We start from the raw sequence: 144179 nt of genomic DNA on the forward strand, positions 1-144179 counted from the left end.
AGACAAGCGACATGATGGTTTTTATACTAGTTCAGCCCCTTCGATGAAGGTAAAAGCCTACGTCTAGTTGTGTTGGTATTGCTAGGGCTTCGATGACCAGGGAGCGAATCCGCCTTGCCTGGTTCTCGAGTTGTTGTGTGTTGTCCCTAAACCGCTGTCGGGTTGTCCCTTTATATACACAGGTTGATGCCCGCCAGTTTACAAAGTCCCGAGGCCGGATCATAAATGTGTCTGGCTCGGTGTCTATCCTTCCTATCTTACAATGCAAGTAACATGAGAAAGTCCGTTTACATCTATAGACATTAACCAGCCTTTGGGCCTTGGTCCTTTGTAAAGAGCCATCATCCTTATGTCTACATGGGCTTCTAATCTTCATAGAGTTAATCCGGTTATTCCTGGCCGGTTTACGTCTAGTAGTAATATGCCCTACAAGACAAGTTTTGGATTTACTAAAATTTAAAAACCAGGCATCTCAATGTTTTGCGGGCAATCAACGGTGCCATGGTGTTTGAAATTCATTCCCATTTCTTCCATGGGACCTAAGTATGCCCCCAAGGACAAAGATTTGATTTTTCAACCAATTTATATGCACTAGAGCATGCACATGTAGTTCAAATTTGAATTATGCACATAAATGCATTGAAAACTCTGTTAATGCATAATAATGTCCAAACGAACCATGAAAAATCAAAAAAATTCACACAACACTCCTGTTGTTCTATGCTGACACGAGAAAAAAACTAGAAAGAAATAAGAGACAATGGATATCGTCTCGTCCCCAAAGGTGGGATGTTCCCTACCGAAAACCATCATGCTTGTTGCGAGAAGCTCCGGTTTGTGAGAAGCATATACCCAAACCTTCCCCAAAAGAGACAATATTTGTACCAAGGCATGTTGATGCCGCTCCATGATAGCATGCCAAGTTTCATGAATTTCAGACGAGTTTTGGATTTACTAGAATTTAAAAACCAGGCATCTCAATGTTTTGCCGGCAATCAACGGTGCCCTGATGTTTGAAATTCATTACCATTTCTTGCATGGGACCTAAGCATGCACCCAAGGACACATATTTGATTTTTCAACAAATTTATATGCAATGGAGCATGCGCATGTTGTTCAAATTTTAATTATACGGATAAATGCATTGAAAACTTACTTAATGCATAACAATGTCCAAACGAACCCCGAAAAATCACAAAAAATCACACAACACTCCTGTTGTTCTATGTTGACACGAGAAAAACACTTGAAAGCAATAAGAGGCAATGGATATCGTTTCGTCCCCAAAGTTGGGAATTTCCCTACTGAAAACCATCATGCTTGTTGTGAGAAGCTCCTGTTTGTGAGAAGTGTATACTCAAAGCTGGCCCAAATGGGAAAAAAATTGTACCACGACATGTTGATGCCACTCCATGATAGCATGCCAAGTTTCATGAATTTCAGACGAGTTTTGGATTTACTAGAATTTAAAAACGAGGCATCTCAATGTTTTTCCGGTAATCAACGGTGCCATGGTGTTTGAAATTCATTCCCATTTATTGCATGGGACCTAAGCATGCACCCAAGGACAAAGATTTGATTTTTTCAACCAATTTATATGCACTGGAGCATGTGCATGTAGTTCAAATTAGAATTATGCACATAAATGCATTGAAAACTCACTTAATGCATAAAAATGTCCAAATGAACCTTGAAAAATGACAAAAATTCACACAACACTCCTGTTATTCTATGTTGACATAAGAAAAAAACTTGAAAGCAATAAGAGGCATTGGATACCATTTCGCCCCCAAAGGTGGGGCGTTCCCTACCGAAAACCATCATGCTTGTTGTGAGAAGCTCCGGTTTGTGAGAAGCATATACCCAAACCTGCCCCAAATGGGACAAAATTTGGACCACGGCATGTTGATGCCGCTCCATGATAGCATGCCAAGTTTCATGAATTTCAGACGAGTTTTGGATTTACTCACTAAAAAAAATACACTTCCGTGATGATTCATGTTTGTTACAGTAGGTCACATTTTCTGTCATGCATGAACATCCATGCCAGAATCAAGATAGTCATACATGTGTTGTCGTAGAAGTGTCCACTTCCATGACGATAAATCGCGTGTCACAGAAGTGCTTTCATCAAGGGTGACTGACACATGGCATCCACCATAACGGAACACTGTTAAGCTATCGGGTCCGGTTTTGGACCCGATAACCCGTTAACAGCCCCGACCAATGGGGATTTTCCACGTGTAAAATCATCATTGGCTGGAGGAAACACGTGTCGGCTCACCATTGAGACATATGTCATCCAGTCATTGGACCCACAGCGCCTATGATACGTCGATACGTGGCACGGCCCAACAAAGTCCCATATATGTTAAAAAGGCTGGCCCAGTCAAAGGCCCGTAGTACTTACTCAGGTAATAGTGGGCCAGCCCAATAACGGCCTGCTTAATAAAGGCCCATTTACGGCCCGAAGCCAGATCTGCCCATTAATTGTTCGCCAAATATTTGGACCCATTTACGGCCCGAAGCCAGATCTGGCTCATTAATTGTTCGCCGAATATTTGGGCCCAATTATGGCCCAGTGACTTTCGGCCTGTTAGAGGCCCGATGTAAACACGGGCCCATTTCAGCCCGGTGTGACTTTCGGCCTGGGAATGGCCCGTGCTGCGCATGGGCCATATACGGTCCAACAAGACATCGGGCCCACTAATGGCCCGTGATAAAGGTGGCAACAGTTAATCCCAACGTGACTTTGGGCCTCTAAAGGCCTGTCGCATAATTCGGCCCGTTGATGTCTGTACTAAACTTTCGACCTCTTAAAGGCCCATGATATCAGTGGGCCAACAACGGCCTGAGATATGTTTCGGCCTGGTAACTGCCCGTGTTATAGCAAACAGTGGCATGGATGGATAGAGAACAACCATATGTCCAAATCATCCTTACTGAAGATACTCAAACAAAGCATGGATCTCACTGTAGCATCATGTTTACACGACATAAAAATAATAGCAGAACAAGGACTTAGCAAAATCCTAAGTCCCTGAAATCAGTAATATCACGAAGGCTACTTTGCATGCTTGTGCTAGTCACAACATAGATCACAAAAATACATGGCAAGCACCTCTGTAGAGATGGAATGGCATAGATCAAAATACATGTAGAGCTCATGACCATATGATGCACACAACAAAGGTGACAAAAATGACAAATCCTCATAATCTGCTAAGTACCAGGAGCAAACATTTTATAGCACTCTTGCATCAGTGATTTGGGCATCAAGATGGACTCAAACAAGCATGGCTCAATGGAATGAAATGAAGAGCACATCATGATGAACATTTTGATATATTGTCGGGGGTTTGGTGCGACATATGCCAACGAATGGCTTATCATGGTGGGGGCGAGTAAAATGTCGCCGGTGCCTGGAAGCAGGATGAGGCGAAGACATGCACGCTGGCGAATCTGACCCAGCTTCGGGGCTCTCCGGGGAGATAATACCCATACTGCTGCTCTACGGGGTCTCCGCATGATCACTATGGCAAAGTGCTTACACGGTTGCTCCTTGAGCTGTTTTCTGGTGGTAGGTGGGGGCAAGGCTAGCTCTCTCCCTTCTATATGATCTGGTCTAGAGCTAATGGGTTCCAACCCTTTGCATGGGTGCCCTGGGGGGTTTATATAGGCCTACCCCCCAGGGGTACAATGGTAATCCGGCTGGGCGTGGGTCCAACCATCAGTGTCTCTGGCCTCCATCTTCTCTGCTGACCGCTGGGGCCCGCCGACTGGCCGAGTACGGAGCGGACAGGCCGCGTCCGCCGCGGGCGGGTCTTGCCAGCTGCTGATTACTGTAGCCGTACTTCTGATGACGCGGGTTTGATCATGAGGTCGTGGCAACAGCCCCGCCGCCTGGCGGGCGATCACTATTGCCACTCCCCATCTCATCTTGATTAATGGCGCGTGGGCCCCTGGGGAGGGCTCGGCCGACTACCCCGGGCCAACTCCTGACGGGTCCGACTGGTGGTTCTCCCGCCATCTCCCGAGGTCTCACTGACTGGTGGGCCCTGCTGCCTCCAGGCCGTACAGACAAGCCATCGTGGGTGCAGGATTCGGCCCTGCGGTGCTGATGTCAGGGCCGGTATGGCAACAGTGCCACGCCGCACGGAGATCCTTCGGGGTACGGCGTGCTATGGCCATGCCTGCCCTTGGTGAGGTGCGGGGGTGGGCTTTGCTGTAGCCACGCCCCTGCCTCGTCCCCTTTGATGAGGTCATGGGGTTTGTTGGAGTCGCAGGCCGACTCCCCAAAGCCGGCTTCTCTAGAAGTCGTCCCTGGGACTCGGCCGTGAGCGGGCAGTCGGCCGCCTTGCCGTCGACTCCTCAGGAGGCGGCTCTTTGTCCTGGGGTCTTGAGGGGCGCAGCCTGCCCCGATGTCTTTGAAAGGTTATGGGACTCGGGTTGGCCTACCCGTGGCCCATTACTCCGACAGTAGTCCCCGAAGCTGGTGAGGCGCCGCGGACGATCGGCCGAGAAGCCTCAGCAGTTTCTCTTTCCGGGTGCTCAACACATGGTCTTTGATTGACTTCTGCCGGGCCGACTAGAATGAGTCGGACTTGCTCAACTCGGACTCACTCAATTCCGACTCGCTCAATATTTCGAACGTCGCGGCGGGATTTAAGTGGCGTGCTAGCTAAGCCTCCAGGCCGCCGCCCGTTTTTGGCCTGTCACGCGAGGGCACGTGGCTAGGCCGTCCTGCCAGCCTACGCGCGCGACGGGACAGGCCCATAGGCGGGGGCCTGCCACTACCGCGCCTCGGCGCCCAAGCAGATCCGCTGCGGCCCCGGTGGACAGTTGGGATTCCCATGGAGTTACTGCACGCAGTAACTTTATCGTGGATCGTGGGGGTCATGGGGTTGTGGGCGCAGTAAATCCCCATGTCCGCCCCCTCGGCTTCATAGCACACGAGGCTATAAGTAGGGGGAAGAGGGGGCCACGCACGCCCCTCCTTCCAACTACTCCTCGTTCTCTTCCTCCTTGCTGCTCCTTGCTCTCCTCCTTCCTCTTCTCTTCTTCGCTCCGCCGCACGCCCAAGCTCCGGCGAACGCTGCGGCGACAGCTCGCGATGAGTTCTTCCTCCGCCGCCGCGCCTCACCCAGTGTGCTCCGGCACCTGGGACGGCTCCGAAGTTCATGAAGACCACATTGAGTTCCTCCGCCGGACTCGTCGGCTTCCCAGCGAGGATCGCGTGCAGGTGCGTCTTGCGCCAAAGGGGGAGATTTCCCCCGCACCGCAGGAGGGCGAGCGGGTCATCTTCCGCTCGCACTGCCTGTGCGGGCTGGGGCTGCCGGCGAGCAGTTTCTTCCGGTCCTTCCTGGAGTTCTACGGCCTCCAGCCGCACCACCTCACCCCCAACGCAGTGGTGCTGCTGTCCGCCTTCGTGGCCATGTGCGAAGGCTTCCTCGGAGTCCTCCCCACCCTCGAGCTCTGGGGGGAGTTCTTCTTCTCCAAGCTCGGCACCCAGGCTGCGGGCGTGCCGGCTCAGTGCGGCGCTTTCATTGTCGTGCGAAGGTCGGGGGCCGACAATCCCTTCCCCTCCATCTCGCTGATCAAGTCGGTGAACATTTGGCAAAGATCCTACTTCTACGTCAAGAACCCCTCCGTGAGGGGAGACTGGGTCAACTTGCCGGCTTTCGAAGCCGGCCCGCCGGCTGGGCGACTGCCCAACTGGTCGTACCGGGCCAAGTCGCTGACGCCTGCGGGAGCCGGCGCCATCACGCGACTCTGAGTGCTGACGCAGTCGGAGGGTCTGACTGGTCCGGATCTACTGGACGCCTTCGTTTCGCGCCGAGTTCTCCCACTCCAAGGCCGCCCTCATATGATATGCCAGATGAGCGGGCACCGCGACCCGAGTCGGATGTGCTCCAAGGACATGCCTCACGAAGAGGTGGCCTTCATGGTGAACTACCTCCCGGACAGCAGGCTCTTGGACGACTGGCGATTCGGCAAGGAGCCGTACTCCCGCACCAACCCCCCGCCCGTGGTGAGTCGCCTTTCTTTTCTTTCTTTGGATTGTCTTCTTCTTGCCGAGTTTTGTTTTGACCAGTGGGCTTTGGTTAGAATCCCCTCCTTCACCCACCAGCCGGCACCTCGGGGCCGGCCCGCGAGTTCCTCGCCGACCGGGCAGAGAGCGACGTCGACGACCCTGATCTGGGGGCGACGGCTCTAGAAGATGACGCCGAGGGAAGAGGAGGAACATCGGGCGACTTCAGGCCTTCGGCCACTTTCGCCCACTGGCCTGACGAAGACGCCGAGGGAGAAGTCGCCCCTCGCCATCGGCCAGGAGCCAGCCAGCCTGGCGCTTCAGGCGGCGGGAAGAAACGCAGGGCCGTGCCGACCTTGTTTGGCAGTCGGCCGAAGAAGCCCAAGGGTTCGGCTGCGGCGACCCGGCGGGACGAGGTGGCCGCGAAGGCCATCCGCTTCCATAAGGAAGTGAAGAAGCCGTCATTGGTCTCCGTGTGAGTATTCTGTCTTCAAAGTTTTATTCTTTCTTCGTAGTTTGTCTGAGTCTCTGCTTGCCCCTCTTGCTTCAGGGCTCCCCTCTCTCTTGAGAGGGTCACCGCCGCCTCCGTCATGGGGTCAGCGGAGACGTCCGCCACCACTCGGCGGATTGACCCCGCTGCTGACCTCCGGGAGGCGACGGAGCGGAATGCGCAAGAGAAGCGCAACGAAGAAGAGGCCCTCCGCCTGGAGAAGGCGGCGGCCGACAGGGCGGAGGCCTCCGCTAAGAAAAAACTAGCGGAAGCCGAAGCCGCCGCCGCGGCGAAACAGCAGGCTGAGGAAGCCGCACGCCGGCAGTCAGCAGTGCTCGTCACCCCATTGAACTCTGTGCCGCCGCCTCCAGAGTTCACGGGGCAGACTGGGAAGCCGGCCGGGAGAACCCCGTCGTGGTGGGGGAGGGCGGCGACCCCTGTACGCCGGATGTGAACGTTCCGCCGCCGCATCCGCCGCCGTCTGAAGGTGCGCAGGGCGAGCAGCCGGCGGGCCCTCCGGTGCCGCCGACCGAAGACGAGGCCGTGGCGAGGCTACTCCTCCAAGTCGGCTCACCAACGCGCCACCATCTGGAGAAGGCGACTTCGGCGCCCCGTCCCCTAGAAACCGGCGCTGCCAGCTCGGCGATCCCAGACACCGAGGCAACGAGCGCCACGCCCATTGGGTGGGTGCGAGGAGGGCGACGCTAAACCAGGCACACAGGGCCGCTGAACCAGGCGCTTCTGGACGTCCAGGCGAAGCTTCGTGCCGAGGGCGACGCTCTCCAGAATTGCACCAAGGCATACCTGGTGTCGTGTGCAGCCGTCCGGGTATGTTTTTTCCTTTTGGCATTTGGTTTTCTTGTTCTTCTCTGTGGGGGCGCGCCAGCGCACCCACTGGGTGTAGTCCCCGAGTTTCGGGCTGGCTGCTGAGCAGGCAGCCCGGAACTCCAATTGATGAACTTTGGGTATTAAGTTTTTGTCTGAAACGTTCGTCGCAGGATTACCACAACCTCCGCGTCGCTGCCTTCAACCGTAACGTTGAAGAGCTGGGCAAGCGGACCACCGATCTGTCGGAGAGCTGGAGTAAGTCCTTTTCCTTCTTCGCGGGGGCGCGCTGGCGCACCCGCGGGCTGTAGTCCCTGAGATTCAGGCCGACTGCTGAGCAGTCGGGCCGGATCTCCCCGGCGACCTTCTTTACTGGTGGCTTGACGCCTTCTTTCTTTCTTCTTCTCAGGGGCCAACGCTGCTCTTCAATAGCAGCTGAGCAACGCCAACTCTGCTTTGCGCGCCAAAGAGGAGGAGTGCAGCAAGCTCGCCACGGAGCGTGATCTGCTGGCTAATCAATTGGCAGAGCAGAAGGAGCTTCTTGTGAAGTCGTAGAGGGAGGCGGAGGAGACAGAAACCGCCCTCTTGGCCGAGTTCGCGAGCAAGCGCTCCTCCTGGTCTGACAAGGAGGCGCTGCTGTCGTCCGGCTTCCATGAGATTGAAGACATCGTTGATGGTGAGTCTCTTTATTTTCTTTCTTCGAGCTGCCGATTTAAGTCGTGCCGACTCCTAGTTTTTGACTAGCTTCTTCGTTTCTTCGCGTCTTTGCAGACTTCTTCCCTGGGCAGTCGCAGGCCGCCATCCAAGCCATCGAGGCTGACCGTGAAGGTCGGAGGGCGGAGGGCACAGAGATTGCCGCGGATGCCCCCCGAACTCTTGACAAGCACATCCTGAGCATCGAGGCTCGCCTCCGGCCGGCTCACTGGATGCTGCTCCGGCTTCAGCGTGTCGGTGCTGAGGCGATTGCCGCCCGGTGGCCGGATATGCAGGCTCCGCGCACCCCCAGCCTGATGGCCGACTGGCTGGAGGTCGCGGCTCGTCATCTTGAGGCCTGGAAGGGCTCTTCGGCCCGAGCTGGAGCGCGCCGGGCCTTGGAGTTCGTCAAGGCATGGTATCCGGGGCTGGACCTAGACCGGTTGGCCACGCTTCGGTCGAAGGCCCAGCCGGAGCTGGCGGCCACGGAAGACACCCTCGTCAAGCGTGTTGCGGCAATCGCCGAGTACACCGACACCAGCATCTTCGTCCCCGAGCGCTGAAGACAGCAAGGAGGTACCGCCGGAGTGGTTTGGGATGAACCCAGACTACGGCGAGAACTCGGCGGAGGTGATTGGCTCCAGCGTCGAGGAAGAGGGCGAGGCGGAGGATGGAGGCGAGGCGGAGGCACCAGAAGACGGAGCAGACGGCCAGCCTCAGCTCGAACCTGCCTCCAGCAACGAGCCGCGTGCAACCGACTCGACTACTGCCGGAGGCGATCAAGCCGAGACTAGCCAGCCGGCCGCCCCGACGCCTGGCGTTGGCGCCCCCTCCGACCCTCCGAGTCCGTCTGCTGCTTCCTAAGCTGCCGCTGTATCTTTGTTTTGTCTGCTTCAGTAGTCTTTGAAGAACTTTGTTAATTCGCACAATTCCACCCGCGGGGTGTATTTTGAACCTCTACTCGACAGTTCGGCCAAGGGCCTATGTTATGTAAATATATATATCTATATTTTCTTGCTCATTTCTCTTTTGGCTTTTTTCCTTTGCCGCTTTCTCTTAGTTGCCTGCCTTGCCAATCGGACAGCCGCTCTGCAGATTGTCGCTGGATCAAGTGCTAGGCTACTTTGGGAAAGCAAGTACTTAGCCGTTTTCAAGATTTTTTGAGCAAGTTAGATAGAAGATGGCAATCCGACTATCCGAGAGTCGGTTTGCGAGAAAGGCTGGAAGATCTCTTGAGCTATGTTTTATGCTTTGAGTCCTTAGCCATTTTTTATGCTTTGGCCCACTGTACAGTCGCTCTGCAAGCTGCACCTTCTGACAGGAGACGGTTTAGGCGTTTACACACTACTTGTCGGAGTGCAGGAAGCATTTCATAGTGCAAGGTGGCAAGTCCCCGGGCCGACTTGTCGAGCCCGGTGCCAAACGGCATAAAAAGGAGTAACATACTCGCAGTCATAATTTTTATCATACAGACAAAAGAGGGCAGTCCCCGAGCTCGCCTCGGGGGGCCCGAAGTCTTGTTACTTTAATACAAAAGGTAGCGTGGTACATACTGCATCAACTGTAAAATCTTCGGATGAGATTTGCATTCCATGGCCGCTTTGTCTCCTTGCCGGAGTCGTCCCTTTTGCGTGCCCGGGGCTTCTGAGCGTCGATCAGGTAGTAGGAATCGTTGCCCAGTACTTTGCTGATGATGAAAGAGCCTTCCCAAGGAGCCGACAGCTTGTGCTGGCCGGCTGTTCGCTGGATCAGCCGGAGCACAAGGTCGCCTTCTTGGAAGATCATGGCCTGACCTTCCTGTTATGGTATCGGTGCAGGCTCTGCTGGTAGATGCTGGACCAGCTGAGTGCCAACAGCCAGCCCGCTTCTAGCAGATCGACGCCGTCTTGTCGTGCTTCTTCTGCTTCCTCCTTGGTGTACATGGTGACTCGTGGGGAGTCGAACTCTATGTCCGTTGGGATGATGGCTTCGGCACCGTAGACGAGCAAGAAGGGCGTGAAGCCGGTTGACTTGTTTGGAGTCGTGCACAGACTCTAGAGGACTGCTGGCAGCTCGTCGAGCCAACAGCCAGCCGAGCGCTCTAGAGGCTCGATCAACCGAGGCTTGATGCTGGATAGGATGAGGCCGTTTTCTCACTCCACTTGGCCGTTTGACTGCGGATGGGCGACGGACGCTAGGTCCAGTCGGATGCCCTGTGTTGCGTAGAAATGGGCCAAGGCGCCTTCGGCGAAATTTATGCCATTGTCGGTGATGATGCTATGTGGTATGCCGTACCGAATTGTGATATCGGAGATGAAAGTTACAGCAGTCGGACCGTTCAGCTTCTTGATTGGCTTTGCTTCTATCCACTTAGTGAACTTGTCCACTGCGACAAGTAAGTGAGTTAATCCACCTCTTGCTATTTTGAATGGTCCCACCATGTCTAGACCCCAAACTACGAAAGGCCATGCAATGGGGATGGTCTTGAGTGCAGAAGCTGGCTGGTGCGGCTTGGAGCTGAACTTCTGACACCCTTTGCATTTTTGGACCAGCTCCTTGGCCTCTTCCAAGGCAGTTGGCCAGAAGAAACCGTGTCGAAAGGCTTTGGCGACGAGTGCTCTTGAAGCCGCATGGTGGCCGCACTCGCCTTGATGGATGTCTTTGAGAATCGCTTGGCCTTGCTCTGGCTCTACGCAGCGCTGGTAGACACCAGTGACGCTGCGCCTGACCAGCTCTTTGTTGACTATGGTTGCCGGGGGCGATGCTGATTCCCGCCAACACCTATGGGGACAGGGCCCCTTTTCGGTTCGGTGGGGGGCGGAGAGCGCACAAAGAGCGGATCGAGGCAGTGCACGCGGGGGGATTTTTACCCAGCTTCGGGCCGCACGGATGCGTAAAACCCTACTGCTGCTTGTTCGTGTATATTGGATTCTTGCTCAGGAGCGATGGACGCTGCCAGACTGAGCGTAAGAGTGTCTCTGGGGTTGAATGAGCCGAGCTAGCCGAGTCTCTGAACTCCCCGACCTGCCGAACCCTCTCTACGTTGCGCTAGGGCCTCCTTTTATACTTTCAAGGGGTCACCTACAGGTGGCAACATAGACTAGAAGGGTAAAAATGGAAAAGGATGCGGTAGGTGCAACTACCACTACTGTGGATACAGTGCACCCTACCTAACTCTGACGGCAGGGGACAAGGGCATTAAATGCCTGTCTGAGTCTCCTAAACAGTGCAAAAGGTGACCGTTAGGAGTGCCACCGTTTGCCACAATGGGCTTCTCTTCATCTCCGCTTGCCACCACGTACCCCTAGCTGCACGGCCTCCCGCCACGTGCGCTCTGGGAGAGTCCCAGAGCGACACGTTAGCAGGTGAGCTGGAGCGCGGGCACGCAGTGGGGGTTTCCCGCGGCAAGCTCCTTGCCGCGGCCGTCGTCTTGTCGCGTCCGGAAGCTTGTCGCTCACCGGATCTTGCCGGGACGCAGGGCGCGTCGCAGCAAGCTTTCTTGGTATGTCTTGAGTGGCCTTCCCGGCAAGCTCCTCTTGCCGGGGTCTTGTCTCTTCCTGGCAAGCTCCTCTAGCCGGAGCCGTGGTTGTCCTTCCCGGCAAGCTCCTCTTGCTGGGGCCTCGACTTGAATACTTTGTTCTTGAATGGTCTTCAAGGGAACCACGGAGGGTCCTAGCGGTCACCCGGCAAGCCTTGCCGCGGGGCGCTGCAACTGCCCGTGCACGAGTTCGGGGTAATAGGGTACCCCTACTCTAGTACGCCGACAACGGTGTAGGCTGCCGCCCGATGTTGTATTTGCCGAGCTGAAGTTTCATCCGTCGGCAGCTCTTTGTTCACCAGGAATTTGAGGATGGGCTGGGCCCATGAGGGTGCTGCTACTTCTTTGACTTCCAGAACTGCGACTTGGACGAGGGCGGTTGCGCTGGGAGGCGGTGGGGTGGAGTCAACAGCTGCTTGCTGGGTTGTTGAAGTCCCCAGGCCGACTGGCGCGGTCCTTGGGCCGAGTTCTAGAGTCTTCGAGTCCGCCACCGCAGTCCCCGGGCCGGGTTTGGCTGTGGCAGCTTTTGGTTCTTTCGCAAAAATCCTCGTTCCGACTACCGGAGCTCTGGAGTCGGATCTGCTATCTTCGGGAGGAGCCGACACAAAAATGGAGTCTGATTCTGGTGAAGGCTTGATAGACGGCTTAAGGAGGCGTTGAAGGGCGATGCCAGATGGTATTGCTTGTCGGGTAGAGCCTATTCGTGCCAAGGCATCTGCTTGGTCGTTGTTGTTTCTTGGCACATGGAGAAACTCGCACCCTTCGAAATACCCGCCGAGTTGCTGCACGAGGAAACGGTAGCTTGCCATGTTTGCATCTTTCGCGTCCCAGTCGCCAGATGATTGCTAGACCACTAAGTCCGAGTCGCCATAATACAAGATCCGGCGGATGCCAAGATCTTTGGCAAGCCGGAGCCCGTGAATGAGCGCCTCGTACTCGGCAACGTTATTGGAGGCGGCAAAGTGGATTTGCAGCGCATACTTGAGCTTGTCGCCTTTGGGAGAGGTGAGGACGACGCCGGCTCCCAAGCCAGTGCGCATCTTGGAGCCGTCGAAATGCATCCGCCAATGGGTGGAATCAGGTGCTGGAGGTAGGTACTGGGTCTCGGCCCAGTCGACGAGGAAGTCGGCCAGTGCTTGTGACTTGATGGTGGTGCGGGGCTGGTAGTGGATGGTGTAAGGAGCCAGCTCTATGGCCCACTTGGCCACTCGGCCAGAAGCATCTCGGCTACCAATGATCTCGGCAAGCGGGGCCATGCAGACCACCGTGATTGGATGTTCTTGAAAGTAAGGCTTCAATTTCTTGGCAGCAAAGTGTATGCCATAGCACATCTTCTTTTAGTGGGGGTAGTTCTGCTTGGAGGCCGACAATACCTTGCTCAGGTAATATACCGGTCTCTGGATAGGCAGCGCCTTGCCTTCCTCCTTGCGCTCCACTACAATGACCATGCTGACTACTCGGCTGGTGGCGGTGATGTACAGGAGCATAGGTTCCTTGGGAGTTGGAGCCGCCCGGACAGGTGGAGTAGTCAACATCTTCTTCAACTGGTGAAAAGCTTCGTCCGCCTTATGGTTCCACTCGAAAAAAGTGGTCTTCTTCATGAGTTGGTACACGGGGAGAGCTTTCTCGCCCAGCCGACTATTGACTCGGCTGATTGACGATAAGCAGCCGGTGAACTTCTGCACATCCAACAGTCGGCTGGGTACATCCATTCTCTCAATGGCCTTGATTTTTACTGGGTTGCATTCTATGACGCGCTCAGAGACCAGGAAACCTAGCAGTTGGCCGGCTGGTACTCCGAAGACACACTTCTCGGGGTTGAGCTTGATCTGGAACCGGCGCAGGTTCTCAAAAGTCTCCTTGAGGTCTTCCAGCAGTGCCCACGCTTTTTCGTCTTCACCACCACGTCGTCCATGTAAATGTGGGTGTTCCTGCCGAGCTGCTTGAGGAGGCACTTTTGCATGCAACGCTGAAAGGTGGCGCCGGCATTCCTTAAGCTGAACGTCATGGTGTGGTAGCAGAAGGCACCAAACGGCGTGATGAAGGCGTCTTCAGTCTGTCAGCCGGGCTCAGCTTGATCTGGTGATATCCTGAGTATGCATCCAAAAAACTCAATAGCTCGCATCCGGCTGTGGAGTCTATCACCTAATCGATTCTTGGTAGAGCAAACGGGTCCTTGGGGCAGGCCTTGTTGAGGCTCGTGTAGTCAATACACATTCGCCACTCCTTGTTCTTCTTTAGTACCAGGACCGGATTTGCTAGCCATTCTGGAAAGAACACTTCCATAATGAAGCCGGCTGCTAGGAGTCGGGCTATCTCTTCTCCGATAACTCTTCTCTTCTCTTCTGATAGGCGGCGCAGGGGCTGCCTGACCGGCTTTGCATCAGATTGGACATGTAACTTGTGCTCGGCGAATTCCGTCGGTACACCTGGCATGTCTTTGGGGGACCATGTGAAGATGTCTTGATTCTCATGGAGGAAATCGACGAGCTCGCCTTCCTATTTGCTGTCGAGGTTTGCACCGACGACAGCGTACCTCTCTGGGTGCTCCGGATCCAAGGGTATCTTCTTTGTCTCTTTGGCCGGTTTGAACGAACCTTCAGCCTCCGACTCCTTCGGGGTGGGTGATACCTCTGGCTGCTTGCCGGCCATCGCCACAACTTGCTCAAGGAGCCGCTTCTCAGCCGCGATTACCAGGGACTCGGCCAGCCGACTGCTCTCAGCCGCGCAGGCAGACGACTTCCGGTAGTCGCCGGCCACAGTCAGAATTCCCCTGGAACTGGGCATCTTCATCTTGAGGTAGGCGTAGTGGGGGATCGCCATGAACTTGGCCAAGGCGGGTCGGCCGAGTAGCGCATGGTATGGGCTCTTGAGGTCCACCACCTCAAACCAAATGGGCTCTCTACGGAAGTGATCTTTGTCCCCAAAGAGGACGCCCATCAGGATCTTGCCGATTGGCAAGCAGGAAAGCCCAGGAACAATGCCTTGGAAAACAGTTCGGCTGTTCTAAAGTTCTCTTTGCTTGATCCCTAACTTCTCCATGGTGTACTTGTACAGGATATTGATGCTGCTGCCCCCGTCTATCAGAACTCGCGAGAAATGCGCGGCTCATTTGTCCGTAGCAAAGGTGGCATCCAGGACCAAGGTGTAGGAGCCCGGACTCGGCATCACCTCTGGGTGGTCAGCCCTGCTCCAGCTGATGGGCTTCTCATACCAGTGCATGAACTCTGGCGTCTTCGACGCTACTGCATTCACCTCTTGTTGCTGCAGCCACCTGCTCCGTCGATCATCAGCCACACTGGTGAACACCACATAGGCTCCATGCTCTTCAGGGTATTCGTCTTGTATTGCGCCGACTGGCCTGAGTGCCGGCTGCTGGGGCGGAGGCGGAGGCGGCTGCCTAGCAGGCGGGGGAGGCAGGAGGCCGTCTCCCTTGGCGATCCTGGTGAGCTAGTGGCACTTCCGCGTGGTGTGATTCGACGGCTTTGCGCCGCTGTGGAACTTGCAAGGTCCATCCAAGGTCTGCTCATAGGAGAAGGCCGGCAACCAGTTTGGCTTGCCGCCTTTCTATCGCTTGGGCGGGGGCTGCTCTTCTGGCTGCTGGGCTTCAACGGTCACGACCTGCCGACTGCTGGAAGCCGGCTGCGGGTCCTTGCGCTTGTTGTCGCCCTGCTATTGTCGCTGGCCGGCATCTGCCGCCGGAGTTCTTGGACCTTGAGGAGCCACTTTGCCAGTAATGCTAATTTGAATTTCCGCCTTCATGGAGGAGTCGGCTGTGGCGTACTTGTCCGCTATGATCAGCAGCTCGTCGAGGGTTTCTAGCTCGTCGCAGAGGAGCTTGTGCTTGAGGAGGGTGCCTTCCCTGCACCCGGCTGTAAAGTACTCGATAGCCTGCACGTCGTGCACGCCCTCGCAGGAGTTCCGGAGCTCGGCCCAACGCGTGAGGTAAGCACGAGTAGACTCGTCGGGGCCTTGCACGCACAAGGAGAGCTGACGAGGCTTGGGAGGACGCTTGTACGTGCTGGTGAAGTTGCGGACGAATGCTTCGGTGAAGTCGACCCAGCTGTTGATGCTGCGGGGCATTAGGCTGTTCAGCCATGTCCGGGCCGTGCCCTAGAGCATGAGCAGAACGTACTTTACAGCGACACGCTTGTTGCCGTTTTCTATGCTGACAGCCGTGGAGTAGTCGACTAGCCAGTCTTCCGGCTTCACGGAGCCGGTATACTTGGGCGTGTCTCTTGGGACCGTGAACCCTCTGGGAAAGGGCTCGTCCCGAATGCGGGGCCCTAAACAAGGCAGACCCAACTCGTCTTCTTCTTCCAGTGTTAAGGATCGGTGGAGTCGGTCGATCCGATGGCAGGCGTCATTCTCTCCAACTCCCTCTCGGCGGCCAAGGCGGTCACTGAGAGTCAGATGGTCAACAGGCAGCGGGGAGACTCGCCTCTCCTTGCGGGGAGGGGGAGGCGGACAGTCGTCCCGTCGTTCCACTGCCCTTGGGCGGCCGTCTCGGTCGCGCTCTATGGTAATGCGAGTCCGACTGTGGCTGACAGTCAGCTCCTTGTCTCTTCTTCCTCGGCCGCCGCCAGTCGGCATCCGAGACGTCGCGCCTTGGTCTTGGTGAAGGTCGTCGTTGGGCCGTTGAGGCGCCTCCGCGCGGCAGCCGGCCTCGTTCTGCGCGGTGGCCGCATCGAGAAGCCGTTGGACTCACTCCATCATGAGGCGGCCTTCTTCGCCCTTGAAATTTTCTAGCTCGTCCGCCGCTGCCTGGGCGGCTCGGATGTTCTCTGCTGGTGTAGCGTACACAGGGCGGTTTTCCCCAAACAGGTTGGTGATGGCTACGCCGCGCTGCCGGATGGCGCCAAGGCGGCCGGGCTCTGCCGGGGCCGGCGAGCCGCCGACGGCGCGATCCATCTCCCGCTGGTAGGCAACTGACAACCGCCTCATGCTGGCCAGCTTCTTCGCGCCTTCAACGAGTTGAAGGCGGCACGCCTCCAACGTCTCTGCGTCAGCGTCTTCCGGAATGGGCGCAGTTAGGTATTGCAGCGCCGCGCCGAGTGAGTCGGGCGCTCCTCCGCCGGGGAACTTGTCATGACTGATGACTAGCACCTCAGTGACGGTGCTTCCATCGCTCTCTGCATGAGGGAGAGGTTTGTCGTAGACCACCACGTTGGTGGGGAACGCGTCGAGTGACACGGTGTCGGAGTCGACCAGCATCAGGTTGGTGGAGCCTACGGACTCCAAGTCTACGGCAGGCCCGCCGGAAACGTGGAGTTGATTGAGGAGGCCCGCGAGGAGGTTCTCGGGGCCGTCCGTGCCTGTGTTGGATGCAGGTTCGTCGGAGAGGCAGACCTCGCCGACGAGTTCGGCCAAGGAGCTGACCGCGCAGGTGATCTCAATGCTGCTTAGTGCATCAACGCAAACTCCATCTGGCGTGCCTGGCTGGCTGCGCTCGCCAGGGAGGAAAAGGGTTCCCGTCCAGAACAGATCTCCGGACGGTGGTGCACCACGCCCCACGGTGGGCACCAAATCTTGGGGGTTTGGTGCGACATATGCCAACGGATGGCTTATCATGGTGGGGGCGAGTAGAACATCACCGGTGCCTGGAAGCGGGATGAGGCGAAGACATGCACGCCGGCGAATCTTACCCAGCTTCGGGGCTCTCCTAGGAGATAATACCCCTACTGCTGCTCTGCGGGGTCTCCGCATGATCACTATGGCAAAGTGCTTACACGGTTGCTCCTTGAGTTGTTTTCTGGTGGTAGGAGGGGGCAAGGCTAGCTCTGTCCCTTTTATATGATCTGATCTAGAGCTAATGGGTTCCAACCCTTTGCATGGGTGCCCTGGGGGGTTTATATAGGCCTACCCCCCAGGGGTACAATGGTAATCCGGCTGGGCGCAGGCCCAGCTGTCAGTGTCTCTGGCCTCCATCTTCTCTGCTAACCGTTGGGGCCCGCCGACTGGCTGGGTACGGAGCCGACAGGCCGCGTCCGCCGCGGGCGAGTCTTGCTGGCTGCTGATTACTGTAGCCGTACTTCTGATGACGCGGGGTTGAACATGAGGTCGTGGCAACAGCCCCGCCGCCTGGCGGGCGATCACTGTTGCCACTCCCCATCTCATCTTGATTAATGGCGCGTGGGCCACAGGGAAGGGCTCGGCCGACTCCCCCGGGCCGACTTCCGACGGGTCCGACTGGTGGTTCTCCCGCCGTCTCCCGAGGTCTCACTGACTGGTGGGCCTGCTGCCTCCAGGCAACAGTGCCACGCCGCACGGAGATCCTCCGGGGTAAGGCGTGCTGTGTCCATGCCTACCCTTGGTGAGGGGCGGGGGTGGGCTTTGCTGTAGCCACGCCCCTGCCTCGTCCCCTTTGCTGAGGTCATGGGGTTTGTTGGAGTCGCAGGCCGACTCCCCAAAGCCGGCTTCTCTGGAAGTCGTCCCTGGGACTCGGCCGAGAGTGGGCAGTCGGCCGCCTTGCCGTCGACTTGCCGTCGACTCCTCAGGAGGCGGCTCTTTGTCCTGGGGTCTTGAGGGGCGCAGCCTTCCCCGATGTCTTTGAAAGGTTATGGGACTCGGGTTGGCCTACCCGTGGCCCATTACTCCGACATATATCATTCATGCAAAACGGATCTACGGATGAGAGGTTATGGCAAGATGAACAGAGGCATAAAAATATAGCAGAAATGGACTTTGGTGAAAATCGGGGTCAACCTCAGATCTAGGGTTCGTGCGAAGTTCGAGGATGACCGGGGTTCCGCCAGAGTTGGGGCCGAAGATGGAGAAGGATATGGCCGGAGAGGTGTGGGGAGGCGTCGGGATGGTCGGGCATGGCCGGATCCGGTCCGGCCCGACCGGATCCGCGGTGAAGGCGGCGAGGTGGCGGCGGCAAGCTCTGGCACGGCGGGCAGCGTACGAGGGCGGCGTCGCGAGGCGAGGTGTGGCGGCGCAGCGAGAGGTGGCGGTGATGGCGTGCTCCGGCGCGGCGGGCAACGAACGAGGGCGGCGACGCGAGGCGAGGCGGCGCGGCGAGGGGAGCTAGGCGGCGGAGAGCGTCGCCAGCGAGCGGGAGCTCGCTCAAGCAGCAGCGGCGGCGCACGGGCGCGGGAACAGGCTTGGGCGAGCAGCGGCTGAGGGCGGGCCCGACACGGCCCGGATCTGGGCCCCGGGTGGCGTGGCCAAGTATGGCGCTGGGGGCGGTGACGTGGCGCGACGTGAGTGGAGGGGAGCGGCGGCGAGGTGACGTGGCAGCTCCTGGTTGGCCTGAGCGACGTGGCCGGCGGACATGTCCGGCGCGGACGGATGTGTCCCGCAGCGCGAGGAGTAAGACGATAGGGTTTCATCTGCGCGAGTTTTCGGGGACGGACACATATATATAGGTAGAGGGAGTTTGGAGTGTCCAAATGGAGTGTAGTTTTCGCGCACACGATTGTGATCCAATGACGAAGGACATGGGAGTGGTTTAGATGGGTTGTTGGGCCATTATGGAGGGGTGTTGGGCTGCAACAGATAGGAGTCCTTTGCGGTTACCCGATTAACCGTTGGAGCATCAAACGGACTCCAAATGGCAGAAAATTTGACAGGCAGTCTACCGGTGGTGGACCAAGGCCACTTGGCAAATCTCGGTCCATTTCGAGAACGTTTAACACACACTCATGAAAAGAGACAAGAGGGGTGCGTCGGTGCTCATAGGAGTGTCGGATTGCAAAACGGACAACGGGGAAACTTCTCGGATGCATGATATGAGCACGAATGCAAATGCGATGTACATGATGACATGATATGAAATGCATGACAAGAACAAAATGCAAAACGAAGACAAAACCCAACCATGAAGGGAAAATCATATCGCATCTCCAGAAAAGTCAAGAGTCGGAGTACAAATATGGAAAGTTGTATCCGGGGCGTTACAACACCCCACCACTATGAGAGGATCTCCTCACGAGATCTAGGATGGAACCGGAGGGAAAATGGAAGAGGAAGAGAAGAGGAAAAACTAAGTTGCTTCTTTGACAAATGAGTGAAACCAAAGAACCTTGAGATGTTGAACAATTTGATAGAAAGAAAACAACGAAGAAGAACAAAGTTGAAAACACTCCGTAAGGAAAGAGCAACAAGTAAGAACAAATTCGGACATCACTCCGTTTGAAAAGAGATGCAAGACTTGATAAGATGAAAAGAACTTGAGCAGAGGACACAACACTCCAGTTAAATGGATAAGCATGAAAAGAACACGATCCTCACAATTCAAGATGATGAGTGAAGAGAGCAACATCACAAAGCCTCCGGAAGAAAGAAAGAAAGGAATGAAATGAACATAGGGAAACATGATATTGAGAGATCACGCTTACAACAAATGCTATAATGGAGTTGTTGGATTATCAACAACGAAAGGATAAGCTTGATATGGGCTTATGGAATACATCTCAAAATTATGAGGTGACAACCTGCCACTCACGGGCAAAAGATTTGATTGAGAGATAGAAAAGATAGAAAGCTTCTTAAACCGAGGTGGTAAGAAAAACTTGGACCATAGGTAATCATCACAAAGAGCAACATTCCCAATGGAAGGCTTTAGGTGAAATCTATACCAAGATAACTCCAAGGAATAAAATGATGCGTTTAAATGTCTCATTCCTGAACTTGTGAATCAAGAAACATCAAGAAATTGTCAAGAATGACATAACACCACCTCAAAAGATAAGGTAGAAGGTATTGAACTATGGAATGCAAGATGAAGAAAGCTTGACCTCCTCAAAACAAAACATGTGTTGAACACCATGTTTATTTTAGACTATAGCTTGGCGGATCATAACTTCGAGAGATATCTTGAAGAATAATTGAAGAATGAAAAGAATCCTCAACGAACCACCATGTTGATCCTCCATGAAGAACTCCGGTAATAAAATACTAATCAAACGAAAGGGAAAGTTGAAAAGAACTCTGGTAAAGAAACGATGAACCAATTGAAAACGAGAATTTATTCATCATGAACAAACTCCAAAGGAAGCAATTAATCACTTGGATGAAAGAAGAATAAGAATTATGTTATGCATATCCTTCACCAATTTAAATTGATGACAAGCAACGGATTTAGCATACTGCTTATTCTTGTAAAAGGATTAATATAGATATAGCGCAAACTTGGGAAGGTCTTCTGCGAACCACCAGTAGGACTAAAACAACGGATTAATTAATATGATAAGAAGGAAGAGAAATCTTGAATGAACCACCTAAGAATTGAAAATGAACGAAGAAAAGATAAAGAAACACCTGGAAGAATTATAAAAAGAACGAAGATACTTGAGAGAATTTAGATGCATGAGAACGAATAGATCACGAGCTGATTAGAGAATACTTCAATGATTCACCGGTAAAATCTAGAGAACGATAGCTGAAAGCTAGAATGAATAATTGTGAGATGATGGGCTCCGGAGAGTCAAACTGAAAGACTCCTGAATTGCTCCGGATTGGTGAAAAGAATTCTCACAATCGAAAATAATTATGAGAGGATGGCATAACGCTAGAACACGAATCTCTGAGAGAACGGATAAGATTTGGAGGAAAAACTCTTCTTCGGTCTTCAAATGTTGAGAATGACGATGAGAAACACCACCATGAATTGTTGAGGCACTCCAGAATGAAAATTAGAATGGTTGAACCAATGATGAAAAGAATTTGAAAGATCTTGGACAAAGACATATGACTGATGATAATTCATTCTTACGTCAAACTTGGAAAAATAATAATTTGAGAGTAACTCTGGGAAGATTAGAAGGGTGAGGTAAGATTCTGGAAAAAACCCTGTGGGTTAGGCCCACTAAAAAGAAACAACGTTGAACTATTACTTGAAAGGGAGATCGCATCGATTGAATTAAATTGCTCGAATAAGATAGCATCTTCGAAAGAGCTTGAACGAAAGCAGAGTGGAAACACAAATCTTCGAGATAACTTGAGGACTCCAGAACAAAAGAATAGCGAGAGGTGCAAGATTAAGAGGTGAACCAACATGAGAAAGCATTTTAACCGAGGAAAGGATATGATCGACAAAGCTTGAATTAAATCCACCGGAGAAGAAAAGAGAATGGAGAATAATGAACTTGAAGCTTGTGAGCATCTCCACGAGAAATCACCGGGTAAGAACATTGAAGAAAGAATGAAGAGACTTCACATCAATAAGATGGATACTTGATTAAGAAATCTTAGTCCTTGAAGAAAACAAGGGTGGGAAAACAAAGGCAACTTGGGACGGATGAAACAAACAACGTTGGGAAAACTGAGAGGTGATCTTGCGAATTCTGAATATGATCGGATCCACTTGGAGAGAAAACACACCGATTAAAAAGGATTGACATGACAACCTCGATGATCAAGAAGGATTAGTATTCACATAGAAATGTGAGAACACCACTTAGGAAAGGTATGGAATCAACACTTGACATTGAAGCAACTTGAATACCACAACTCAAAACAAAACAAAGGATTGGCTTGCAAAATAAGCCGGAAACAAACATATGATAGACCCCATATCGTATCATGTGTCTGTTGGAAAGATATTCTAGGAGCTACTTGAATTCCCACTTATAAACTCCCGAAACTTTCTGGTTATGAAATCAGGTGTTGGGGATACTGGGGAAGCATAATATCTCACCCAAACTAACAATTCCTACATCCATCTGTATCCATCCTTCAACACATAACCAAGAAACCTTCGGAAATCATTTACCTCAACCTTTGAAAAGCATCCGTAATACGAGTTATGGCAATACTGCCGAACTCCCGCCCCAGTACTGGGTGGTGTCGAGGATATCTCACCAACAACTGCAGAAAAGAGTTTTTCGATGTCGGTGAACTCGGGTATTTCGGAATTGCAACGATAAAATTGTGACAACAACACCTCGGAGCTCAACTCCCCAGGACACTACCACAGCTCCTAAATGTCAGGTGGCACCAAGAACAATGTTCTCGTCACAAATCCATCGGAACGATTCCAAGATACCCGCGTGATCCTAAATTTTTTTAGTGAAATTTGAGGAGATAAGAGTCAAAACTCTATGCCAGGAGGCCTCACCAGAGCGACGAATGGACTGAGGAGTAAAAAGAATTATACTCTCCGATATATATAATCCTATAAGACTCAAAACATTTTCTTCTAGACTCAACAACGTCAGCGATTCAATCAAGCAGGGGGCTCCTATGTCGGGGAAGGCTCTGATTACCAACTTGTAACACCCAAGATGCGGCTATATCTCCCACGTGTCGGAGCACGACTTAGAGACATAACTGCATGGTAGGCATGTCGCAAGAGGGGTAATCTTTACACATCCCATGTACTGAATAAGAAAGGGAAAAAGAGTTGGCTTACAATTGCCACTTCACACAATACATAAATATATCATAATTCATCCAGAATACAATCAAGGTCCGACTACGGAACCAAAATAAAGAAAGACCACCCCAATTGCTAGATCCCCGATGGCCCCAACTGGGCTCCACTACTGATCAACAGGAAACGAAACTAGACAACGGACACGATCTTCATCGAGCTCCCACTTGAGCTCAGTTGCATCACCTGCAATGGTATCATCGGCATCTGCAATTGTTTTGGAAGTATTTGTGAGTCACGAGGACTTAGCAATCTCACACCCGCGAGATCAAGACTATTTAGGCTTATGGGTAGGAAAGGGGTAGTGAGGTGGAGCTGCAGCAAAGCACTAAGCATATATGGTGGCTAACTTATGCAAATAAGAGCGAGAAGAGAAGCAACGCAACGGTCGTGAACTAGAAGTGATCAAGAAGTGATCCTGAAACTACTTACACTCAAGCATAACACGAGACCGTGTTCTCTTCCCGGACTCCGCCAAAAAGAGACCATCACGGCTACACACGCGGTTGATTCATTTTAATTAAGTTAAGTGTCAAGTTCTCTACAATCGGACATTAACAAATTCCCATCTGCCCATAACCGCGGTCACAGCTTTCGAAAGTTCAAAACCCTGCAGGGGTGTCCCAACTTAGCCCATCACAAGCTCTCACAGACAACGAAGGATATTCCTTCTCCCGAGAATACCCGATCAGTCTCGGAATCCTGGTTACAAGACATTTCGACAATGGTAAAACAAGACCAGCAAAGCCGCCCGATGCGCCGACATCCTGATAGGAGCTGCACATATCTCGTTCTCAGGGCAACACCGGATGAACACTGCGTACAGCTAAAACCAACCCTCAAGTTTCCCCGAGGTGGCGCCGCAAGTGGCTCTAGTTCGGACCAACACTTAGACCAGCACTGGCCCGGGGGGGGGGGGGGGGGTTAAAATAAAGATGACCCTTGAGTCTACAGAACCCAAGGGAAGGTGATAGTTTGTTAGGCAAATGTAAAACACAGGTTGGGCCTTGCTAGAGGGGTTTCATTCAAAGCAAACTCTCAAGGGGTTCCCATAACACGCAGCCGCGTAAGGGACACAAAATCAAGGAACATAACACCGGTATGACGGAAACCAGGGCGGCAAGAGTGGAACAAAACACCAGGCATAAGGACGGGCCTTCCACCCTTTACCAAGTATATAGATGCATTAAAGTAAATAAGATATAGTAATGATATCCCAAAAATATCCATGTTCCAACACGGAACAAACTTCAACTTCACCTGCAAGTAGCAATGCTATAAGAGGGGCTGAGCAAAGCGGTAACATAGCCAAACAACGATTTTCTAAGAAAGGTGGGTTAGAGGCTTGACATGGCAATATGGGAGGCATGATATAGCAAGTGGTAGGTATCGCGGCATGGCAAAAGAGCGAACAACTAAGCAAGCAAAGATATAAGTGATTTCGTGGGTATGGTCATCTTGCCTACAAAGTTCTCAGAGTTGACGAAAGCTTGATCCTCGTTGCCATACTCAACGGGTTCCTCGATCACGTACTCGTCTCCCAGCTCTACCCAAAGCAAGAACACAAGCAAAGGACCATCAATCAATCACGGTGCAATGCACAAACAACATGATGCAACACATGGCGTGATATACGAGAAGTGATATGCAATGCATATGCATGCTTCGCAAGGGAAAGCTTAAAGCAGGCCTCAACTTGGCAAACCAAGTGTGCTACTGGAAAGATGAGATGATTTCTGTCAAAATCGATATAAAGATCACCGGAATCGGATGCAGGGTTTGCAAATGGCAAGCAAAACGAGAATGGCACAATTCTGTGATTAACAACATGATGCCATCTAGAATGCAACAAGAAACTAAGCTACTGCACTCCAACATATCAACAAAGAATATGGAAGCGATCTACTCAAGATGCTTGACAAAACATGAACACTGAGCTACGGCTAAAACACACTAGAACAGGTTCAAACAAGCATGGCAAAAGTGCCAAAGATATCAACTTCACAGACTTAGTGAAAATACTAACATGCCAGGAATAACATCAGGAAGCAATGTTTAGAGCAAGAAAACAACATGCTACAGGAACATATCATAGCAAACAAAGGCATGGCATGAAACTACTAAATGCATAGAACAAAAATCCCTTACTGACCATGAGCCAAAAAGGCACAGAAGATATGATGGCACCCATGTAAACATAGCATGTTTCGTTAACTGATTTAGACTTAGCAGAAACATGAGCATGGCATAAGCAGAGTTATGAAGGCATCTTTACGAGCTCGATTAACTCACCACAAGGCATTGCATGACAAGATAAGCATAGCATCAGCAAGAAAACATGTTTATGAAGCTAACCAAGGCAAGAACAAGTTCATAGCATGCATGGATCAACTACAACAACCATGGCAAAATTGATTAACATGTAAACAATCTGTCATGAACATTTCATAGCAAAAGTAGAGCAAGATTAAGACATCCTAAAGCACTCCATAATTGCAAGCAGGGGCATGGATGGATAGAGAACAACCATATGTCCAAATCATCCTTACTGAAGATACTCAAACAAAGCATGGATCTCACTGTAGCATCATGTTTACATGGCATAAAAATAACAGCAGAACAAGGACTTAGCAGAACAAGGCTACTTTGCGTTCTTGTGCTAGTCACCACATAGATCACAAAAATACATGGCAAGCACCCTTGTAAAGATGGCATGGCATAGATCAAAATACATGTAGAGCTCATGACCATATGATGCACACAACAAACGTGACAAAAATGACAAATCCTCACAATCTGCTAAGTACCAGGAGCAAACATTTTATAGCACTGTTGCATCAGTGATTTGGGCATCAAGATGGACTCAAACAAGCATGGCACAATGGAATGAAATGAAGAGCACATCATGATGAACATTTTGATATATCATGTATGCAAAACGGATCTACGGATGAGATGTTATGGTAGGATGAACAGAGGCTAAAAATATAGCAGAAATGGACTTAGGTGAAAATCGGGGTCAACCTAAGATCTATGGTTCGTGCGAAGTTCGAGGATGACTGGGGTTCTGTCGGAGTTGGGGACGGAGACAATGAAGGAGATGGCTGGAGAGGTGCGGGGAGGCGTCGGGATGGTCGGGGACGGCCGGATCCGGTCCGGCCCAACCGGATCCGCAGCGAAGGCGGTGAGTCGGCAGCGGCGTGCTACTATGCGGCGGGCAGAGGTCGAGGGCGGCGGCGTGCTTCGGCTTGGCGGGTGGCAAACAAGGGCGGCGGCGCGGGGCGAGGGGAGCTAGGCGGCAGAGAGCGTCGCCAGTGAGCGGGAGCTTGCTCAGGCGGTAGCGGCGGCGCACGGGCGTGAGAACCGGCTCGGGCGAGCGGCGGCGGAGGGCGGACCTAGCGTGGCCCGGTTCGGCTCGGGGTGGGCCGGATCTGGGCCCCAGGTGGCGTAGCGAAGTGGGGTGCTGGTGGCGGTGACGTGGCGCGACGCGAGTGGAGGGGAGCGGTGGCGGGGTGATGTGGCGGCTCCTGGTTGGCCGGAGCGACGTGGCCGGCGGCATGTCCGGCGCGGACGGATGTGTCCGGCGGTGCGAGTAGGAAGACTTTAGGGTTTCATCTGCGCGAGTTTTCGGGGAGGGACACATATTTATAGGTAGAGGGAGTTTGGAGTGTCCAAATGGAGTGTAGTTTCTGCCCACACGATCGTGATCCGACGACGGAGGACATGGGAGTGGTTTAGATGGGTTGTTGGGCTGCAACGCACATGAGGCCTTTGCGGTTACCCGGTTAACAGTTGGAGCATCAAACGGACTCCAAATGGCACGAAATTTGACAGGCGGTCTGCCGGTGGTGTACCAAGGCCACTTGGCAAATCTCGGTCCATTCTGAGAACGTTTAACACCCGCTCACGAAAAGAGAAAAGAGGAGTGCGCCGGTGCAAGTAGGAGTGTCGGATTGCGAAATGGACAACAGGGAAAATGCTCGGATGCATGATACGAACACGAATGCAAATGCGATGCAGATGATGACATGATATGAAATGCATGACAAGAACAAAATGCAAAACGAAGACAAAACCCAACCACGAAGGGAAAATCATATCGCATCTCCGGAAAAGGCAAGAGTTAGAGTACAAATACGGAAAGTCGTATCAGGGGCGTTACAAGGACGATGGCAATGGATGTGGTGGAGGACGGCGGCGATGGATGTGGTCGAGGACAACGGTGATGGATGGGGTGGCGGGAGGAGGCTGGTGTGGGGATGATGTTCTAGCGCGTACGGTGTATGAACGAGAAAATGGAGGGAGTGGTACGGGGAACCATGTTTTTGGGACGCGCCTGTCTGAAATATGGGAAAGTTACGAACTTAGCCCCCATTTAAAATTTGGACGTCTCATTGGTTGGGGTACGACAATAATCTCGCATCTCGCCAATATTTGCCCAGAGCGTTTTCAGGCAAGGAGAGGGTGGTTGGCGCCCATGGTTGGCGCCCACGGTGTATGAACGGGTCTAACAGGTAGGGCGGTTGTGTCATGTCTGAGTGAAGTTAGAAACCTGCCTCTATTGAAAATATTTTCCTACATCGATTTCAGCCGAGTCGAGTTTGTTTTGCCGCCCACTATGTATGAATGGGGAAATAGAGGGAGAAACAGAGGTTTTCGGACGAGCTTGAATCAAATGTGTTTTGCCGCCCATGTTTGGCGCCCACCGTGTCGGAATGGGCTCAAAGGCGGTCGTCTACTTGAAGTTACTATCCTACCCCTATTTAGAGCAGTGGAAATCAGGCCGATGGATTGTCCGTGTAATGGTAGACAGTAACTTCCATCTCCCAAACACTTGGCTTCGGGCAGCCGACGTGGGAGTGGAAATTTTGCCGCTTCCTTCAAATTTTGGGACAATAAGCATCCACGTTTACCCTGGCAAGTAAATTCGAATCCATTTTGTGTTCCTATACGAATCCTTATAAATCACTCGATGTGTTTTTATATATCTTCAAAAGGACGACAACGACGTATTCCACTGTCATATATGGATATGGTTTACAAATGCCGATACTCAAATTCATAAGCTAGAATCCAGTTTAAGGTGAATTCGAATATTTGGAACACTTCATGTCCAACTCAAATGTCACACGCAGCATAATGTGTACTCCCATTTAGATATGTACACAAGCGATGTATCAAGATTACCGAGTCAATCAACCAAGAATGTACAAAACTAACAGACATATAAACACTTATAGAGTATATTGATCAGTAATATGAACTAACATACATAAGGCAGGCCGGTGTACTTTTATTTGCTACAACAACATCCTTTTTTTAGCCAAGCTACTACAACATCTTGCCCTTTCCGATGCGTGCCACTTATGGTCCATCTATACTACTATTATTGCTGAATGCACATTCAGCCCGATTGGCATATTTGTAGGTCTGGCACAGCAATCAAAATGAAATGTCTCCGAGTCTTATCAATTAATACAGAATTGTGCTCAAATAAAATTACAAACCAAAAAACAAAAAACAAAAAACAATTAATACATGATCTCTAAAACAAATGGTTTGATTGATTACCTGAACAAACAACACAAAGGTTATTCAACGATGGAAAGAACATTTCACCTATTAATTTCCTTTTTTCCTTCAGGACCTTAACAACATGGACAGTCTCAACTTGCTTCATTTTAAAATCCACCAAATATTTAATGGTTGTCTTGAGTACTCCTACTGATTGTGTTGTTTGCTTCCTCAACATGTCAACTTCATATCTAAGTGCAGAAGCATATTCTCTTTCTACCACTTGTTTAGCCTCTAGAGGATCAGGAGTTGGCAATTCATAATGCACGACTGGCCAGTGCCACTACTCTGGGATCATACAACGTCCATGGGGACCTCGCTCTTTGATCTTGGGCTAACCTGTTTTGCCATTAGAGTTCCGATTGGATACAGAAAAGCTGAAGTTAGCAAAACATCTCAACTGGGAGTTATAACCACAAACCAGCTAAACAAACAAGGAATTAAAGAGTTTCAATTCGATGCTGAAAAGTAGTTATTAACATCATTGTAACCCATTGTTGCAGCAGCAAAGTAGTTAAACAAACAAGTAGCTATTTAAGTTCAGGCAAACAGGTAATTCTTAACAGTAAGTATCAAACACATAGATAGCGTAGTCTATAATAGGATTAACAGGCTGTGGCATTATGTAATCAGTAGAAAACTAAATTATGCCAAGTAACGTAATTGAACAATTTTGCAATAAGTGGCTAACTAAAATTCTGAGGACCAGGTAACTGAAGTTACGCTAGTTCTTTGTACATGCACACTGCAACTTCTTTTTCGCTTACAAGGTTGTACGAAGGAGTCCATGGCATCAATTGCTTGGATACGCAGTCCCAATACTTCTTTCTTCCCAGACTACATTGGTAAGTCGAATGGTTAATCTGGTAAGATGGTGCATCCTTCATACGTTATATGAGGACGTGTAGTCAGACTAGTTGTAGCCACACACATCACACTGGCTTTTACTGTATATTTCATGCGATTACTTTTGGCATATCGAGATCTAAGCAATCTACAATAGGATGAAAAGACTGGCATCCTTCACATTATTGGCGAACTAAGTTCATAGAAGCAAGCAATTCAACCATTATGTGGGTAAATCAAAAGCGCCACTGTCATATTTTTCACTACCCCTATCATACACACAAAAAGGGGAGACGCCACCATAGGGGCTGGTATGGGCGGCCGCCTAGGGTGGCTCGAAAGTGTGCACCTAGTTTGAGTCATCCAGGTTGGCCCAGGCTAGTTTTGTTCGTCCCAACGCACGAGCAGGCAATGTAAAAAATGAAGAAAAATGTTTCAATTTGGATAGGCCAATAACATAAGTGCAAGGCAGGCCCTATAGCAGGCTCGTGGCCCAAACGAGCGCCTCCCATATCGATCGACAGCAGGAAAAATCCCAATTCATCCCCCCAACCTCCAGTCTGGTTCGCTCCTAACCTAGCTACCCGCTGGACAGACCGACACAGCACTTCCTCGCGCCCTTGTTGGAGGGCGGTCACCGGGCTTCAAGCGAACGGAAGGACAAGAAGATGAAGATCCAATCCTGGGTGTAGCATGCGTGGGAGGCAGCCGCGCAAACGGACAGTCGCAGCTTGCAAGAGTAGCATGCGCAACGAGTAGGTACATCACATCCCTGATTATATCTAATTCAACTCTTCAATTTCTGGCCAATTGTTAAACCTGACGGTGTTGCAAAACTGCTTGTATGTAGGGAATCTATGAGAAAATGAAACCAATTTATACTTATTATATAACTCTCCCAATCAATACTAAATTGACAGAATCTGATGAATCTAATGAAGTTTCCGGTGCGAACATCCAAGCTCATGTTGTTCTTGAGCCAGAAGTGTCTAATGAATAGACTGCTAATGAAGGATTTGATGCAAACATTTTACATGATCCTGGTGATGAACATATAGTGTCTAATGAGGCATCTAATGCAAGCATTTTGCAAGCTCCCATTTAAGGATTTAGTGTCTAATGATGATGTGCTATGTTGAGAGAGACATAGAGATTTGCAGGCATTGATGACAAGCAAATCATAGTGCATTTTCATGGCTTGAGGAAACGTCGAGGCCATCTACCAGAAAGTCCTCGTATCATGACAACGTAGCATAAATACTTTTCTAATCGGTTGTTTGAAACTATTGGCATACTTGTGCAGGATAGATATATTGATATGCAGTTTGCGCACTCGTTATATGTGCAATTACACTTCGATATTTTCAGCCAGAGAACGAATAATTCAAGAAGGTACAGACCATGTATGTAGTCCTTGTACACCATGTTGCATTTTGTGTTTTTTGGTGCTTGCATCATTTAGTGTTTATAATCTGAACTACTTTGGATCATTAGCTGGTTTTCAAATGCATGTAGCTTCACATTTCTGAAGTTATGTTGATTTCCCGAGTGCAAGTGCCTTCGTATTTTTTAAGTTAAATGTTCACCCCTGGTAACTTGAATTCGTGGATCCGCCACTGCACACAAATCATACACGAATGCAAGTACGAATTAAATGAAATGCAGGGACTTACGCTAGTTCATTGTACAGGCTCACTGTAGCTCTGCTTGCACTTGGGATGTTCCATGTACAAGTCCATGTTACCACTTGCTTGGATGTGCAGGCCTTGTGCTCCTTGCTTCCCCCTCTTCATTTTTGACACGGCGAATGGATGATCAAATAAGAGGAATCGACCTTGCTGTTGTACCGGAGGAAAGATACTTACAAGGTTATACGGGTGTGCAGGATGTGTACCAGATCCTGTAGCACCGTCATGCTTCACTACAAAATGGATTTTCTTGTTTCAGATGGTATCTCCGGAAGAAATAAGAGTTAAAGTCAGAGTTGGATAAGAGTGTAAGCTAAGAGAGCAGTGAAAGAATATCCAACCATCATCGGAACAGTGCACAAAGGAGTGATGTCTGGATACCTAGTTCGGGCCGGCGTTTGGGAATGCTCGCCTAGCTAGAGTGTGGGCCACTTCAGAGCCGTTCAGGGTGATGTGCTGGCGTTGGCTGGCCGCGCACGGATGCAGATCTTGACTGACAGCGGAGTGCTATGATGCGGTGGACGAGACTGTTGGTGAAGCACCAGCGGCCTCGGGGGGCGGAGGCACGACGATGTGCTCGGTGAAGTAGCCCCGATGAGCTGGGAGACGGTGTCAGTGAAGCACACCTGATGCGGTGGAAGTCGGTGTCTGTGAGGCACGTCGGTTGCGGCGGCCGACGTTGTCGGTGGACCACCCGGTGCGGTGGATGAGGGCATAGATGAGGTAGCTCCGGTGCGGTGGTGAAGCGCGACCGTCATCTTCGTCGTCGTCGTCCGACACAGAGGTGGGGAAAGAGATGACATGAGGGGCGATTCGAACTTTGCTTGGGTTGGAGGCGAATTACGGATTTGAGCAATCTGTGCGCGGAAGGGGATGGTGGAGAAGGGAGATTTTGCAGGGCTGGAATTGGGGCCGCCAGATCGATATTTCAATCCGAAACATGGAAGCGCGAACTTATTTTGTCGTCATCCTTTCAGGGGGGAGCAAGGGAGGGGGGTGGGTGGCTAGGTGCTAAGCGTCCGTCCGACACACGCAACCACCACGACACGACCCTGGTCTGCCTGGTGCGCCTACATTTGAGAATGCAAACGAATCTTCTTTCATTTGCAAACGAATCTGTGTGTATTACCATGCCCATGTTTTCCTTGCAATAATTAGTCATTCGAAACGAGATACTATAAATTAATTAATCAGGAGTTATTTGGAAAAAATCGAAACGGTATCCATGGTATTCACGCTAACATGGATTAGAGTGTGTGTCACATAATTAGTTATTTGAATTAGAGTGTGTGTAGCGTGGATTTCGCATTTCACTATATCCACGCTACTTTTTTAATAAAAATTGACATGTATATGATGAACACCATGGTAGTGAGAAAACTTTTCGATGGATCCAAACATATGACCTACAAAATAGCACAAAAAATCGAGTCAATGTCAACTTTTGGAAACCTAGTATGGCACGAATTCGAAATAATTACCCATATGCATGGTCCTCAGTTCAAATCTTACAATGTACACCGAATTGAAACATCAATATTAAGTCTCGTACTATCTACATTCAAATGTTGTTTTTAGCCCCCCCCCCCCCCCCCCGCGCACACACGCTACATATATACTTCCTGTATCAGTCAATCTTCCTCTCCTAACCACCTTAGGAAGCTATCGGTTTCCAACACACTCTCCCCGCCATTCCGACCAACTCCCCTTTGGGCTAAGTCCTGGGTGGCCCCGTGTCTACCAAAGACACCCAACGACCTGTTGGGTTCTATGGTAGGGTGCGTCGACTGCAAATTAAAATTTTCCTACGCGTAGAACAACCAAGAACATGCTACAGGCGATGGATCATAGTTCTTTACCACTAGACACACAGTGCCATGCAGCGGAAGAAGAGTTGGGGCAGCGCGTCCGCGTGAATCATCTCCTCCTCGTCCGATCTCCCTCGTACAGCCGGTAGTCGGTTCCCACGTACAGGTTTGCCAGAGCGGCGCAAGTGCACCGCCTCCAACGGTATCCGCGCGTGCAGGAGGAACGTAGTGCGGCGGACTGCTAGGTCCGATCACACAACCAGCGGCGATTGGAGGTGTCTATTCGCAACACATGCAAACCCTAGTGACAACGCCAAAGCAATCAACCGTGTGAGTGTGCGGCACCTCCACTTTATATAGGCGTCCGTCGCAGGCTCATGGTATCAGAGCCTCTGCTATAGGATTTGGATTCATATCGTGTGCATATTAGATATGTGGAGGCGATAGATGAGATCTGTAGTCGTTGATAAGATCGGCTGTGTGCATGGTTGATGAGATCGACTGCACATGGGGATCGATGTGGCTATGTTTTCTGATGATTGGAATCGATGAGGTCGTGACACAACCTACCCTTACCGTTTGGTATCCGTCATCGGGGTTAACAGTGAAACGTAAATCCGAATCGGGCTCGCGAAGATCGATAAGATCGGTCAGATCTGAAAATTCGGCGTGATCGGAGTTCAGATGTGATATGTGATTACGAAAACGTCGGGCGTTGCCCGCACCCGCGAGGGACCGCCATGTGCGTAGCGCCTTGTATTCCGTGCATGATCACTCAAACTGGTAGAATGTGATTCTATGTGTAACTTTGTTTTGCAGGTTTGATGTGAATAGTATGGCTCATGTGTATGTGATGCACGTGTGTAAAATATAAATGGAATGCGTGTCATGTTTGTCAGCCGGTAGGAGCCAAAGTGTTGTCATTATATTGTATAACGACCTGCGTGTCGACTTGTGACTCTGTGTAAAATTCATTACTAGTTGTAGTTGTCTGATAATAGAGATCATGTTGGTGGCTTGGTGTCCCGGTGTGAAAAACAACATGGAGTTCCTAGATGGTCATCGGAGTCGGAGCCAACATAGAGGGACATCCATGAAGGAGCCATACTATTTCACAATATATGTTTTATTTGTGATTTTTATGCTTCTTGTTTTCTATGCATGTTAGAATGGTATAAAGATCCCTCATGAATATCAAGTAAATTACAATTCCCAATGTTGCACCTTCGCACGTCAAGTAAGTCTAGTAGTGGGCTCATAAAATTGGGGTGCTGCTGGGTGTTCGTGAACTGAAGGGTTCGTGTCGGACACAGACATGTTTTGCATTAGGTTAACTTGACAAGGCTATCAAAATGATTTTGGGTCTTGTGGCAAAAGAAGTCGGGAGCTGGGGTATGAGATACCTACCCCACTGACAGGAGTCGTATAGAGATACGATTAGCAAGAAGTTGCTTACCGGATAGGCATGTTGTCTAGAAGTGATGCTAAAGCTCACTAGTCGCATGTGCTAGTCGGATCCTAAATCACTGAGAGTTTGCGGAGGGATGTTGAGTTTAGTGGGAGTTTAAGGCTAGAATTACTCTACATAAACACATTGCTTAGTGATTGCATATTTTTTCTGTTGTATATCAATGTCACCACCTGCTCAACCCAACTTTGCATTGAAATCAATTCTGGAAAAGGATAAACTGAATGGAATAAACTTTACTACCTGGTATAGAAATTTGAGAATTGTTCTCAAGCATGATAAAAGGGAACATGTTCTAGAGGATCCGCTTCTAGAGGAACCTGCCGATAATGCTAGTACCACAATGAAGAATGCCTACCAGAAACTCGTTGACGAATCAAACGAGATCAGCTGCCTAGACGTGTATATGATACAGTCCGAGGGTTTTGTCGATCCGACTAGCACTAGTATGGTATGCAAGATTAAGAGATCCATTTATGGGTTGAGGCAAGCATCTCGGAGCTAGACCATTCGTTTTGATGAGGTCATCATAGATTTTGGCTTCATCAAAAGCAAAGAGGACTCTTGTTTATACAAGAAGTTAAGTGGGAGCTCAATAGTGTTTTTGATATTGTATGTGGATGACATGCTACTGATCGGACATGATGGTTCGATGCTGAACTCGGTCAAGGAATCATTGAATAGCAAGTTTTCAATGAAGGACCTTGGTGAGGCAGTTTACATTTTAGGTATCAAGATACATAGAGATAGATCGAGGAGGCTGCTCGGCTTGAGCCAAAGCACGTACATAGATAAAGTGTTGAAGCGGTTTAACATGAGTGAGGCCAAGAAAGGGTCCCCGCCTGTCTCACATTGTATAAGGCTAAGCGAGACGCAGAGTCCTTCGACATCTGATGAGCGAAGCAGGATCAGCCGGATTCCGTATGCCTCGGAAATTGGATCCATCATGTATGCCATGATATGTACATTGCCTGATGTGGCTTTTGCAATAAGCCTAACAAGTAGATACCAGGCCAACCCAGGTTAGAGTCATTTGGCAGCGGTAAAGACTATTTTGAAGTACCTGAAAAGGACTAAAGAGATGTTCCTAGTTTATGGAGGTGAGGAAGAGCTCGTCGTAAGGGGTTACGCCGATGCTAGTTTCCAAACCGACAGAGATGATTGTCGATCACAGTCCAGATTCATGTACCTCATAAATGGAGGAGCAGTAAGCTGGATGAGTTCCAAGCAAGATACGGTGGCTGATTCTACTACAGAAGCCGAATACATTGCGGCTTGTGAAGCTGCATAGGAAGGTGTTTGGATCCAGAACTTTCTGGATGATCTTGGTATTTTCCCAGCCTCGGTAAAACCGTTGGACCTTTATTGTGATAATTCTGGTGCCATCGCACAAGCCAAGGAGACGAGGAATCACCACAAGGTCAGACACAGAGATCGGAAATATCACCTGATATGAAAGATTGTAAAGAGTGGTGATGTAGAGTTATGCAAAATTAACACGGATGCAAATGTTGCGGATCCGTTGACTAAGCCGCTTCCATGATAGATCACCTCCGAGCTTGGTCGCAGTTAGATCACCTCCGAGCTGCACAATTGGTAGCGGCCTCTAGCAAGGCATGCCGAAAACCAAACAGACTATGAAGCTGGTTAGGCAAACCTGTACATCGTACTTCCATTCCTTTTGCCACACGATATATGTTGTTGGGCTCAAGGCGAGTCTGTCATCCTTGTGCTAGCCCGACCTCTTTCTCGTTCCAGTGATGCCGACCACAAACCGGATTATCTCATAATCCTTGTCGCATGGCCATGCTTATCCTGGTCAAATCACACAAGGGGACCAGAGTATATATCTCCTGATCGGAGGGGCAAATCCCATCTTGCTTGACCACGTCTCGCAGCATAGTTCTGGACAAACCCGAAACCTACCTTTATAACTACCCAGTTATGGAGTAGCGTTTGATAGGCCCAAAGAAAGCCTGTCAGCATCCCGAGTACATGCGTCAGCTAAGGTCTTAGTACATAGAACATATGTTGTACTAGAGACTCATAGATGACATATCGATGCGTCTCATAGTTGGGTCTGTCCGACTCGGACCTTATCTCGGCTTGGATCCGACTACGTCGAATCCGACCAGATCCTTCCAAGTCCATATTATCCGGTTAGCATCCAATGCTCCATGGCTAGTGAGACCAAGCGATCAACCGTGCCATATGCTAGTCTAGTTGACTGTGCGTCCACACAGCCTTTTCGACTAGGGACCTTTTAGGACAGTCATCATACAATGCATAGTCCCACAAACAAGTCACATACTTGCTGATACACCTCATTGATAATGTCCAAGGACTATATTTATTCATAAACACATAGGAAATATAATAATACATGATTGCCTCTAGGGCATATCTCCTACATGGCCACCATCGTGGCAAAGCAAAAACGGTCCAAAACAGGGACAATGATCCTTACATCAACAACGGGCACACAAGGTTTATGTCCACCTACCTGACCAGGGTAGCGCACGCCCATAACGTTCCCTAGTTGGAGGCACCGGCGAGAGGCATGACAATAGAACGCGTTAGGGCCTTCCCATAAATGGCAAATGTGGTTTCACTAGTCAACACTATTAGGTGGCACCATGACTTAGCCAACAATTGTTCAAGTTCATTATTATATGGTTAAACTTGAATGAAATAAGCTGAGCCATATTAAAATCATGTGATGCAACTACCATGCATGAGCATGCACTACAAAAAAAGACACATCCGTGTCATTTTGGGCCGAACGAATTTTTTTTCTGTCATGCTTATGACACTTTTATGATGATAATTGTGACAAAACCCAGTATCACAATAGATGTGGTGGGCTCCTACTTCTATGAAAAAAATCATGACAGAAAATGGGATTTTCGTCCTGGGCGGGCCGGAGACACAGCTGCATGACATTCTTTCGGCCGTCCATGACGGAAAAAACCATGGTAGAAGCGAGGGTGAGGAAAATATCGGGGAGTTCTCTATTATGGTCGGTTGTCCGGGATGAGCGATCTAAGGAGGTTTGCATGTTTCTCTCGTACACGCTAGGGCAGTGCAACGTGTTGCACTCTAACTGAACCCGAGCGAGGCGTTCGCCTACTGAAACCGAGCAATTGCACTTCAGGCTAGGCGTTTCTGAACCCGGGCGATCGATCCCTGGCTGTTAACTGAACCCGATCGAGCGATTCCTTTACTACTGCTCCCGACTGAAGCTAATCGAACCTGCTGCCTCTTTATGAACAACGAGCGTTGTTGGGGGGGGGGGGTGGACGAACAGGACCCCGTGGTAGTAGAGGTCGTTGCCGCTGGATGAAATGGACCCCGATCGAGCTAGTTGGGGTGGAGGAATAGGACCCTGTGGAGGGATGGATGAACAGGACCCCGTGGAGGGCTGGTTGAACAGTAGCCAGTGGAATGCTGGACGAACAGTAGCACGTGGATGAACAGTCGCAGGTGGAGGCTGGAGGAGGTCGACGGTGGACGAACAGTAGGACATGAAGGCTGGAGGAGTTCAACAGTGGAGATGAACAATAGCCCGTGGAGTCCCGTTTTGCAGTACGACACATCCCTCCCGATGAATAGGACCCCGGTTGCGATCGTAGCGCTCCAACACAAGTACATTTCTTCTGTTGCGGTACGCCACACACCTCCCAATCAACATGACCCCGTTTCGACCGTAGGCACTCGAACACAAGTCCATTTCCTCTGTTTTGCGGTACGCCAGACCCCTCCCAATGAACAGGATCCCATTTCAACTGTGGCCGATCAAACAGAAGGCCGTTTCCTCCATTATGCGATACGCCAGGCCTCGTTTCCATCGGCTATTCCATCCAAGCCGGTTGGCTCCCGATGAAAAGCACACGTTCCATTGCCTCCCGATGAACACGAGGATGCAGTTTCTTTGTTCCGACCCAGCCGGTTGGCTACCGATGAACATGACGCCGTTGCTGCCTCTCCATGTACACGAGCCCTGGCCGTACATATGTGTGAGTAGGCATTCGAGACCCCGCCTGTATGTACGTACGTGGCCGTATTTACTTTCTTGCACCCTGGCTATACGTACATGTACATGCTATGTGCGCGCCTCTAATACGACACATGCCCTTCCTTACTCGGCCACGGTTCATCGTTGTAGCCTATAGATAGACCAATCGACCAGTATGTATGTACACGTTCGCGACCAGAATGATGATGCTATGTACGCTTCGACCAGGTGGGTCCCGACTGTTAGGGAGGATAAGGAGGCACACTTCCTTGCTTGTGAAGATGTAGCTGGTGGGTCCTAGCAGTCAGGGGGGAAACATTTTTTATCGTGAAATACGGTGGCCCGTCCAGTAGGTCCCTGCTGTCAGGTGGAGAAATCATTATCTTCCGCGTAATAAGGAGGCACTTCCTTGCTGCGGTAGTGTACCCAGTTATCAACCTCTCCACGTACAGTACTCTTCCGATGGAAGTTGTTCCTTGACCACATTAACCACGCCGTGCCGAGAGCACCCAGGCGGTGGATGAAGGCGAGGCCTAGGAAGGAAATTACGCAGAGCCGGGGAAGACCCTCAAGTGGATGCCTGATACGTCGCCAACGTAGCTATAATTTTTGATTGCTCCATGCTATATTATCTACTGTTTTGGACATTATTGGGCTTTATTATCCACTTTTATATTATTTTTGGGACTAACCTATTAATCGGAGGCCCAGCCCAGAATTGCTGTTTTTGCCTGTTTTAGGGTTTCGAAGAAAAGGAATATCAAACGGAATGAAACCTTCGGTAACATGATTTTCTCACTGAATATAACTCAGGAGACTTGGACCCTACGTCAAGCCAACTAACAGGAGGCCACAAGGTAGGGTGGCGCACCTGTCCCCCCCCCCCCCAGGCGCGCTCTCCACCCTCGTGGGCCCCCTGTTGCTCCACTGATGTACTTCTTCCTCCTATATATATCCACGTACCCCAAACGATTAGAACAAGAGCCAAAACCCTAATTCCACCGCCGTAACTTTTTGTATCCACGAGATCCCATCTTGGGGCCTGTTCCGGAGCTCCGCCGGAGGGGGCATCGATCACGGAGGGCTTCTACATCAACACCATAGCCTCTCTGATGAAGTGTGAGTAGTTTACTTCAGACCTACGGGTCCATAGTCAGTAGCTAGATGACTTCTTGTCTCTTTTTGGATCTCAATACAATGTTCTCCCCCTCTCTTGTGGACATCTATTCGATGTAATCTTCTTTTTGCGGTGTGTTTGTTGAGATCAATGAATTGTGGGTTTATGATCAAGTCTATCTATGAATTATATTTGAATCTTCTCTGAATTCTTTTATGTATGATTGGTTATCTTTGCAAGTCTCTTCGAATTATCAGTTTGGTTTGGCCTACTAGATTGATCTTTCTTGCAATGGGAGAAGTGCTTAGCTTTGGGTTCAATCTTGCGGTGTCCTTTCCCGGTGACAGTAAGGGCAGCAAGGCACGTATTGTATTGTTGCCATCGAGGATAACAAGATGGGGTTTTTATAACACCCCGGATGTAACTTTCCCAATTTGTACTCCAACTCTTGCCGTTTCCGGCGTTAAGTTATTTTATTTTCTCGGGTTCGGGTTTTTGTCTTCGTGTGTTGTTGTCGTTGTCATGCATCTCATATCATGTCATCATGTGCATTGCATTTGCATACGTGTTCGTCTCATGCATTCGAGCATTTTAACTGTTGTCCGTTTTGCATTCCGGCGCTTCGTTCTCCTCCGGTGGTCATTTCTACCTTTCTTTCGTGTGTGGGGATTAAACATTTCTGGATTGGACCGAGACTTGCCAAGCGGCCTTGGTTTACTACTGGTAGACTGCCTGTCAAGTTTCGAATCATTTGGACTTCGTTTGATACTCCAACGGTTAACCGAGGGACCGAAAAGGCCTCGTGTGTGTTGCAGCCCAACACCCCTTCAACTTGGCCCAAAACCCACCTAAGCCTTCTCCATCATCTAGAGCGTTCGATCACGATCGCGTGGCCGAAAACCGCACCTCATTTGGACTCTCCTAGCTCCTCCTATGCCTATTTAAAGATCCCCTGGAAATCTAATCTCCTTCTCCTCCCCCCCCCGAAACCGTAGATCCGTCTTCTGCCGCGCCGGACACGTCCGACCCCCCTGGACAAATCGCCGCCGCCAACCGGGGCGCGCCACGTGGCGCGGGCGCCCTACATCGCCGCCGAACTCCCCACGGGCCCGCGCGGCCCGTGGCCGGCCCCCGCGGCCCGGGATCCGCCGCCGCCACCCGGGGTCTCGTCTCCCTCGTCCGCTGCCGCCCGCGCCGGCCGGAGCGCGCCGCCACCTCCGCCGCTCCGCCGCGCCGCCACCTCCGCCGGTCCGCCGCCACCTCGCCTCGGCCCGCCGCCCTCCGCCGTCCTCCTCGTCACCGGCGAGGAGCTCCGGCGAGATCCGCCACCACCTCGGTTTCCGTGTCCCGAGTTGATTTTTTCTGCGAGGTTGAATTTCGTCTAAGTCCAAAAAATTCCAGATCCAAGTGCTCCTGTTCATAGCCCCGTAACTTTGCATCCGTAACTCCATTTTTGGCATATAGCATATCAAAATGTTCATCTCAGAGAGTACATCATTTCATTCAATTGAATCATTTTCATTTGAGTTCATCTTGATGCCCGAAATGCTGTTAGAAGAGGGCTACTTGAGTTAATTGTCAGATCTGCTACTCCATTTAGAGTTTTGTCATTTTTGCCATGATTATTGTGTGCATGTTATGCCCTGATGTTGTACATATGTTTTGTTAAGGGTTTTGTCATCTTTCTAGAGGTGCAACCCATGTATTTTTGTTATGAGTATGGTGACTAGTGCAAGCTTGCAAAGTGAGGCACTCGGTAATTATGTTTTCAGGGACTTAGCAATTCCACTAAGTCCTTAAGCTATTTATCTCATATGGTCATATGTTCATATTGTTTCCTAGTGATCCGTGCCTCTTTTGAGGATGATCAGTAAGGATGTTTTGTTAATCTTATAGTTCTCTATCCATCCATGTCTTTGTTTGCAATTATGGAGCACCCTAGCTTGAGTCAATCGAGCTCTACTTTTGCTACTTTGTGAATCTGGGCAGATTGTTAACTTGTTTGCAATTTTACCGATGATGTTGTAGTTGATCCGTGCATGCTATGCTATTGTTCTTGCCATGTCTAGCTTTCATTTTGTGTGTTCTTGATAGATGTATGCTTATCTTTTCATGACTTGCACCATAGTGAGTGCATCGAGCTCGTAAACATGCCTACTTGAGTTATGTTTCAGCATGTGCCAGTTTTCACTAAGTATGAAAACGGATTATGTTTTTGCTATGTTCACGTGCCTGTTAGTATGTTTTCTGATCCCTTTTGGCTCAAGGTCACTAAGGGACTTTTGTTAAGCTATTTGAGTAGCTCCATGCCATGTTTTACTTTGCCATGCTCAGGTCCTGTAGCATGTAGTTTTGATGCTCTGAAGAGAGCTACCTGATCTAAAATTCCAGACAAGTGTTAATTTCACTAAGTCTGAGATCTGTTTGCCATATGCATTTTGCCATGCTTGTTTGAACCTGTTAATGGTTGAATTGGCCGTAGCTCAGTGCTAGACTTTTGTTAAGCATCTTGAATGCATCCCTGCCATGTATTTTTTGTCTTGTTTGGGTGCTGTAGCATGTTCATCTCATTGCATTTAGATGGCTACTTGCTGTAAATCGCAGACCGGTGTTATTTTTGAATCGCTTGCCATTTCCAAACCGTAACTCCGATTCCGGTGTTCTTTATATCGTTTTCAAGCGATTTCATCTCATCTTTCCAGTGGCACACTTGGAATTCCAAGTTGAGGCCAGGTTCTTGCATTTCCTGTCATATCTTGCATTTTGCATCCCACATCGCATCCCGCATAGCATATCATCATTGCATCATATTGTTTGAGTCTTGCACGTGGTTGATTGTGTCCTTGTTGCTTGTTTGTCTTGTTTGGGTAGAGCCGGGAGACGAGTTCGCTAACGAGGAGCCTGTTAAGTTTGCTTTCGAGGATCCAGTCAACTCTGACAACTGTGCAGGCAAGATGATCATACCCTCGAAATCACTACTATCTTTGCTATGCTAGTTTGCTCGCTCTTTTGCTATGCCATTGCTACGATGCCTACCACTTGCTTTCAAGCCTCCCAAATTGCCATGTCAAACCTCTAACCCACCATGTCCTAGCAAACCGTTGATTGGCTATGTTACCGCTTTGCTCAACCCCTCTTATAGCGTTGCTAGTTGCAGGTGAAGATTGGAGGCCGTTCCTTGTTGGAACATTTATTTACTTGTTGGGATATCATTATATTGCTATGTTATCTTAATGCATCTATATACTTGGTAAAGGGTGGAAGGCTCGGCCTCTCGCCTAGTGTTTTGTTCCACTCTTGCCGCCCTAGATTTCCGTCATATCGGTGTTATGTTCCCGGTTTTTGTGTTCCTTACGTGGTTGGGTTATAATGGGAACCCCTTGATAGTTTACCTTGATTAAAGCTTTTCCAGCAATGCCCAACCTTGGTCTTACCATTTGCCACCTAGCCTCTTTTTCCCTTGGGTTTCCGGCGCCCGAGGGTCATCTTATTTTAAACCCCCCCGGGCCAGTGCTCCTCTGAGTGTTGGTCCAAACTAGAGTCCTGTGCAGCCCCCCTCGGGGAAACTCGAGGTTTGGTTTTAGTTGTATGGAGCGCTCATCTGAGTGTGCCCTGAGAAAGAGATATGTGCAGCTCCTATCAGGATTTTTCGGCACATTCGGGCGGTGTTGCTGGTCTTGTTTTAACCTGTCGAAGTGTCTTGTAGAACTGAGATACCGAGTCTGATCGGAACATCTTGGGAGGAGGTCTATTCCTTCGTTGACCGTGAAAATGTCTGGTTGTAGATAACTTGAACCTTAATTTAATTAAAATGAATCAACTGGGTGTGTTACCGTGATGGCCTCTTCTCGGCGGAGTCCGGGAAGCGGACACGGTGTTGGAGTAATGTTTGCGCAGGTTGTTCTCTAGTTTATCGCTCGCGCTTTGCCTCCTCTTCTCGCTCTCATTTGCGAATAAGTTAGCCACCATATTTTGCTAGTCGCTTGCTGCAGCTCCACATATTTACCTTGCCATACCTATAATCTTAAATAGTCTTGATCGCGAGGGTGCGAGATTGCTGAGTCCCTGTGGCTCACAGATTACTATTACACCAGATGCAGGGCCTGATGATTCCGCTCCAGGTGACGCGCTTGAGCTCAAGTGGGAGTTCGACGAAGACTCTCAACGTTACTATGTTTCCTTTCCTGATGATCAGTAGTGGTGCCCAGTTGGGGGTGATCGGGACCGTTGTCGCATGTTGGGTTCTCTTTTATTTTGGCGCTGTAGTCGGGCCATGAGTGTTTGGATGATGTAATGTTATTTATGTACTTGATTGGCGTGGCGAGTGTAAGCCAACTATGGTATATCCCCTTTATTATTTATATTACATGGGATGTTGTGAAGATTGCCTAACTTGCGACATATGCCTTCAGTGCGATTATGCCTCTAAGTCGTGCCTCGACACGTGGGAGATATAGTCGCATCGAGGGTGTTACAGTTTTCTTCAGATTGCATGGGTCTATCCCTCTACATCATGTCATCTTGCTTAAGGCATTACTTTGTTTTTAACTTAATACTCTAGATGCATGCTGGATAGCGGTCGATGAGTGGAGTAATAGTAGTAGATGCAGGCAAGAGTCAGTCTACTTGTCTCGGACGTGATGCCTATATACATGATCATACCTAGATATTCTCATAACTATGCTCAATTATGTCAATTGCTCAATAGTAATTTGTTCACCCACCGTAGAATACTTATGCTCTTGAGAGAAGCCACTAGTGAAACCTATGGCCCCCGGGTCTATCTTTATCATATCAATCTCCTACTACTTAGTTATTTACTTTGCTATCTACTTTGCCTTTATTTTACTTTGCATCTTTATCATAAAAATACCAAACATATTATCTTATCATATCTATCAGATCTCACTCTCGTAAGTGGCCCTATAGGGATTGACAACCCCTATTTGCGTTGGTTGTGAGGATTTATTTGTTTTGTGTAGGTACGAGGGACTCGCGCGTAGCCTCGTACTGGATTGATACCTTGGTTCTCAAAAACTGAGGGAAATACTTACGCTACTTTGCTGCATCATCCCTTCCTCTTCGGGCAAAAACAACGCAGTGCTAAAAGAGGTAGCAAGAAGGATTTCTGGCGCCGTTGCCGGGGAGGTCTACGCAAAAGTCAACATACCAAGTACCCATCACATACCCTTATCTCCCGCATTACATTATTTGCCATTTGCCTCTCGTTTTCCTCTCCCCCCAATTCACCCTTGCCATTTTATTCGCCCTCTCTCTCTATCCTCCTCTTTCTCTTTTTGCCCCTTTTTGTCCGCTTGCTTTTTGTTCGCTTGTGTGTTAGTTTCCTTGTTTGTCATGATTACTCAAGATAATACTAAATTGTGTGACTTCACCAATACCAACAACAATGATTTTATTAGCACTCTGATTACTCCTCTTACCGATGCTGAATCTTGTGAAATTAATACTGCTTTGCTGAATCTTGTCATGAAAGATCCATTCTCCGGCCTTCCTAGTGAAGATGCTGCTACCCATCTAAATAGCTTCCTTGATTTGTGTGACATGCAAAATAAGAAAGATGTGGATAATGATATTGTTAAATTGAAGCTATTTCCTTTTTCGCTTAGAGATCATGCTAAAGCTTGGTTTTCGTCTTTGCCTAAAAATAGTATTGATTCATGGAACAAGTGCAAAGATGCTTTTATCTCGTAGGTATTTTCATCCCGCTAAAATCATCTCTCTTTGAAACGATATTATGAACTTTAAGAAACTTGATCATGAAAATGTTCCACAAGCTTGGGAGAGAATGAAATTAATGATACGTAATTGCCCTACTCATGGTTTAAATTTGTGGATGATTATACAAATTTTTTATGCCGGATTGAATTTTGCTTCTAGAAATCTTTTGGTTCCGGCCGCGGGAGGCACTTTTATTGAAATCACCTTAGGAGAAGCTACTGAACTCCTAGATAATATTATGGTTAATTATTCTCAATGGCATACTGAAAGATCTACTAATAAAACGGTGCATGTGATAGAAGAAATTAATGTTTTGAGTGGAAAGATGGATGAACTTATGAAATTATTTGCCGATAAGAGTGTCTCTTCTGATCCTAATGATATGCCCTTGTCTACTTTGATTGAGAATAATAATGAATCTATGGATGTGAATTTTGTTGGTAGGAACAATTTTGGTAATAATGCATATAGAGGAAATTTCAATCCTAGGCCTTATCCTAGTAATCCCTCTATTAATTATGGTAATTCTTACAACAATTCTTATGGAAATTATAATAAGATGCCCACTGATATTTATTCTAATATTAAAGAATTTATTACTTCGCAAAAGAATTTTAATGCTATGATTGAAGAAAAATTGCTTAAGAATGATGATTTGGCTAGGAACGTTGATAGAATTGCTCCTGATGTTGATTCTTTGGAACTTAGATCTATTCCACCTAAGCATGATATCAATGAGTCCATCAAAGCCATGAGAATTTCCATTGACGAGTGCAAAGAAAGAACCGCTAGGATGCGTGCTAAGAAATATGCCTTTATAAAAGCGTGTTCTTCTAGTTCCTATGAAAATAATGATGATGATCTAAAAGTTATTGATGTGTCCCCTATTAAATCTTTGTTTTGAAATATGAATCTTGATAATGATGGGACTGAATATGATCCACCTTTACCTAGAAGGCATTCCAAGAATTCTGAATCTTTTGATCTTGATGCTAAATTTGATAAAAGTGGGATTGAAGAAATGAAAACCCTAGATATTGCTAAACCAACTATTGTGGATTTCAAGGAATTTAACTATGAAAATTGCTCTTTGATTGATTTTATTTCCTTGTTGCAATCCGTGCTAAATTCTCCTCATGCTTATAGTCAAAATAAAGCGTTTACTAAACATATCGTTGATGCCTTGATGCAATCTTATGAAGAAAAACTTGAATTGGAAGTTTCTATCTCTAGAAAACTTTATGATGAGTTGGAACCAACTATTAAAATTAAAATTAAAGATCATGAATGCTATGCTTTATTTGATTTGTTAGGTTTCTGTGATTTTGATGATTGCTCTCTAAACATGCACCTTGCGGATTTGTAACATCCCAAATTTTTAATTTGGAATGTTATACATTAGATCATCACTGCATATCATATTTTTATTTTGCTTTTGGTTTGATCCTAGAAATTCTACGCAACTCAAGGACCCTCGGAGAGAGTTGGGGATTTCGTTATTTTCATATTTGAGTTTTCTCAAATTTTGAAAATAGGATCATTTTATTTTATTTATTTTATCTTCAATTATTTCTAATATAAAGTTATGAGAGAGGGAATACAATGACTTTCCCAAAATAAAGAAATATTGAGGATTTAATAATAAAATCAAATAAAAATTTATTTTGGATTTTCTCGCTATTTTATTTGAATTTAGCGCGTTTTTCAAAATTGCATTTAGGCCCCAAATAAATGTTCATCTAGACCGGCTTGATTTTAGAAGTCGGGGAAAATTTATTTTGGGATTTTTGGAGTCCGTTTAGTAATCCTTTTATTTGTTTTTCTGTGTGTAAATTATTAAAAAAACGCGAAACCGACTTTGGGCCGTGTTCGGCCAGGACTCCGTCCGGCCGGCCTTTATAAGCCGGGGAGCCCAGCCCGTGCCGCGCCAAACCCTAGCACCTGACCCCGCCGCGGCCGCCGCCCTGCCGCCGCCGATGCCGCTAGCCGCCACCGCCGCCGTCCCGCCGCCGCCGAGGTTGACCACCACCACCGCCGCCGGTTTCCTCGAGAAAACCGCCCGGTTTTCCGATTGGTTTTTTAGATCCGTTTTTTTATTTAGATAGGTTTATTTCCGGTTTAGTTTATTTAGCGAGCGTTCGCTCGTTCGTTCGTTTTTACAAACGCGTTCACTGTTTAGTTACAGGATATGAACGTTCGTTCGTTAATCTGTTCGTCGTTTTTCTTTTCCTTAGATTTTCCGCGATTATTTCTGATCACGATTTCTGATCCGATTTTCGTTCTAGTATAACTTTTCACTCGTTTATCGGAATCAGGCGATTCAAGCGCATGGAGTTTCGTCTCGAAACCCTATTTATGTTTAGCCAACTCAAACAAGTTTTTTCTTCTTTAAATTTGACCTAGATCCAGATTAGTAAATGAAGTTTGTTTCTTTCGTCGTTTGACTTTCGTTGCTTCGTTCGATTTGATTCTTTTTGCAAACCGGAGTTCTTAAGTTGAACTTTCTGGTTAGTTCTCTTATTTGAGATTTACCTATGCATTGGACGAGTACTTATTGTATGATTGTTTTTTTTGCGATAAAGTACTTGGAGTGCGCCGCTTGCTACTTTGAATCGCTAGGTTTCACGGATCATCAGCAAGGTAAGTAACACTTTGATCATACCTCTTTACTACCCAGTTTTATTGCATTAGATCAATCCTCAAACATTGCATGATTAGGATCTAATTTAATTGTGGGTTTTGGGAAGTAGATGAGGTAGTACCTATTACCTATTTATTATCAAACCCTTGGGAGTTACTTCTGCGTTTGCTTATTATGCTATGCTATGCTAGTAGATGTGGATTGGGTGAGTGTATCCATGACAGATGTGAGATTGTTAAATTAATGGTTTATTTAAGGTGGCAACTTAAACACACATCCGGGTGGATTGAGGCACCTGGGTATTCCAGCGATTGCCTATTTTTCTTTATGGACCGCCAACCAGGCTCAAAGGGATCATGAGATTATTCATACTAGAAACTTTCGTGTGTAGCCACAAGCTACTATGGGCTCAAGCATAGTTGATTAAGTCGTGCGAACTCTTATAGTGGTAGACCAGCAGATGTAGGGGAAAGTAGGTGTAACAGTCTACCCGATCGTAAGGTGCTAGCGCTACTGAAAGACTATGTCTCGGTCATCCGTTTCACAAACACCATGTAGTGCGAGAATCCCAACGGAGGAGATCGAGTCTTCTGGGAAAAGTGCGCAAACCTCTGCAGAATGTATAAACTAATCATGGTTTGCTGTGTCCCCGGTTACGGACGTCTTGAGTATCTAGTACATGGATTATCATGTGAATCTCATCATGTGACTTCAATTAATTTGTTTGGTTTTAAATGTTAATGCTTAATTGCGATTGAGAGGGTGTCTACACTCTCAATGTTTAACAACTACCATGATAGTTCAATAAAAATTTATTCCTTTGCAGTAGGGAAAAATTGGCTTTACGCAAAATTGTAACCATAGAGCTTTTCACCAGCCATATATGCATGTAGTATAGCCTATTTCTTTCATTACTCTCTATCTATTACATTGCCAGCATATTCCATGTGCTGACCTGTTTCAGGCTGCAATGTTCATGTTGCAGACTTTTCAAACGACGAGTAAGGTGCCTTTAGGTCGTGGTTCTATACTCAGTGATTCCGTTGGAGTTGATGGACTCACTTATCTTCCAAGCCTTCCGCTGTTATCGTTATTAGATGGCCTTAAGCCATATTTATTGTAATAAGTTCTCTTTTAAGACTTTCAATGTAATTAATGTGTGATTGCTACTCCATTATAAATCCTTCAAGTATTGTGCGTGTCAGCATTACTGATCCAGGGATGACACTGAAGCACAGAGATCAGACTGGCTGAGGTCTGGTCGCTACAAGATGGTATCAGAGCACACTCTGACTATAGGAAACGACCACTAAGCTAAAGCCCTAGATCACTACTCACTCTTCTCATTTTTGACTCCTCATCCTTTCTACTCTTTTAGGATGGCAGATGCATGGAACAAGTTTACACAACCGGATGAAGATACACCCTTTGGACGTCACTTGAAGGAAGTCACTAGATACCTGAACATCGGAGTACCAAGCTTCAGCGGAACCTACAATGCTACTTTACCTGAAGAGGTGCGCTGGATGATTAAAGTTCAAGTTCCAGGAAGGACGTTCATGCCAGTCACTGAGCCCATAGAATTTTCCTTTGATGCACCAACCTGGAGTCTAGGAAAGAGCATGGCAGCTCACATCTCCATGGGACGTATTGGAGAAGGTTACCGCAATGATCTCAAGGATACCATCTACCAGATTTGTGGGCGCCGAGAAGAGCACTGGGAGATGATCAGCACCAAGAAGGATAGATCAATCACATCTTTTATCCAGGAGTTAAACCAGCACATTTGACGTCAGGAGAACCAGATGTGCGCAGACATGATAGATCAGAAGAAGGCGATGATAAGAATCACGGAACTGGAGGAAGAACTCAAGGCTACACATGAAGATTATGAGGAGGAAATCGTCATACTAGTGGAGAAGAATGACGACCTGATCAAAAAGATCAGAATATTTATGGGAGACCCTACACCAGTAGAAGAAGACAAAGAACCCAAGGAGATTCGCCCGGAAGACTACATCATCATCGACGACACCGACTCGGACCCAGACGATAGCGATGATGACTATGTTGATGAAGCTGGTGCAGATATCATGGAGTATGCAACCGAAGAATATTTCTAGTAGACCACCCCATCAGTAGTAGTATTCCACCATGTAAATAGAGTAGTCCGAGAACTTTTTCGATAGTTAGACTGACTGTATGCCCTTGTTTGATTGAATGAAGTGATTTGCTTGCCTTTTGCCTCATGTGCATATGGGTAGTGTTTTCTCTCAAGACCCCTCTCTAGTCTTCAATCTCATCTTTTCTAAACACATCAGATGCCTCTGGGACATGACAATGGATTTGCCTTTCCACCAGAGCTCACCCAGTTGATCCGGCAGCAGAATATGTTGATGCAGTTGCTAGTCCAGAATCAGAATCAGGGGAAAAACAACAACAACCTACCACCACCGCCACCACCTGTTGATCACTTAACCCGTTTTCTTAGGTTGAATCCACCGGCGTTCTCTTGTAGCACTGATCCTATAGTAGCAGATGATTGGCTCTGCAAGATTGGAAGGGAGTTAACCACTACAGGATATACTGATGCTGAGAAGGTGCGCTTTGCCGCACATCAGTTGGATGGACCAGCAGCATCATGGTGGGAGAATTACACCGTCACCTACGCTATAGCCACGGTGACATGGGATCAGTTTCAGCAGGCTTTCCGTACCGCCCATGTTTTAGCAGGAGCTATGGCCATGAAGAAGCGTGAGTTTCGCAACTTACACCAAGGAGGACGGACAGTTGGCTAGTATGTGGATGACTTTAGTAAGCTAGCACGTTATGCCCCAGATGATGTTGGTACGGATGCAGCTAAGCATGAGAAGTTTCTGGAAGGACTGAATGATGAGTTGAGCATGCAGTTGATGGTAGCAAGCTTCAACAACTACCAGGAGTTGGTAGATCACGCTCTTATGATTGAAGGGAAGCATCAGCAGATTGAGAACCACAAGAGGAAGTATGGACAAGGGAAGTACAATTCTAGAGCTCAGCAGAAGCCACGTTTTACCCCGAAATCGGGAGGACATTTTCAGCATACCCATGGAGGAGGTAGTTCGCACAATCATAATGGCCCCAAGAATGGTAATGGGAATGGAGGAAGCAACGGCCAGAACTGCACCAACCCGTCAACTCCAGCTAAGAGAGACCTGAGCCAAGTCACTTGCTTTAAGTGTTAGAAGACTGGACATTATGCCAATGAATGTCCTGAAGCCCAGAATGGAAGTGGCAATGGAAGCTCTCGGAAGAAGCCGGACCCTTTCAACAGGGGACCGGTGAACCACGTAAATGTGGAGGAGGTTGAAGACCAGCCAGATGCAGTAATCGGTAAGTTTTTGGTTAAGTCATTTACTACAATCGTTCTTTTTGATACTGGTGCATCGCATTCATACATATCAAGGGGATTTGTGGATAAGTATAACCTGCCCACCAAGGTTCTTAGAACACCTATGCTAGTAAGCTCACCAGGAGCGGAGTATATGGCCAGCCGTGGATGTTTTCAAGTGCCATTGAGTATAGGTAGGCATGTGTTTGCCTCGGATTTGATCATTTTGGAATCGCAAGGTTTGGATGTAATTCTGGGTATGGATTGGCTGTCGATGTATGGAGGAAACATCAATTACACCAGTAAGTCGATTTAGCTTACCACCCCAGAAGGAAGAAAGGATCAAGTATGTATCCCGACATGTGCCTAAGAGGACTCAAGTAAATTCCCTAACATGAGTTGTACAGCAGGAAGTACTGGTGGTAAAGGATTTTCCGGATGTATTTCCAGAAGAGTTACCAGGCGTGCCACCGGATAGAGACATTGAGTTTTTGATTGAGCTTTTGCCCGGCACAGGGCCAATATCTAAGAGACCATACAGGATGCCCGGAAAAGATTTGGAGGAGATTAAGAAGTAGATTAAGGAGTTACTGGATAAAGGTTATATTTGCGCAAGTTCTTCGCCTTGGGGATTGCCAGTACTTCTAGTGGAGAAAATGGATGGATCGTTAAGGATGGTTGTTGATTATCGAGGATTGAATGAAGTAACAATCAAGAACAAGTACCCACTACCGATGATCAATGATCTGTTCGATCGATTGCGAGGAGCTAAGGTATTTTCCAAGATCGATCTGCGATCAGGATACCATTAGTTGAAGATTCGAGAACAAGATATACCTAAGACGGCTTTTACCACCAGGTGTGGGCTGTACGAGTATACCGTTATGTCATTTGGTCTGACAAACGCACCTGCCTATTTTATGAACATGATGAACAAAGTGTTTATGGAGTTTTTGGATAAGTTCGTCATAGTGTTCATTGATGATATTCTGGTTTCCTCGAAGAATGAAGAGGAGCATTTGCATTTGGTACTTGAGAAGCTCAGAGAACATCAGTTATATGCCGAGTTTAGCAAATGTGAGTTTTGGTTGAAGGAAGTGGGATTCTTCGGACACGTTATATCCGAAGAAGGTATAGCAGTAGATCCCACCAAGGTTGTCACTGTGAAAAATTGGGAAGCACCAACAATAGTTGGAGAGATCCGGAGTTTTCTTGGACTCGCAGGATACTACCGAAGATCTATTGAAAATTTCTCGAAGATTGCGAAGCCTATGACGGAGTTGTTGAAGAAGGATACCAAGTTCAAATGGACAAAGATTATGAGGTGTATTGCGACTCTTCACTTCGAGGACTTGGAGCAGTGCTTATGCAGGAGGGAAGAGTTGTTTCATATGCCTCACGACAGCTTAAGCCTCATGAGTTGAATTATGCCACACATGATTTGGAGTTAGCAGCCGTAGTGCATGCCTTGAAGACTTGGAGACATTTTCTCATTGGAAACCATTGGAGGTGTACACGGATCACAAGAGTTTGAAGTACATTTTCACACAGAAGGAGCTAAATCTCAAGCAAAGGAGATGGTTGGAGCTCATCAAGGACTATGATATGAGATTGTATTATCATCCCGGAAAGGCTAACGTAGTAGCCGATGCACTAAGCCGTAAGAGCCATGTCAACACCCTAATGATGGGAGATTTACCGAAGGAGTTAGCCGAGGACCTTCATGAGCTATGTTTGTAGATAGTTCTGAGAGGCTATGTAGCAACATTGGAGATTCAGTCTACTTTGATGGATAAGATCAGAGAAGCTCAAAAGACTAACAAGGAGGTTGCCTCTATAAAGGAGAAGATGAGAAAAGGAAAAGTTAAAGGATTTCGTGAGGATGAGCACGATACCTTATGGTTTGAAGACCGTGTTTATGTGCCCAATGACCCAAAGATCAGGAAGTTAATTCTGCAGGAAGCCCATGATTTACCATATTCGATTCACCCAGGAAATACCAAGATGTATTTGGATTTGAAGGATACTTTCTGGAGGACCGGAATGAAGAAGGATATTGCGGAGTATGTAGCAGTTTGTGATGTATGTCAGAGAGTAAAGGCAGAGCATCAGAAGCCAGCAGGATTGCTACAGCCATTGCCAATACCCTAATGGAAGTGGGATAAGTTAGGCATGAATTTTATTTCGGGATTGCCCAGAACATGTTCAGGCTATGACTCGATTTGGGTAGTAGTTGATCGTTTGACAAAGGTAGCTCATTTCATCCCAGCGAAGAGTACCTACACCAGTGCTAAGTTGGCAAAGATATACATGACCAGGATCGTATGTCTACATGGAGTTCGAAGGAGCATTGTATCAGATAGAGGAACCTAGTTTACCTCAATGTTCTGGAATCAGTTTCACGAAACTTTGGGTACCAGGCTAGAGTTCAGCACAGCTTTTCATCCACAGACAGATGGACAAACCGAGAGAGTCAATTAGATTTTGGAGGATATGCTAAGAGCTTGGGCGCTAGATTACAGATCTAGTTGGGACGACAAATTGCCATACGCAGAGTTCTCTTACAACAACAGTTATCAATCCATCTTGAAGATGGCCCCTTTCGAAGCCTTGTACGGAAGGAGGTGCAAGACCCCATCGTCGTGGGATGAAGTTGGAGACCGCCAGTTGTTTGGACCGGATTTGATTAAGGAGTCTGAACAGAAGGTGAAATTGATTCCCGATAGGCTCAAGGTAGCTCAGTCCAGGAAGAAGAGCTACGCAGATTCTAAATGTAAGGAGACAGTTTACGAAGTCGGAGACCGAGTTTATCTCTGAGTATCTCCACTTCAGGAGTTAAGCACTTTGGAGTTAAAGGAAAGTTAGCGCCACGTTTTTGTAGGACCATACATGGTTTTGGAGCGTATGGGAGAAGTAGCCTACAAATTGGAATTACCCGAAGGATTGTCAGGAGTTCATGATGTATTCCATGTTTCCCAATTGAAGAAGTGCCACGCATAGATGGCTGATATACCGTTGAGAGATACAGTGCCGCTGGAAGCGATTCAGTTGGACAGTGATTTGACCTATGAGGACAAACCAGTCAAGATTCTTGGGTATGCCAGCCGAGTCACCCGCAGCAAGGTTATGAAGTTTTACAAAGTTCAATGGAGCCACCACACCGAGGATGAAGCCACCTGGGAGCGAGAGGAAGAACTGCTGAAGGACCATCCTCACCTATTTTCTAGCCAACCCGAATCTCAAGGGCGAGATTCAGCTTAAGGGGGGTAGGTTTGTAACATGCCAAATTTTCAATTTGGAATGTTATACATTAGATCATCACTGCATATCATATTTTTCTTTTTCTTTTGGTTTAATCCTAGAAATTCTACACAACTCAAGGACCCTCAGAGAGAGTTGGGGATTTCGTTATTTTCTATTTGAGTTTTCTCAAATTTTGAAAATAGGATCATTTGATTTTATTTATTTTATCTTCAATTATTTCTAATATAAAGTTATGAGAGAGGGAATAAAATGACTTTCCCAAAATAAAGATATATTGAGGATTTACTAATAAAATCAAATAAGATTTTATTTTGGATTTTCTCGCTATTTTATTTGAATTTAGGAAAAATGCGCGTTTTTCAAAATTACATTTGGGCCCCAAATAAATGTTCATCTAGACCGGCTTAGAGTCTGTTTAGAAGTCGGGGAAAATTTATTTCGGGATTTTTGGAGTCCGTTTAGTATTTCTTTTATTTTTTTCTGTGCGTAAATTATTAAAAAAACGCGAACCCGACTTTGGGCGTATTCGGCCAGGACTCCGTCCGGCCGGCCTTTATAAGCCGGGGAGCCCAGCCCGTGCCGCCCCAAACCCTAGCACCCGACCCCGCCGCCCCTAGCGCCGCCGCCGACGCCGCTAGCTGCCGCCTTCGCCCCGCCGTTGTGCCACCGCCGCCCCTCCGCCCGGAGCCGCCCCGTCGCCGCCCTCCGCCGCCGCTCGGAGCCGCCCCGCCACTGTCCCGCCGCCGCCGAGGTTGACCACCGCCGCTGCCGCCGGTTTCCTCGAGAAAACCGCCCGGTTTTCCTTTCGGTTTTTTTAGATCCGTTTTTTATTTAGATCGGTTTATTTCCGGTTTAATTTATTTAGCGAGCGTTTGCTCGTTCGTTGATTTTAACGAACACGATCACCGTTTAGTTATAGAAAACGAACGTTCGTTCGTTAATCTGTTTGTCATTTTTATTTTTCTCGGATTTTCCGCGATTATTTTTGATCGCGATTTCTGATCCGATTTTCGTTCTAGTATAACTTTTCGCTCATTTATCGGAATCAGACGATTCAAGCGCCTGGAGTTTCGTCTCGAAACCCTCTTTCCGTTTAACCAACTCAAACAAGTTTTTTCTTCTGTAAAATTTGACCTAGATCCAGATTAGTAAACGAAGTTTGTTTCCTTTGTCGTTTGACTTTCGTTGCTTCGTTCGGTTTGATTCTTTTTGCAAACCAGAGTTCTTAAGTTGAACTTTCTGGTTAGTTCTCTTATTTGAGTTTTACCTATGCATTAGATGAGTACTTATTGTATGCTTGCTTTTTTGCGATAGAGTACCCGGAGTGCGCCGCTTGCTACTTTGAATCGCTAGGTTTCATGAATCATCAGCAAGGCAAGTAACACTTTGAGCATACCTCTTTACTACCCAGTTTTATTGCATTAGATCAATCCTCAAACATTGCATGATTAGGATCTAATTTAATTGTGGGTTTCGGGAAGTAGATGAGGTAGTACCTATTACCTGTTTATTATCAAACCCTTGGGAGTTACTTCTGCGTTTGCTTATTATGCTATGCTATGCTAGTAGACGTGGATTGGGTGAGTGTATCCATGACATATGTGAGATTATTAAATTAATAGTTTATTTAAGGTGGCAACTTAAACACACATCTGGGTGGATTGAGGCACCTGGGTATTCCAGCGATTGCCTGTTTTTCTTTATGGACCGCCAACCAGGCTCAAAGGGATCATGAGATTATTCATACTAGAAACTTCCGTGTGCAGCCACAAGCTACTATGGGCTCTAGCATAGTTCACTAAGTCGTGCGAACTTTTATAGTGGTAGACTAGCAGATGTAGGGGAAAGTAGGTGTAACAGTCTACCCGATCGTAAGGTGCTAGCGCTTCTGAAAGACTATGTCTCGGTCATCCATTTCTCAAACACCATGTAGTGCGAGAATCCCAACGAAGGAGATCGAGTCTTGTGGGGAAAAGTGCGCAAACCTCTGCAGAGTGTATAAACTAATCATGGTTAGTCGTGTCCCCGGTTATGGATGTCTTGAGTATCTAGTACATGGATTATCATGTGAATATCATCATGTGACTTTAGTTAATTTGTTGGGTTTTAAATGTTGATGCTTAATTGGGATTGAGAGGGTGTCTACACTCTCAATATTTAACAACTACCATGATAGTTAAATAAAAATTTATTCCTTTGTAGGAGGGAAAAATTGGCTTAACGCAAAACTGTAACCATAGAGCTTTCCACCAGCCATATATGCATGTAGTATAGCCTATTTCTTTCATTACTCTCTATGTGTTACATTGCCAGCATATTCCATGTGCTGACCCGTTTCGGGCTGCAACGTTCATGTTGCAGACTTTTCAGACGACAAGTAAGGTGGCTTTAGGTCGTGGTTCTATACTCAGTGATGCCGTTGGAGTTGACGGACTCACTTATCTTCCAAGCCTTCCGCTGTTATCATTATTAGATGGCCTTAAGCCATATTTATTGTAATAAGTTATCTTTTGAGACTTTCGATGTAATAAGTGTGTGATTGCTACTCTGTTATAAATCCTTCAAGTACTGTCCGTGTCAGCATTACTGATCCAGGGATGACACTGAAGCACAGAGATTAGATTGGCTGAGGTCTGGTCGCTACAGGATTCCACTATTAAGAAACCTATGGGAAGAATTAATGATGTTATTATTGTTGCAAATAGGAATTATGTTCCCGTAGATTTTATTGTTCTTGACATAGATTGCAATCCTTCATGTCCTATTATTCTTGGTAGACCTTTCCTTAGAACGATTGGTGCAATTATTGATATGAAGGAAGGAAATATTACATTCCAATTTCTGTTAAGGAAAGACATGTAACACTTTCCTAGAAAGAAAATTAAATTACCTTATGAATCAATTATGAGAGCCACTTATGTATTGCCTACCAAAGATGGTAATACCTAGATCTATTCTTGCTTGTTATGCCTAGCTAGGGGCGTTAAATGATAGCGCTTGTTGGGAGGCAACCCAATTTTATTTTGTTTCGTTGCCTTTTGCTCCTGCTTAGTAATAAATAAATTATTTAGCCTCTGTTTTGGTTGTGTTTTTTTGTGTTTAATTAGTGTTTGTGCCAAGTAGAACCGTTGGGAAGACTTGGGGAAAGCATTGTTCAACTTGCTGTAAAAAACAGAAACTTTAGCGTTCACGAGAACTGCTTTCATTTTTATTTGTAAAGTGATATTTAGTTAATTATTTTTGAAGATGATTAATAGATAAATTCCTCACGTCCATCAATTTATTTTAGAATTTTTGTAGTTTTATATCGTGCGCTAGCTACAGATTACTATAGACTGTTCTGTTTTTGACAGATTGTGTTTTGCGTGTGTTGTTTGCTTATTTTGATGAATATATGGCTAGTAAATTAGTTTATAAACCATAGAGAAGTTGGAATACAGTAGGTATAACACCCATATAAATAAAGAATGAGTTCATTACAGTACCTTGAAGTGTTCTTTTGTTTTCCTTCTCTAACAGAGCTCACGAGATTTTCTACTTTAAGTTTTGTGTTGTGATGTTTTCAAGTTTTGGGTAAAGATTTGATGGATTATGGAACAAGGAGTGGAAAGAGCCTAATCTTGGGGATGCCCATGGAACCCCCAAGATAATCTAAGGACACCTAAAAGCCAAAGCTTGGGGATGCCCCGAAAGGCATCCCCTGTTTCGTCTACTTCTATCGGTAACTTTACTTGGAGCTATATTTTTATTTACCACATGATATGTGATTTGCTTGGAGCATCTTGTATGATTTGGGTCTTTTATTATTAGTTTACCACAATCATCCTTGCTGTACACACCTTTTGAGAGTGCCATACATGATTTGGAATTTGTTAGAATACTCTATGTGCTTCGCTTATATCTTTTGAGTTATATAATTTTACTCTAGTGCTTCACTTATATCTTTTAGAGCACGATGGTGGATTTGTTTTATAGAAACTATTGAATCTCTAATGCTTCACTTATATTATTTTGAGAGTCTTAATAGCATGGTAATTTTCTTAAAATCCTAATATGTGTGGTATGCAAGATTAATAATAAAAACTCTCTTATGAGTGTGTTGAATACTATGAGAAGTTTGATACTTGATAATTGTTTTGAGATATGGAGATGGTGATATTAAAGTCATGCTAGTTGAGTAGTTGTGAATTTGAGAAATACTTGTGTTGAAGCTTTTGATTCCCGTAGCATGCACGTATGGTGAACCGTTATGTGATGAAGTCGGAGCATGATTTATTTATTGATTGTCTTCCTTATGAATGGCGGTCGGGGATGAGCGACGGTCTTTTACTACCAATCTATCCCCCTAGGAGCATGCACATAATACTTTGCTCTGATAACTTGTAGATTTTTGCAATAAGTATATGAGTTCTTTATGACTAATGTTGAGTCCATGGATTATACACACTCTCACCCTTTCACCTTTGCTAGCCTCTCTAATACCCCGCACCTTTCGCCGGTATCATACACCCACCATATACCTTCCTCAAAACAGCCACCATACCTACCTATTATGGCATTTCCATAGCCATTCCGAGATAAAATGCCATGCAACTTTCCACCATTCCGTTTATGACACACTCCATCATTGTCATATTGCTTAGCATGATCATGTAGTTGACATAGTATTTGTGGCAAAGCCACCGTTCATAATTCTTCCATACTTGTCACTCATGAATCATTGCATATCCCGGTACACCGCCGGAAGCATTCATATAGAGTCATATCTTGTTCTAAGTATTGAGTTGTAATTATTGAGTTGTAAGAAAAATAAAAGTGTGATGATCATCATTAATAGAGCATTGTCCCAAGTGAGGAAAGTATGATGGAGACTATGATTCCCCCACAAGTTGGGATGAGACTCCGGATGAAAAAAAAGAGGCCATAAAAAAAGAGAAAAGGCCCAAATAAAAGAATAAAAAAATAAAAAGATGAGAGAAAAAGAGAGAAGGGACAATGTTACTATCCTTTTACCACACTTGTGCTTCAAAGTAGCACCATGATCTTCATAGTAGAGAGTCTCTCATGTTATTACTTTCATATACTAGTGGGAATTTTTCATTATAGAACTTGGCTTGTATGTTCCAATGATTGGCTTCCTCAAAATTGCTCCAGGTCTTCATGAGCAAGCAAGTTGGATGCACACCCACTTAGTTTCTTTTTGAGCTTTCATATACTTATAGCTCTAGTGCATCCATTGCATGGCAATCCCTACTCACTCACATTGATATCTATTGATGGGCATCTCCATAGCCCTTTGATACGCCTAGTTGATGTGAGACTATCTTCCCCTTCTGTTTCTTCTCCGCAACCACCACTCTATTCCACCTATAGTGCTATATCCATGGCTCATGCTCATGTATTGCGTGAAGATTGTCAAAAGTATGAAACAATTGCTTGGCTTGTCATCGGGGTTGTGCATGATTTAAATATTTTGTGTGATGAAGATAGAGCATAGCCAGACTATATGATTTTGTAGGGATAGCTTTCTTTAGCCATGTTATTTTGAGAAGACATAATTGCTTTGTTAGTATGCTTGAAGTATTATTATTTTCTATGTTAATATAAACTTTTGTCTTGAATCTTTCGGATCTGAATATTCATACCACAATTAAGAGGAATTATATTAAAATTATGCCAAGTAGCACTCCGCATCAAAAATTATGTTTTTATCATTTACCTACTCAAGGACGAGCAGGAATTAAGCTTGGGGATGCTTGATACGTCTCCAACGTATCTATAACTTTTGATTGCTCCATGATATATTATCTACTGTTTTGGACATTATTGGGCTTTATTATCCACTTTTATATTATTTTTGGGACTAACCTATTAACCGGAGGCCCAGCCCATAATTCCTGTTTTTTGCCTGTTTTAGGGTTTCGAAGAAAAGGAATATCAAACGGAGTCCAAACGGAATGAAACCTTCGGGAACGTGATTTTTCCATCGAATACAACTTAGGAGACTTGGACCCTATGTCAAGCCAACTAACAGGAGGCCAAGAGGTAGGGAGCGCGCCTGCCCCCCCCCCCAAGGCGCGCCCTCCACCCTCGTGGGCCCCCTGTTGCTCCACTGACGTACTTCTTCCTCCTATATATATCCACGTACCCCCAAACAATCAGAACAGGAGCCAAAACCCTAATTCCACCGCTGTAACTTTCTGTATCCACGAGATCCCATCTTGGGGCCGGTTCCGGAGCTCCGCCGGAGGGGGCATCGGTCATGGAGGGCTTCTACGTCAACGCCATAGCCTCTTCGATGAAGTGTGAGTAGTTTACTTCAGACCTACGGGTCCATAGTCAGTAGCTAGATGGCTTCTTCTCTCTTTTTAGATCTCAATACAATGTTCTCCCCCTCTCTTGTGGAGATCTATTCGATGTAATCTTATTTTTGCGGTGTGTTTGTTGAGACCGATGAATTGTGGGTTTATGATCAAGTCTATCTATGAATAATATTTGAATCTTCTTTTATGTATGATTGGTTATCTTTGCAAGTCTCTTCGAATTATTAGTTTGGTTTGGCCTACTAGATTGATCTTTCTTGTAATGGGAGAAGTGCTTAGCTTTGGGTTCAATCTTGCGGTGTCCTTTCCCGGTGACAGTAAGGGCAGCAAGGCACGTATTGTATTTTTGCCATCGAGGATAACAAGATAGGGTTTTCTTCATATTGCATGAGTCTATCCCTCTACATAATTTCATCTTGCTTAGGGTGTTACTCTGTTTTGAACTTAATACTCTAGATGCATGCTGGATAGCGGTCGATGAGTGGAGTAATAGTAGTAGATGCAGGTAGGAGTCAGTCTACTTGTCTCGGACGTGATGCCTATATACATGATCATACCTAGATATTCTCATAACTATGCTCAATTATGTCAATAGCTCAACAGTAATTTGTTCACCCACCGTAGAATACTTATGCTCTCGAGAGAAGCCACTAGTGAAACCTATGGCCCCCGGGTCTATTTTTATCATATCAATCTCCTACTACTTAGTTATTTACTTTGCTATTTACTTTACCTTTATTTTACATTGCATCTTTATCATAAAAATACCAAAAACTATCAGATCTCACTCTCATAAGTGGCCCTATATGGATTGACAACCCCTATTTGTGTTGGTTGTGAGGATTTATTTGTTTTGCTCAGGTCCGAGGGACTCGCGCGTAGCCTCCTACTGGATTGATACCTTGGTTCTCAAAAACTGAGGGAAATACTTATGCTACTTTGCTGCATCATCCCTTCCTCTTCGGGGAAAACCAACACAGTGCTAAAAGAGGTAGCAATGCCCATGCGGAGAGGAGTACGATGGTTCACTGGTATGGCTGCGGAGTGAGGCTATCGTCGCCGCAGAATAACTGGGGGTGTGCGTGCGTAGAGGGATGGCTGGCCAGCGGTGGGAGTAGTAGGGGCGGTGAGGCCTCCGTGGTAGCACAGCCGGCCAAGGGAGGCAGGAGCACGCGACACGACCGGCGCTGGTTTGGGCGGCTGGAGAAAGAAGACCAGAGGTTGAAGAAGCACTACGGCCTTTGGATAGACATTGTACGGTCACTTGAGCTAGAATCATTCATATTGACTAAGTTGACAAAGCCCTCTGTCCGCGTCAAGTTAGTATGCCCACAAGTCAGCCTCCAACCATAGTGGGTCCTAGCTAGCAGGGGAAGTATTCATTCTTTTGTGCGTAATAAGGAGGCACTTCCTTGCGTGCTAAGATATAGATGGTGGGTCCGACCTGTCAGCGGGGGGAACGTTTTTGTGCCCATAATAAGAGTGCACTTGCTTGCATGCAAAGATGTAGCTAGTGGGTCCCAGCTGTTATGGAGAGGAAACATTATTTTACACGGTAAAAAGGATGCAGTTGCATGCATGCGTCCATGGGTGTGGTGCGCCCCACTGCCAGCGTCTCACGTACAGTAATCTTTCGATGACTCATGTTTGTTGACCATGTTGACCACACCGTGCAGAGCACACCAAGCCAATGGACGATGGCAAGGCCCCAGACTGGAAGGCCCCAGAGATGGGGAAGACGCGGCAGTGGAGTCGCAGATGAAGAGGAGTGGGAAACTTGACTGGTTCGGGTGTGGGTTGAGCCTACACTCGGCAGAGAATAACATGAGGTGTGGAGGAGTGGAGGGATGGCCTGGCCATCGGTGGGGTAGATTTTCGTTGTGAGGAGCACAAAACAGCGCCGCTTGACGCCGGAGGCTGGAGCAAGCGATCCAGGCAGCGCTGGGGGAAGAAGACGAGAGATTGAAGAAGAATGCCAGCCATTGGATTTAAATCCAACGCCTTGCTTAGGATTTGACCTTTGTATTTTTGTTTTTTGCGAAAGTGCTTAGGCTTCGACCTACGGGCCCACATGTCAGCCAGTCCATTTGTTTTTTAGTTATATCATGTTCAGTTGTGCATGCCATGTTGTTCTTCTAGTATCACGTTCATGATTGCTTTAACCTGCTAATGCAATGTTGTTGTTTGTGTTGATTTCTTTTGGTTATTGTGAGCTTGTCAGTACATTCAATGTTTTGACCTGGCATGTCATGCCAGTTTGCATATCGTGCCTGGATTGCTTGTTTGTTTGGTGTGGTTCCCGTGTTCGCGAGCTAGGATAAACTTTCCAACCAGGGTCCCTGCGGATTGGAGTCCGTCACCGTCGTTCGTTGTTCCGCTGCCAGTAGAGGTTCCGCTGCCTCGAGTTGTTATGCTTCTTGCATAGAGCAACTGTGTTTGGCGTAGCGTCGCTGTGGCAGTGTTATTCATTGCAATATCGGAGACCTTGTATTCATATTCGTGTCGTATTCTAGAAGACTTCACCTCAATCTCTGGCCTGGAATACGGGGTCTTCCGGTTTTTCTAAGTCGGGGTGTCACAGGTTTGGTATCAGAGCAGGTGTCGGTGTCAAAACCAGCGGATCTCGGGTAGGGGGTCCTGAACTGTGCGTCTAAGGCGGATGGTTACAGGAGGCGGGGGACACGATGTTTACCCAGGTTCGGGCCCTCCCGATGGAGGTAATACCCTACGTCCTGCTTGATTGATCTTGATGATATGGGTATTAGAAGAGTTGATCTACCAGGAGATCATAGAGGCTAAACCCTAGAAGCTAGCCTTTGGTATGATTGTTGTTGTCCTACGGACTAAACCCTCCGGTTTATATAGACACCGGAGGGGGCTAGGGTTACACACAGTTGGTTACAAGGGAGGAGATCTACATATCCGTATTGCCAAGCTTGCCTTCCACGCCAAGGAGAGTCCCATCCGAACAAGGGACGAAGTCTTCAATCTTGTATCTACATAGTCCAACAGTCCGACCAAAGGATATAGTCCGGCTGTCCGGAGACCTCCTAATCTTGGACTCGCTCAGCAGGTCTGGATGTAGAGCGTCCTAGTCCACTGGAATGTTAGAAAACGGTAGTATAGGGTCTGGTTGTTGCCCTTGCTTGCTGCAATTGGTTGTTGCATTTGTTTGCTGCATATAGTCTTATTCGGTTACCCCTAACCCCTGTTTCGTGCATAGATGGCGGTCAACTTCCATGAGTTCAGTGACCTCCCGAGAGCTCCCAGTGATGTTCCTATTGTGTTTAGTCCCATTCCTACACCTCTCAGCTTTGCCACCCTCCTTGGTGACATGTGGCTTAGCATTTATCCCCATGGAGATCCAACCCATTATCAAGTATTCCAGTTTTGTGCCAGAGGAAGAATCCTGGAGTATGTTTCTCATGTTGAGCTGTCAGCCCCGATTCCTGTTGGTAAGCGCACATACAATTTCCACGGTGGTTACGGCACTACTCCCGAGCGTGCCGTTTAGCTTGTTGCAATGGCAGGAATCACCGCCCTTCGTCATCAAGAGAGCATGGTGCAAGAGAATCATGCTTACCAGTTTTATCCCACCATCGTCTAGAACCCTAAGCGGATCAAGTTCCCCTCTGTCAACCCTCAAGATGACCCGGCTATCCTCGCCATGTCCCGTTGCATGACAACCGAGTGTCTTCTTATTCCCGAGTTAGTCCGTGATGCCATTCGAAGCACGAGATTGCTTGGTTCTTCCCTACCCCAGTCTCCGCTAGCTTCTCCAAACCCTCCACCTCATCCATCGAGAGTTTTAGAGTTAGCAGTTCCAATCGCTACTCCCTTAGCTTCTTCATCCCGCTCCCAAGCGTTTGCTCAAACGTAAGGTGTAGTCCTACGTGTTGTGCATGTGCATTTGCTATATTATCATGCTGGTGTGTGCTCGTGTGGAGTAGTTTTGTAGATTGGTTGTTGTGTGCTTTGTTGCAATCGCTCGTTTCCTTGTGCTTCTTTCATTTGAATCTTCGGTGTTACCCCCTTATGGAAACTGCTCATCAACTGACACCGGACCAGAAGAAGCTGTGAGAAGTAAAGACATACACCAAGGAACTCAATTAAAACAATGAGATTTTCAGCTGATAGTATGGTATTGTAGACATCCGGTTTGAATACAAGCCATATTTTGCTCAGACTTTCAGTAACAAGTACCCGTCAGAGATACATCTTTATTCCACCAATGATTAAACTAGCAAGAGAACAAAATTGGATCCAAGTCCAACCTGCATTTCAAGTCAGAGGTATGGTCTGTACCCGATCATTCCTTCTGCCCTAAGTCAGATTTGAAGCATGCGACACCCGGAAGTCAGTCGAAATATACAATGATTTCAGCAAGGATGGTCAGACAATTCTTTTCATACAAGTAGTCAGCAGATGGAATGACAAGAATATATATATTATTTCATTCGCAAAGAAAATCAGTCTAGTCTTTCTCCACAATATGTCAGCAAAGCGTACAAGGCAAGATTCCTCAGCATGCATTAGTAAGGTATGAATGATTTCCCGTGCAAGGTATTCAGTCTTCCTCTATAAGGTACTACAAAAGCTTCTTGCATAAGGTACCGGTTCTTCCTTAGCAAGTCTTTAAGGGGTGAATCTTATGAGGTATGGTACCTAGTCTTCCTCAACAAGATATCTGTCGAAAGCTTCGAGTACAAGCCATCCAGTCTTGCTCAACACGATCTCCCGGTGGCTTCCAATGCAAGCTACCCAGTCTTCTTAGTACGACACTGGTAGAAGATATGAAACCATGAGTTGTCAGCATATGCCACTGTTTTCCAAGTGTCAGATCTGCAACAGTTGGGACAGAAACAAAAATCAATCAGAACAAAGGTATGCCTCGAGAAACAGATATTTTTTCATACAATGAGTATGCTGCGAAGTTCATGCAAGTCCTTCGCACAAGGAAGAATTCACGGTACGCATCCGACAACCTCACTGGATATGCAAGTGAAGGAAAACCAATGAGTGATGCAAGAATCAGTAAATCTTAAAGTAAGATAACATTGACGCAACAATCTTGGTAGTGATTATCAAGACCAGCCCCGCACATCCGACAAGGTGATGTTATTAATCCGTTCACTGTCTGTCATAATCAACAACAATATTGAGATCTGTACAAACACACGTGAGTCGGATAAATATACCGAGACTGGAGACATGAATAAGACCAGGGTATGGTTGCAAGATATTGCACATGACAGTACTCAGGACCATAAAATAATGAAGGGTATATAAGGCCTGCTCTTTCAGTTAAAAATCCAAATGACGAACATAATAATGAAGGGGCAAGATCAACAATACTGGTACGCCGAAGTATTGTGTAAACAATGTGGTATGAATGCACAAGACAGTCTTATTTCATATCAAACACCATAAGGATACGCCTAAGAGGTCAACTCCATTGCAGTAAGGACCTCATATCAAGGCAACCAGCTCAATCCATAGTATGCTCAGAACTATCAGCATTGAATACCCGAGTCTATCAAGTCCGACCCAAGGACAACTCAACATATCAACCTCAGCAACTGTGCAAAAGTATTGCACGACCTACTATCCACATGCGAATACCGGCAAAATGAAGAATCAGTGTGAGAGTACATACTTTAAGGACTGTTACCTCTCGCATATGGGAATCAATTACAGAATAGCCTGCCCTGAATGGGATACTTTGTAAAGATTACCGCTAGTCAAGACTGCAAATGTTATCACTAGGAAATGATGCATTTTTCTATCTGTCACATCAAGCGACAGTAAAACCTTTGGTACAGATTGGATACTCAAGACTCTGAAGCCACTCAAGATAAGTCAGAAACTCCTGCAAGATGTCAGAATCCATGAGAAGAACAAGTATGATTCACATCACTATTTTGAACCCAAAAGGCATGCATATATGCGTGGAACCCGATGCCTGGATAGAAGAGATTCTTTGTTTCACGGGAAGGAAGATGTGTTCCCCACTCCGTGGAATATTCTCGGTACTCGATACGAGAATAACATTTCCAGCAAGGATCAATATCGAGAAGGACACATATGTCAGTAAAGATAATATTTCGGACCGCAGCTAATCCAACAGGTATGCATGAAAATTTGAGTCAATATGAACATGAAGAAATGAGGTAAGTCCTGTCAGTATGTCAGATACGGTGAAGCAAACAACCCCAGACCAAGGCAGTCAGTCAGATGCAATTCAGTGGGAACATAATCTAAGGAAATTGGAGAAACCCGAGTGGGAAACAGTTTCTTAAAGGCAGAAGATTTATATATCCCTGAGCCACCAAATCTCGAGGATGATATTTCTTTAAGGGGGGATTGTTTTGTAACACCCTGAATTTTACCCTGTCCTTTTGTCGCCGATTTTCTTGGATTTCTTGATTTGATTTGCTTTTCCGTGGCTATGTGGTTCTAAAACTTGGTAATATCACGTCTTCCTAGATTTTATAGTGGCTTGTCATCCTCATCCTCAACCCAAGATCATGTCATTTTCATCCTTGACCTAATACAATATTATTTTTCTAGGGAATATTCCTTTTCTGTTGAAGGACTAACCCTTTAAACCCTAGGTTGTGAAGGGACCTATATTTCTGTTGGTTTTCTGATTCTGCCCTAAGTGATGGTTTGAGAAGGATCTGTCATTTATCTTTCCTTGATTGACCCCAAACTTTTTGGACATCTTTTCCTGTCCATATAATTGCCCCATGCCGAAATTCAACTCAATTTTCCTAGTAAATATTCCTGAGCAAATTTTGAAAGTTCCTGTCTTTGGGAAGTCATTGTGAAGGAAGTACAAACTAGGCATATCCAATGAGTTGAAATTTTGCAGGGTCCTTCATATAATCAAATCATCGCTATCCACCAAATTTGAGCTCATGTAACCCAGCTTTCTGAGCTCAGCTCCAAATCTTAGTTTCTGGTTAGATTTTCAGTTTGTGAAGCAACCATATTTTAGCTTGCTTCATTTAAGCTGAAAATTTTCCAGCGCATTCTCCTATCCATATGAACTCCCTCCACCAAGTTCTGGCCCATTTCATTACTCCATTTGCCCTGTGCAATTTTTCCAAAATTCTGTCTAGAGAGAAGTTATATAAAGCAAGTGCTAGTTTGGCTAATCCAAATGGCCTGAAACTTTTTGAGCATATTCATATCTTCAAATGATCGGGCCATGCCCAATTTTAGCTCAATCCAATCAATTACGTGAGTGCATCATCCAAATCTCTAATTCTGGCTATTATGGTGGTTTCTACAGCAAGTACCATTTATCTTCATCCTAATGATTTGCAAATTTGCAGAGGTGATCATCTTGGTGTGTGATCACGCCATGCCAAAGACCCGAGTCATTGCACTGTTCTAGCTCTCACAATTCACATTAGACACCTTGCTACCAAAATGTTTTGGCTCCTCCTCAAAATCTTTTCTTTGCTCCTAGACCGATTTCTTTCTTCAATTTGACGGAGGGTAGCATTGTCTATCTACTAGACATGATGTGGCCAATCACCTGGCACCGCATATGCCAGTTCATGTGGCGACCACGGGTCGCGGCCAGCCAAACTCGCGCTTTGGCAAGACCTTAGAGTTGTTCTTGTCCACTCCCTCCTCGTCTCGACGCCAAACCTTGTCTAGGAGCTAGCTTGTGCTCGACTGCATCGACCTACGTCGCTGCCCCGCCCAGCATCACTATGGTTTGGTCGCCATCACCTCGCCCGTGCCACAAGAAGCACATGTCCTCCATTAGGGCTACGCTGGAGCTCGCCCGTGAGCTCTAGAGGCTTCCTCCTCCGCTATCTAAGGACCCTCGACCCCTCCCGCAGCTCCCAATCCTCACCTCGTTCCTCCTCGACCACTAGGGCTCATCTGCTCGTGCCCCGTCTGCCATGGCCGCTAGGTCTCCTCCTGCTCCTGGTGCGCCTAGCCCTTCCCTCCTCCTCCCGACACCCCCACGAGGTCCACCACTCTCCGTCGAGCCTCCCCAAGCCCACCACCTTGTAAGCACCGATCACACACACAGACACATGAGAGAGCTCATGAGGCAGTGGTTTTGCGTTGTGAATTCTTACAACTTTTCTGCGTTCTTCCTCTTCTCTTATTCTGTTATAGAAGGGAAACGAGGCCACCAACGGCCCGAGAAAACAGCCACGCCAAACCAAAATCGACCGCGCCATCCTACAATCCAGTTTGTGCGTGTGTGGACTACTTCTAGGAAAAAACTTCCTAACAAACTTATCTACTCAGCTGACTAATCAGCGTTTATTTCCTGCTAAGACTAACATGACGAACACACAAGGGTTAAGTCCACAATCACTCTCTAAGCCTTGTGTGCCTCATCGAGCTCCACCAGCCCGATCTTCATGCTCTGCTCCTGAAGTCTAACTCGCCCGAGTGCCTTGGTGAGAGCGTCAGCAAGCTGATCTCCGGACCGGACGAACTCGATCTGGATCTTCCCATTCTACACGCACTCCCAGATAAAATGATACCTGATTTCTATGTGTTTGCTCCTATCGTGGTAAACCGGATTCTTACTCGGTGAGATGGCTGACTTGTTGTCGACGTTGAGCACCGCCGCCTTCAGTTCTTCATCTTTTATCTCTCCCATCAGCCGTGTGAGCCATATGCCCTGGCAGGCTGCCGTGGTGGCGGCCATGTACTCCGACTCGCATGAGGAGAGGGCGACCACCCTCTGCTTCTGTGATTGCCAGCTAACCAGGTTGCTGCCAAGGAAGAAGGCGATGCCGGTGGTGCTCCTGCGGTTGTCCACATCGCCTCCCAGATCGCTGTCACTGTAGCCAATCGAAGGCGCGTCGTGGTCACAGCGCGTGTACCGCATTCCCTAGTGCAAAGTCCCGGCCACATAGCGCAGAACATCCTTCACTGCCGTCATGTGCTCCGTCGTGGGCTCCTGCATGAACCAGGAGACGTACCCGACGGAGAAGGCAAGATCCGGCCTGGTGTGGACGAGGTAGCGAAACATGCCCACGATGTTCCTATATTATGTGGCTTCTACAGGTTCTACCGAGCTCACCCTGCTCAGGTTGAAGCGCGGCTCTATGGGCGTGTGACAGTGGTTGCAACCCGTCATGTCCGCCTTGTCGAGGAGCTTGGCAGTGTACGCAGTCTGGCCAAGGTCGCCGCCGCCGTTGTGCTGCCTCACCTCGATCCCAAGATGGCAATGAAGCTGCCCCAGGTCGCTCTTGTAGAAGAGTGCTTGCATGTCCTTCTTGAAGCCATTGATCTCCTCCTCGTCAGACGCGGTGATGATCAGATCATTGACGTAGACGCCGACGTCCAGACACGAGGACACCGTGCCCCTAGCATACACCGCGTGTTCGGAGGGACACCTGCTGAACCCAAGCGAGCCCAGACTTGCGTCTAGCTTGGCGTTCCATGCCCGCGGGCCCTGCTTTAGCCCGTACAGAGCTTTTCTGAGCTTGAGTACCTTCGAATCTTCGCCGGTAGCTGTGAACCCCGGCGGCTGCACCACGTAGACCTCCTCTTCTAGCTCTTCGTTGAGTAAGGCGGACTTTACGTCCATGTGGTGCACTGTCCAGCATGCGCACGCTGCCAGAGCGAGCACGAATCGAGCCTGGCCACCGGCATGTACACCTCATCATAGTCGACGCCGTGCTTCTGTACGTATCCCTTCACTACCAATCTTGCCTTATGCTTCAGCACTGCGCCATGGGCATCTTTGTTGGTCTTCTATACCCATTTGAGGCCGATAGGATGGTGACCAGCAGGCAGGTCCACAAGCTCCCAGGTCTTGTTTGCTTCGATGGAGTCCATCTCCTCCATCATCGTGCGATGCCAGTACGTCTCGCCTTTTGCTTCCTCAAAGGAGCCGAGCTCCTCGCCCAATGCGAGATGTAGCTCGTTGATGAGTTTGTCGTCGTCGATCTCGCCGTCAGTGTTGTCGGGCTCCTCCAGCCCTGGAGGAGGCGCGTTTCGAGCTACTTTCTCAAGCATGTCCATGTAGAGCGGGTTGGGGAGGAAGATGCCGTCCTTGCCATGCATCATCATCGAGTGCACCGGCCCGAGGTTGCCGATCGTGCATGTTGGAGCTGGGGAACCATAGGTGTAGCAGTGGTTCCCCTCATCGCGACGGTTGAGGCCGCCGCTGGGGTGTCATCGTCGCTCCCTGCTGGTGCTGTTGTCGTGGATGGAGTCCTTGATGGGGACGCTGACTGAGCTGATGATTGCGCAGTGCCAGGGGATGAGGAAGAGCATGACGCAGGTGGCGGCCAGCCAGTGAGAATCGACATGGGCTCTATTATAAAGCTCATACCTGCCTGGTTTGTGCCGTTCTTCTCATAGTCCCACCCTCGCGTCTCATCAAAGATGACATCACGAGAGACATGGATGTACTTGCCCACCGGGTCATAGAGCCGGTACGCCTTCCTCCCTGGTTCGTACCCGAACATCACCATGGCCTTGCATTTGTCCTGAAGCTTGGAGAGGTGTAGGCGCATGTCCTTGACGTGCGCTATGATGCCAAACACGTGAAGGAAGTCGACGAGGGCTTCTTTCCATGCCAACCCTCGAATGGCATCTTCCCCGGTACGCTCCTGGAGTACGCCCTGTTAAGCACGAAAACGGCCGTGGACACCGCCTCGCCCCAGAATTGCAGAGGCACTCCCATCACCTTGAGCATGCACCGGGCCGTCCCGACGACGGTTTGGTTGCGCCTCTCCACCACGCCATTCTGCTGGGGTAAGTATGGCGCGGTGAGATGCCTCTGGACTCCAAGATGGGCAAGATGTGCACTGAACTCGTCGGAGTTGAACTCCCCACCTCGGTTGGAGCGGAAAGTGCGTAGCTTCCACCCCGTCTCGCGCTCTGCGTGTCCTTGGAAGCGCTGGATCGCCTGGCTGCTTCGTCCTTGCTCCAGAGCAGGTACAACCACATGAACCTGCTGTGATCATCCACAAGCAACAGGAAATATCGCTTGCCTCCTGGTGTGGGCGGCAAGATAGGCCCGCAAAGGTCACCATGCACGAGCTCAAGCGGCCCGGTGGCGCGGTAGTTAGCCTGCTGAGGGAAGGACGCTCGCCGCTACTTGCCCACTAGGCAGGCGTCGCAAACCTGCTCGAAGTGGTGGAAGAGAGGCATGCCCTTGACCATGTTCTGACGCGCCAGCCTTTCGAGGCCGTCGATGTGTTGGTTCCCGCAGCGCGCGTGCCAGCGCCACGCCTCGTCCCCGGAGTGCGCAGCGAGGCAGACGGGGTTGGCGAGCTATAGACGGGCGATGTAGAGTCTTTTGCAGGAGCGCGGCACTCTGGCCAAGATGCGGTGCTAGCGATCGTGCACCGTCATGACGCCAGCTTCGACGTGCGTGGGGTAGCCGTTCTCGTCGAGCTGCCTGATGGAGACAATGTTACTCTTGAGCCACGGGATCCAGTACACGTTGGTGAGTGCACGGTGCCCGTCGTCGGCCGCGGCGAACAGGATGGTGCCCCCCCTTGGATTGTCACAAGTGAGCCGTCCCCAAACCTGACTGAGCCATGAATGCCCTTGTCCAGCTCAGCAATGACGCATCGTCACTTGTCATGTGGTTCGACGCACCCGTGTCGAGGTACCAGGCCGCGTCCTGATCTCCGGGAGCACGGCGAATTTCCACGCGAGCGCATGACTCGTTGAGGAAGACGACCTTCTCGCCCACTCTAGCACGCGGTGCGAGAGCCGCAGCTGTCAGGGAGGCGTCCTCGATCATCAGCAGACCCGGATCCTCGTCCTCGCCTGCTTGACCTTGTGCAAGGAGAGTCTATTCCTCCTCGCGTTTCTTCTGGCGGCAGTCCCGGGCCCAGTGGCCTGCGATACCGCAGGAGTGAAACTTGTCACGATCCGCGTCACCGTCGCCGTCATTCTTCCCACCACCGGTGTCAGTGCCGGCAGGGGACTTGTCTTTTCCGCAGGGTCCACCGCCGCGACCATGTCCGCAGCCACACCCTCGTCGGCGCGCATGTGCACCTGACGAGTTGCTGCCGCTTGCCCTGTTGTTCGCCGTACGCTTCTTGTACATGCGCCATGTCTCCAGGGTCATCAGAAGGCGACCGGCATCCTCGCCTCCGCCATCTTGGTCGAAGCGTTCCTCTGCCACCTTGAGTCATCCGGTGAGCTCCTCCACCGTCAGGGTGTCGAGGTCGACCAACGTCTCGATGGAGAGTGCCACCTGAGCGTATTTGCGGGGCACAACACGAAGGAACTTATGTACCACACGCCCGTCCCCGACGGTATCACCATGGATGGAGAGGTTGTTGACGAGCCCGGTGAGCCTCATTGCAAAGTTGTCGATGTTCTTGCCGGGCTTGAAACAGATATCCTCGAATTTTCGACGGAGGCCCTGGGCCTTGGCCTCGCGCTCGGCGGCCGAGCCCATCTGCATAGTCTTGACGGCGTCCAAGGCCTGCTTCGCCGTCTCCTTCGTGGAGAGGACCGCGAGCATCTCCTACGGCACCACTCGGAGGGCGACCTCCAGGGCGGTGCAGTCGTCGTGGTAGTCGGTGATTCCCGTGGTGACGGCGTCCCATGGCCCACGAGTCTGAAGGATCGCTCTCATCAGGAGAGACCAGCTGCCCTAGTTGCTCCAGGTCAGTGTTGGGAACACCGTTGGGAGGGCCACCTCGTGTCTCTGCACCACCGGCACGGTGACCTCGCGCCCAAGGATGGTGCGGCTATGCCTAGCCCTGGGAGACCGCGACACCGTGCGCCCATGCGTCGGCGATGGAGTCCGGGACCCGCCATCGGAGTCCTTTCGCGACCCATCGCCGGAGCCTTTCTAGGGCTCCTTGCTGCCCGCCATGATTGCCGGATCGTACTAACGGCTTTGATGCCAATTGTAAGCACCAATCACACACACACACACACATGAGAGAGCTCGGGAGGCAGTGGTTTTGCGTTGCGAACTCTTGCAACTTTTCTGCGTTCTTCTTCTCCTCTTATTCTGTTACAGAAGGGCCACCAATGGCCCGAGAAAACAGCCACGACGAACCACAATCGATCGTGCCATCCCATGACCCAGTTCGTGCGGGTGTGGACTACTTCTATGGAAAAAAAATTCTTAACAAACTTATCTACTCAGCTGACTAATGAGCATTTATTTCCTACTAAGACTAGCACGACGAACACACAAGGGTTAAGTCCACACACCTTGCCCCCAGCCGCCAGAGACCCCTGCCCGTCGCCACCACCGGCCGTCTCCATCCCCTCTCTGTCTCTCTCTTCCCCGCGACCTCCAAGCCTCCCCGGCACCTGCCAGCCCCCTGGACGGACACGGCATGCCTCCCCGCACCTACCGGTGGCCTCGGTCGGGAGGGAGATGGCTGAAGCCGCCCGGGACCCTCACCGGCGCCACGCCCCCTGCTTTGCTCTTTGTCATGAGCGAGCACGGGAGGAGGAGGGAGATGACCAAGCCAGGGCTAGGTGGGCCCCCTCCTCCCCGCGGGCCCCACTTGTCATCCTCTCTATGTTGACCCCGCCCCAGGACACGTGGTAAGTGGAGACGTACTTTCAGGGAAGCGTTTTCTCTATGCCGAAAATGTGTTTCGGCGGAACACGTTTTCCTCTTATGAAAGCGTGTTTCATACTGCTTCGGCCCGAAGTACGTTTTCATGTTCAGAAAGCGTATTTCTAATTTTGCACCTCTGCCTTATCCACTTAGGGACCCGGCTGTGAATACTCTTTTACAGAAAAGTACCTGATCTTCATCACCTCATAACTCTGCAACTGTAACTCCGATCAAGGTGAGACCAATGCTCACTTCTTCGTCTCGTCGAGCTCTTTCTGTTGGCTCCATTTTCATAAGGTGTTCCACTATGAATGTCGGGGGTTTGGTGCGACATATGCCAATGGATGGCTTATCATGGTGGGGGCGAGTAGAACGTCGCGGTGCCTTGAAACGGGATGAGGCGAAGACATGCACGGCGGCAAATCTTACCCAGCTCCGGGGCTCTCCGGGGAGATAATACCCCTACTGCTGCTCTGCGGGGTCTCCGCATGATCACTATGGCCAAGTGTTTACACGGTTGCTCCTTGAGCTGTTTCTGGTGGTAGAAGAGGGCAAGGCCAGCTCTCTCCATCTATCTGGTATGGTCTAGAACTACTGGGATCCAACCCCTTGCATGGGTGCCCGGGGGGTTTATATAGGCCTACCCCCCAGGGGTACAATGGTAATTCGACTGGGCGCGGGCCCAGCCGTCAGTGCCTCCGACTTCTCCACCGACCGGTGGGGCCCGCCAACTGGTGGGCCCCGCCGACTGGTCTGGTACGGAGCTGACAGGCCGCGTCCGCCACGGGTGGGTCTTGCCGGTGCCGATTACTGTAGCCGTGCTTCTGATGACGCAGGCTTGGTCATGGGGTCGTGGCAACAGCCCCGCCGCCTGCCGGGCGATCACTGTGGCCACTCCCCATCTCATCTTGATTAATGGCGCGTGGGCCCCGGGGGAGGGCTCGGCCGACTCCCAAGGGCCGACTCCCGACGGGTCCGACTGGCGGTTCTCCCGCCGTCTCCCGAGGTCTCCCTGACTGGTGAGCCCCACTGCCTCCAGGCCGTACAGACAAGCCATCATGGGTGCAGGACTTGGTATTGTGGTGCTGATGTCAGGGCCGGCCGGGCAACAGTGCCACGCTGCACGGATATCTTCTCGGGTAGGGCGTGCAGTGGCCATGCCTGCCCTTGGTAAGGGGCAGGAGTGGGCTTCACTGCAGCCACGCCTCTGCCCCGTCCCCTTTGATGAGGTCATGGTTTTGCTGGTGTCGCCGGCCTACTCCCCAAAGCCGGCTGCTCTGGATGTCGTCCCTGGGACTCGGCCGTGAGCGGGCACTCGGGTTGGCTCCTCAGGAAGCGGCTCTTTGCCCCGGGGTCTTGAGGGGCGCAGCCTGCCTCGATGTCTTGAAAGGTTATGGGACTCAGGTTGGCCTACCCGTGGCCCATTACTCCGACAGTAGTCCCCGAAGCTGGTGAGGCACCACGGACGATCGGCCATGAAGCCTCAGCAGTTTCTCTTTCTGGGTGCTCAACACATGGTCTTGATTGACTTATGTCGGGCCGTCTAGAAGGAGTCGGACTTTCTCAACTCAGACTTCACTCAATTCCGACTTTCTCGGTATTTCGAACGTCGCGACGGGATTTTAAGTGGCGTGCTAGCGAAGCCTCCAGGACGCCGCCCGTTCTTGGCCTGTCATGCGGGGGCACGTGGCTAGGCCATCCTGCCAGCCCACGCACGCGACAGGACAGGCCCACAGGCGGGGCCCGCCACTACCGTGCCTCGGCGCCCGAGCGGATCCGCTGCGGCCTCGGTGGACGGTTGGGATTCCCGTGGAGTTACTGCACGCAGTAACTTTACGTGGATCGTGGGGGTCGTGGGGTTGTGGGCGCAGTAAATCCCCACATCCGCCCTCTCGGCTTCGCAGCCCATAGGGCTACAAGTAGGGGGAAGAGGGGGGCACGCGCGCCCCTCCTTCCCACTACTCCTCGCTCTCTTGCTCCTTGTTGCTCCTCGCTCTCCTCCCCCTTGCTGCTCCTTGCTCTCCTCCTCCTTGCTGCTCCTCGCTCTCCTCCTCACTCCACCGTGCGCCCAAGCTCCAGCGAACGCCGCGGTGACAGCTCGCGATGAGTTCTTCCTCCGCTGCCGTGCCTCCCCCAGAGCGTTCCGGCACCTGGGACGGTTCCGAGGTTCATGAAGACCACATTCAGTTCCTCCGTCGGACCCGTCGGCTTCCCGGCGAGGATCGCGTGCAGGTGCGTCTTGCGTCGGAGGGGGAGATTTCCCCCGCCCCGCAGGAGGGCGAGCGGGTCATCTTCCGCTCGCACTGCCTGCGCGGGCTGGGGCTACCGGCGAGCAGCTTTTTCCGGTCTTTCTTGGAGTTCTACGGCCTCCAGCCGCACCACCTCACCCCCAACATAGTGGTGCTGCTGTCCACCTTCGTGGCCTTGTACGAAGGCTTCCTCGGAGTCCTCCCCACCCACGAGCTCTGTGGGGAGTTCTTATACTCCAAGCTCGGCACCCAGGCCGCGGGCGTGCCGGCTCAATGCGGCGCCTTCACCGCCATACGAAGGTCAGGAGCCGACAACCCCTTCCCCTCCATCTCGCTGATAAAGTCGGTGAAGATGTGGCAGAGATCCTACTTCTATGTCAGGAACTTCGCCACGAGGGGCGACTGGGTCAATCTGCCGGCTTTCGAAGCTGGTCCGCCGGCTGGGACTGCCCAACAGGTCGTACCGGGCTAGGTCGCTGATGCCTATGGGAGCCAGCGCCATCATGCGACTCCGAGTGCTGACGCAGTCGGAGGGTCTGACTGATCCAGACCTGCTGGCCGCCTTCGTCTCGCGCCGAGTTCTCCCACTCCAAGGCCGCCCTCACATGATATGCCAGATGAGCAGGCTCCGCGACCTGAGTCGGATGTGCACCAAGGACATGCCTCACGAAGAGGTGGCCTTCATGGTGAACTACCTCTCGGACAGCAGGCTCCTGGAGGACTGGCAATTCGGCAAGGAGTCGTACTCCCGCGCCAACCCCCCGCCTATGGTGATTCGCCTTTCTTTTCTTTATTTAGATTGTCTTCTTCTTGCCGAGTTTTGTTTTGACAAGTCGGCTTTGGTTAGAATCCCCTTCTCCACCCACCAGCCGGCACCTCAGGGCCGGCCCGTGAGTTCCTCGCCGACCGGGCGGAGAGCGACGTCGACGACCCCGATCTGGGGGCGGCGGCTCTGGAAGACGACGCCGAGGGAGGAGGAGGGACAGCAGGTGACTTCAGGCCTTCGGCTACCTTCGCCGACTGGCCTGAAGATAGCGCCTAGGGAGAAGTCGCCCCTCACCTTGTTCGGCAGTCGGCCGAAGAAGCCCAAGGGCTCGGCTGTGGTGACCCGGCGGGACGAGGCAGCCACGAAGTCCATCCGCTTCCGTAAGGAAGTGAAGAAGCCGCCGTTGGTCTCCGCGTAAGTATTCAGTCTTCAAAGTTTTATCCTTTCTTCGTGATTTGTCTGAGTCACTACTTGCCCCTCTTTCTTTAGGGCTCCCCTCTCTCTTGAGCGGGTCGCCGCCGCCTCCGTCATGGGGTCAGCGGAGATGTCCGCCACCACTCGTCGGATTGACCCCGCTGCTGACCTCCAGGAGGCGACGGAGCGGAATGTGCGGGAGGGGCGCAACGAAGAAGAGGCCCTCCGCCTGGAGAAGGCGGAGGCCTACAGGGCGGAGGCCTCTGCCAAGAAAAAACTAGCGGAGGCCGAAGCCGCCGCCGTGGCGAAGCAGCAGGCTGAGGAAGCCGCATGCCGCCAGTCTGCCTTGCTCGTCACCCCGCTGAACTCTGCGCCGCCGCCTCCGGAGCTCACGGGGCCAACTGGAGAAGCCAGCGGGGAGAACCTCGTCAAGGAGAGGGAAGGCGGCGACCCCTCTACTCCAGACGCGAACATTCTGCCGCCGCCTCCGCCGCCGTCTGAAGGCGCGCAAGGCGAGTAGCCAGCGGACCCTCCGAGGCCGCCAATCGAAGACGAGGCCGTGGCGAGGCTACTCCTCCTAGTCGGCTCGCCAACGCGTCATCGTCTGGAGAAGGCGACTTCGGCACCCCGCCCCCTGGAAGCTGGCACCGCCAGATCAGCGGCACCAGACACCGAAGCGACGAGTGCCGCACCTGTTGGGTGGGTGCGAGGAGGCGGCAAAGGGCCGCTGAACCGGGCGCTCCTAGACGTCCAGGCGAAGCTCCGTGCTAAGGGCGACACTCTCCAGAGTTGCACCAAGGCGTTCCTAGCGTCGCGGGCAGCCGTCCGGGTATGTTTTTTTCCTTTGGTCTTTGTTTTCTTGCTCCTCTCTGTGGGGGCGCGCTAGTGCACCCACTAGCTATAGTCCCTGAGTTTCGGGCCGGCTGCTGAGCAGGCGGCCCGGAACTCCAATTGATGAACTTTTGGGTACTAACTTTGTCTAAAATGCTTGTCGTAGGATTACCACCACCTCTGTGTCACTGCCTTCAACCGTAACGTTGAAGAGCTGGGCAAGCGGACCGCCGACTTGGCGGAGAGCCGGAGTAAGTCCTTTTTTCTTCTCTATGGGCCGCGCTAGCACACCCACGGGCTGTAGTCCCCGAGATTAGGACCGGCTGCTGAGCAGCCGGGCCGTATCTCCCCGGCGACCTACTTTATTGACAACTGTTGTCTTTCTTCCTTTCCTTCAGGAGCCAACACTGCTCTTCAACAGCAGCTGAGCGAAGCCAACTCCGCCCTGCGCGCCAAAGGGGAGAAGTGCAGCAAGCTCGCCACAGAGCGCGATCTGCTGGCCACTCAATTGGCAGAGCAGAAGGAGCTGCTTGTGAAGTTGCAGGGGGAGGCGGAGGAGACGGAAACCACCCTCTTGGTCGAGTTTGCGAGTGAGCGCTCCTCCTGGTCTGACAAGGAGGCGCCGCTGTCCTCCAGCTTCCACGAGATTGAAGACATCGTTGATGGTGAGTCTTTTTATTTTCTTTCCTCGAGCTGCTGATTTAAATCGTGCCGACTCCTGGTTTTTGACTTGCTTCTTCGTTTCTTCGTGTCTGTGCAGACTTCTTCCCTGGGCAGTCGCAGGCCGCCATCCAAGCCATCGAGGCTGACCGTGAGAGTCGGAGGGCGGAGGGCGCAGAGATCGCCGCCGATGCCCCCCGAACTCTTAACGAGCACATCCTGAGCATCGAGGCTCGCCTCCGGCCAGCTCACCGGATGCTGCACCGCCTCCAGCGCGTCGGTGCCCAGGTGATTGCCGCCCTTTGGCCGGATATGCAGGCTCCGCGCACCCCCAGCCTTATGGCCAACTGGCTGGAGGTCGCGGCTGGTCGTCTTGAGGCCTAGAAGGGCACTTCGGCCCGGGCTGGAGCGCGCCGGGCCTTGGAGTTCGTCAAGGCGTGGTACCCGGGGCTGGATCTAGACCGGTTTGCCACGCTTCGGTCGGAGGCCCAGTCGGAGCTGGCGGCTGCGGATGATGCCCTTGTCAAACGTGCTGCGGTGATCGCCGAGTACACCGACACCAGCATCTTCATCCCCGAGCGGTCTGAAGACGGTGAGGAGGTACCGCCAGAGTGGTTTGGGATGAACCCAGACTACGACGAAGACTCGGCGGAGGTGATTGGCTCCAGCGTCAAGGAGGAGGACGAAGCGGAGGATGGAGGCGAGGCGGAGGCACCAGAAGACGGAGCAGACGGCCAGCCTCAGCCCGACCGCGCCTCCAGCAACGAGCCACGTGCGACCGAGTCGACTGCCGCCGGAGGTGATCAAGCCGAGACTAGCCAGCCGGTTGCCCCGATGCCTAACGTTGGCGCCTCCTCCGACCCTCCGAATCCGTCTGCCGCCTCCTAAGGTGCCGCTGTATCTTTTATTTTATCTTCTTCAGTAGTCTTTGAAGAACTTATTAATTCGCACAATTCCACCCGCGGGGTGTATTTTGAACCTCTACTCGACAATTCGGCCAAAGGCCTATGTTATGTAAATATACACATCTATCTTTTCTTGCTCATTGTTCTTTTGGCTTTTTTCCTTTGCCGCTTTCTCTTAGTTGCCTGCCTTGCCAATCGAACAGCCGCCCTCCATCCTGTTGCTGGATCAAGTGCTAGGCTACTTTGGGAAAGCAAGTACTTAGCCGATTTCAAGATTGTTTGAGCAAGTTGGATAGAAGACGACAATCCGACTGTCCAAGAGTCGGTTTGCGAGAAAGGCTAGAAGCCATCTTGAGCTATGTTTTACGCTTTGAGTCCTTAGCCATTTTTCATGCGAACACCCATTCTACCTTACCTCTGCCGACCGTATAGTCGCTCTGCGAGCTATGGCTTCTGACAGAAGACGGTTTAGGTGTTACACACTACTTGTCCGGCTGCAGGAAGCATTTCATAGTGCAAGGCGGCCGACTTGTCGAGCCCAATGCCAAGCGGCATGACAAAGAGTAACATACTCGTAGGCATAATTTTTATCATACAGACAAAAGAGGGCAGTCCCTGATCTTGTCTCGGGGGGCCCGAAGTCTTGGTACTTTAATACAAAAGGTAGCATGGTACATACTTCATCAACTGTAAAATCTTCGGAGGAGATTTGCATTCCATGGCCGCTCTGTCTCCTTGCCGGAGTCGTCCCTCTTGCGTGCTTGGGGCTTCTGAGCATCGATCAGGTAGTAGGAATCATTGCCCAGTACTTTGCTGATGATGAAAGGGCCTTCCCAAGGCGCCGACAGCTTGTGCTGGCCGGCTGTTCGCTGGATCAGCCGGAGCACAAGGTCGCCTTCTTGGAAAGATCTTGGCCTGACCTTCCTGTTGTGGTATCGGTGCAGGCTCTGCTGGTAGATGATGGACCGGCTGAGTGCCAACAGCCGGCCCTCTTCCAGCAGATCGATGCCGTCTTGTCGTGCTTCTTCTGCTTCCTCCTCGGTGTACATGGTGACTCGTGGGGAGTCAAACTCTATGTCCGTTGGGATGACGGCTTCGGCACCATAGACGAGGAAGAAGGGCGTGAAGCTGGTTGACTTGTTTGGAGTCATGCGTAGACTCTAGAGGACGGCTGGCAGCTCGTCGAGCCAGCAGCCAACTGAGCGCTCTAGAGGCTCGATCAACCGAGGCTTGATGCCGGACAGGATGAGGCCGTTTGCTTGCTCCACTTGGCCGTTTGACTGCGGATGGGTGACGGATGCTAGGTCCAGTAGGATGCCCTGTGTTGCGCAGAAACGGGCCAAGGCGCCTTTGGCAAAATTTGTGCTGTTGTCGGTGATGATGCTGTGTGGTATGCCATACCGAATTGTGATATCGGTGATGAAGGTCAAGGCAGTCGGACCGTTCAGTTTCTTAATTGGCTTCACTTCCACCCACTTGGTGAACTTGTCCACTGCGATAAGTAGGTGAGTTATACCACCTCGTGCTGTCTTGAATGGTCCCACCATGTCTAGACCCCAAACTGCGAAAGGCCAGGCAATGGGGATGGTCTTGAGCGCAGAAGTCGGCTGGTGTGGCTTGGAGCTGAACTTCTGGCACCCTTTGCATTTTTGGACCAACTCCTTGGCCTCTTACAAGGCAGTCGGCCAGAAGAAACCGTGCCAAAAGGCTTTGGCGACGAGTGCTCTTGAAGCCGCATGGTGGCCGCATTCGCCTTGATGGATGTCTTTGAGAATCGCCTGGCCTTGCTCTGGCTCTATGCAGCGCTGGTAGACACCAGTGACGCTGCGCTTGACCAGCTCTCTGTTGATTATGGTATAGGCTGCCGCCCGGTGTTGTACTTGTCGAGCTGAGGTCTGATCAGTTGGTAGCTCTTTGTTCACCAGGAATTTGAGGATGGGCTGGGCCCATGAGGGTGCTGCTATTTCTTCGACTACCAGAACTGCGACTTGGACGAGGGCGGCTGGGCTGGGAGGCGGCGGGCTGGAGTCAACAGCCGCTTGCTGGGTTGATGAAGTCCCCAGGCCGACTAGCGCGGTCCTTGGGCCGAGTTCTGGAATCTTCGAGTCCGCCACCACAGTCCCTGGGCCGGGCTCGACTGTGGCGGCTTTGGAGTCATCCGCCAAAGTCCCCGTTCCGTCTGCCGGAGCTCTGGAGTCGGATCCGCCGTCTTCGGGAGGAGCCGGCACAAAAATGGAGTCTGATTCTGGTGAAGGATTGACAGATGGCTTGAGGAGGCGTTGAAGGGCGACGCCAGATGGTATTGCTTGGCGGGTAGAGCCGATTCGTGCCAAGGCGTCTGCTTGGTCGTTGTCGTTTCTTGGCACATGGAGGAACTCGCACCCTTCGAAATACCCGCTGAGTTGCTGCACGAGGAAACGGTAGCTCGCCATGTTTGTGTCTTTCGCGTCCCAGTCGCCAGATGACTGCTGGACCACTAAGTCTGAGTCGCCATAACACAAGATCTGGCGGATGCCAAGTTCTTTGGCAAGCCGGAGCCCGTGAATGAGCGCCTCGTACTCAGCAACGTTGTTGGAGGCGGCAAAATGGATTTGCAGTGCATATTTGAGCTTGTCACCTTTAGGAGAGGTGAGGACGACGCCGGCTCCCAAGCTGGTGCGCATCTTGGAGCCGTCAAAGTGCATCCACCAATGGGTGGAGTCAGTCGCTGGAGGCAGGTACTGGGTCTCGGCCCAGTCGACGAGGAAGTCGGCTAGTGCTTGTGATTTGATAGCAGTGCGAGGCTGGTAGTAGATGGTGTAAGGAGCCAGCTCTATGGCCCACTTGGCCACTCGACCAGAGGCATCTCGGCTACCGATGATCTCGGCAAGTGGAGCCGTGCAGACCACTGTGATTGGATTGCACGCCATAGCACATCTTCTGGTAGTGGGGGTAGTTCTGCTTGGAGGTCGACAGTACCTTGCTCAGGTAATATACTGGTCTCTGGATAGGCAGTGCCTTGCCTTCCTCCTTGCACTCCACTACCATGACTGTGCTGACTACCCGGCTGGTGGCAGCGATGTATAGGAGCATAGGTTCCTTAGGAGTCGGAGCCGCCAGGATGGGTGGAGTAGTCAACATCTTCTTCAACTGGTGAAAAGCTTTGTCTGCCTTATGGTTCCACTTGAAAAAAGTGGTCTTCTTCATGAGTTGGTATAAGGGGAGAGCTTTCTCGCCCAGCCGGTTGATGAATCGGCTGATGGATGCTAAGCAGCCGGTGAACTTCTGCACATCCAGCAGTCGGCTGGGTACCTCCATTCTCTCAATGGCCTTGATTTTACTGGGTTGCATTCTATGCCGCGTTCAGAGACCAGGAAACCTAGCAGCTGGCCAGCTGGTACTCCGAAGACAGACTTCTCGGGGTTGAGCTTGATCTGGAACCGGCGTAGGTTCTCAAAGGTCTCCTTTAGGTCTTCCAACAGTGTTCCACGCTTTTCCGTCTTCACCACCACGTCATCTAGTAGACGTGGGCTTTCCTGCCGAGCTGCTTGAGGAGGCACTTCTGCATGCAACGCTGAAAGCTGGCGTCGGCATTCCTTAAGCCGAACGTCATGGTGCGGTAGCAGAATGCTCCAAATGGCGTGATGAAGCAGGTCTTCAATCTGTCAGTTGGGTTCAGCTTGATCTGGTGATATCCTGAGTATGCATCCAAGAAACTCAACAACTCGCATCCGGCTGTGGAGTCTATCACCTGGTCAATTCTTGGTAGAGCAAATGGGTCCTTGGGGCAGGCCTTGTTGAGGCTCGTGTAGTCAATACACATTCTCCATTGCTTGTTCTTCTTTAGCACCAGGACCGGATTTGCCAGCCACTCCGGGAAGAAAACTTCCATAATGAAGCCGACTGCTAGGAGTCGGGCTATCTCTTCTCCGACAACTCTTCTCTTTTCTTCTGATAAGCGGCGCAGGGGTTGCCTGACCGGCTTTGCATCAGATCGTACATGTAACTTGTGCTCGGCGAAATCCGTCGGTACACCTGGCATGTCTTTGGGAGAACATGCGAAGATGTCCCAATTCTCACGGAGGAAATCGATGAGCTCGCCTTCCTATTTGCTGTCGAGGTTTGCACCTACGATGGCGTACCTCTCTGGGTGCTCCGGATCCAAGGGTATCTTCTTTGTCTCTTTGGCCGGTTGAACGAACCTTCGGCTTCCGAGTCCTTTGGGTCGGGCGATATCTCTGGCTGCTTGCCGGCCATCGCCACAACTCGTTCAAGGAGTCACTTCTCGGCTGCGATCACTAGGGACTCGGCCAGCCGACTGCTCTCGGCCGCACAAGCGGACGACTTCTGTTAGTCGCCGACCACAGTCAGAATTCCCTTGGAACTGGGCATCTTCATCTTGAGGTACACATAGTGGGGGACCGCCATGAACTTGGCCAAGGCGGGTCGGCCAAGTAGCATATGGTATGGGCTCTCAAGGTCCACCACCTCAAACCAAACAGACTCTCTTCAGAAGTGATCTTTGTCCCCAAAGAGGACATCAATCAGGATCTTGCTGATTGGTGAGCAGGAGAGCCCAGGAACAATGCCGTGGAACACAGTCCGACTGTTCTGAAGCTGTCTCTGCTTGATTCCTAACTTCTCCATGGTGTCCTTGTACAGGATATTGATGTTGCTGCCCCCATCTATCAGAACTTGCGAGAAACGCACGGCCCATCTGTCCGTGGCAAAGGTGGCGTCCAGGACCAAGGCGTAGGAGCCCGGACTCGGCATCACTTATGGGTGGTCAGCCCTGCTCCAGCTGATGGGCTTCTCAGACCAGTGCATGAACTCTGGCGTCTCTGAGGCTACTGCGTTCACCTCTTGCCGCTGCAGCCGCCTGCTGCGTCGATCATCAGCCACACTGGTGAACACCACATAGGCTCCATGCTCTTCAAGGTATTCGTCTTGTACTGCACCGACTGGCCTGACTGCTGGCTGCTGGGGCGGAGGCAGAGGTGGCTGCCCAGCAGGTGGGGGTGGCAGGAGGCCGTCTCCCTTGGCGATCCTGGTGAGCCAGTGGAACTTCCGGGTGGTGTGATTCGACGGCTTCATGCCGCTATGGAATTTGCAAGGTCCATCCAAGGTCTGCTCATAGGAGAAGGCCGGCAACCAGTTCGGCTTGCCGCCTTTCTGTCGCTTGGGCTGAGGCTGCTCTTCTGGCTGCTGGGCTTCAACGGTCGCGACCTGCCGGCTGCTAGAAGCCGGCTGCGGGGCCTTGCGCTTGTTGTTGCCCTGCTGTTGTCGCCGGCCGGCGTCTGCCTCTGGAGTTCTTGGAGCCTGAGGAGCTACTTTGCTAGTCGTGTTGATTTGAATTTCCGCCTTCATGGAGGAGTCGGCTGTGGCGTACTTGTCCGCTATGATCAGCAGCTCGTCGAGGGTTTCTGGCTTGTCGCAGAGGAGCTTGTGTTTGAGGAGGGTGCCTTCTCGGCACCCGGCTGTGAAGTACTCCATGGCCCAACGCGTGAGGTAGTCGCGAGTCGACTCGTCAGGACCTTGTACGCACAAGGAGAGCTGACAAGGCTTGGGAGGACGCTTGTACGTGCTGGTGAAGTTGCGGATGAATGCTTCAGTGAAGTCGACCCAGCTGTTGATGCTGCGGGGCTTTAGGCTGTTCATCCATGTCCGGGCCGTGCCCTGGAGCATGAGCGGAACGTACTTTCCGGCGACAAGCTTGTTGCCGTTTGCTATGCTGACAGCCGTGGAATAGTCGACTAGCCAGTCTTCCGGCTTCACGGAGCCGGTATACTTGGGCGTCTCTCTTGGGAGCATGAACCCTCTGGGAAAGGGCTCGTCCTGAATGCGGGGCCCGAAACAAGGCAGACCCAGCTCGTCTTCTTCTTCCAGCGCCAGGGACCGGTGATGTCGGTCGATCCGGTGGTGGGCATCATTCTCTCCAACTCCCTCTCGGCGGCCAAGGCGGTCACCGAGAGTCGGATGGTCAACAGGCGGCGGGGAGACTCGCCTCTCCTTGCGGGGAGGGGGAGGCGGACAGTCGTCCCGTCGTTCCACTGCTCTCGGGCGGCCATCTCGGTCGCGCTCTATGGTAATGCGAGTCCGACTGTGGCTGACAGCCGGCTCTTTGTCCTTTCTTCCTCGGGCGCCGCCAGTCGTCGTCCGAGACGTTGCGCCTTGATCTCGGTGCGGGTCGTTGTTTGGCCGCTGCGGCGCCTCCATGCGGCAGCCGGCCTCATTCTGTGTGGCGGCCGCGTCGAGGAACCGCTGGAATCGCTCCATCATGAGGCGGTGTTCTTCGCCCTCGAAATTGTCCAGCTCATCCGCTGCTGCTTGGGCGGCTCGGATGTTCTCCGCCGGTGTAGCGTACACGGGGTGGCTAGCCCCAAATAGGCTGGCGATGGCTACGCCGCGCTGGTGGACCGCGCCAAGGCGGCTCGGCCCTGCCGGGGCCGGCGAGCCGCCAACGGCACGATCCATCTCCCGCTGGTAAGCTTCTGACAAGCGTCTCATCCTGGCCAGCATCTTCGCGCCTTCAACGAGCTGAAGGAGGCGCCCTTCTAACGTCTCCGTGTTGGCATCTTCCGGAATGGGCGCAGCCAGGTCTTGCAGCGCAGCGCCGAGTGAGTCGGGTGCTCCTTCGCCAGGGAACTCGTCATGACTGATGACTAGCACCTCAGTGACAGTGCTTCCGTCGCTCTCTGCGTGGGGGAGAGGTTCGTCGTAGACCACCACGTTGGTGGGGAACACGTCGATCGACGCGGTGTGGGAGTCGACCAGCATCGGGTTGGTGGAGCCTACGGACTCCAAGTCTACGACAGGCTCACCGGAAACGTGGAGTTGATCGAGGAGGCCCGCGAGGAGGTTCTCGGGGCCGCCTGCGCCTGCATCGGTCGCAGGTTCGTCGGAGAGGCGGACCTCGCCGACAAGTTCGGCCAAGGAGCTGGCTGCGCAGGCGATCTCAACGCCGCGTAGCGCGTCGATGCAAACTTCGTCTGGCGTGCCTGGCTGGCTGCGCTCGCCAGGGAGGAAAAGGGTTCCCGTCCAGACAGATCTCCGGACAGCGGTGCACCAGGCCCCACGGTGGGCGCCAAATGTCGGGGGTTTGGTGCGACACATGCCAACGGATGGCTTATCATGGTGGGGGCGAGTAGAACGTCGCCGGTGCCTGGAAACGGGATGAGGCGAAGACATGCACGCCGGCGAATCTTACCCAGCTTCGGGGCTCTCCGGGGAGATAATACCCCTACTGCTGCTCTGCGGGGTCTCCGCATGATCACTATGGCCAAGTGTTTACACGGTTGCTCCTTGAGCTATTTCTGGTGGTAGAAGAGGGAGAGGCTAGCTCTCTCTTTCTATCTGGTATGGTCTAGAACTACTGGGATACAACCCCTTGCATGGGTGCCCTGGGGCTGTATATAGGCCTACCCCCAGGGGTACACTGGTAATTCGACTGGGCACGGGCCCAGCCGTCAGTGCCTCCGACCTCCGACATCTCCGCCGACTGCTGGGGCCCGCCGACTGGTCTGGTACGGAGCCGACAGGCCGCGTCCGCCGCGGGCGGGTCTTGCCGGCCGCTCATTACTATAGCCGTGCTTCTGATGATGCAGGCTTGGTCATGGGGTCGTGGCAACAGCCCCGCCGCCTGGCGGGCGATCATTGTGGCCACTCCCCATCTCTTCTTGATTAATGGCGCGTGGGCCCCGGGGGAGGGCTCGGCGGACTCCCCCGGGCCGACTCCCGACGGGTCCGACTGGCGGTTCTCCCGCCGTCTCCCGAGGTCGCGCTGACTGGTGGGCCCCGTTGCCTCTAGGCCGTACAGACAAGCCATCATGGGCGCAGGACTTGGTACTGTGGTGCTGATGTCAGGGCCGGCCAGGCAACAGTGCCACACCGCACGGAGATCTTCCCGGGTACGGCGTGCAGTGGCCATGCCTGCCCTTTGTAAGGGGCGGGAGTGGGCTTCACTGCAGCCATGCCTCTGCCCCGTCCCCTTTGATGAGGTCATGGGTTTGCTGGAGTCGCCGGCCGACTCCCCAAAGCCGGCTTCTCTGGAAGTCGTCCCTGGGACTCGGCCTTGAGCGGGCAGTCGGCCGCCCCTGCCGTCGACTCCTCAGGAAGCGGCTCTTCGCCCCAGGGTCTTGAGGGGCGCAGCCTACCCTGATGTCTTGAAAGGTTATGGGACTCGGGTTGGCCTGCCCGAGGCCCATTACTCCGACAGTGAAAATGACCATGATACCCTTGCCCTTATCAGCCCCCTCCGAGAGAGAAACCGTTCGGCGTTTCCTTCTGTGGCTTTTCTACACCTCTTGCTGGAGTCCCCGTCACCCCTAGGCAAGCCACAACAGCCAATTGCATGATAGCCATGCAGAAGCCATGGTTTCTACTTGAATATTTAATAGAACTTTCATGCTATCTGCCTTCTTGTTTGCTACTACTATCATTGTTTCGATTATGCTCGTGATTTGATGTTCACCTTCATGTTATGTTCTGATGCATGTTGTTATCTTGTACTACTTGCTAGTATTATTGTCACATGTTATGGTCGATAGTGGTAGTACATGCTGGTAGCAGTGGTGTTCTTTCTGATGCATGTTTATCGTCTGTTATCAAGTATCATTGTTATGCCTGTTACTTTGCATCCAGTTGGCTATATGCTTACCTGGTAGTATTCTGGTTAAGTTCTTGCATGGTATTTCTTTATGATGCTAGTGTTCATGCTATGCTCATGTGTAGTTCTACGATCATGCTCGTCAGTATGCCATGCTCAGTTGGATATATGCTTCATTGTTGTTATGCTCGGTGATTTATTATGGTTGCACATCCATGCTCATGTTGGTATCATGCTCATGCATTGTAGTTGCATCACATGATTTTAATATTGCTCAGCTTATTTCATTCAAGTTTAACCGGATAATAATGAACTTGAACAACTCTTAGCTGAGTCATAGTACCACCTAATCGAGCTGACCAGTGCAACCACATTTGCCTTTTATGGGAAGGCCCTAACGCGGTCTGTTGTCATGCCTCTTGCCAGTGCCTCCAACAAGGGAATGTTATGGGCACGCGCTACCTTAATCAGGTAGGCGGACATAAACCTTGTGTGCCTCTTGTTGATGTAAGGATCCTTGTCCCCGTTCAGGACCGTTTTTGTTTTGCCACGATAGTGGCCGTTGGGTGTCTTCGGTAGAGACGGGGCCACCCAGGACTTAGCCCAAAGGGGAGTTGGTCAGAGTGGCCAGGAGAGTGTCATGGGCGGTAGATTAATTTTGTCAGAACGCCATTGGTATATATGTATGGGAGTGCGAGGCCATGGGTTCCGTGGTGTGGGCATGGTGTGCTAACCTTTGTAGAGTCTGTGTTAAATCTATCAATAGCCGCGCCCGTGGTTAAGGGCCCAGTTCATAGTCTGTCACACTATGAGCCAACAATAATAATAACTTGCATAATAATACCCCCGGTTCGGTGATGAGAAGGAGATTGGTTGTGATCGAGAGAGGATCACGAAGGTATGGTGGATACCGAAGTTGGTTGATCTTTATGTGATCGTGAGATGGTCACAGTGGTATCATGGATACCGAATGGGTAAGTTGATGTATGAGATGGTTACGAGTTAACCGCCGAATAAGAGTAAGTTGGTGCATGCAAATGTTAACTTGTTGCATGTAGTATCATCATGTTGATATGTGCATGCCATGCTAAAGTTGTATCATGTTCAGTTGTGCATGTCATGTTGTTCTGCTAGTATCATGTTCATGATCGCTTTAACCTGCTAATGCCATGCCGTTGTTTGTCTTTCTCATTGCTTTTGGTTACTGTGAGCTTGCAAGCACATTCAATGTACTGACCTAGCATGGCATGCCAGTTTGTAGGTCGTGTCTGGATTGCTTGTTTGTTTGGTGTGGTTCCCGTGTTCGCGACCTAGGATAAATGTTCCAGCGAGAGTCCCTATGGATTGGAGTTTGTCATCGTCATTCGTTGTTTCGCTGCCAGTAGAGATTCCGCTGCCTCGAGTTGTTATGCTGCTTGCATAGAGCAACTGTGGTTGGCGTAGCGTCGCCGTGCCAGTGTTATTCATTGTAATATCAGATACCTTGTATTCATATTCGTGTCGTAATAGAGAGCTGGTTTGTTCTATGCTAAGCATTGTCGTATTCCAGAAGACATCACCTTGATCTCTGGTTGGAATACTGGGCGTTCTGGTTTCTCTGAGCTGGGGTGTCACACATATTCACTTTTATGTCTAAGACTCCTCTTGTTTTTAGTTAATCTTGAGAGATAAAATTGACAGAGTTTGACCTTTAACCGAACATAAGCTAGAGCATATTCGAACCTATAGATCTTAATATCTTACCATTGGAGTTTCCAGGTATATTTTAAACAGTTAGGATTTGTTTGAAAACATCCATGTGTAGATCCACCTCGAGCAAGGTCTGGTAATTACCTCAAGATCTACCATGTGTGATTGAAAATTTCTTCGTGAACTTAGCTCACGGAGACAAGGGTAACGTGTTGGGGATATACCCCGCGTTATGACCCGGCCGGATATATGACCCGACCGGACTTGGTGTTTCATTGGTAACCCGCCAGAGGACTGGGGACTCACGTTTCTGGCAGCTCACTGGTGTGACGACTCACGAGCCTGAAGACTCATTGGTGACCCGATGGGTGTTTCTGATGGATGACAAGGCCCTAGGCCCAGAAGGCCGGATCATGTTATGATGGGCTGGATTAAGAGGAAAGAGATAAGGAATATTCTCCTACAAAGGAAGCAAGACTAGGACTCCACTTGTAATAGAGTAATCCTAATCCTACAAGAACTAGTCATGTAACCCGCCCCTTCAACATATATAAGGACACAAGTAGAAAAAGGGCCTTCAGTCCCGGTTCATAAGGGCCTTTAGTCCCAGTTCTGGAACCGGGACTAAAGGGTCGGTACTAATGCCTATCCCTTTAGTCCCAGTTCAATCCAGAACCGGGACAAAAGGGCGCGGCCACGTGGAGCTCCACCTTTAGTCCCGGTTGGTAACACCAACCGGGACTAAAGGAAATTTTACGATTTTTTTGTTGAAATTTTTTTTGAATTCTTTTTTGATTTTCAAATTTCTGAATTATTTTAACCTCTATTCTGTAATCACCACCCCTCATCACTTCTCAATTTATCCTCTAATCACCCCTCATCATTCCAAATCATCTAACTTCCCGAACGGTCACCCATCCTCCCACTCCCCTAGCCTGAGCACGCTTAACTTCCGGGTTCTATTCTCCCTCGCTCCAAGTCTGCACTTGTTATTTTCCTGACAATACTAAGATGTCAATCCTATTAACCTTCAGGAATTTTGCTTGAGCATGAAGTGACACATTTCATAGTTTTATTTTGAAACTATTGTTTTAAAAAACAATAATTATTTAGTAACACTAATATTTCTTGAATAATTAGTTTGACCATTGTTTGACCACAGTTTGACCACAGTTTGACCAGATTTGACCAAAATTGAAATAACATAAATAATTATTTAGTAACACTAATATTCTAGAATAATTAGTTTGATCATTGTTTGACCACAGTTTGCCCACTGTTTGAATTTTTTTCGATTTTTTTCACTCTAGATCTTAAAATCCCCGTAACTTTTTTTCTATTAGGTTTTTGAGGATTTTAAAAATGTTCCCCCTGTTAAATTCGGATGTAACTTTTTGAGTAGATGATTTTTCATATAAAAAACTTTTTCATCCGAGTTAGTATGCAAAAGTTATGCCCATTTTTACAAATTTCAGAGAGATTTTGCAAATAAAGTCAAAATTCACATTTGCAAATTTTCCCAACAAGACCACATATCACATGGGAACTTATTTTCTTTTATTTTTTTTGACATTTCCATCATTTTCTTTTATTTTTTTAAAACTGAAAAGGCGATCCACGGGGGGGGGGGGGGGGGGTAGAGTTTGAAAATGGGGCCTTTAGTACGGATTCGTGGCACGAACCGGGACTAAAGGTCTCAACCCCATTAGTCCCGGTTCGTGCCTCAAACCGGGACTAAAGGTCTAATCTTTAGTCCCGGTTTGAGGCACGAACCGGGACCAATGGTTGTGGGCCAGGAGCAAGGCCCATTGGTCCCGGTTCATCCCACCAACCGGGACCAAAAGGTCCAGATGAACCGAGACCAATGGCCCACGTGGCCCGGCCGGCCCCCTGGGCTCACGAACCGGGACCAATGCCCCCATTGGTCCCGGTTCTGGACTGAACTGGGACTAATAGGCTGACCCGGCCTGGACCAAAACCCTGTTTTCTACTAGTGGGAGGGGCAGGGCACCCCAAGAAGGAGAAGAAACAATTTCTAGGGCTAGACACAAAGGGGGAGCCTTCTTATGCGGTGACTCTCTCATGAGCATAATGAGATCTAGCCACAAACAGCATGTAGTGCTATTCCGGATGATGTTTCCCGGGGCCCGAAGCTGTCTAAATCCTCGTCTTGTGTTGCGTCTCTCGATTCCGCTCAACCCAACTCAAGCTACTACAAAGATGCGTTGGCCTCATGACTAAGTACTCACACTAGGATATCTGCCATGACAATTCCACGATAGTTGGCGCCCACCGTGGGGCTTGCACACAGTGGTGTTGAGTTTCTTGGAGGGATTTTTTTCTCAGGGATCGAGAAATTCGCAACTTTCTGGATGAAGAAGAGCCGGTTAGGAAGGATCTACATCAGCGATGAATAGTCGGAACGTCATATACAAGATTTGAGATCGAGGCAAGCTTGGGTTGCATAAATCGCCGTAGGCGCTATGTTGATCCGCCAGCCAGATCGTTTCGAAAGGCCGCCGCAAGTTGCCGATCAGAGAGGGTTAACAGATTCCTGTGCAGTAGTCCGAATATTTGTCTGTACACCAGAACATACCGGATCAAGTCCCGCGGCAGCGTTCGATGGCAGCCTGTTTTTCACAAGTACGTTGACACCCCGTGTGTTTTTTGTTGCTGACACCGGGTGACTCTGTGTGTTTTGGTTGCTTTTGCTCGTACAACTTCCAAACCATATCGTGGAGACAAGAAAGTACTATAGCGTGGAGTTATGAGAGCTAGAGATCCCAACTGGGACAGAACCCATGGAGAAAGAATCAGATCATTAATGCACCGGTGTGCACCACCCCGTGCAAGCTCCAACAAACCGCACTGCTAAGCTAGGATTTGGAACCGGGTCGTGCCAGAAAACCACGTCCGCACCGGCTTCCAAAAATTCTGTTTGAAAATCGTCTGTCCGTCATCTGCGGGTCAATTGATCTCATTTTCCTAACCAGTTACGTGATGCGTAGGCTAATCAGAAGATAAGTTGGACATGGTCTTTACATACGCCAGCCAATTGATTGGTCCAACGTCAAATCCATCAGAAAGGAGCCTCCTTGGAGTAGTACTTGCAGATCGCCGCCTAAAACAGATCATGGCCTCACCGTTGCATGGAGCGACCGTCTGGGTTTTACGCGTCATCTCTGGTTTACAGAAACTTGTCAACACGCACTGCGTCACCTCCAACACGCTGAGCCACCGACAACTGTCTGAGTCGCCGCCCCGTTTTCCCTCTGCTTTCGCGGCGCCTTGAGCCGACGCCTTCGATGTGGCCGGTCCTGAGTCGCTACAAGGACACTGCCTTCTGTCGCTTGTGACCCGGTCCGATTCGCTCCTGCATGAGGTCGCGCTTGTGTGCCTCCGCTCTGGCTTGCGCCGCCATGTTAGTGCGCGCCGATGGCTCCGACTCGTCGTCTCTCCGTTTTGTGCCTACCTGCGACCAGCCGGGTCTTGATCTGCAGCGTCGTCTCCCGTGTCACCCTACTTCGAGCCGGCCAAGCTGCCTTCGCCACTCCTCTAAGGCCTGCGAGCGGCCGCTGCCGATGAGTTTTCAAGTCACCCCTGCTCGATTTTGCTTCTGAAATTACTGCACTCCCACGTGCTTTTCTGTTGGCTGATTCCTGAAGAAAGAGGAATTGGGGAGTTGATTGGACGATGGACAAAGAAAAAGAGACGTTCCATTTGAGAAAAGCAATGTTGATCCAATCCAAATATAGTACAGTACGTCTACGCTGTACAAGCTGCTGCAAGCTGGAATCGGTCTAGCTACTTGTGTGCTTGGCTGCTTGCTCGCTAGCTGGTTTTGCAAGTACGACTGCGATTGATCCTAGGTGATCTGCTCTCCGGTTTAAAATCCAGTATCGTCCTCGAGCCGCCACCACAGAGCCGCCCCGTTTCACTATAAGTTGCCTCCCTGCCGAAAGCCGTCGGGGCCGTGTTGAACCGTCTATGCCGCGTTGAGCCGCTGGGACTATATTGAGTCACTTGTCTGCCTGAGCAGCTTTTGTTGCGTTGAACGGATCATTCGTCATTCTTCAAAAACAAAATCAGGTGTTATCCCTTCGATATATTTTATCAGTACATTTTAATTCTTCTGAGCACCATTACACTGCCCTATTGGTGATTTTATATACAGGTAAAATTATTGTTCTACAATGGTGTTGTCCTGCGTGTCATATTACCCGATGAACGGATGGCTAGTTCACGCGTCCACACCAGCTTGCAACGAGGAGAACAACTTACTCGTCCGCACCGGCTTACAACACTGTAGTCGCCTCATCTGTCTGCTCCCGCGACTGACTCGACCATGATTGATTCAGCTTCACCGCGATGGATAATTTCTAGCTTAGCGTATTAGGTGAAATCCATTCAGCATATTTTTATATTATATATAGCTTTATTTAAAAGAGCAATTACTCCGGCTTGCAAGTTTGCCAATACAGTACAAGTTATATCATCAAGCTGTTGAAGGACTCATACCGGTTTGTATCATGGTCAAATATGGAAGATCTTAAGACAACTCCTTGAGTCGCCTTAAGACTCGGGGGCTACAATGGCATGACTCGGCCAAATTGGCCAGTATGAATAATCCAGAACTCCGGTTCACTGGAGGGAAAAAATAACCCGGCCCCGGAGACTACTGCTATATTGATAAGAATTTTAAAGTCGACAGAAAATTTCCGGTTCGAAATGAAGAATGCCGGTTTAAATCCACCTCAAGGTAAACCTGTCTCCCACAAAGCTTTGAACCTCTCAATATCCGGTTTGAAATTCTGGTTTAAAAAGAATTCATCTCTCACAAGTTCAAGTTTTTTCAGAAAAAAATACAGGGACCAAAGAGAGTTTGTTGCACAACACAATAACATAGGCACCCGGCGAGCACAGCTCAGAAATATATCACTTGGGGGTTCCGGCTTATTAAGCTAAGCTATGATTACCCTTTGATCCGGCTCATAGACACAATTACAGGTCATTTGGGGGCTTCCTGTTCAAACATAGGTCGTATTTGAACCAAAGAGAACATAGTTGTCGGTACCCTCTTGATCGGCGCAATGCCAAACTCACTAGGGGGCTTCTTGATCATATTCGAATCATAGCTTAACCCCTTTTTGGTCCGAATTGGATCATATTGGAATCAGGGTCCTTAAAACCTCTCAAGGTCATTTGGGGGCTTCCTGTTCAAACATAGGTCGTATTCGAACCAAAGAGAACATAGTTGTCGGTACCCTCTCGATTGGCGCAATGCCAAAGCCACTGGGGGCTACATGATTGTATTCGAAACCTAGCTTAACCCCTTTGGTCTAGTTTACTAATCGTATTCGAATTAGAAGCCTCAAATCCTTCTTCCTATTTTGCTTAAGTTTTTTGAAAACAGTCTTTTGGGTTTGTCTTGAGACTTTTTGTTCATATCTGAAGCATATATGTGGTTTCGATTAACCCGACTTGACGTTAGATGATAAGTCGCCATATATGACAATCGTAAACATTTGGAAGTTTTTGGCTTCTAAAGATTGGGTTATCACCCTTACTGCACAGGTATCCTAAACCGGCAGTACGATTCAATATCATAGGAACCGGTTTTTCAAACCGGGTTATATTATTCAAATCTTTAATAGCCAACATGGCTGGATTTTTATTATGGTTATCAATAACCAATGTTATGATTGAGGTTTTCAAAGTTGCTTCAGTGCAATGGATATTATTTTATCAATGGATATAATTTATTCTACAATGGAAGGAATAGTCCCGAATCGCTGTAGGCTTACGACCCGGCATTTGGGGGCTATATTATTCAGGTGGAGATTACATCAAATATGCAAGTCCCATGTCACTGCCAGCATGCACCATGGCACTCGGGGGCTAATGTAAAGTCATTTTTTGATCAACTTATTGAAGAACCAACCCATCCCATTGTAATGAGCCGGCCCTTGGGGGCTACCAATTGCTCGTCAAAAATTTAAGTTACACAAGCCTCAGTCCATTATATTGAAAGATCCACTACTAAGTTGGTAGAGTACAAAGCTCTTAACATTGTGGACGTGGGTTCAAGCCCCACGGTGGAGATTACATCATATGATGTTATTATCAATGAAGAATATACAAAGTCCCAGCTCAGTAATATCTTACTAAGTCGGCCCTTGGAGGCTACACGTTGCTGCTCAAGTTTACATTATCATATTTACAAAGCCCCTCCTCATTATTGCATAATGACCCGGCCCTTCGGGGCTACACTGGTTGAAATTTTTATGAGCATAAGGCAATTACAAGTCCCAGGTTGCTGCAAGCATGACAACCCGACACTTGGGGGCTACTGGTGATATGCATATAAGGGAGGAATAACTTCAAATTCTCAGTTTTGAACAAACCAGGTATTATATTATTATCAAAGAAATCTGCAAAGTTTATGACCCGGCGTCATCATAAGATTAACCGAGCATCAGCAACAATTACATGACCCGACAACATTTGTCTATAACCCAACAATTTTGACAATCCTAAATCGGCAAGTTCTAAATCTACAAGCCGGCTGAATATCAGTTGAATATTTGAAGACCAATATTTTTGTCAAGTCAGAGCATTGAAGACTGACTCAAATGGATTCTTTATTCACAATATTTCTTCTACAATCAAGTTGATTATGAAGCCGGCCTCTTGACCCTGATTTTGTAGAAGGAGGAAATGACAAGGACTTAAGGATGATCAGGTGCCGGCTTACAAGAATATTTAACCCGGATCACAACCTGTCAAATTTTCTCTTGTGTTTATATTGCAGATCAGTTTAACATGGATAAATCCAAATTAAACTGGGGGCTAATGTCGGGGATATACCCCGCGGTATGACCCGGCCAGATATATGACCTGGCCGGACATGGCGTTTCATTGGTAACCCGCCAGTGGACTGGGGACTCACGTGTCTGGCGGTTCACATGTGTGACGACTCACGAGCCTGAAGACTCATTGGTGACCCGACGGATGTTTCAGATGGATGACAAGGCCGAAGGCCCAGAAGGCCGGCTCATGTTATGATGGGCCGGATTAAGAGGAAAGACATAAGGAATATTCTCCTACAAAGGAAGCAAGACTAGGACTCCACTTGTAATAGAGTAATCCTAATCCTACTAGGACTAGTCATGTAACCCATCCCTTCAACATATATAAGGAGGGGAAGGGCACCCCAAGAGGGAGAAGAAACAATTTCTAGGGCTAGACACAAAGGGGGAGCTGGCTTATGCGGCGACTCTCTCATGAGCATAATGAGATCTAGCCACAAACATCATGTAGGGCTATTCCGAATGATGTTTCCTGGGGCCCAAAGCTGTCTAAATCATTGTCTTGTGTTGCGTCTCTCAATTCCGCTCAACCTCTCTCAAGCTACTACAAAGATGCGCTGGCCTCATGACTAAGTCCTCACACTAGGACATCTGCCATGACAATTCCACGACATAAGGTCTAAGTGATTTCGAGGCTACACGCCTAAGCCTCTCCCATGAAGATATAGAGTTGCGCCAATGACTTGAACTTCAAGATACATGGATGCACCCCTTCTCTAGCCATTTAATAGCTAGTTTACTCTGTTCTTCTTGCTCAGTGATTGTTTTTTTCTAGATAGTAAAGTAGTTTCATCCTTATTGCCTCAACTTCACATGCTAAACAAAAATTTTCGTTAATTTTTTGATGACATCCTATTCATTCATCTTCTAGTTAATATACATCAATGTTTCACATTCTCATTCTCTCCCACGCCTCCATTCGAGAATCCTTAGTGGGATAGTGAGGGGACCCAACAGGGAAGTTGGGTTCAAGACCTGCCCTTGATCAAGAGGATCGGGTCCTTCTGTAAGCTTGCCCACACTCATTTAATTGTTATTAGAGTTTGGGGAGTCCTAAGCAATTAAAACCCGTTGGGAACATCCAATTTGTGGATTTGCGCTAGGATTTTGTGAAGGCTAAGATCTTCTCGGGGTCTACCCTTAGTGCTCGAGAGTAGACTTTCTAGCAAACTCTGAATTAGAAGACTGGGCCTTTCTAGTCAATGGAGGCTCTATGCTCAAGCCTATCCAATGGAGAAATACGACCCCCCAAGGATTAGAACTCTGATCTTACATCATAGTATCTGGTGCATCTTTGGAATTCTATCGCATTTCTCCTTCCCTTGTTTATTCCTAACCATAATTATTACTCTTGCTAGTGATTTGCAAAAATCTATGCATTAAATATAATCATTTATAAGAAGATTTTTCCCTAAAAGTTTGATTGGATGAACCTGTCTAGTAAACCGGGATGGAGAGTGTACGACAGTAGTAGTACACTCGTACTACAGATGTGTAGTACAACAATTAATATTGAGCTAATAACTGTTTGCTTGCCTCCAAAGAAAGAAAGTGAAATGTACATTCATCCATTCATTCCCCAAGGGCAATACCAGAAATACCAGTTCTCCCAAGGGGCCAATGCGCAAGATTTTCCCGAGTAGAAACGCTCGTTTGGAACCTTCCTCGTGCCTTCCACCAGCCACGCGGCCCCTCACTGATGTGTGGTACCCACCGCAAGACACCTTGCACTTTCACATGGCCATCACGTATATAGGGGACCAGCCTCGCTCCCACCCCGCTTCAATAAAAAATTCGACCCAATTACCAATTCCGGTGAGGCCCCTCCCGATAGCAATAACTTCGACGAGGTACCAGTGGCCATCATGTGCGGTGGAGCGTCCCTAGCGGATGTCAAGGTTCCCACGGTGACACGAAAGGTGAAGAAGACGGCTCTATGGGCCGAGAAGAACAAGCCTCGGTGTGGCAGCAGCGGGGACCGGCGTTTCACAGGGCTCGGTGAGCACGGGGGAGTCGACCTAGACGACAACAAGGACTACGAGGCCGACTTCAAAGAGTTCGAGGCCAACTCTGGGGAGTCCGACCTGGAGCTCGGGCGTAGTAAGGTGGATGAGAAGGATGACGATGACGAGGCCGTCGAGATCAAGCCCTTCATCGCCGTCAAGAGGTCCCTCTCCCAAGGTATCAGACCTGGGTCGCTTGGACTAGTTTTTAATCTGTGTGTGATTACCTTTAGCGATTGATTGTGTCATTTGCTCAGAAAAGGTTTGATCGTTTGATTGGGTAGGAAGAGAAATGTGTTAGGCCCGTTGTTCAAACGCTATGTTTGGGCGGTGTTACTCCTATTTGTTTAGCAATTTTGGATTGGATGTGCTATCATGAAGTTATTTGGGTGAAGGGTTAGGCTTTTTCCATTTGTCTAATGTGATCGGTTGGTAGTATGTTTTTGACATTGTCCCTTTCTTTTAAAGAAGATATTCTGGTTGCTAGAGGTGATTTATAATTTTCACGACCTTCGATGGTGATCCATCAGCTTACCATTTAGTCAAAAGGGGTAGCCACGGAAAGGGCCAAATTTCTCCATTTTTCCTGGAGGCCTTGGCCTCTTAAATTGTTTCCTTGTTAGGTGATTGTAGGTCTGTGTGAGGATTGTTCCGGAGGTTCATTTATGAGTCTAAATGATTATTCTGCTAATCATTTAATCTGACTGGAAAAAATATCCTTGATTCTTCATCATCTATAATGCAATTGTGACTAATAATTTTAGAATGATGCCAAAGGTCAAACATGAGGTCTTGTTTATCAGGACCCTGTATTTTCTTGTTTATTGAGTTGTGATTTTATTTTATTTGTTTTGTGGTTGACTAGTTCTTTCACCCGAACTTGACCCATCATGGTTCGGTGTTCATTACCATCATCGTATTTTTTACATATAAATTCATGCCCATGATGAAATTATTTAATTTTTGTGGAATAAGTTTGTGCATGTTGGTCCCTCTTAGCATTGACATTGATATTCAGATGACTTAAGCACCATGACTACTGCAGGTTTTGATGGTACTTCAGCCAAAAGGAAGAGAAAGAACCAATTCAGGGGTATCCGTCAGCGCCCCTAGGGTAAGTGGGCTGCTGAAATCAGAGATCCTAGCAAGGGTGCACGTGTCTGGCTTGGTACTTTCAATAGTGCCGAAGAAGCTGCAAGAGCTTATGATGTTGAAGCACGCAGGATCCGTGGCAACAAGGCCAAGGTTAACTTTCCAAAGGAACCAATAGTTCCTCAGAAGCGTCGTGCTCGCCCTACTACTCTTAAAGCACCCAAGCTATGCGTGGCACAAGAGCCCTCTGTCATGCCATCAGTGAACAACCTCGCCAGCCCAAATGCTTCCGTGTACCCATTTACTGACTTCGCATCAAACCAGCCACTTGATCTGCCTGACAATGTGTCATTTGTTCCTACAATGAACTCTACTTCCCCTGTTGAAGCCTTTATTATGAATCTTTACTCTGACCAGGGAAGCAACTCCTTTGGCTGCTCTGAGTTGGACTATGATTATGACACCAAGACTCCAGATATACCTTCCATTGCTCCCATTTCTACCATAGTTGAAGGAGCGGAATCTACACTTGTCCAAGGTAACACCTACAACTCAGTGGTGATTGCTGAAGGAGCTGAATCTGCACTTGCCCAGAGTAACACCTACAACTCAATGGTGCCTCCTGTTATGGAGAACAAGGATGTCGATTTCGAGGCCTTGACGAGGTTTCTTATGGATGATGGCATGGACGAGCCGATTGATAGCCTTCTGATTTTTTATGTGCCTCAGGATGTCGTTGGCAACATGGACCTCTAGAGCTTCGATGACATGCCCATGTGTGGCAAAATTTTCTGAGGGACACCTTGTATATAGGGAGAAAGGGTAAGCCTTTGCATATTGCATGTTCAGTCTGAGGTTGATAATCTTTTCATCACTTTTAACTTCGTGTTTCGTGTTTCAGGAATAAGACTATGGGATATTGGGAAGCACCCTATTGTCACCTTTGGCTAGCATATGGCCATGTCCAAGATTTGATGCTGAAAATTCGCATCCTGAGTCTCTTTTCTTATCAAACCTTTCCCTACTCAACTTTAATGTGTGGCAGCCATTTATGATGGACCATTATCTTTGTATGTTGTCAACTTTTATGTCCTCGCTACCATTTCTAAATGTGAACAACGTGAATATGTCCAGTTTGCGTTAATTTGTGCACTTGATCGTTTTTTCCTTTAGTTCTTCCTATTTAATTGGTGATAGAAGTAACCTATACATCTTCTGAATTTGGTAAAGTTTATGGTTGTGTGCATCAGATTGATGGAGGGACTGGATGTTTCAACCTCTTTTTTCAAAGAGTGTGTGTTAGGCCAAACTGTCCTCTATATTATACCTCTTCACTTCAAGCTCTCGCAAAATATACCAGATTTACTAATCTTTGATACTAGATGTGTGATAATATGGAGTCGTTCCTTCTACATGTAGTTCTTCTCACCGATGTAGTTCTTAGATAAAAAAATAGCGCGCCTATGAGTTGAGGGATCTGTTTCATTTCAGTGTATTCTCATATAAATGCATTTTATTTTCCTCAGTCCCTCTCCACGTGATAGGCCATGTGAACTACATATACTTTTCACTTGATTTATTACCTGAACCGTCACCAAATTGCTAGTCTCATGTCACTGTCATGTTACATCCTTTATTTAATTTGACGTGGGCATAAGTATGTTAGTAGTAATGTTGATTAGATGGCCAACTAGTTGTGTGTATGTACATGGCATGGAAAGTTGCAAAGTCTGAGTCAGAAAAACTGCAGTGTATGATCTATTAAATGAACCAGAAATTTGGCCTTCTGGAAGTAGCCATTAGAATAAAGATGATCTTGAATAAGATAGCTAGTAAAGAGACCAAAACATGTAAACAAGTTTGTTAGCTGAATCAATTGATCTTTAGTGAGAGGAGTGAAGCCAACTATTATTGCCGACCTCCTCATAAATTCAAAAAATCTATTGTCATAAGACCATCAACTAACTTACATCTTCAAGCATACTTGATTCCTTTAGAAGATTAACTCCTCACTTTGGAAGTCCTGGACTAAGGGGTCCTCGATAAGGGGTCCTTATGGCAGTCCTTATCGAAATACATAACCGAGTCGGAAGTCCTGGACTAAGGGGTCCTGGACAAGGGGACAATATCGAAGATTAACTCCTCGCTTCAGAAGTTGCCCAGAGATCCGAAGACAACCTCTAGTGTGATTGAGCCCGTACAGCAGGACTCTACACCTGGTATGACTCCTTTAAAGGTAGTCTTTGTGGGCTTGATCCGTGATGTATTAATGCCCATTTTGCGCATTGTATCTTGATACAGCAGTTTCAAACTGCTGCCATCGTCCATCAGGACTCGCGTTAGGTGGAACCCATCAATTATTAGGTCCAGGGCCAGTGCGGCTAAACCATTGTGACGGATACTGGTCGGATGATCCCGACGACCGAAAGTGATCGGGCATGACGACCATGGATTAGATTTTGGATTGAATGGCTCTATCGCGTAGATGTCCCTGAGCGCGCTTTTGCGCTCCCTCTTGGGGATGTGGGTAGCGTATCTCATGTTCACCGTTTTGACCTGAGTTGGAAACTTCTTCTGTCCCCCTGTGTTCGGTGGCCGGGGCTCCTCGTCATCGTCCTCGCTTTGCGATCCCTTCTCCTTGCTTCAGGCATTTAACTTGTCGGCCTATTTAAAAACCCAACAATCTCTGTTGGTATGATTGGGTGGTTTGTCTGGTGTGCCGTGGATTTGGCATGGTCGATCGAGTATGCCATCCAAGCTGGATGAGCCCGAATTGTTCTTTTTGAACGACTTCTTCCGCTGACCGGACTTAGAGCCCCTGAATCCGGCATTGACAGCCGTATCGTCAGTGTTGTCATTGTTGTTTCGATGCTTGTGTCTGTTGCGTCGGGACTTGTCGTTGCTATTTCTGGCTTCAGAGGTGCCAGCGTTGCTTGCATTGTCTTTGCTATGGGCCAGCCAACTATCTTCACCCGCACAAAAGCGGGTCATGAGTGCCGTGAGGGCTGCCATGGACTTAGGGTTTTCTTGGCCGATGTGGCGGGCGAGCCATTCGTCATGAGTGACGTGTTTAAAGGCCACTAGGGCTTCGGCATCCGGACAGTCGGTGATCTGGTTCTTTTTAGTTAGGAACCTAGTCCAGAATTTCGTGGCTGACTCTCCGGGTTGTTGAACTATATGGCTTAAGTCATCGGCGTCTGGTGGCCGGTCATATGTACCTTGGAAGTTGTCACGGAAGGCGTATTCCAAATCATCCTAGCTGCCAATAGAGTTTTCAGGCATACTGTTTAACCAGTGCTGAGCTAGCCTTTTGATATTCAACGGGAGGTATTTGATGGCGTGGAGGTCATCTCCACGGGCCATATGGATATGGAGAAGAAAATCCTCAATCCACACCATGGGATGAGTTGTTCCATCATATGATTCAATATTCATGGGTTCAAACCCTTCTGGGAATTCATGCTCCATTACTTCGTCAGTGAAGCAAAGAGGGTATGCGGCGCCTATGTATCGGGCCACATAGCGATGTAGCTCCGATGGAGTCCGTCTGCAGTTTTCTGCCCACGCATGACTAGGCTTGTCATACTCAGCTTGATAGCCGTCGTCGCACATCGAGGCACGCCCCCGTGATCCGTCGAACGATCTAGCCAGGCCTATTTTATTCTTCAAGCCCTGTTGGAGATCATACGTGTATCCCTGATTAGTTTTGTCTCTGCCTTTACGGTGAGATAAGGCGGGCTCGTGTTCGGTTTGTGTTGCCGCTTTGTCCCGACCACGTGGTTGTCGGTCAGCCGCATTGTGTACTAACGGCCTGGGCTCTAATGCCTCGTCATCGAATTGAGGTAGCAATTTACGCTTTGGGTAACTTTTGAGTGGTTGCTTTAGGCCATGCTCCTCGGCTGCCAGGACATAAGTCCATCTATCATTAAGCAGATCTTGATCAGCTTGAAGCTGCTGCTATTTCTTGTTCAGGCTCCTTGTAGTGGCTATTAGCTGGCGCTTGAAGCGCTCCTGTTCGAGAGGTTCCTCGGGCATGATAAAATCCTCAGTGCCGAGGCTTGCCTCATCCTCGAAGAGTGGAAGATAATTACTATCCTCCGAATCTTCATGTGTGGCTTGTTTACCATGGCTAACTTGCCCATCTTCCCGTTCATCCTGTTCGGAAGTTGGCTGAATGGGGTCTTCATTGTCTTCGGCACCGTCCAGAGTGTTGTCTTCTCCTGTGCCGGTGTTGCTGTCTTTGCTACGGCTTGACTTAGAGTGGCGCCGCTGACGCTGGCGCTTTGGTTGTGCCTTGGGAGGTTTATCCTCAACCGGATCTTCCTTGTCATCGCCACTATTCTCTTTTGGTGCATCCACCATGTATACGTCATACAAGGAAGTGGCCGTCCAGCGTCCGGTAAACAGATGGTTTTGGGCCTCTTCTTCTCCGGCATCGTCGTCCATACCATTGATGTCGTCGGAGCCGTAATCGAGCGTGTCGGTTAAGTCTTTGTCAGTGGCTATGAAGTGGCCGGTGGGTGGGAAGCGAAATTCTCCATCATCAGCCTCTAGTTCGAACCAGATATAATTCAGCTGTGAGCCCCCCGCTAAGGATAGTGCTCTTAACGAGTTTAACATGTCACCCAAAAGCGAGTGCCGCAAGATGTCCGCGGAGCTAAATTTGACGATGGATGATCGATAAAGCTTGACGTATGCGGACGCACAAGGTTCGGAACCTGTAGCCGGAGACTAGTCATGGTAAGCAACATCTGTGTGCGGCTCCAACGCCGCTGAGTCTGCAGCTTCCGCAATGGGGTTGAGCTTCCCGTCTTCGGATGGCACGATCTGCTCTGGATCTAGGGCCAGAGCAGCTATAAGTACTATCTCCTGGGTATGGTCCGACGACAAATTTATGTCATGTTCATCATGGTGGCATGGAGCGGATGCCGTGGTCTCGAATCCGTCGAATATCAAGTGTCCACGGATATCGCTGATGTAGTTCAAGCTTCCAAATCTGACCTGATGGCCAGGGGCGTAGCTTTCGATCTACTCCAGATGGCCAAGCGAGTTAGCCAGCAGTGCGAAGCCACCGAACCCAAAGATCTGTCTGGGGAGGAAGACTTCCCCTTGGACAGCGTCATTGTAGATGATTGAAGGAGCCATCGAACCTTTTGACGAAGCCACAGTGGAACTCTCAATAAAGCACCAATGTCGGTGTCAAAACCGGTAGATCTCGGGTAGGGGGTCCCGAACTGTACGTCTAAGGTCGATGATAACAGGAGACAAGGGACACAATGTTTACCTAGGTTCGGGCCCTCTCTATGGAGGTAATACCCTACTTCCTACTTGATTGATCTTGATGAATATGAGTATTATAAGAGTTGATCTACCACAAGATCGTAATGGCTAAACCCTAAAAGTCTATCCTGACTGACTATGATTGTGAGATCATCCCTCTAAGGACCTAGCCCTCCAGTTTATATAGACACCAGAGGGATCTAGGGTTACATAAGGTTGGTTAAAGAGAAAGGAATCTTCATATTTGGACGCCAAGCTTGCCTTCCACGCCAAGGAGAGTCCCATCTAGACACGGGTAGAGTCTTCGGTCTTCGCATCTTCACAGCCCATCAGTCCAGCCCATGTCCAATAGGTCGGATGCCCGAGGACCCCTTAGTCCAGGACTCCCTCACATTCATCAAAGCATAATGGCACAATTCATGACAAATTAGTCTTTGAAAATGCCTTGGACAATGCACATACTTTCAGACACGTTGTGGAAGTATATAGAGAAAAGAAGGATTATAGTTTAAAAAGGTAGAAGTCTTATTACTTCCAATCATATAAAGTTTCTCGCATAAATATTTCCCAAGTTAGAGAAGGCACGTCTAGAAATTAAGAGTATATCTTTGTATCAACCTACAAAAACTAGTCAATGTGCATATAAAAGCAAAAGGAATGACTTTTAGATGTATATTATAGTTTACAATGAAGAGTTGTGCACATTATAGCTTACATTTAGTTCTTCTACACGCAAGCCGTTTGTAAAACAAATTAATGTGCACCGCTCATCATTATAATGGAAGGTGTTTATTACAAATTTAAACCACGTTTAGTACCTAGGGCCAACTGTTTGTGAAACAAGGGCATCACTCTATGATGTTCGGTTGGATGTGTCCCTCAAGCAACCAACACATATAGAATGAAGAGTGTGAAAGTCATAGCACCATGAAATAGTTCGGAACGTTTGGTGCTAGAATGTTGAAAGATTACTGATTTATGTCTACGTAGCAGATTTCAGCAGCCAATGCTAATCAGAAGTTGGATTAACAATTACCTTGACATAACCATGGGATATCAAATCTCGACTTGTTATTCTTGGCAGACTGATCACCTAACAATGCAAATGTGAAACTGTGATTGTGTAGGAACAAATAGAGACAATATGGCGCTTGCAAGTTCAGAATCCAGGAAGCAAGCAAATATGTCAGATTAGTCACGCTTGGACACTGATATGACTCCAACGTATCTATAATTATTCATTGTTCCACAGTGTTATATTATCACTCTACGATGTTATACATTCATTTTATAGCAACTTTATATCATTTTTAGGACTAACCTATTGACATAGTGCCCAGTGCTAGTTGCTATTTTTTACCTGTTTTTTACTTCACAGAATATCCATATCAAATCGAGTCCGAACGCAGCGAAACCTTTTGGAAAAAAATTCTGCCCAAAAGACAACTTTGGAGCCAAGGAATGGAACGAGGGAAGGCCCGTGGGGCCCACCACCCACCTGGGCGCGCCAGACGCCCCTAGCATGCCCTGATGGGTGGTGGGGCCCACTGAGGTCCTTTACACCGCCTCTCAGCTCTATAAATACCAAGTATTTCAAAAACCCTAGGGGAGTCGACGAAACATAATTTCTACCGCCGCAAGTTCTAGAACCACGAGATCCAATCTAGAGCCCTATTCCGACACCTTGCCAGAGGGGAACACGATCACAAAGGGGTTCATCATCCTCATTGGTGCTCCTCCGATGATGCATGAGTAGTTTACCACAGACCTACTGGTTTGTAGGAAGTAGCTAGATGGCTTCTTCTCTCTTTTTGATTCGCAACACAATGTTCTTCTCGATGTTCTTAGATATTGATGACTGTTGGGGATATAACTATTGGGTATGAACCGCTAAGGAGGGGCCGGGTCATACCACTGGTGGTTTATCAGTAAAGATGGCGGATCATACAAGCCCGTTGACGGCCCAAGATCCAAAGGCGACTTGAGGCCCAAGGGGATGGACCGCCATATGTGTAACTTGTATTGTAGGGCAAGTTTAATTAGTCACCGAGCCGGACGCGTTGTGTATGAGCCGACCGAGACTCCGTGAGCCTCTGGGCGTCAACCTGTGTATATAAAGGGACGACCCGGCGGCGGTTTAGGGGTAAGAAACAAGATATAGAGAACTAGGTCAAGCGCATTCGCTCACTAGTAATTGAAACCCAAGCAATACAATCTCAAACTGGAGTAGGCCTTGTTGCCTCCATCGCGAGGGGCCGAACCAGTATAAACCCTCTGTGTCCTTTGTCCCGATTAACCCCTTTAAGCTAACCTAGTTGCGACGGATCCACGACTAAGTCCTTCCGCTCGGACATCTGCCGTGAAAATTCCACAACAGTTGGCGCCCACTATGGGGCTAGTGCCCGGTTGTTTCGAGTTCTTGAAGGGTAGCTTCGACGATGCAGGCTGGGCCCCGAGGTACCGGGTCCCCTTCGGCGGAATCCATGTCTTCATGAGCAAGATTGAAGAAACCGGGCCCTGAGTAGGACACCTGCACCGACATCATCGAGACGACTCTGTGTGCATGATCTGCCCGGGTTCAACGCGTCGTGAAGCACGCCTTTGTTCGTTTCATCCATGGGGCGGAAGTTGAAGAAGGATCTGAGTCTGGTGGTGATACGGCCATCTACTCTGATGGTGAATCGTCCACAGGCGAGACTAACTCAATGTATGAACTGCAAGACGACTGGCTTAGGGGCTGTTCCGATGGCGATAGTATTCCGGACCCCTATGAGCCGCCGAATAGGATTGCGATCTTCATGGACGGCACACAGCTGAGGCTCGGTTCTATAACCACTGTGGCCATGACATCTAGCTCGACTACTGCGGCAATGGCTGGTGCTAGTGGCACTGCACGCCCGCCGGCTCAAGCTTTGACAGAGTTATTGGAGGCTTTGGCGACTCTGATGGGAGTAGATGTAACCCCGGACAACCAGGAACAACATAAGGTTGATGTGGTGAAGTTGTGAGATGATATTGCTCAAGCCAAGGAAGACCTGGCGGCTAAGAACGCAAGGATGGCTACAGAGTGGGCTGCTTTGGACGCCCAGGCACAGCGGACTCAAGCAGATTCTTTCCGCCTCACATTGGATCAGAATGCTTCAAACAAGATCATGAGGAGGAGGTAGGAGAGTCGTGTGCCCTCGGTTTATGAGGCGAGGAACCTCTTCAACATGCCTAGAGCAGGGACCAGTGACCCGCCGGCGGTTAATCGGGCAGTTGAGGTACCCCTGACCGGAGCGTCGGTTCAGCCACGTGCGATGGACCCACCCCGCTTTAACAATATACCTCCTCAACACGTTCCGACACTGCTGGGTCATTATTCTAACCCTTTGGATAATATAATTGTTGCGGCAACGCGATTGGCGTCTCTACCAGTTGAAGGCGAGTCTCCAACAGCAATAGAGAGATGGAGGGCTAGAGAACTTCTTCAGACAGCTGGGGCTCAACAAGCGGCTTAGTCTTATAGCCATGAACGGATTCATTCAACCCCTTGGCCAAGCCGGAGTTACAACATGCACATTGAGTCGCCAGCTGAAAGTGCAACTATCCCTGGGTGGTTTTGGTAATTCCTAACAACATATAGCTCATTGAGCTAACATTATTCCAAGATTAATATTTCAGGAAAAGCTCAATGAATGGCATGGCATGGATGAGGACAGTGGATCCCTCAAAATTCTAAGGACAAAAAGTTTGGCTCAAGCTTGAAGCTCAAGACTCTACATTTTATATTTTAGTGATCCAAGATCACATTGAGTCTATAAGAAAAGCCAATACTATCAAGGAGGGATGAGGTGTTGCTTAATGTCTTGCTTGCTCAAAATGCTTAGTGATATGCTCCAAAATCCTCAACTACCTTCCCACATCCACATATGACCTAAACCAAAAGTCAAACTCAGCCCCACTGATTCTTTCTATCCAGCGCCACCGAGTTTCAAATGTCATAGCCACTGCCACAAACCCTAGGCAAATCGGTCTCACCGATAGGGATCTCGGTCTCACCGAGATGGGATTGTAATCTCTCTGTTTCCCTTCGTAACGTTTCGGTCTTACCGAGATGAGCGATCGGTCCCACCGAGATTGCAATGTAAACTCTGCTTCCCTTTTGTAACACTTCGGTCTCACCGAGATGAGCGAATCGGTCCCACCGAGTTACCTGACCAACTCTCTGGTTAGCTTATTACCAAAATCGGTCCCATCGAGTTTGTGTAATCAGTCACACCGAGATTACGTTATGCCCTAACTCTAACCATATCGGTCCTACCGAGTTGCATCTCCGTCCCACCGAAAATCCTGACGGTCACTAGGTTTGCTGAATCGGTCCGACCGAGTTTAACCATTCGGTCCCACCGAGTTTGGGAAATTGTGTGTAACAATTAGATTTTGTGTGGAGGCTATATATACACCTCCACCCACTCTTCATTCATGAAGAGAGCCATCAGAACATACCTACACTTCCAGTACACATTTTCTGAGAGAGAACCACCTACACTTGTGTTGAGGTCAAGATATTCCATTCCAACCATATGAATCTTGATCTCTAGCCTTCCCCAAGTTGCTTTCCATTCAAATATTCTTTCCACCAAATCCAAATCCTATGAGAGAGAGTTGAGTGTTGGGGAGACTATCATTTGAAGCACAAGAGCAAGGAGTTCATCATCAACACACCATTTGTTACTTCTTCGAGAGTGGTGTCTTCTAGATTGGCTAGGAGATCGCCTACTTCGTGAAGATCTACCGCTAGTGAGGCAAGTCCTTCATGGGAGACGACCGTGATGGAATAGACAAGGTTGCTTCTTCGTGGACCCTTCGTGGGTGGAGCCCTCCGTGGACTCGCGCAACCGTTACCCTCCGTGGGTTGAAGTCTCCATCAACGTGGATGTACGATAGCACCACCTATCGGAACCACAACAAAAACATCCGTGTTTCCAATTGCGTTTGAATCCTCCAAACCCTTCCCTTTACATTCTTGCAAGTTGCATGCTTTACTTTCCGCTGCTCATATACTCTTTTGCATGCTTGCTTGAATTGTGTGGAGATTGCTTGACTTGTGCTAAGATAGCTAAAATCTGCCAAGAACTAAAATTGGGAAAAGGCTAGATTTTTATTTGGTCAAGTAGTCTAATCACCCCCCCCTCTAGACATACTTTCGATCCTACACCAACAGTTTCAAGAAGTGAGCAACACCGCAACCAACCTCGTGGGCACGACCCGGCGCGGTGTGGTAATAATGCTCATGCTTTGGTGGATCAGGGCAGAGACCATTAGGAGGTGGAACTGGCGGCTCAGTTGGCGGCTCAGCAGCAACCTATGGTTTATCCATCAACATCTGTGGAGGCTGGGGTGACCTCCAGAACCTTTAGAGTGTCGTGTTTAGCGTAGACTCTGCGCAATGAGTGTTGGCCTAAGGATCTCAAGGGCCCTCACAAGGTGCCTAATTAAATGGCAGATCAGCCCCCCGAAGCTTGGATCGAGAGTTATGAGATGGCCATAGAGATGATGGATGTTAGTGATGATGTGTGTGCTAAATATTTCACCATGATGTTGGATGGGCCAGCTCGTACTTGGTTCACGCGGCTCCCTGCTAACTCCATGGGATCATGGGCAGAGTTGAAGGGTTGTTTCATCCAAAAATTTAAAGACACGTGCAAGCAACCTTTGTCGATTTTAGATTTGGACTCATGTGTTCAAGGGGAAGGCGAGTCAACAACCCATTGCGTGCGCCGAATCTCAGCTATTATACACTCATCGGACAATATCATGCCGACTCAGCAGTCCTTATGTTGGAGAAGAACTGTCATTTTCTCCCTTTGAAGCAGAAACTGGGGTGGCTTAAGCGCCACTGCAATGACATGGGGGAGCTAATGGCGGCTCTCGTCAAATATGCCGACTCTGATAATACCAAGGACCCCAAGTCTGATGATGAGAGGCCAGGTAAGGGAAAGAAGAGCAGCAATACAAAAGGGCAGCTGTATAATCCGGCAGGTCAAGGTGGCAATGGTAAGCACAAGGTGGATGGCAAGTTCGATTTTGTGGCTAACACCAATACACAGAATAATCTGTGTCGCAAGGGAAAACTGCCCCCTTGGTTTGGAGGACCGAAATTCAACCTTGAGGCGATGATGAATCAGCCCTACCCAATGCATGGCACGCACGAAAAACCGGCCACTCACCTCCGGAAGGATTGGTTCATTATGGAGTATAGAAATTCCAATTTTTTCCAGAATAATCATGGACCAAACGGTTGCTCAGGATTCGGCTCTCATGGTCCTGGTTTTGGTGGTGGCGGTTCAAATTCCGGTTTCTAGGGACAAGGCAATCAAGGTGATTATAATCAACAGTCTAGTCAAGGGAATCAACAGCAACAATCTGGTTATTATAGTAACCTGAAGTAGTTGAATAATGGACAGTACCATGTCTTCACCACGAGTTTATGCAAGCGGGATCAGAAGCTCCATAAAAGGGCTGTGAACGCAGTTGAGCCGGTGATTCCCCGTTACTTGCGATGGTCTGAACAGCCTATTCTCTAGAGCCGTCAGGATCACCTACCCCTGGTTGATAATCCGGATCACTTGGCTTTGATGGTGGCGCCTCGGGTTGGAGGGTACAGATTTACTAAGGTACTCATGGATGGAGGCAACATCATCAATATTCTTTATTATGAAACTTTTCATTGCATGAGCTTGACTGACAAAGATCTTAAGCCGTCGAATACTGTTTTTCATGGCATAGTGCCTGGTAAGTCGGTGTATCCAGTGGGCAAAATAGCTTTGGAAGTGGCTTTTGGTGATGATCATGATTCCAGGTCTAAGACGTTGACTTTTGAGGGGGTTAAAATCAAGAGCCCTTATCATGCTCTATTTGGGCGGGCGGCTTATGCTAAGTTCATGGCAAGGTCGTGTTATGTTTATTTGTAGCTTAAGATGCCGGGTCATAAGAGCTCTATTATGGTGCATGGGAGCCGGAAGATAGCCTTGGAGTGTGAAGAGGGCGATGCTGCTTATGTTGAGTCTGTTTGTTCAACGGAAGAGTTAAAATTTTACAAGGATAATGTTGACCCGACAGATATGACATCTTTGAAGTAGCCAACTATGAAGCATGATCCTCTGTTGAAGGTTAAGTCGGCAGATGACACTAACCTTGTTGAGTTTGTTCCCAGCGATTCATCTAAGCAATTTAGCATCAGTGCTAATCTGGATCAGAAATAAGAAAGTGCGCTCATCGAGTTCATCCGTGAGAACCGGGACATCTTTGCATGGAAATCTTCAGACATGCCGGGTGTACCGAGGGAACTCACTGAGCACACTCTCAATATTGATCCAAATTTTAAACCGATCAAGCAATTCATTCGCCATCTCAATGAAGAGAGGGGAAATGCCATTGGTGAAGAAGTGGCCCAGCTCTTGGTAGCTAGGTTTATTGTTGAAGTTTTTCATTCTGAGTGGTTGGCTAACTCGGTGCTGGTACTTAAGAAAAACAGTACTTGGCGCATGTGTGTAGATTATACCGATCTTAACAAAGCCTGCCCGGCTCATCCTTTTCCTCTCCTCCGTATTGATCAGATCATTGATGCTACGACGGGTTGTGAGCGTTTGAGCTTTTTGGGTGCTTATTCTGGTTATCATCAGATCAAGATGGCAGTTAAGGACCAAGAGAAGACAACCTTCATCATTCCTTTTGGAGCCTTCTGTTATGTGTCTATGCCTTTTGGGCTCAAGAGTGCCCAGACGACTTACCAGCGGTGTGTGCAAAATTGCCTTCATGATCAGATTGGGCGCAATGCTCATGCTTATGTGGATGATATTGTGGTGAAATCTAGGAAGAATGAAACCTTGATAGATGATTTGAAGCAGACCTTTGACAATCTCTGGGTCTACAAGATGATGATTAACCTGGCCAAGTGTGTCTTTGGCGTACCAGCTGGCAAGCTCTTAGGCTTTCTGGTTTCTGAACGGGGTATTGAAGCTAACTCGGAGAAAATAAAGGCTATCACTTCCGTAGCTAAACTGGCATGTATCAATGATGTTCAGCGTCTGGCGGGTCGTATTGCGGCCTTAAGCCGGTTCATAAGCCGGTTGGGTGAAAAGGCCATCCCTCTATACCAGATGATGAAGAAGACAAATCACTTTGTCTAGAGTGATGCTACTAATCAGGAATTTGAGGCCTTGAAAAAACAGTTAGCCGAGCCACCGGGTCTTGATGCTCCCATTGATAAAGAGCCATTGTTTTTATATATGGCTGCCAATAGCCGAGCTGTCGGCGTGGCAATTGTGGTGGAAAGGAAGGAGTCAGGCAAGGAATATCCGGTTCAGCGGCCGGTTTATTACATCAGTGAGGTGCTCATTGAGTCCAAGCAGTGTTTCCACATTGGCAGAAGCTGGTATATGGGGTGTTCATGGCCAGTCAAAAGCTCAAGCAATATTTCCTTGCTCATCCCATCACTGTGGTTAGTTCTCCTCCCTTAGGGGATATTATTCAAAACAAAGAGGCCATGGGTCGGGTAGCCATGTGGGCCATTGAACTTGGACCCCATGATTTGAAGTATATGCCTCGAACAGCTATCAAGTCTCAAGCACTTGTGGATTTCATTAATTGTTGGACAGAGTTGCAGATGTCTGAGGAGAAGCCGGATAGCACATATTGGACTATTCACTTTGATGGATCCATGCAGTTGGAAGGCTCGGGGGCTGGAGTTATTTTGACTTCCCCACGAGGTGATAAATTTTGTTATGTTTCAAGGTTGATGTTCCCATGTGTCGGTGTCAAAACAGGCAGATCTCGGGTAGGGGGTCCCAAACTGTGCGTCTAAGGTCGACGGTAACAGGAGGCAGGGGACATGATGTTTACCCAGGTTCGGGCCCTCTCTATGGAGGTAATACCCTACTTCCTGCTTGATTGATCTTGATGAATATGAGTGTTACAAGAGTTAATCTACCACGAGATCGAGATGGCTAAACCCTAAATCCTAACCTGTATGACTATGGTGATGATTCTTGTCCCTTCGGACTAAGTCCTCTGGTTTACATAGACACCAGGAGGATCTAGGGTTACACAAGGTCGGTTACAAAGAAAGGAATCTACTTATTTGATCGTCAAGCTTGCCTTCCATGCTAAGGAGAGTCCCATCCGGACACGGGTGCAGTCTTCAGTCTTCGCGTCTTCACAGCCCGTCAGTCCGACCCATGGCTAATAGGCCGGACGCTCGAGGACCCCTTAGTCCAGGACTCCCTCAGTAGCCCCCGAACCAGTCCTTCAATGACGAGGTGTTCAGCGCATAGATCGTCTTCGGCATTGCAAGGCAGGTTCCTCCACTGATGACTTCCAAGTAGTGTGTTCAGCCTTCCATTTAATGTTGTACCCCTCGGCTTCTGCGCATCAACAACTTCAGTTTCCACGTGTCGAGCGAATGTGAGAGGTCAGGGTATTTTTGCATATACCACCCTGACCGTACCAGAAAGGTGCCTATTTAAAGGGAATAGATCTCAGATCCTCTCCAAATCTCACGGAAGAAACCCTCAAAGCTTGCAGAGCAGAACCACCCCAACATGGCTAGCGCTCCCAGCTCTTCCTCTCGTCCCCACAACTCCGAAAAGGGGGATTGGGAGAGATGTTCAGTTTCTCACAGTCAGCTGGTGAAGCTGCAAACACAGGGCTTTCTTTCCCCCATGGATTTGGTCCCCGTATGAGCAGGGATGACGTCCTTCAATGGCGGGGCTCAAGCAGAGAACTTTCCCAATCCGTCCAAGGGAGAATGAGTATGCTTCGTCCCCTTCTAGTTAAGAGGTGTCGAATTTCCGATCCATCCCTTCCTCCGAGGTTTGCTAGAGTATTACAGCCTCCACCTACACAGTCTCACTCCCGCCTCTATCCTTCATATTGCGGGTTATGCCACTCTATGCGAGCTATTCCTGGGCTACGAGGCTCAGTTCGATTTATGGAGAAGACTATTCTGCCTCGTCCCTCGTAATCAAGGTGGGTCAATTTTTTAAGTGGGACGAGTCGAAGTATGGCGCATCGCGTGGACCAGATACCTATCCGGCATGCCGAAGAAAGCTTACGAAGAGTGGCCATCTGAATGGTTCTATATCGACGATGTCGCTGTTCCCGACCCCGTCCTTATGGGCCTCCCCATGTTTTCAAGTGCCCCGTTGAAGAAACGCCTTAGATGGCGTCCTCGTAGTCTCGAGGAAGAGGATAATGTAGAGATCAGCCTGCTGCTGGGCAAGATTAAGATGCTTGCCCAGTCCGGATTGTCAATAGTCGAGGTAATGGCGATTTCCATAGCGCGGGGGGTCCAGCCGCTCCAATACAGAGGGCTGCCCATGTGGAACTATAACGGGGAAGACGACGCCTCATGCTACGGTCAGAAGGGCCCAAAGACCCCCGCCGCTCTGGCCAAAATATTGGCTGAACTGTATAAAGGGGAGAAGGAGGAGTTCACCCGTCTCCAATATCGAGACAAAGTTTCCATGTATAATCCTCCTAGCTGGGTAAGCTCTAACTCCACGATTTTACTCTTGTCCCTGAATCATTCTTGATAGGCAGTATCGTATCCGCCTATAACAGGAATGGCGAAAGGCTGTCAAGGGGATCCATGACCCTGTCCCTCAGCCGGAAGATTGCAACCGGGATCTTGACCCCGAATATGAAGAAGATCCGGACATATTTGTGGAGCTCGAGGATGGAATATTCTATCAGACAAGCTATGATGGTACGGATGTACACTACAAAAAAAGACACATCCGTGTGTGTGAGGTTGGGGGCTCTAACTGAACCTGAGCGAGGCGTTGGGCTCTAACTGAACCCGAGCGATTGCAGGCTACGCGTTATTGAACCCGAGCGATCGATCGATGGCTGTTAACTGAACCCGATCGAGCGAGCCGTGGGGGTGGATGAACAGGACCCCGTGGTGTTGCCTCTGGATGAAAAGGACCCCGATCGATCGAGCCGGTTGGGGCTGGATGAACAGGACCCCGTGGACGGCTGGATGAACAGGACCACCCCGTGGAGGGCTGGATGAACAGGAGATGGTGGAGGGCAGGATGAACAGTAGCCCGTGGAGGGGTGGTTGAACAGGATCCCGTGGAGAGGGTTGGTTGAACAGTAGCCGGTGGAGTAGGGCACGGTGGAGGCTGGATGAACAGGAGCCCATGGATGAACAGTCGCAGGTGGAGGCTGGAGGAGGTCGACGGTGGATGAATAGTAGCTTGTGGAGGCTGGAGGGGGTCGATGGTGGAGATGAATAGTATCCTGTGGAGTCCCGTTTTGCGGTACGCCACACCCTTCCCGATGATCATGACCCCCGTTTCGACCGTAACGCTCCAACACAAGTCCGTTTCGTCTGTTTTGCAGTACGCCACACCCCTCCCGATCAACAGGACCCCCGTTTCGACCGTAGGAGGTCCGTTTCCTCCGTTTTGCGGTACGCCAGACCCCTCCCGATGAACAGGATCCTGTTTCAAACGTGGCGGGTCGAACACAAGGCCGTTTCCTCCGTTTTGCGGTACACCAGGCCTCATTTCCATCGCATGTTCCGTCCAAACCCTCCCGATGAACATGACGCATTTCGTTGCCTCCCCATGAACACGATGCATTCTGTTGCCTCCCCATGAACACAACGCATTCCGTTGCCTCCCCATGAACACGACGACGACGATGTTTCTCCGTTCCGACCTAGCCATGTATACGAGCCCTGGCTGCACGTATGCGCGAGTAGGCGTTCGAGACCCCGCCTGTATGTACACATACGTGGCCGTATTTTCTTTCTTGCACCCTGGCCGTTGGACGTACGTGTACATGCTACGTGCACGCCTCTACTACGACAAGTGCGCGCCTCTACATCGACCAGTACATATGTATGTACACGTTCGCGACCAGAATGACAACGCTATGTACGCTTTGACAAGGTGGGTCCCGATTGTCAGGCACTTCCTTGCTTGCGAAGATGTAGCTGGTGGGTCCCAGCAGTCAGGGGGCGAATCATTTTTTTTGCCCAGACGCACTTCCTTGCGTGCTAAGATGTAGCTGGTGGGTCCCAACAGTCAGGGGGAAACGTTTTTTTCACGAAACATGGTGGCCCGTCCGATGGGTCCCGCTGTCAGGTGGAGGAATAATTATTTTGCACGTAATAGGGAGGCACTTCCTTGCTACGGCCGTGGACCCAGCTGTCAGCCTCTCCACGTACAGTCCACGTCCGATGGAAGCCGTTCCTTGACCACGTTGACCACGCCGTGCCGAGAGCACCAGGGCGGTGGACGACGGCGAGGCCTAGGAAGGGGACGACGCAGAGCCAGGGAAGACACGGCAGTGGATGCCCACGCGTAGAGGCGTACGAGGGTTCGCTGCTTCGCTGCGGTGTGAGGCTGCCATCGCCGCAGAATAACAGGGGGTGTGGGTGAGTAGAGGGATGGCCTGGCCAGCGGTGGGAGTAGTAAGGGGCGGTGAGACCTCCGCCGCATCGCAGCCGGCCATGGGAGGCAGGAGCACGAGGCACGACCGGTGCTGGTTTGGGCGGCTAGAGCAAGAAGACCAGAGGATGAAGAAGCACTACGGTCGTTGGATGGACATCGTACGATCACTGGAGCTAGAATCGTGCATATTGACTAAGTTGACAAAGGCCTCCATCCCCGTCAACTTAGTAGGCCCACAATTCAGCCTGCCACTATACTGGGTCCCAGCTAACAGGGGGAGTATTCATTTATTTTGTGCATAATAAGGAGGCACTTCCTTGCGTGCGAAGATATAGCTCGTGGGTCCGAGCTGTTAGCGGCGGTAACATTTTTTTCACGAAATACAGAGGCCCTTTCGGTGGGTCCCTGATGTCAGGTGGAGGAATCATTATTTTGCGCGTAATAAGGAGGCATTTCCTTGCGTGCGGCTATGGACCCAGCTGTCGGCCTCTCCACGTAATTTCCACTTCAGATGCATGTCGGTCGTTGACCACATTGACCAGGCCACGCCGAGAGCACCAGGGCGGTGGACGACGGCGAGGCCTAGGAAGGGAATGACACGGAGGCAGGGAAGACTCAGCAGTTGTTTCCCATGTGGAGGGGAGTATGACTGTACGAGGGTTTACTGGTTCGTCTGCCATCGCCGGAGAATAATAGCAGGTGTAGGTGAGTAGAGGGATGGCTAGGCCAGCGATGGGAGTACGATGGGGTGGTGAGGCCTGCGCGGCAGCAGAGCCGGCCGCGGGGAGGAGGGAGCAGGCAGTCCCGCCGGCGCCTGTTCGAGCGGCTGGAGCAGGAAGAGTAGAGATTGAAGAAGCACGACGGCCGTTGGATGGCCATCCAACAGTCACTGCTTGTGCGTCAACCTTTTTTTAGGAAAGCCTCAAATCTATGGAAAACAGCATACAGCCCATCTGCCATTATTTCTAATAATTTACAGCCCATTTGCTAATTATTAAGGTTTTTTTGGAGCCCATATTCTTTTTGTTAGCATTACAGCCCATATTGTGGCCACAGTTAAAAAATTATACGAAATTTTGCATATATCGGTGCGGTCCAAACTGTTTTTAATCCCGAAATTTTGACTCACATTCAAACTGATTTTAAAAATAAATGTATATCAATATAAAATCCAACAAATTCTCGACGCATAAAAATTAATGTAATTTCAAATCTCGAAATGAAGAAAAGATTTTTGAAAGAAATTGACGGTTTGATGTGTTTTAAAAATATACAGCCCATTTCTCATTACTGATGAGCCATTTTCTCGGCCAGCCGAATGAAAGCTCTGCTTGTCTTGAAAGATTTGCAGCCCAACAGGCCTGATAAAGCGACTTACTTGGCAAATCACAAAAAAACTGGGTTGTGGCCGTGGACCCAGCTGTCAGCCTCTCCATGTACAGTACTCTTCCGATGGAATGTCGTTGAGCACGTTGACCATGCTGCGCCGAGAGCACCAAGGCGGTGGACGACGGCGAGGCCTAGGAAGGGGATGACGCGGAGCCGGGGAAGACGTGGCAGTGGATGCCCATGCAGAGAGGAGTACGAGGGTTCACTGGTTCTGCTGCGGTGTGAGGCTACCGTCGCCGCAGAGCCTCGCTAGCGGTGGGAGTAGTATGGGGCGATGAGGCCTCATCGGCAGCACAGCCGGCCACTGGAGGCAGGAGCAGGCGGTCTCCCCGGCGCTGGTTTGGGCGGCTGGTGCAAGAAGAGCAGTGATTGAAGAAGTAGCAGGACCGTTCGATTCAAATCCAGCGGTTACTACTGCTAGATTCGTTTGTTGACTAAGTTGACAAGCCCTGCGTACGCGTCACCTTAGTAGACCCACAGGTCGGCCTCCCAACTGGTGCGCCCCAGATGTTAGTGGGAGGAATAATTTTTTTCGCGTAATAAGGAGGCAGTTGATTGCGTGCGGCCAGGCCAGCGGAGGGAGTAGGGTGGGCCGGGGAAGCCTGCGCAGCATCATAGCGGGCCACAAGAGGAGGGAGCGGGCAGTCCCGCCGGCGCTAGTTTAGGCGGCTGGAGTAGGAAGATCAGAGATTGAAGAAGCATGTCGGCCGTTGGATGGACATGCAACACTAACTGCTGCAAGAATCATGTGTTCACTGACAAAGCCTTGCGTAAACAAGTTAGCCTCGAAATCTGTGGCGTGTACAGCCCATTTGCTATTATTTTTATAATTTTTACTCATTTTCTAATTCATATGGAATTTATTGCAGCCGTTTTCCATTTTTAGAATTGCTGGCCATTTTCTGGTAAGTACTAGGGTGAAAAAATTAACTAAATATGTGGGAAATTTTGAAAATTCGCAAATTTTTGCTGGGGAAAGAAATATTCTTAATCCAAAAATTAATAGCCATACTAAAACAAAATTTAAAAAAATAGTACTATGTCATGTTAAATCCAATGAAATACGTATAAGATATCAGTGAAGAACAAAAACAAAAAAAGAAACTTATATCCCATTTGCTATAATTTTTTTGGAATTTTCAACCCCTTTTGATATTACTTTTAACAGACATTGACCATACTCTTAAGCCAGGCCGGAATGCATCCCTCCTCGTCTTGAAAGATTTGCAGCCCAGTAATTCGGAGAAAACAAATAGGCCTAGCTTGGGTATTCTTCAAAAAGAAATACTGGGCTACCTATTTTCCCAAAGAACTGGTGCATGAGCATTTAGCTTTATTTATTTACTTATTTATGTTTAGGGGACCATGAGCATGTACCTGGGCCGGATTCATGTGAGAGCCTCCCTTCCAGTTAATTATGGGCTTCTCTATTGGGCCTTCATCAGTGGGCTACATGTTATCAACAAGTGGAAAATGTGTTCCGAGTTTCAAAAAAAATGTGTTCCGTACGATAAATAGTATGCGCTACGTACGGTACGGGGCACTAAAGGATCGAACCGTGCAACGACTTCCAAAACATTGTGTTTGTCGTTCTAACAACACATTTATTCAACCAACAGACGAAATATACTACTGATTGTACATTGAAAACAGCAGCAGCAGCAGCAACCAGGGCTGGGGGTGCAACAGAAGCAGTAAGCAGGCCAGAAGAGTGAAGACGCAGCTCTCTCTTCCAAACCAAACATCAGCCATCATTACAAAAGGGCTACCAAAAAAGAACAAGTGTATGCATCAAACTAAATAAAGATCCTACTACACCAAGTGTACGCATCTAACTAACTGGCTCAGTTAGACGTTACTATTTATTAAGCTGTGGAGATTGGCTGACGGCTTGAACCAGATGGGTGCCTGACGGGGGAAACTCCAGCCAGCAGGTCGAAGTCTGATACTTGCGACCCTCTCTCCTACTTTGGGCTGCAGAGCGTGGCAGCACATATCAGGGTATGGTGCATGCAGAGACGCATGGTACGCTGTGTACACACAGTTTTGCCTGATGAACAAAACCGCGCTGCCATCATGATCCTTGCCGTCGGTTATCTCCTAGTTAATTGGATAATTCAGTCCGACAAACAGAGAGCATGTACCAAGGCTACTTACCAGCCTCCAGTCAAAAATTCCTGAAGGCCCAGAGAAGCTGGGATCCTGCTCAAAGACCTTGCAGTGACTGTGATTGTATTCCGCGAAACAACACGTCTGGTACGTGCGAACGATCATCAATCTTTCACCGTCATCTGATCGAGCCAGAAACCACCTGCAACTGCCATGCCGCTTTTCTTTGAAAGGTTCTGGGATTAGGAAGGGTAGGGACACTAGGCGGCCTACAACATCATATCAAGTTGGAGTCAAATAAAAAAGGGCTCTTGGTTTAGTCAATCTTAAGAACAACATGTTATGAGCATGAATATTTTTTCAGCAAATGTTGACAGTAATATAAGCAAGCCATCATGATATCATAGGAAAGTAACATACTGCTGTAACAGCCGTTTGTAGTGATGACTGGAGTAGGCCAGCAATACGTCCAACCATAGAAGGAGTCGACAACGTAAATGAAGCCCTTGTGTTCAATGGCATCAGAGAACCATGGAGGATGTATGATCCTGTGATGGACGTGCAGATTTATCCACTTACCGCAGTGACCTGTCAGATAGGCGAGACCGTGGTTGAAGAACGCAATTAGCCTAAAGTCTTTATAATTCGCAGATCTTGTGGGCACTTGGCAGATTACAACCTTGAGCAAATCAAACTTGGTATCATGTTGGCTACTATAAGATTCCGAGTATTCTGGGCCGCGGTGCCAAAGAAGTGTAGTGTTAATCGAAGGAAGGGGGATCAATCGCCGGGTGTAGACCTCCACAAGAATCCAGCTGCCGCGACCGTCGACGAGCACCATCCAAGACGTGTTCATGCCGACCCAGTACATACCGTTAATGTAGTTGTGGCTGACGGGGATCGAATCGCAGTCAAGGGGGTTGATGCTCGCCATCCTACGATAGTTATGCTGCGTGACACGCCGTTTCTGAAGATCAAGTGGCATAAGCAAGCAAGGAGCTGGCTTAAAAAGCTCCGTCCTGAGGGCTTTGAGTAAACGGTACAGCCCCGACGAGCACGAGGAGAGCGACATGGTACAGAGATTTTCCACATGCGAAACAATTAGCTTGATTACCTCTGCGGGGAGCAAATTCCAGCCACTCTTTCAGCGGACGTTGCTTGGTTCTGCCATTGTTAGTGCTTGGATTTCGGACGAGGGGGGGAGTTGCCTTAGAGGTGATGGAAGGTTGGACGAGATTATGTGCGGACAAAGATGAAGAAGCGAATATGTGCTGCGGGAAGTGGACAGGTGATGATGACTACAACACGCCGCTTGACTTACGAGACACATACCAGCAGCGTAGGGTCATGTCGATGCCAGACAACTTGCTTGAGTGATCACAGTACTGGTACTCCCTACAATGCTATGCCCTAACTTGCTTGAGTAGAGTAGTAGAGTAGGACTCTGCTCTACTACTAGCACCGGAGGAGTAGTATATTCTAATATAAAATAATTACAAACTTCAATGCCTGAGCGTGGAACGACTAAGAACCGTGCTCAAAGACCGTGTCTACATGGTGTTTGGACATGGGCCAACGGTGCTGCTCCCGTTGCACCGTATGTGTTCTTGTCCTTCCTGTTCGAAATCATGGTAAAATTCATGTTTCTACACTGTATCCTACTACTATACTAGTCCACATGATTAGTTGTGAACGACGACTTCTTCCCCGACCTCGGCAACCTCATCCTCGATGACATGGGCGACAACGTCAATGCCGGCAACCAGTGAGATACACGGTGTAGGAAGCAGTGAGATACTCCGTACAAAGTTAATGTAGTTGCCGCGACCGTCGACGAGCACCATCCAAGACGTGTTCATGCCGACCTAGTACATACTGTTAATGTAGTTGTGACTGACGGGAATTTCCATGCCTTTCCAACCAATGAGATACTCCGTACAAAGTACAATAGAGAAATAACCACAGAGAAGGAAGCTAAAAGTAAACATTCAAACGAGCATTTTTGAATTTGTTTTGCATTGAATCGTTTCACAAGCTTGACTAGTGTTGTTTTTCTACTTTTACAAAAACCGCATCGTAATGTTAAAACGTGCATTTGCACGTACATAAGTAATAGTAGTACTCCCTCCATCTAGGTGTATAAGTATTCCCTCCTTCCTGGTCACGGAGCACAACCAAAGATGACTTATTGACCTGGACGGAGGGAGTAGCACACTCTCCAAGCATATATCGAGAGAGACGTGTAGTGCGATAGTGGAAAAAACTACTATATGAGACCAGGTCACACGGTTAGCAGGTGAGCCCCATCCTGAAGGATGACACGTGGCTTTTAAGTGGGGGTGGGGGATGCTTTGTGATTTGTGAATGCCATGTGTCATCCATCAGGATGGGTCTCGCGTGAGACCTGGTCTCATAGAATTCTTTTCCTGCGATAGTATATAGTAAAGTTTGTGCTATATGCACGTACTTGCAAAATGCGTAGGAATACACAAGGTTTCCAAACTTTCCCTTTTACATACTTAATTAAGGATGCTAAAAATTCCTGAACGTTCGGGATTTATCATTTGCGTCCCAAAACTAATGAGATCGCCCTAAGAAACAAAAATTATACTCCTCCTAAAAGCCACGGCGCTCGCAGGAGCGTTTGCAGCGCGCAACGAGTGCCCTGGTGCGCAGCCGTTTCCCAGCGCGCCGACACAACACCTCTTCCTCAGCCTCGCAACTCGTGAGGTGCTGATTGGCGGCTTGACGGCAGGCGAGCGTGATCTCACCGTGTGGTGATCCGGCGCCAACAGGTACTCCTCCTCAATGGAAGCGTGCACCCGGTCCACGTACCGCCAAGCGTAGATGCTTGGGCCCGACTGCACTCAGGGCGTCGGCACGGGCATCCTCCGCCACCCTCACAGCCCTCGCACGAGCCTTCTGCCAAAGATCCAATTGCTTGACTCTCTTGGACTTGACATAGGCCTCCCAGGCAGCTTGTTCCGTGGTGCACTTCTCTTCCTCGGCCTTCTTCTCCGCCTCTATTTTGGCGTGCTCTGCTGGAGGCAAACCCTCCCACAAGGCGACATGCATTTCTTTTCAAAGCTCCTCAAGGCTGGGGGGGGCTCGGCGGGCGGCACGGCGTTCTCCTCATAGCGGGGAGCCGACTCGTCCTCCGGCGCGCGTGCTGGTGACATTGGGAACACCGATGCGTCCAGCTCGATGCGTCGCGGCGAGGAGCGGAACACCGACGCGTCCTCCTCGACTAGGGGCGGCGAGGAATGGAACGGCGACGCGTGACCGTTCGCGCGGTGCAGCGAGGGGCTCCTAGGGCTTGGGAGGGGCGATGCCATGGTGGTCGACGTGAGAGGGAGGGGGAGGAGATAGAGATGAATGTGAATGTGAGGGGGAGGAGATAGCGATGTCGTGGGAGGCGCAGTAATTATAGCGAGCAATGGAATACCTACGTAAGATATGGACTGAGCTGCACTGACTTAACTGCCGGTCCAATTGCGTCACTGACATGTGGGCCAGACCCCTGTTGGGCCCATATGTCAGTGACCGAATGCACATGTAGTTAAGTAACAGCTACGTGGGCATATTTGTTGGACTAAATTACAGGGGAGCGAAGGGGTGGAAATATTGCTGGTCACAACGAATTGGACGAGCGTGGGGGGAGGAGAGTCATGCATGCAGATTTTTTCACACAGGATGGAGTGGTGGGACCGCCGGAGGGAGAAGGAGAGTTTAGTAGGCATATTGTTTCCACACATGGAGAGGAAAAAATTTGGAGACGAACGGGCTTCCTGCAGGTATGGGGAACAGTGCATAATAAGTCATCTTGCATGGCGGGCTAGGTATAGTCTCAAGTCATTAAAAGCAAACACGCCCCACACATGTTCATATTTCAAGGTGCACTAACTTATTGCATGAACGGTGCACTGTGACCAAGGAGGAGGGGAAAACGAGAGATCTTAATGTTTATTTGCTAATTAATAGCATTGCATGCAATGAACTAACCACTGCATGCACACCCACATCTCCTATTGGTTGATATGTCAAGAAACAAGAAACGAGGTAGAAGTTAATGCACCGCGCCTAAGTGTTTTGGGAGTATTGTAGATACTGATATTTTTAGTATAAATTTGGTCGTGGGATTTCATTGTTGCATGTCAAAGCGTTGACAGGTCTGCTATGCATGACCTGAATATGAAAGCGTTGAGCATCTCAAAGTTGATCAACAATCTTCAATTGTCAAAGATTAGCCGTTCGGCCAATAAGGTGGTACACTTAATCGCTAAGTATCGCTGTGTGGTGAATATTGTATCGAATGAGTGTACTGGTGTGGCTGGTTAATTAATATAAGGTGGTGTTCAAAAAAAGTATAAATTTGGTCAAACACTTTGCAAACGGTTGACGGGAGTAAAAAGGACCAGAGGGAGTATCATGCATGCGGAGTAGGCAAAAAATTGCTTCTCTAAAAAAGGCAAAAAAAATGCTCATTTATAGCCAGTCGAAGTCTCAAAGGGAGCGACCGCGCGAGGGAGGCGAAGGTCGTGGGAGGCGCGACGTTTGATGGAATTAAGTGAAGTTACATCCACGCGCCGGCATGGCATGCGAACAGACAGAAGCTATACCATCAGGCCTACGATATGGGTCTAGTAGACATGACATCTAGTGGGTCCCGCATAGTTCTCGAGAACTCTTTGGGAGCTTGCAGCCGTTTATCCACCGGGCAAGCCAGCAACCCCACGTCGTTCGCACGCCCTACTCGTCCCCGTCTTCTACCTTACAACAGTTCGCTCCCAGTCGTCCCATCCATTCACATTAGTTCGCTCCCAGTTTTTTTTGCGGGGTACAACAGTTCAACTTCTCCTAACCTTCCTCCAAAATCCATGGCCTCCCAAATCTCCATCGTCGCTGCTGAGTACCAGGTTAGAGCCATCAACGGCGATCAGTTCATCGTCATCTACACACGTGGATCCGAGACGGTGAAAGCATGGCTTGCTTGCTTCCTACGCATGTTCAACAGTTCAACGGATGAGTGGGTTGCTGGGCTAGATGTTGAGTACACCACAGTCCTGGGACGAGAGAAGGATCTAAAGGACGAAGAGAGGAAGAAGCCCGCCATGATCCAGGTTTGTGTACATAACGTTTGCTTGGTCTACCACATATGCCATGCCGACGTTGAGTGCTAGGATTTTAAGAACTTCCTCAAGGACAAAAGAGTGAAATTCGTTATTGTAGGCGTTAAGAACGACAGTGACGTCCTGCGTCGGATAGGTCTCGTTGTAGGCCAGCCCTTCGATCTCCAGAAGACAAGCCTGGTGTCCTCCTCTCAACCTTCAATGCTGACCCTGGCAGCAGCCATGATTGATCCTTCGTACGCTAAACTGAAGAAACCTCATCATGAGTTTCATCATGCATGGGAGTCGAAGACATTTGATGAAGATCACATCCTGTACGCAACAATGAATGCCTACCTTTGTTTAAATATCTACAAGGGTTGGATGAAGAAGCAGAGCCCAGTGTCCAGTTCAAGCAAAGAAGCGTCGGCGAAGAGGAAGAGGAAGAGGAAGAGGGACGAGGACGAAGTCGAGGACGTGGACTCGGACTCCAAGTAGGTGGTAGTGCCGTCGCTCATGCTGGTTATACTGCAGTGTCAAGCGGACTAGTTGCTTATTAGTTTATTTTCAAGGGTGTGTTGTGCTGAGGCCCCAGCAGAACTATGTTTATGTTCTTTCTCGTTATTTGAACTCTTTAGTACGTACAGTAGTACTAGTACTATGTCTTACTACTGTTCTTCTTGCAGTTGGTACTGCTGCTTGTATCTTCGTGTTCCTACTTTACTTAATACGTTCATACTAGTAGTATAATTTGGGTCAGTAGATTTGTGAAAGAAGTTCGACGGAGCGAAGGAAGAAGATGACAGAAGAGGTGGAAGAAGCCCTTCTAGCCATCCATGTTGCATCAAACGGCTCACATGAGTCGACTGACCCAAATTGCTCCTTCAGATTGCAGGATCGACGTGGCATTCAAGGTCTCGAAGGTAGATTCCGCGTCCGCACCCGGTTTGCGGGCTCGACGCGCGCCCGACCGGCTTCCGCCACGACAGCCACCATGCGCGTCTCCTCCACGCGGGTGGCGACGACAATGACACGCTAGTTCCTCCTCGCCGGCGTGCTGGAGCACGCGCTCGTCCTCCTCTTTGTACGTTGCATGCATAGACGCGGTCCACCAGCTGCTCGCGTGCTTGGCAGCGCGACAGCATCGCGAGGAGGGACTGTAGACGACGTGAGTGGGCGAGCCTTCGGCTTCATGGCACAGGGATGGCGGCGACACAGCGGTGATGGGCGAGAAATTGTTGCCCGGAGCAGGCGGGCGCCGGCATGCGCAACGGCGGCGGCATATTGATGAGTGCGCATGTGGGAGCTTACTTTTGTTTTATATATAAGGTTGGTCAAACTTTAAAGAAAATCGTACTAGTACATGTAAACATTAGACTTAGGTAGCGCTTTTATTAGTTACTAGCTTATGTTCTTGACCATTGTGACCAGCCTTAGTACCACGGCCACGATACGGAATCCTGTGCAAGCGCGTGAACCACGGCCACGCGGTCAATCGAATGGTGTGTCACCGTGTCGGGCTCGAAGGACATCCACCGAACCTTTTTGTGTGTGTGAAAACAATCCTCGAATATTACTCTACTTTTTTTCCCTGTGAAAGTTCTTGACGCTGCAATATTTCCATATATTTGAATTTAGCTCCAGTTCATGTTTATTTGGATTTGGATGTTTTAGGTGCGCCCTAGTTTTTTTTAATACTGATCTTGTGTGTGTTACCGAGAGAGAACGTCCGTATGTGTCCATATGTGTGTTGTGGCGGAAGGGCAATGTGGAGACGGTGTGCGTGTGATACAGACATAGAAAGGTGTGAATGTGCAAATGATCGTGCATGAGTGAGACATAGACAGATGCCGATACGTTGTGTATACATGAGAGAACGGTCATCTAGTTCACTTCTGTGTGTGTGTGTGTGAGAGAGAGAGAGAGAGAGAGGGAGAGAGACAGAGAGAGGAGCATCCGTAAACAACAACTATCTCTTTCGATTCGTCCGTCCCTCGCACGGTTGCATGCAACACATGCATCAACGCGCACATTTTAACACCCTCACCCGGCCCCTGCCCACCTCAAGGCCCGCACAATCTCTTGGTGAATACCCATTTCTCTCCTTAGGTTTGTTTTCTCTCAATATCTGACACACACACACACACTACTAGGGAAAAGCCTAGCACGGGTTTTGGGTGTATCAGTAGTGCGGGTGCCCGCGCTATTGATACGGCGCCACTGCTAACTTGTAGCAGTAGCGCGTGTTGACGCACGCTACTGCTATACATGGTTAGTTGTAGCATGCGTTGCAAACAGTGCTACTGCTAATTAGCTGTAGCGGGTCTTATACCCCGCGCTACTGCTATTACTTTCAAAAACAAAAAAATCTCGATCCCGTGCGTGCTATCAATGGCAGCAATGGTAAGATCTAGCGATGATTGGCGTAGCCGGAGGCATGAACGGACAGCGGAAGACCAGATCCAGCAGTGGCTGTGGGAGAGGGCCCGTTTCTTTGGCAGAGCGAGGCCGCGGCGTGGGGCTCCTCTTCCCAACCATGCCAAATAGCTCCGGGTCATCCATGGTGATGACCTACACAGGCATGGACATGGGAGGGTGAGTCAAACCAGAGGGAGAGAGAGAAAAGGAAAACCGAGGGAGATAGGAAGGTGATGTAGGGAGCAGCGGAGCTAGTGACCGGTGGCGAGGTGCTCCGGTGTGATGGCGCGGGGTGGCGGCGTCCTAGACGTCGGTGGAAGACCGGCGAGCTCCTAGACGCCAGTGGCGCGAGGCGGCGGCCTCTTTCGGCGCCATGGAGGAGGATGGGTGCATGTGCAAGAGGTCCATGTGAGAGTGTATGGAAAGTGAGAGGAGAGAGTGGTGGAAGAGAGGAGGGATTTGGGGGAGGAGATGGGGATTCAGCCGAGGATATGGCGACTTCACCTACCTCGTACTTAGTAGTAGCGAGGGGTATAAAAGCGCGCTACTACTATCAACTTAGTAGTAGCGCGGGTTTATACCCCTCGCTACTATTATGGCATGTGTCGGGGGGCACGGTAGAGACCACTTAGTAGTAGCGAGGGTTAAAAACCCACGCTACTACTATCAACTTAGTAGTAGCGAGGGTTAAAAACCCGCGCTACTGCTAATTAGTAGTAGCTCTTCTTTTTGTGCCGCGCTACTGCTAAGATTCTGTGTATAAGGTTTTCCCTAGTAGTGACAGAGAGACACACGCAACACAATACACACACACAAAGTCCCCCAAGCACACAATTCATCCCCATCCAAGGTTATACGGCGACCACTCTCGCTTGTGCTTCTTTTCATCCCAACATGCACAACACCTCAATCTTCAAAGAGGGCAACGACCAGATCAAAGACGGCAACCACACCGCGCTAGAGAATGCGGGGTCATTTGGAAGCAGGGTGATGTGACGACGGCTGACTGACTCCTCCCCCCACCCTCTCTCTCTCTTGCACAAAATTACCAATCCCTCTCTCCCCCGCACAAAATTGTCAATCCCTGAACCCACGAGATCCTTCCCCTCTCGTCCATATTTTTCCTGCTCTCTCATCAAACATGTCGTCTCTTCTCCTTCCACGTATATAGAATCCAGATGCACACGCATCTCATGTATATTACATATATGCAAATTTCTCACAGACCTAACTTCTTCCTCTCTCTTTCTCTCTCTCTATCTCTCTCTCTATCTCTCTCTCTGTCTCGTTAGGTTTGTCTCCTACTCTCTTGTCCACATACATACAATCTTTCCCGCCCTATCTGCTCCATCTTCAAAAGCTCTCTCTGCACATTTCATTCACACATTGGGATATGTCAAAATGTTGCTTCTATAATGGCTGATTTAGAGTTATGGTTATTCTTGTTGTATCCTACAAAATAATAACTATGAAATGCATTTAGATTCTCATTTGACTGGGATTATGTGAGTTTGAGCATGTTGTGAAGTACTATAGACCTTGTATACATCTTGGGATTCGACAATGATTGTAACTATTGAATTGTATAGACCATTACATTCGAAGTCAATAGCCTAATATATTTATTTCACAATTTCAACAAATGATTAGTTCACTACAAACTAAGAAAAAAAATGTGAACTCCCTCCGTTTTTATTTAAGTCCGTGTATTAGCATTGGTCAAAGTCAAGTTTTGTAAACTCTCATAAAGCTTATAACAAAAAAATATTAACATATACAATAACAAATAAATACCATATTGAATGTACTTTCACATCATACATATTTGTTATGGTAAATGTTTATTTTTTTTCTATAAACTTGGTCAAACTTTAGGAAGTTTGACTTCGGTCAAACCTAATATGCAGAGTTTACTACTACTACTCGCTAGTTGCTTAGCCGAATCACTCAACACGCCACACGAGGAGTCTAGTGTCACAAAATTTTGAGGTCGGTAGGAAAATCTCCAGCGACCCTGATTCGAGCAGTGGGAAGTTACCATCATAGCCTTCAGAACAGGCATACGAATGACGCTTGGTAGGGGGCTGTTTTCGTAACTTCAGGTTCACCCTAGCAAGCCAACCCCACCCTGGCACCTAGAGTAGTACACCTGAATACTCCCCAATTTCTATCCCCACCGCAATATAGACTTCTGCACGGCACCGCAGCCTTCGTTCTCCTCCACTTTACATCAGCCCACTCGTCCACCGCAGCGCATCTGCCTAATCAACGACCTCGTACGCCGCACTGGAGCCGGTCCATCGTTGTCGTCGTACACGGAGCCTCTTCCCCGGCATCGTCTTCCACGGTCTCGTATCTGCTTCCCGAAAGCCGACGCCAAGCGTAGAAGTACCATCGTCGTGGACAATGAACTGACTCCCGTTGCTGACCATGAGTCCCAGAGGCCGCCGCAACCATCGTTCTCCTCCTCGATTGGTAATGTGTGTATTGAATCACTTAGCAGTACATGTGCAGTTCCAATTTTGTTCATACCCACCCTTCAAATTTCCTGGGTGCTATTGTTCCCGCAAAAGTAATTGGTTATAGCCTCCATTGTCCAACAGAATATCAGCTTGTAATTGTGCGTCGCTCCTGTATGGCGCTGTGCTTGGGTAGGTTTTTCATCTGCAGATGGCCTGTCCTGTTCACCCATCAAGGTGCCTGTTCTAATTTGGCAATGTTTTATTGATTGTGGGTATCTTGCATATGTTGTCTTTCATTTCTTCTACTTTGTTGCACCGCCACTCTACTTAGTTTACTCATCATATATGTCGAGATGCCATGCCCATCCATTATCAATACATATTCCATTTGTCATCATACCATGTTTTTCCACTCAAATGTTGTTCTTGTGCATCACACATCAAAAAGGAAGAGGGTGATTGCCGAACCTGAAGGAGCACCAGCAAAGTCCTTGAAAAACATGGTAGTGCCGGATAAATCAGACAACACCCCACTTATATTGGCTGTACAACCAGTGACACAAAACGTAGGACCGACTCCAGCAGACTGTACACATACTTCACTGGCCACACCACTAGCCCCACCACACATGACCTGCACTCAAGCAAAAGGTATACCGATTTCATTTGCCATAGCACCAGCTGTACCACAGAAAAATCCCACTCCAGCAAAAAGTACAGCAAGTCCACCGGCCGAAGACATATCCCAACTGCAGAGATGGCCAATTCCTGCAGATTGGAACCCCATTCCATTTAATCCCTATTTAAAAGACAATGCTTTCAATGTTGTTAGGGACTACGTGCATATATTCCCATCATGGGAAGATTATTGTGAAGACAAACACCATTTTCACATCTTCCTGTCCAACTTACGTGTAAGTGCTATTATTCATGGCTATTATTTTCCTGTTTTCTGCTGATTGAACACATCAATGATTTACATTACATTGTTGTGACTAGGTGAGGGTCAATCTAGATAGTCATGACGAGCAAAGCTTGCTTGTGCTTTTCAAGGAAGCATTGCAGCAGTATCGATGTTACCCGAGGAAATCACACTTTGATGGCAAGTCTATAAATGAATTTCCGGTGAAGTCTCCTATGCTAAATTTAGAAGACATTGAATGGAAAAACCTTGTTATGCACTGGTCTCATTCCTAGGATGAGGTACTGTCTATGAAATCACATGACAATTTGAACTTCTACTTTTCCGTATGTGCCTTACGGATCTTTTTTTGCAGGAAATTTGCTCGAAGAAGAATTCCGGTTTGACAAGAACGACATGGTATCGCAAATATGCTGCCCGCTGCTTTGCTCTTGTTAGTACCTGTTGTCCTGTATCACTGTGCTTGCATACATACCTGGTTCATTATGTGACAGCAGTATGCATGATAGCTTGCTTATCAATTGTTCGCTCCAAATTATCTGATCTGTATGAATGGTTACATTAGTGTAGAATATATCCAATGCCAATGTTTTTTTATCTCTACATTGTTCTTGTAAGTACATGCTGTCCTTTATCAGCGTACTTATAATGACAGGTAGTTGCTCATGTACCATCACTCTACAGCTTATTTTCCTTTGCCCTCCATTTACTACACATCATATCTATATTTACTCTTACCATACGGTTGGTACGGAAGAAGTTTTGCTGTGCATTGTTCTCGGCAGTACCTTTTGCCTGTATCGCTGCACTTACATTTATAGCTACTTGGTTATGTAGAATCACTCTTCATCTTATCTTAAATACTCTCCATTTTTCATATACTATCACATCTATATTTACTCTTAACAAAATGTAGAATAAAGGCAATGCTTTTGAAGAAGATTATGTGGTAAACTTCTTAAATTGCCCCCCATCAGCATGGACAAGGCCTTTATAGAGCCTGTCTTCACCAATAATGTGAGTTTGTCCATCTCAAGCCTTCAAACTTTGTTCTATATATTTGGTTAGGCATGACTGTAACAGCTATTTATTTTTGGTGTTTGCATCAAATTGCTTGTTTAAAGTTTATTATATGTAGTTCATAAACAAAAGTTCATCCTTTCTCAATTTAAGTTTTCAGTTGTACAACCAAGTTTCTTTTTCATACCATGTAAATCTATTATATAATTAAAATAGAAGTCAAACGAGACATCACGTTCTTCCACATACGTTAAAATAATCTACACCGTTGACCACCGAGAATTACGGTTGAGATTTAAAGATACTACATTACATGCCTAAAACATTTATTGAACTCACACGTACAATGTGTGTTAATAAAAAGTTGGAAACAATAAATAAGTCATGAATCTAGATGTTTTAAAAAATTGAACGGACGGACTTTTTTAAGGCAACTAGCACGCATAGATGAATATGTGATGCTCACATGCAAAAAAAACGCTACAACAGCCGTGCTATCTTGAGTAAAAATACCACGTATTCCAATGAAAGCCTCATCCGGAAAAATTAGCACGTACGGATTCCTTTTTGGAAACTAGCCTGTATGGATGGATTCCTTTTAGGCAACTAGCCTGTATGTATGAACATGAGATTCTTCACATGAAAAAAAAGAAAAAGCTACAACTGCCGTGAGAAAAAACAATCCCGTCTTCCAACTAAAGCCTCATCCGGACTGAGTGCATATCAGCAAGTAACTACCATTGTATGGGTGATATCAAAACAAACAAAAATAAATAGAACATACTAATTTATTAGAGGCAACTAGCATGTACGACTGAATATGGGATGCTCACATGCCAAAAATAAAAAAAACTACTACAACTGCCATGTTATCGTGGGTAAAAGTTTTATGTCTTTAAACTTAAGCCTCATCCGGATTTCACATGATTCATTCTCTATTTTTTCAGATGTTATTATCTGTATTTGATGTATCCCATTAGTATATCGATCTCTTAATAAAGTCAAGTAACGAAAGAAAAATGGTTTAGACCATGATATATGCTGACAAAAAACTGAGAATAAACACACATGTTGGCGCACTCACTCAGATAGACTGAATTATCTCATCCGTTGGTTATATCATTGACCCTAATTATAGTGGTGCTCATCTAAAGTTTTCATATTTTTGAGAGTTTGGAAAAATTCAAGGCAGTGATGACATCATGGAACAAATTAGCAAAAGAAAAATTCTTCAGTTAGGTCTCCACTTAATAAAATAGAGACCCAATGCATTTGTTCGTTCCACGGGCTCCATAAGCTGCACATGTCAGCAAATTTATACTGGCATTGGTGTTGTATATAATTTGCACAATAAATCTATTGGCCATAAGGCCATGTCGAGCAGATGGCACACGTATTGGATGCATGCACAAACAGCTCACTTAATATACCATTGCAAAACAACTAATATATCACCACATGCAATTATTAATTTGTATATCAATTAAGTGGCTGGATTTTACAGAAAAAATAACCAATGGAACATGCCTCAAATGTATTGGCATGAATACACAAGATATGGGCTGAGAGATCATGGTTTGCCCTTCTTATCCGGCTCAAAGACAGATTTGGCAATTTTTTTATTACCATTCACTTTAGAGCTGTGATCATGATGACATAGAAAATTATTATTAGGTGCATAAAACCTGATATATTTTCTACATAAGAAGCTAGCAAAACTGTCTTATTATGGACACTACATACTAAAAGGGTATATGAATAACTATTGCATTAGATACATATAATTTATTATATTATGTGAATAAACTACAACCATTTTCAATATAAAATTTCAAAAATAATAAAAATGAGGTAGCAATTTTTATCGTATTACGGACATTTTATGTACAAATTTTGGTCTAGATACATGGTCTAATGCCATCAAATTCCTTATTGTATGGATAAAAACAAAATTAGGTATTGAATTTTCTCATTTCAAACACTACAAACAAAATGTATATGAAATACCTAGAGATTTCATATACAGTTCAAGCTACGAACGACACATATAATATCAAAACAACAATGGTATCCGCACGGTAACATATGATATGTAACGCTAGAGTTTTTTTTGGTCCAGGTATCATCCCTAAGTTGTATGGGCACGCATGTGTTACTTGTGCAAGTAGAAAAATATGGGAAGTGTGTACGTTTGAGATGTATGAACATTGGTTGTGGTAGTATATAATTAGGTCAACACGAATATTAGAGATGAACAAAAGCATATATACCATGGATTTCGTGGTGAACTGACGCAAGTGAGATTTGGCAGATTGAGATTAAAGACTAACATATCATACAGAGGATGAATATAGCATTGGGTAAAAAGGATCGACTGATACGGTAATCCACTTCTGAGCCCAGGCTCAGCTGCACCCGCCCTTACAAAACAAAACAAAACAAATATTAGAACAACTAAGAAAAATCTAATTTTTTGTGTGTGGTAAATAATTTGAGGCGTGAGATACTCTCCAATTTTCAAATCATTTGGACATTTGAGCAGCCCTCGCGTGATAAATTTTTGTGTCTTTAAACATGTTTATTGTTCATGCACTGTTCTGACCCGATTTGTCTTTTTTGCTGAGAGCTTCTCAGAAGTCAAAATGATCTCAAATTTGGAGCGGACCTCACGTGATAAATTGTCTACCATGCAAAAAAAGATTAAAATTTTTTGAATTTGTTTTGATTTTTTTGTGATTTTTTCCTGAATGGATGCAGATGAGCCTGGGCACCGAAACACCGCACTCCGACTGATATTGTTAATGTGTAAAATATAACTTCATGCATGCACCATGCATGTACACGATCATAAGATATACAAGTTGTATCAAGAGCTATGGAGCTGAAATGGTTTAGAAATTTTCAATTAGATATCGATCTTGAATCATTAAAGTGAAGCATGAGAAGACTGTGATAATTAACTACAAACAATAAGCATATATTTTTAAGCATTCATTATGTAGTCTTACTGTTATTTACAATTTTTTACAAACTCTCCTATAGACAGTAAGGGTCTAACATTATGTAATAGAAATGCTCGAACTCTAGCCAACGTATATAATAGTATGTAAGCCGAGCAAATAGGCATGTCGCTAAAAGAAGAACAAAAAAGCCTAGAACTAGAACTATCTCTATCGGTATACAGATGAGTTTCTGCTATATATGCATGTAACCAAAGTGCAGACATTTATATATTCATATATCAATAATATAATATTTTCGTCACTAACTTCTTAGTAATACATTCATTTAGTAATTTACATAATTGCATATTTATACAAAATGAATGACCAAAGCTATACAAAAGAGACCGCACCTAAATCTGAAATGAGAATTATAACAATATTGAAAAAATCTAGCCGCACAAATGTGTGGGTCACCCTGCTAGTTAAACTATACAGAGCAAGTGATCTTCTTTTGCACTGCGTGTATGCTTCTGTTCTTCGTCTATAATCCAGTGGTGTGGTGAACCTACCCACTACAGCACAATGTCATATTCTGCAATGTCTTAACTATGAAAAATGTCATATCATTCTACTATTATTAAAACCGTCTCTTTATTTGCCAATCTGAAATGGTATAAATTAATAGCACACTAACCATTCATACTTATGAGTTCTTGATCTGTAATCTAGTGGTGTCGTGAAGCTTCCAACTCCTTCACAATGTCATTTCCTGCCATGTCTTGACCTGAACAATACCATATTGTGTTAATGCAAATTTAAACTATGTCACTTTATTCGTCAGTAAGAAATGTGATGAATTGTCAGCACTGATACTTTTATGTGCAAAACATGTCATCTGTCTGCTTGTTTATCTTTCAGAGTGAGGAAGATATAAGTGTTGAACAAGTGCAGTCTCATCATCTTGCTCAGCTGCTTGCGCTGTAGCTCCCCAGCAGAGCTAACCTTTCTTGAACTCTATTGAAGTGCTGTCGGTTTTGTATATAATTTTGTCGGCGTGTTTATTTGCACTGGTGGTGATCTTTGATGCCCAGTGTATGTAATCTGATGTCTGCTTGTGCTTTATTATCATACTGGCGAACTTTGATGCCGAGTGGATGTAATATGCCGTAATTTGTTTATTGTATAATATAGGTTTTTTCTTATTCACGATGCTGCAGTTATTTTACTGTATATATATCATGTCTTCGCAATAAACCAGCCAAACCGTAAAATTACGGCACATAATCGGGCCGTCATGCAATCACAATGTAGGTTGGGCCTGAAACGTGCCGATCAGCTCACGGGCCGGTAGCAGCCCGAAATGAACCCCGACCCATGATTATGCGAATCAAATCACGGGCTTTTAATAGGCCGAAAAATTGTCTCGGTCCTTGTTTGGCCCAATCAGATATCGACTGCGAGCAGGCCGGATGCAATACCGGGCCGTAGTTAGGCCCAACTATATGACGAGCTTTTAACAGGCTAAAATTAATATAGGGCCGAAATGTTAAACGGGCCCTTAACATGCCAAAACTAATATCAGGCCGAATTACTAAGTGGGCTTTAGCAAGTGGGCCCAAAAGCATAGTGTCCAGCTGACGTGCCGAATCTGATATGGGCCATAATTAGGCCCAAAAACCTCTTAAAGGGTCGGACCTGATCTGGGCCGTAATTTAGCCAGAACATGGTAGGCTTTTAACGGGCCGGATCTCATATGGGCCACTATTAGGCCCAGAGCGTGGCAGGCCATTAATAGACCGTATCAAATATGGGCTGGAATTTGGCCCAAAACATGGCAGCCAGTTAACTAGCCGGCCTACTAGAGTCCTCAAAATCTTGTGGGCCTACAGCTGGGCCAGCCCATTAATGTCGGTGAAATCTCGTGGGCCTTTAGCTGGGCCGGCCCATTATGATCCGCAAGAATTTTGTGGTCCTTTACCTAGGCCGGCCTATTATGGCACACAAAAATCTTGTGGGCCTATACGTGGGCCGGCCCATTATGGCCCACGAAATCTTGTGGGCCTTTAGCTGGGCCAGCCCATTATGGTTCGCAAAGTCTCATGGGCCTTTAGCTAGGCCAGCCCATTATGGTCCGCAAAATCTTGTGGGCCTTTAGTTGGGCTAGCCCATTTAAACTTGTTGGGCCGTGCCACGTGTCGACGTATCATAGGCACCTTCTGTCCAGTGAGTGGATGACATATGTCCCGACGATGAGCCGACACGTGTTTCCTCTAGCCAATGATGATTTTACATGTGGAAAAACCCCATTGGTCGGGGCTGTTAACGGGTTATCAGATCCAAAACCTGACCAGATAGCTTAATGGCATTCCGTTCCGTTACCCGATGTTGTATTCGGTTTTCACAACAACTTCCGAAGTGAAGAATTAACCTTCGACATCGCTCCATTCCTAAGCGGCTATCAAGCACTACTCGGAAGAACAGCCTTCGCTCGTTTTAATGCAATACCGCATTACGCTTATCTTAAGCTTAAGATGGCTTGTCATGTGGCATCATCACAGTTAGTGGACACTTAGAGCGTTCCTTACATGTGGAGGAGTGTACGGCAGCTTTCACAGCCGAATACTGAATGACCCCTCCAACCAGAATAGAGGATCGGTCTTCAAGACCGCTGACATGGCTAGATGAGTCTGGCGCACCCCTCGCTGTAACAGTTCAGATAAACCCGAGATTGGGTCGATGGATATGCCCCCATAGGTGGCCCTAGGGGCTTCCCGCATGTAAAAAGAACTATAGTTCGGTTTGACCTTACTTAGATTGAATTTCAATGGTCTATTAATAATAACCAATTTTCCGCATGTAGGCTTTCACCTGGGTTTTTTCTCTCTTGCAGGTGACAATCGTGCTACACCCTTCCAGGACACAGCATAATAGAGACACAGGCACAGACGTGCAGCAGGGCCCTACTCAAAGGTTTTTTTTAGATTAAGACCCTGTGAAACCTTTCTCACTGTCTCTTGTTGCTTTACGCCCTCCAGATACTTAACACAACCGAGAGGGATGCTGACGTTATTAGCATTTTCGCCATGTCAGACAAATGCACATACCTGGAAATTCAGGGTTCATTATCAAGGGCTTTGCTCAGCCCGGTATATGTTGTAAAGTCCGAATACCTTAGGGAGTGTTCGGCGTCGCGAGTTTGGCCTTATATGCATTAGCTCCAAATCATGTCTTTGGTCAAATGTTGGGTTTGCCCGGCTCCGTGTTTTGCTACCTTATGTTCCGCTCTATCGGCTAAGGTGGCACCGGGAGAACTACTATGTGCGCTGGTTCATCTGGGTGAGCACCTCAGTTGAGAAAGCCGAAAACTGACTGTCATGATAAAGTGCGAGACTGGTCAGCCACTCGATGACTCAGGGGAATCTTCGTGATTGATCTACTTTAACGAAGGACCAGTTTCCCGTTCATGTATGTACGCGCACCGTATTCGGATAAGCGCGGAGGTACCAGGGGCTATATAGTAGCCCCACTGTCAAACTCCTATGGCTAAGTGAAAGTGTTAATGCAATATAGTCTGATTGCATTGTTCGCCATGCTATCACCTCCTTCATGGACCAAGACGCTGGATCAAGTGTGAATACGTGCTTTTCCGAACACCCCCGCATTATCTGCGTGGGGGCTGAAGATGACGACTGCAAACTTTCAGGTTATATACATACATAAAACGGCCGCCCAGGAGGCATCATAATACTTTCAGGCAAAAGTATAAACATAGCCTTTATAATCTAAATAGCATTGTTTTTACAATTGGGATACATGTCGCGCGAACATAATATTCTTCGAGCACTAAGCCACTATTAAACGAGCGCCTTCTAGGACTTCTCCAAAATAGTGCTCGGCCGAGACCTGGCTTACGGCCGGACCCCGGTTTGCAATAGCGGTGGCATCTATCTCTGCCCAGTATGTCTTAACATGGGCAAGAGCCATCCGCGGACCCTATATACATGCCGACCTCTTTACAGCATCGATATGAGGCACAACACCAAGGAATCATTGCACTAAACTGAAATAACAATTCGGCCTTGGTCCTTCCGGCCAAAGATGATCCACGATGTACCTCATGGCAAGCCCGGACAACCTATGGAGCTCAGCCCACTCGGCCATTTGCTCATTTAACAGCAGCGGACGAGTCGGAGCACTGAACTACGACAAGAACAACTTTTCCACTACGTGGTCTTTTTGATCTCTGAAAAACGCAGTCTCATTAGCAGCACTCATTGCCAAGTCCGAATACGCGTCTGCAACACTCCCTAATTGACCCAAAGCGGCATACTTCGGATCTCTGAACTTTGTCCGCAACAAAAAGGGCTTCCCAGCCGTGATATCTCCGGCTTGACGGAGCTCCTCCTTCACTGCTCTGATTTCATAAAGGGTTTCCTTGGTTGCTTCCATGACTTTCTTCAGGTCAGTCGCTCTCGCTTGGCTTTCCTTTTCAAGAAGCTCATATCGGCCGGTGGCATCGTTCAGCTCATCAGCCATCTTGGCTATTTTATCCGCACTTTTGCGATGAGCAGCCTGTTCCGCTCTTAAGTCTTCTGCCGCCATTAGGGCGGCCGCATCACTCCTCCTGGCTTGTTCCTTGGCTTGGGAAAGTTCTGCCCAAAGGGTCTCCACGGCGGCTGCTCCATCTGCAGTCACAACACATTATAGATACTAGCATCATGCTCCTCTTAATATTTGTTGACCACGCGAAAATACATACCCTGTGCCTCGTCAAGCCGCTTGTTCACAAGCGCAATGTCGGCATCTGCCGCATCAAGTTCCTGCCTTAAACCGGCAAAATCAGTAGTTCAGCCAGCCACCGGACCGTCAGCTGTCGGCACATGAAAGCAGTGCGATTATTTACCTTGGACTATAATCCTCTGCTTACTGCCCCTGACAGCAACCAGAGTCTCAGGGGCTACTATCTGTATAGAGCACACCTAGCATGTGCGGTAGTGTCAAAAAAATTATATATTACTTTGCGTAACTCAAAGCCTCTTTCCAGGCTCGTAAAAGCTTCATGCAACCCACTTGTGGGGGCTGAGATCCTCTCAACCACCGCACTCATTAAAGTACGATGCTCCTCTAAAATAGTCGCTTTCTCCAAAAGTCTCATCAGTGCGTCCGGTTGCCCACTGGACAGTCCTGGACTCTTTTTGTTGCTCTCCATAGGAGACGAATATTCCGCACCACGGGTGGCCGAAGGGTTACCTTCTGGCCTTGGCGGATCAGGAGAAACCATCTGTGATTACACCTGAGGGTCGTCCATCCAAGGAGGCGGGGAGGAAGGGGAGGTGTTTCGCTCTCCATCATCTCCGGAAGAAGATCCCCCGAAGATGAACTCTGCTAAGAAGGGCTATGAGGCGGGCTGCAAGATATATGTCTCGGTTATTGTCCTCGGATATGAAGCATGATATATTTACCAAAAGTACTCTTGATTCACTTATAGCTCGGTGGAGGGCTGGCCCCCTTGCAGGCACTGTGCAGTAAGGACGCCCTCTGGGGCAGTGCCTTCTAAAGAAGATTTCTTCCCTCGTTTGGAACATTTCGTTTCCAAGTCGTCAGAGACGGTCCTTTTCCTTCCTTGGAGGGAGGGGATTCTAGATTCTTCTCCCCGATCGTTCTCCTTTGTGGAGACACTAATTCCCCCGGTTTGGATGAGTAATGCGTGAGGCCCGCTTTCGGCTTCTTTATCCCTCCCTTTATCTTCCCCTGATGGCACTTCATAAAGTGCATGCTCGAGCATCCTGGCTAGTACAGGATCCGGTGAGCCTTCGAGAAGGGGGGCCGAACATCTGATCATATTCGCCTTTCTTATCCAGTCCTGGCAAAGATCGATTTTTTTAGAATGATGTTGTGACAAATAAAAATACAGCATGTTCGGCCGCAGAATTACTCACCTGGGTATCTGGACGATTGCAGTTGAGACCCACATCCTCGGTGGTGTCTGGAAACTTTATTCGTGATTCGAAGAACAATCCATACATCTCTTTGAGCGTCATGCCGAAGAACTGCGGAAATAGCTCGTGGCCCTTCCGGGTTGAACTCCCACATACGGAGAGATCGATGTTGGCAGGGCATGACCTGACGAACTAGCATAACTTGCATTACTTTGACGAGACCGACATCCCACTTAGTACTTCGGGGAGCTGTGATGTAAAACCACTCCCGATGCCATAAGTTAGATATCTCCGGGAAGGAACCCTTTGGCCATGGGGCATCGACGCCTTTTCTTATTGTGGCACCTCCGCATTCTGTGTGTCGCCCATTGATCATCTTCGGCATCACGTTGAAGGTCTTGAGCCATATGCCGAAGTGCGGGGTGATGCGGAGCAAGGCGTCACATACGACGATAAACGACGAGACTTGAAGAATGGAATTCGGAGCTACATCATTGAAGTCGAGCCCATAATAGAACATGAGCCCTCTAATGAAGGGATCAAGACTAAAGCCTAGCCCTCGGAGGAAATGGGAAACAAATACGACACTCTCGTTGGGTTCAGGAGTGGGGATGACCTGTCCTTGGGCAGGCAGCCTGGGCAAGATTTTGGCGGTAAGATACCTGGCCTCCCTTAGCTTCTTGATGTCCTCCTCTGTGACAGAGGAAGCCATCCACCGGCCCTGAAGGTTGGATCCGGACATGATTGAAGGTCCGAAGTGCTTCGCCTGAGCCTTGGGTGTTGGAACTCGGGGTGGGGAAAGGGAGGGATTGAGCGCAATAAGAAAAGGACATGCTTTGGCCCCTTTATAAAGAGGGCGAATATCAAGCGTCCTCCGCGTGGCCGTTTGGAACTTGCCTAAAATCGAGGAGTCATACTAACGAGCATGATTGGGTTACCCGTACCCGTATTGATGAGAATCCCGTAATAAGGGGACACGATCTTTGCTTCGACAACACGTGCTAATAAAACTGCCTCGCAACACGTGCAGTGGCTGGTTCAGAAAAACGGTTCGAATAATAACCGAGGCCAGGGCGTGATGTCATGTTATGAAAAGTTGTCAGCTGATTAGATTTGTGGAAATATTATACTCTCTATGGTGGTATGTGGAATTTCTTTTGCAGAGCCGGACACTATCCTTGTGTTCAAAATCTTCTATGGAGTATTTGAAGGAGGAACCTGCCTTGCAATGCCGAAGACAATCTGCGCGCCGAACTCATCGTCATTGAAGCATGGTTCAGGGGCTACTAAGGGAGTCCTGGATTAGGGGGTCCTCGGACAGCCGGAGTATATCCCTGGGCCAGACTGTTGGACTATGAAGATACAAGATTGAAGACTTCGTCCCGTGTCCGGGTGGGACTCTCCTTTGAGTGGAAGGCAAGCTTGGCCGTTCGGACATGTAGATCTCCTCCCTTATAACTGACTCTGTGTAACCCTAGCCCCTTCCGGTGTCTATATAAACCGGATGGTTTAGTACATAGAACACAAACAATCATACCATAGGCTCGCTTCTAGGGTTTAGCCTCTCCGATCTCGTGGTAGATCAACTCTTGTAATACTCATATCATCAAGATCAATCAAGCAGGAAGTAGGGTATTACCTCCATCGAGAGGGCCCGAACCTGGGTAAACATTGTGTCCCCCGCCTCCTGTTACCATCCGCCATAGACACACAGTTCAGGACCCCTACCCGAGATCTGCCGCTT

At 48.5% G+C, this 144179-nt stretch overlaps 1 pseudogene; it reads left to right on the forward strand.

Annotated features, from left to right (window-relative positions):
- The first annotated feature begins 99164 nt into the window (after positions 1-99164).
- LOC123153203 (ethylene-responsive transcription factor 1-like) lies at positions 99165-101189 on the forward strand (annotated as a pseudogene).
- Positions 101190-144179: the final 42990 nt, after the last annotated feature.

The sequence above is a fragment of the Triticum aestivum genome, chromosome 7A (genome assembly GCF_018294505.1).
Source record: "Triticum aestivum cultivar Chinese Spring chromosome 7A, IWGSC CS RefSeq v2.1, whole genome shotgun sequence".
In the NCBI taxonomy this organism is placed as follows: domain Eukaryota; kingdom Viridiplantae; phylum Streptophyta; class Magnoliopsida; order Poales; family Poaceae; genus Triticum; species Triticum aestivum.